Raw genomic sequence first — 123,513 nt, forward strand, 5'->3', positions numbered from 1 at the left:
TTATGTTATTCTCTCTTTCAGATTCTCATCCACATTCCCATGCTCTACTAGGTGTCTGCTTAACACTTCCGCTTCGATGTTTCCTTCTTGCCCCTCATAGAAGAACAAAATCCTACTTGTTATCCGGCTCTTCAAACCCTTTCCCATGACTCTTCCTTTGTGTCCCCGGAACCAGCAGTTACTGAGAAGCATCTGGAAGTCTCAATACTGAACCATGCCCTAGGTCCTGTTTATTGCTCCTCCAGAGAGTCTCTGCTCACAAGTTCACACCATTGTATTCCACTAACGATACTCCTTGAAAATAGCCTTCACAGCACAGACACAAAAAAGGTCTTTCTGACTCATTTCAGCCGAAACAAATTACACGGTCACCTATACCATTGATGAGATACCGTGCACGGGCTTTTAGTAGTGACAGACTCACTGTGCTCAGTCTGGTGTGCTTTGTCATCTGAGTTCAACTTTCTATTCAAGCATCTTCTCCCAGACTACTTTATCACTTGGCTGGGTGCTGGTAGCGCACACCCTTATTCCCAGTACTCGGAGGCAGAGGCAGGCAGATCTCTGTGAGTTTGAGGTCAGCCTGGTCTACCAGAGCTAGTTCCAGAATAGGTATCAAAAATTACACAGAGAAACCGTGTCTCAAAAAACAAAAAAAATCATTTCACTTAATGCATGTTTCTTTAATCAACAAACAGCTGTGGCTCACTTGTAGGGCATCTGCCTACGAGAATGAAACCCTAGGCTGAATTCCCACCTGCTTTTCCACTCACACTACACAAAGTTATAGGATGCCCCCTTGGAGTTGTTATGAAGAATGTAGTGGGTGAACAAATAGCACAGCACCTTGCTGGGAGAGCGACGAAAAGGCAGACAGATTTTAGGTAAGGACACTCATGTACATAAACTTCTAGTTAAATATGACAGTTTTAACTTCAGCATTTATTTTTTTTGTACACCTGAGAAACTAAACCCCTCAAAAAGCTGTCTTAAGGTGTAAGTGAATGGACATGTTTAATTAGATTATGGAAGACAGGATAAATAGACATATAGATAATGATTGATGGTAAAGAAAATCAATTTAAAGGGTCCAGAGGAATATTCTGAAGAAAACACTCTATGTTCCAAGGTTCCCAGAGACCTGATGCCCCACCGAAGCAAGGACTAAGCCAGAAAGCAGCAAAGCTGAAGCCTGTAGATTCCTTCTGCCCAAAGGCTTTGGAAAGAACAGGAGCCAATCATAAGCAGAAGGCAGAGAAGCTAGAAACCTCAGCTCATCTGTCAGACACAGAGGACACAAGGCTAAAATGACCATGCCGCTAAGATATCACCAGGAATCTCAGAACCCAAAAAGGTGGGGATGGAGACAGAAGAGTTAAAATCATGAGCAAATAAAATTAGAATGGCAATTAGACTTCTGTCAAAAATGCTCCAAGTTACAAAATAGCTGGAGAAAGCCTTGAAAAACCCAAAGGAAATATTTAATCAAGAGTATATCACTTATATAAACTATCTACAAATATCATGGGAACATTTAGACATTTTCAGATATTTTATCTCCTAGACAACCCTCATTTTCAGGAAGTTGCTAAAAAAAAAATTCCCAGATGAACAGAAGAGTGAAGCCAGAACGAGGAAGATGCAGAGGCTGAGAGCCGAGTCCATGAGCAGGAAAACAGTGAACTCACAGGACACCAAGAGAATGAAGAACGCAGGCAGCAACTGAAGGGAGGGCTCCAGAAGAGGCCTGCAGAGAAGAGAAATCAAAGCAAACTTAATAAGACCAACTTTAGTTATCATTTAGAACAGCGTCAGGGAACTCCAGGCTACAGACTAAACCTCACACATTATTTGTAGAATGTATCTTTAAATAAAGTTTTATTGGTACATCACCATGTTTGTTTCTTCCTGGATTACAATTCAAATACATATTATTTTTCTATGACTTCTCAATTATCAATTCTAAATACTGTTACATATTATTACTTTTTCTCCTCCCAACAGTAAAATCAGTATAGCTGTGACAAACTGTCTGGACTACAATAGTTCTAGAACTATTGGCCAAACTGAGGTGAGATAGAAATTAAGGAGGCCTTAAAAGGGAAAGAAGTCTCTTACTCTGGAGCCTAGCTGAAGTCTCTTGTCAGCTGAGAGTCAAGTATTCCAGCATAGGTAGCAAAATAGAAAGAAAGCTCCTTTTATTGAAGGTATTTCCAAATAAGTGTATTAAAATAACAGAGACCCAAGCATAGGGCCTGAGCATGTGTGACCATCCAGACTGGCCAATAACAGTGATCCAATCAGAGGCCTGAGCATGTGTGACCATCCAGAATGACCTTATTCTTTGTCACTTGTGAACTTGCAATTTTCTGGAAATTTCACAACCAAGATTATACACTTTTTTTGTAGTAAAAACTGTAACATGATGGGGCCTGTTAGTTTGTTGGTTTTTCTGTCCTGCCCGGTTCCCATAGCTGTTTAGTCCTAGAGAAAATCACACATAGGACTCTGGAAGTCATAAAGCTGATTGGCCCATTAGGTCAGGCTACTTAGTAGTTTCTATGACTTTTCTTAACCCATTATTTTTATCTATTTTAGCCATGCGGCTCATTACCTTTTTCAGTGGGGCAGATTGCATCCTACTGCTTCGATGGTCTGGGCAGGAGTGGGAGGAATCAGCTTCCTCCTCCCTAGAATTCTCCTGCTCTCCTTGTATCATTTCCACAAATGATGGAGGAGGGTACTTTCATTGGTTAATAAAGAAACTGCCTTGGCCTAATAGGTCAGAACATAGGTAGGTGGAGTAGACAGAACAGAATGCTGGGAAGAAGGGAAGTGAGGCAGTCGCCATGCTTCTCCTGCCCAAGATAGACACGGGTTAGAATCCTCCCAGTAAACCACCACCACGTGGTGCTACACAGATTACTAAATATGAGTTAAAGCAAGATGTGAGAATTAGCCAATAAGAGGCTGAAATTAATAGCCAGGCAGTGTTTAAATGAATACAGTTTCCATGTAATTATTTCGGGTAAAGCTAGCTGGGCAGGAAGTGGGAAGCGGCCTGCCGTTCCTTCTACAAATTGGCGCCCAACTTGAGGCAGATCACATCCTACTGCTCTGAAGATCTGAGCAAGAGTGGGAGAAATCAGCTTTCTCCTCCCCAGAATTCTCCTGCTCTCCTTGTATCATTTCCACTTCCTGTCTGGTTTTCCACCTATACCTCTGCCTGGCCAATCAGTATTTAATTAAAACATGATTGACAAAATACAGACAATTCTCCCACACCAAAAAACATATTTCAATTCCTTGTGAGGTCAGGTTTTACCTGTTGGCTAAAGTCTTTCCGGTGAGGAAGCACTCTATAATTCCATCGACCCTTTTCAGCAATAATCAAAACAGTAAACATACAGAATAGAGAAAGCATATTAAGAGCTGCAAAGCAAAAAGGCCAACTAACATATAAAGGCAGACCTATCAGAATTATACCTGACTTCTCCAAGGAAACGATGAAAACCAGAGGGCCATGGTCAAGGGTTATGCAGACATTAATAGACCATGGATGCCAACCCAGACTACTTTACCAAGCAAAACTGTCAATCACCATAGAAGGACAAAACAAGATATTCCATAACAAAACCAGACTTATCCAATACCTACACAAAAACTCAGTCCTACACAAAACTCCAACTCAAGGAAGTTAGGTACATCCACAAAAACACAGACAATGGACAATCTCACAGCAGCAAACCCCAAAGAAGGAAAAAATGTACACAATAATATCACCAACAACGAAAACTCAAATAACAGGAGATAGTTATCACTGGCCATTAATATCCTTTAGTATAAATGGAATCAACTTATAAAAAAGACACAGGCTAACAGATTGTATATGAAAACAGAATCCATCCTTCTGTTGCATACAAGGAACACACATCAACCTCAAATACAGGCATCACTTCAGAGTAAAGAGTTAGAAAAAAATTTCCAATTAAATGGACCTCAGAAACAAGCTAGTGTAGCTATTCTAACATCTAACAAAATAAACTTCAAGCTAAAACCAATCAAAAGAGATAAAGATATTTGTTACAGGAAAAACTCATTAAGAGTAAATCTCAATTCTGAATATCTATTCCCCAAATACAAGATCAACCTCATATGTAAAAGAAACACTACTAAAACTCAAATCATACAATAAATCCTACAGACTAATAGTTGGAGACTTCAACACTCCACTCTCACAACTGGACAGGTCTGCCAGACAGAGAATTAACAGAGAAATAAGGAAACTAACAGATGTCATGAATCAAATGGACTTAGCAGACATCTATAGAACATTCCATCCAAGCATAAAAGAATATACCTTCTTCTCAGCACCTCATGGAACCCTCTCAAAAATTGACCACTTACTAGGTAACAAAGCAAACCTCAACAGATAGAAAACAATTACAATAACTCCATATATCTTATCAGATCACCATGGCTTCAAATTAGATTTAGAATTTAGCAGCACCATTAATTTCAGAAAACACAAAAACACATGGAAATTAAACAATGCTAACCTAAGTCACCAATGGGTCAAGTAATAAATAAAGGAAGAAATTAAAGACTTCCTAAAATTCAATGAAAATGATCACATAACATACTCAAATTTATAGAACACAATGAAAGCAGTGTTAAGAGAAATGTTCATAGCACTAAATGTCTACATAAAGAAGCTGGAAAAATCCCACACTGAAAATTCAATAACAAAAAGAAGCAAGCTCACCCAGGAGGTCTATATGGCAGAAAGTAATCAATTTGAGAGCTGAAATCAGCAAAATCGGAACAAAGAAAACAATACAAAGAACCAATGAGACAAAGAGTTGCTTCTTTGAGAAAATCAGGAAAACAGACAAACCTTTTTTCAAGCTAACCAAAAGGCAGAGTGAGCATATCCAAATTAACAAGATCGGAAATGAAAAGGGGGACATAACAATAGACATGGAGGAAACACAGAGGATCATCAGGTCATATTTGGAAAACCTGCATTCCACAAAATTGGAAAACTTAAAGAAAATGGAATTTTTTTGGATAAATATTACTTACCCAAACAGACCAGATAAGCAAATTAAGTAGACCTCTAACTTCTAAAGAAACAGAATCAATCATCAAAAGTCTTCCAACTAAAAAATTCCAGGACCAGATGGTTGCAGCACAGAATTCTACAATATTTTCAAAGAAGAATTAATATCAACATTCCTCAAATTGTTCCACACAATAGAAACAGAAGGAATATTGCCAAACTCTTTTTATGATGTTACAATTACCCTGATACCCAAGCCACACAAAAACATTATTAAGAAAGAGAATTACATGGGTACATAAACACTGATGTAAAAATACTCAATAAAATACTGGAAAATCAAATCCAATAACACATCAGAAAAATCATCCACTGTGACCAAATAGGTTTCATCCCAGAGCTGCAGGGATGGTTTAACATATAAAAATATGTCAAGGTAATCTACCATATAAATAAACTAAAAAAAGTCCACATGATCATCTCATTAGATGCTGAAAAGTCTTCAACAAAATTCAACATCCATTTAGGATAAAGGTCTTGAAGAGGGCAGGGATACAAGGAACATTCATAAACATAATAAAGACAACATGTAGCAAGTCAACAGCCAACATCACACTAAATGGAGAGAAATTCAAAGCAGTTCCACTGAAACCAAGAACAAGACAAGGTTGTCTCTCCACTCTCTCCATAGCTATTCAATATAGTACTTGAGGTTCTAGCTAGAGAAATAAGACAACAAAAGGAGATCAAGAGGATACAAATCAGAAATGAAGAAGTCAAACTATCACTATTTGCTGATGATGTGATAATTTGCATAAATGACCCCCAAATCCTATCAAGGAATTTCTACAACTCATAAGTATCTTCAGTAATGCAGCAGGATACAAGATTAACTCAAAAGATCAGTAGCCCTCATATACATATTTGATAAATGGGCTGAGAAAGAAATCAGAGAAACAACATCCTTCATAATAGCCAAAAATAACATAAAATCTCTTGGAGTAATTCTAACCAAACAAGTGGAAGACATGTATGACAAAAATTTTAAATCTTTGAAGAACACACCAGATCTTCCCATGCTCTTAGATAGGTAGTATCAACATAATAAAAATGGCAATCTTGCCAAAAGCAATCTATGGATTCAATGCAATGCCCATAAAATCCCAGCAAATTCTTCACAGACCTCGAAAAAACAATAATCAACTTCATATGGAAAAGGAAAGAAACCCAAGAAAGCCAAAGCAATACTGTAAAATAAAGGAACTTTTGGAGGCATCACCATTCCTGACTTCAAGCTTTACTATTGAACTACAGTACTGAAAACAGCCTGGTATTGGCTTAAAAATAAACAGGGGGACCAATGGAACTAACTAGAAGACCTGGATATCAATCCACACACCTACAAACACCTAAATTTTGACAAAGAAGCAAAAAAATATAAAATGGAAAAAAGAAAACATATTCAACAAATGGTGCTGGCACAACTGGATATCAACATGTAGAAGAATGAAAATAGATCCTTATCTATGGCCACACACAAAACTCAAGTCCAAATAGATCAAAGATCTCAACATAAAACCAACCACACTGAACCTCATAGAGGAGAAAGCAGAAAGTACACTTGAACTCATTGGCACAGGATACCACTTCCCAAATATAAACTAGTAGCACAGACACTGAGAGAAACAATTAATAAATGAGACCTTCTAAAACTGAGAAGCTTCTGTAGAGCAAAGGACATGGCCAACAAGACAAAACATCAGCCCACAGAAGGAGAAAAAATTTTCACCAATCCCACATTAGACAAAGGGCTGATCTCCAAATTTGCAAAGAACTCAAGAAAATGGTCATTGAAAGAACAAATAATACAATAAAATAAATGGGGTACAGACCTAAACAGAGAACTCTCAACAGATGAATCTAAAATGCCTGAAAGGCATTTAAGGAAATACTCAACATCCTTAGCCATCAGAAAAACGCAAATCAAAACAACTCTGAGATTCCATCTTACACCTATAGGAAACCAAGATCAAAAGCTGATGATAACTTATGCTGGAGAGGCTGTGAGGCAAAGAGAACACTTCTACATTGCTGGTGGGAGTGCAAATTGGTACAGCCCCTTTTCATATCAGTACGGTGATTTCTCAGAAAATTAGGAAACAATCTATCCCAAGACCCAGCAATACCACTTTTGGACAAATACCCAAAGGATGCTCAATCATACTATAAGGACATGTGTTCAACTATGTACATAGCAGCATTGTTTGTCATAGCCAGAACCTGGAAACAATCTAAATGCCTCTTGACCAAAGAATGTATAAAAAAGATGTGATACTTTTACACAGTGGAATACTACACCGCAGAAAAATAATGACATCTTGAAATTTGTAGGCAAATGGATGGATCTAGAAAACATCATATTGAGTGAGGCAACTCAGATCCAGAAAGACAAATATAATATGCACTCACTCATAAGTGGTTTTTAGACATAAAGTGAAGAAAACCAGCCTACAAATCACAGTCCCAGAGAACCTAGACAACAAAGAGGATCCTAAGAGATACATACATGAATCTAAACTACATGGGACGTAGAAAAAGACAAGATCTCCTGAGTAAATTGGGAGCATGGGGACCATGGAAGAGGGTAGATGTAGCTGCCAAGGTTTTTCTCTTCTCCTGGCGATTCGCAGGGCCGAGTGACCTCCGGCTTCCTGGAGACTCTGCACTAGCTCTGGCTTGAGGGGATAACCTAGCAAGAACCTGGTTCTCTTTGTTATGGTGATTCCACCTGTATTCAAAGTCTTAGCAGTGGGCCGATAGCCTGCCTCCCCTAGCTGACCCTGCCCAAGGGGCCGGGAAGCTTTAATCTTCTTCTCCTGCTCCTGGATGGGAGGAGGCTTTGCATTTTCGATCCCTCTAGCCCACTGGTATATATACCCGACTTGAGTTTAATAAAGTTGCCATTTACTCTGGTAAATGAGCAAAGGTCTCTTTTGTGTGTGTGTGTCTCTTTTCCAACCCTCAGGACAATCGTCCATTCTCGTGGGCTCGAGTTCGGGAAAGCGCGCAGCCTGAACCGGGTGTGGGTATCCATTGGGAAGTGCAGACTCTTACAGGTAGAAGGGGGTGGGGAGGAGGTAAAGGAGTGGAGAAAATATATAGCTTAATAAAAACAGTTTTAAAAAAGCGAGCATCAAGCAGAGGGAGAGAACTGGGAGGGGCACAAGGCTCTCAACTCTCACTCTCTCACTTTCTCCAGTAAAGCCACATCTCCTAAAGCTCCCGGTCTCCTGCGGCTTCACTGCTTTCCTAATAACAACACAGCTATGAAACAAGTTTCAAATATCTGAGACTGCTGGGGACACTGCTCTTTCAAACCACCACGCTAGAGGAACTACAAACTCACATCTACCTTCAGAGAAGATGGCTCTAAGAAAATGAGACTTAAATGAGAATTTCAAAACTAGCCAGCCTCGTTGAGGAAGGAGCCATTCAAGTAGAGGGGCAAATGCATGCATATGGAGTGGAGCATCAGTCTGAGTAAGGAAACTTGATGGGACTGATTGGCTGACAGGAAAGTGTGAAGGTGAAAGACTTCTGGAACAATGTAGCAAAGACAGTGCTGGTTCTCAATCCAAAGTCAATGCTATGTCTCTGTATGACTATACAAGTGGATTTCTATAAAAAAAATGCTTTCAAGGTTGAGAACAGCATTTATAGACTCTTTCTTTCATAGTCTTAGTTTAATTTTTTGGTTATGAAATATATCATAGCAAATGCAACTTAAGGGAGTTTATTTTGGCTCTCAGTTTGAGGGTACAGTTCTTCATGACAAGGAAGTCCCAGAAGCAGGAGTTTGAGGCAGCTGGTCACATTGCATCCCCAGCCAGGAAGCAGAGACTGATGCTTGCCTGTGCTCAGTTGGCTTTTCCCTTTGTAATAGTCTAGGACCCAAGGGCAGGGAATGGTGCTGCCCACTTTAATGAGTCTTCTACCTCAGTTAACCTGACCAAATTAGTCCCTCACAGGCATATCCAGAGGAGTGTTTCCTAGGAAATTCTAGATCTTGTCAAGTTGATAATATCGACCATAGCATATCATTTTTACATATTAACAGAATCAAATTCACAACCTAACAGGAGAAACCAGCCCATGAGAAACATAGCCAGTCTGTCTCTCTTTCCCAACACAACATGTCAAACTCAACCACAGCTGATAGACCGTTCTCTCCATGTCCCTGACATCTTCTGGAAATGGCCACTCACTCCTGAGGAATGTCTTTTTCCATTTATGAGTGGTGGATCCTTTGGGAGCTGCTTTTTCAAGTAAATTCCAACTGTGTTGCTGTCCCACCTGTTTCTGTCCCTTACCCCTCTTGGAGTGCTGCACACAAGATTCCCTAGAACCTCTCCTGCATTAATTCTTGCTCCCTACAACAGCATCAGTAAGCACCTACATCACCACCACTGGCTATTTTTGTTGGAATTATTGAAGACAAATTACTTTTTATTGTACTGGGACTAGAGGACATTGGATTAATAACGTAAGCAGTGGTCCTCAATTGTCTTGGTCTGAAAATTTTTTTAAAAAACAAAGAACCCAAAAAACTTTTATACTTATGACTTGAGCTATATCAAGAAACTTTCAGCTATATCAAAAAACTTTTATACTTATGACTTTAGCTATATCAAGAAACTTTTAATATTTTATAAACTGGTTATAACATAACAATATTGATCCCATTACATATTAAGATAAATGTGTCAAATTGATAAAACATTTTTTTTAATTACTAAGAAGAGTGACATTGGATTTACAATTATACAACCCTGTACAGAGGTGATGTCTGGTCATGCAAGGCAGGGTAATTCTCATATTCTGTGCCTTCATTCAGTCTGCTGCACACATCACATATCTTCAAACCTCTGACAACTCCATTTACACTGGTAAGAAAATGAGATGGGAAAAAGCCCAGAGCAGGTTGGAGCTGCAATGGCAATAGTTTAATCTCACCGATGCCATGACAGGATTTTAGTGGTTGCTGTGGTTTAGATGTGAACATCCCCACATCCCCTGTAGGCCCATGAGTTTGAATACTTGGCCTCCAGCTGGTGTTTTGGAATGTGTGGACCCTTGGAAAAGTGGAGTCCAGCAGATAAATGAGGTGCTGAGTGGCAGACCTTGAGGCTTACACCAACCTAACTTCCATCCATCCTGCCTCCTGCTTCCCAGCATATGATAAGGGGAGGGGTCCCAGTTGTAAGCTACTGCCATCAACAGACTGCCTGATGCCATTCCTTCCCCTTTGTACGTCTCCCCAAACCTTGAGCAAAGCAAACCCTTCCTCCCTTCAGCTGCTTTTGTTCACAGTATCAAGAAACACAACTAATACAGGGATTCCTGAGTCATGTGCTGAGAACCATGAGCTCAACTACATTACAGCAAAATTCACTTACACAAACATTTTGTTTTAATATTCATTGTGAGTATGTCACTCGGATCCACCATCCATGCCATTATCTCAATTCCACTGCATATGAATGAATGTGAACATGTATGTGGCAGGCAGAAGTCAGCACTGGGTACATTCACCTGTCCCTCTCCACCTTACTTTCCAAGACAAGATCTTGTGGTTAACCCAGGACTCACTGATCCAGGGGACTGTCTGGCTAGCAAGCCATAGGAGCCTTCCTATTTCTGCCTCCCAAGAGCACAAATGTCAGTTTGTGTTTATTGACTGATTGATTTAATGTGGGCTCCAATAATTAAACTCTAATTCTTCTACTTATGCAGAAAGCACTTCAACAACTGATATATTTCCCTGGCTGCTCTTCCAGAGGACCTGGGTTCAATTCTTAGCAAGGATTGTTTCTTTTTTCTCACCAAAAAGTATATCGATAAACTTCAAAATCAATGCCTTATTGTGTAGTCATGGCTGATACACAGTCCCTATCAGACACTACACAAGGATATCTTTGTGTTGGCTTTCAAACTCTTTATTCTAAAGTTGTGTTTAGAAACTAGTTGTTTTCCCTAAGGCTTTATCCCACATCCTTAGCTCTGATTAGTTCGCCCACAATTGCTTCTTCTCTCCCATTCCCCTGCCTCAGGATCCTTACCTCTTATCTTTCTCAGTGTGTTCTACTGACTTTAAACTGGATTGTCAGTCAGGAGATTCCATACGGCTTTTCCTTTGAGTTAGCCCTTCCATCACTCACCCCTCATTTATCTCCCACTCCTATACTCTTTTCTAGTTAAGCTTTTACCAGTGTTCCACCTGTGATCGTCTATCTAGCTTCCCTTAACATGCCCCACAAAGACCTCTTTCTGCTTTTCTGACTTCTATTTATGCTCTTAACATTAGAGGTCGGAAGCTAGAGTTAACATATGAGAGAGAACATTTTCAGGCATTTGTTTTTCTTGGCCTGAGTCGCCGTATTCGATACTTTTTTCCAGTTCTATCCACTTACTTTCATATTTCATAATTTCATTTTTCTTTACATCTGAGTACTACCCCATTGTGTCTTTATATAACATTATCTTATCCTTTAGAATTCTCACCCTATTTGTCTGCTGATGGTCAGACATATATAGGTTGATTCAATTTCAGGATATTGGGAACAGAACAGCAATGAGTATTGATATATGTGTCTCTACCATAGGCTATAAAATGAATATAGCATCAATGAGCATGGATGTATGTGTCTCTACCATAGGCTGTAAAGTTCCCTGGATGTGTTCCCAGGAACAGCAGAGCTGGGTCCCATGGCAGTTCTATGTCTATGTTTTTCAAGGATGAAAGGATAACCTTTCATTTTGATTTCCAAGTCACTCTGTTAGTTTATACTCCCACCAAGAGGAAGTAAGTGCTCCCCTTTCACCACACCCATGCCAACATTAGATGTTATTTGTGTTCCTGATAATAGATAGCCCTTTTGACTGGAGTGGTAGAAATCTTAAAGAACTCTGAAGTCGCATTTCCCTGAAAGTTAAGTAGGACTGACAAATACCTTTTAAAAAAGGGACAGGATGCAAAATTAACACACAAAATTTAGTATCATTTCTATATATCAATGACAGACTTAAAGAGGAATAAAGGAAACAATCCCATTAATAACCACAAAAAGAAAAAATCTGGAGAATAAACTTAACGGGCACGGGGAAAGACATCTATGATAAAAATTTTCAAACACTGAAGAAAAAATTAAGGAAGACATTGGAAGATAGAAAGACATCCCATGTTTATGAGTTGAAAGAATTAATGTGGAAATGACAATTCTACCAAAAGCAACCTGCAGATTCAGCTCAATTCCAATCAGAATCCCAATATTATTCTTTACAGACATAAATTTTTTTAAAGTATATGGAAGCACAAAAGACCAAGGCTAGACTAACCCATCCTGAGCAAAAAGAACCCTGTTGGGATATCATCATACCTGATTTCAGATCCTGCTATAGAGTGTACTAATAAAAACAGCCCAAAAGTGAGATGAAACAGACACACAAATCAATGAGAGAGAATTAAGAACTCAGATATAAGTCCACACAATTAAAAATTAACTGGTTTTTCGTCAAGATAACAAAATACACACTGGAAAAAAGAATATTTTCAGCAAGCTGAATTTCAAAATGCAGAAAAAAGCAGCTAGATCTTTATTTCTCCTCCGACACAAAACTCAGTGTCAAGTGGATCAAGCGCTCAGATTAGACCTTACATCCTGAAACGGCCAGAGGAGAAAACAGGAAGCCTGATCCAAATACAGGCCCAGTCAGAGCTTTGTGAATAAGATCTGTGAGCACAGGAAATAAGACCGGTAATCAATAAACAGCAGCGTGAGAAGCTAAAGTACAGCAAGGGAAGCAGTGGAGTGAATGAACGGACCGAGTGGAAGAAAGCTTTGTCAAGTATTCACCCAAGAGAAGATTTATGTCAAAAATATACAAAGACTTCAAAAACTAATCCTTAAGAAAAGTAACCACAATATAGGAGAAGAAGACGTGCCGATAGATTTGTTAGGCAGAACTTGAAGGAGAGAGGATGTCGAAGTAAGGTAGGGGTTTCAGAAAGGGGAGAGTTTAGAAATGATTTGGGGTCTGACTCAAAAGATAGAGAAGAAAAAATTCAACCCCAGTTCAGACTTCTCTTCTTCCTACTAACAGTTTCACCACACATCACTTAGCACATCAGATGTGTACAGGGCTTTGCTACACACCAAGCAAGCCATTCTGTGCCGGAGGACTTTAGTTGGATGCCCCCTAATTCACGTCAATTATGAAATTCCCTAAGTAAATCTAGTATCAGACGACCCAGGTTCAGGCTCAGTGTTCGTGGTGAACTTCCTCTCAGTTTAAGATGTATGCAAAGGCCCAGATTGGCACACTGTGACTTGTAAACTAATTTTTAAAACTTTTTATTGATTCTTTACAGATTTCACATCATGTATCCTAATCCCACTCATCTCCCCATTACCCTATTTCTGCCATCTGCTGTTACAACCTCCGCCACAAAACAAAATTCAAAGGTAAAACCAAAAAAAACAAACAAATAAAAAAAATCTTGGCTTGGAAGCTGTAGTGTGGCCTAGTAAATCACACAGTATGTCCTTTAATCCATACATCTTTATTTGTAAGTGCTCATTTCAGTGAGTCTTTGGTCTTGTTTGAGACCTCTGGCTTCTGCTATCCTGTAGATACGGGACCCTCATTGGGACTATGCTTGAATATCCTATTGTATGTGTGATGGAAACCCTGTAGATTTGGATCTGCAAGTCCAGACTCTTCACACACTCCAGAAGTTGACAGATGAGGTGGATGTTGGCGTGGGCTAACTCATAGTCCTGGTTCTAGGCCTGGGTGGTAGCTTGGTTGTTCAGCCTGCCCACTTTCCCTCACCGTCACCACCCACATGGTTTCTCCAGCTAGCTCACCCAATGTAACAGGCAGTGAGAAACTCAAGCAATATTTAATGCCAGAAAGTGTTCACAAGAGCTTTCCATTTTCTACATGGCCTGAGTGTGGGTTTCTCTCTCTCCCCTTCTTCTCTTCTTCATTTGTAAACCTTCCTTGGGCCCTCCCTTAGTCAAAAATATATTAAACTCCTCATACACAACTAAGCAGTATTCTGGCAGTTCAACAGTTCCTCACCACAACTCATTGGTATCACTCACACAAAGTAGAAGTCTGTGCTAAAACTTCACAGAAGTTATAGATTATATATAACAATGTTTCCATGTCCCCAAAATCAGACTAAAAGATTAGCAGTCATGGATCTTAAGAGATTTCTATTCTATTTCATTGAAGACGAACTTCCTCGTGCTTAGAAGTTGGCATAGGAGGGTGTGGTAAATGATAACACATTTGAGACCACAGCCAGCATTTCAAAGATAAAACAAGGCCTGTTGCTAATAAAATCACAGGAGAGATAGCTGAATCTCTCCAGTGGTTTTCTGATAACCAGCCCACACTTTTCTCCTGGGAATCTATCCAACCCTGTTCTGTTTGATGTTCCTATAAGGAGTTCAAAAACTTTCCAGGGGTAGGAAGGAGAAGGGTGCTGGAGAGATGACTCAGTGCTTAAGAGCACTTGCTGCTCTTCCAGAGCCTCTGGGTTTAGTTCTCAGCACTGCGTCAGGTGGATTATAGCCTTCTGTAACTCCAACTCCAAGGAATCTGATGCCTTTGGCATTGTGTATATGTGGCCACATGCAGGCATACATCCTCCACATAACTGAAAATGATAAAAATTGAACCTTTAAACAAAGTGCTACATCTTGTCCCAGAGACCAGCCCGACAGAGACCGGTACTGAAGCCACAGCTGGTCGAAGAGCCCGTGTGATGTTCAGCCCCATTGATCACCTTCAGCACAACTCCTGCACCTAAGTTCAGGGACACTGAGAAAGAGGGGCAGAAAGATTGGAAGATCCAGAGGAACACAATGTCTGCTGTGAGATTTCCTTTGCTAGAAATGTCAGGGAAGTACCCACGACGTCTCAGCAATGCAGCTGCCTAAACAAGAATAACACCAACAGACATGCTAACATGGAAGGGGGAAATTTCATGGGCTCAACCCTACAGAAGAAATTACAGGTAAGTAAGGAATTCTGAGGCAGGAGAAAATAGCCATTCTCTGGAAAAGTCCACATCCCCCAGTTGGTTATCCAACGCCAAGTGGTCAGCACTTGCACAGGTACAAACAAGAGGCCAGAGGCTATGGATTTGAAAAACAGCAAAATGGAGATGTGTAAAAGGAACTGGAGGAAGAAAAGAGAAAGGACAAAATGATATAATTAAATTTCAAAACATAAATAACATTTAAAATAGTATTTAAAAACAAAACAAAACTAGGCATGACTGCATGTACCTTTAGTCTCAGCACTCAGGAGGCAAAGTTAGGTGAATATCTGTGAGCTAGAGATTCTGCAACTACTAAATGAGACTCTGCCTCTACACACACACACACACACACACACACACACACACACACACACACATGAAAATAAAAACCAACAAATACAAATGTTCTATGGGTCTATTGAAAATGCTGATTATGTAAACACAGTTCCTCCAATGACCTGAGTTCAATCCCTGAGATACACAGCATATAAGGAACATACCTATTCCCACAACTTATCCTCTGAACTACACACATGCCATGGCACACACACACACACACACACACACACAAACACACATATGAACACACACATACAATAAATAAATAAATTCTGTCATATTCAATGTCCTTGCCCAGTATACTGCTGAGTCTGGTGTGCACTCCTGACCCTAGTCTAGACACATCTTATGCAACTTCCAGGTCTACCCAGGTTACACATCCTGTGCTCCAACTCTGTCTGATGAGCTCACCTAACCCTAGTCCCCCTTACCCTCCCCAAGCTCCAAACCTAGCCCAGGTGGCACATGCTGTGCTCTGGTGAGTCCTGCCTATACTGTTTCCCAACATCTTGGCTTAGCCCAGGCAACAGACCCTGCCAGCTGGCTGAATCTGTGAGATCCTTGAGTCTTAGCCTACCTGAACCATATCTACCCTCCAGGCCTAGTCTGGGATGCACATTTGTGCCTGGATAGGTGATCTCTGGGAGTTTCTCTGCCTGTGCCACCTCCAATCCTCAGGCCTAGCCTGCATCTGTAGACTGGTACTGCAGACTGGCATCACTTGGTGGGTGCCTATTTTAGTGATTCTTCTATTGCTGTAATAAAATACTGTGTTCAAGAAAACTTACTAAAAAAGCATTTAATTTCAGTTCAGAGTACCAGGGGATTAGAGTCCATAATGGTGAAGCTGAGAGTGTACATCTTGATTCGAAAGTAGAGTCAAAAAGAGAGACACTAGGAATATCACAAGTGTTTTGGAATCTAAAATCCTGCCCCCAGTGACACTTCTCCTCCAGCAAGGCCATACCTCCTAATCCTTCCCAAAGAGTTACAGTAAGTGGGAACCAAGTATTCAGACTTGTGAGTCTGTGGGGGTTGTTTTCATTCAAACCACAGCAGTGTCCATGGTCCCTAACCCACCGCAGTAGCCTCGCACTCCAGACACAGAGCACAGCAGTGTCCATGGCCCCTAACCCACCACAGTAGCCTCACACTCCAGACACAGAGCACAGCAGTGTCCACGGTCCCTAACCCACCGCAGTAGCCTCACACTCCAGACACAGCTTCAGTAGCAGAGCTGGCACACCAGCCCGAGCAGATCCTGCCATTTGTCCCACTCACATTCTTTCCCATTTACTGCTGAACTGGAATCGCCCTGTGCTTCCAATCCACACTCCTCACTGAGTGTCTGAAGGATCCACCTACCGACTCTTCATAGCTAATCTTAAACCAAACAAACTTGGGCAACAATGAAAATAGAAGCAAACATCCACTCAACAGAGGCAAACTAGAATCTCATATCAGACATGCAGACAATGAAATAAATCTGATTGCCTAGGTATCATCACATAACCCAAACTATTAAAGGCCAAGACAGCATGCCCCGGTCCCAATCCACAGGTGCTGTAGAAACGTTCTCCAGTGAGATTTAACTAGGTGAACCCCAGTGCGCATAGCTTAAAAGAACTATCACTGACCATTGCCTCACAGAATCTTCAGGTAAGACCCTAATGCTGAAGACACCACCTGCTTCAGGCACAGATTCGGAGGAATCCCAGCTAATCTGGAAGCCTGCTCCTGAAGATTAGCTCTCATATCTGAAGGCGCTGTTCAATCCCTCAAGGAGAGAAGCAGTTCTCAGTCCTACCCAGCTAGAAAGCCTACGAACCGCAGCAAAGGGCAGCATTGCAAGTTAGACTCAGGGGCTCAGCAGAAGCACTTACGTTTTGGGGGCTACCAATAGTCACCTTCTTGTACTTAAGGCCAATTCAATACCAAGTACATCGTGCCTGTTCCGTAACCTACCTTCAACACCTGTGGCCGGTGAAGCCCTAGACCCGAGAGGAGAACCCACTACTCCCGCTTTCCTAGGAAGTGTGATTCTTAGCTGCGTTTGTAGTGCTCTACTCACCTATGAAGTGATCGAAAGTAAAAAAACACACAAAATTTTTAAATTTAAAACAGAGTTGCATGACTCACCACTGTCCACGGCATAAAACCCTAGCTCTCTTCCCTGGAATTATTGTACTCGTGGGGGATGCCTTGTCTCGCTTCCATTTGTCAACCTGCTTTTCCTCTCATGGCTCCTCTAGCAGCTTCCTACTGATTCCACGTAACCTATGACAAAACATCCTGATGAAACACATATGCTGTCTCTTTGGTCCACACACCAATTGCTTTGACTGGCAATGCCCAACACTGCTCTCCTTTCTCTGGTCTGTCTTTCCACTGTTGGTAGCCGAGACCTATCTATCTGTCTGGCAAAGTCCCAGTCACATGGTCGCACCCTGACCAAACCCTCCATATTCACCTCATCTGTGGTTGTGTTAGGTATCGCTTTGCCCCCAGTCATCTGCTAACATTGTATACATCTATCTCCCTATGGCTCCCGGCTTCTGCTAGAAAGAATTAGGCCTCTAATGCCTGTGGAGATGCCCCCCTCCCTGGTAATCTATCCCAGGTAGAAGTAGTGTTCATTGATGGCTTTGAGCACTGACTTAATAGGATGATGAATTCAATCTGATCATAGCACCCTCCTTCCTAGATCCATCCAGGGCCATTTACTTCACTCAGATTGAAAATAAATTCTTTCCACTGTCCTGTCCATTTCCAGCCTCTCTAGTCCTGCTTCCTCTCTGTCCCTACATGTACAAACCTCCCTACCATGACTCAGGAACAGAGAAACTTGTCCAGACTCAAGACCATCACATACATTTTTACATATTTTTTTAAAACTCACTTCCTCCCATTAAGTACATAATCTATAAATTCTGACATTTTGGGTTTCAATGCAAAAAGTCATATCCTCGAAAGACCCTTTGAAGTATACATCCATTGGGGTAATGTCAGGAACCAGATGTTGTAGACAAATGGGGTAAAATGTTCATAAACGGCTATAAGTGGGAGAACAGTTAGGGTTTAGAGATGCCAGGAAGAGGAAGAGCTACCGTGGCTAGTGATAACAGGAAGAGGACTGAAACAGAAAAGAATACCTTTAATTCTAGCACTAAGGAGGCAGAATCTCTGTGGGTTTGATTCCAGCCTGGTCTGCATAGCAAAGTCCAAAACATCTGTGAATACACAGTAAGACCCTGTCTCAAAAACAAACAAATCAGTAGCATTCCGTAGAGGATTTCACTCAAGTTGGAATGTCTCATAAGAATCTGATAAGGAATACCCAGCTATTCTCCTCCCACCATCTGGAGAGCAAATTCCCAGCAGAGAACAGAGAGATCTTCAGGAAGCCCGTGCTGATCAGGCCCCCTGGGCTAAGGTACCCAGCACACTTCTCAGCCTAACAAGACTTACTTGTTCACACGTCTCCCAGCAGCTCATTCATTTTCTTCTTAGTAGTCAGTAAAATTTTCACTTCTTTACTTGACTTTTTGGCTTATTTCATAAGCACCTTTCAAGTGTACATCTCATGGACACAATATCATAAACCTCGTTTCATAAGCACATTCTGGGTTCCCCACAATCCAATCTATTGAAGATGCTAAATCTTTGCCATAGAGAGGATTTGTCTGTATGGTTGACACGGGCCATCATCAGATGTGTGATACATATGCAATTATACATTTAGAAATCTCAGCTTCAAAGGGATAAAGCTCAGATCTGAAATTAAGAAATACCAGAACTTTTCGTACTTCAGTGGGGAAAGGCTATCTGATGCAAAGCTTACACTCTAACTTCAAACAGAACAGACTATATTCTAAAACAGATGGGAAAAATTTCCTATCACCTTCCCATAAAAACACCCAACTAAATGAGCTATGACCCAGGACACAATATCAGATCATTGTCTTTCCTTGTCCACAGTGCAGATTATATCAACAGAAGACTCCACTTTGAACACTAACCTTTCTAACAACGTCACCTCTCCTTCAAAAGAAGAAGGCTACTAGAAAATCTATTCTTAACAGTTCTACACATTTTCCCCAAACCTATATTTCTCTGGGGCCTTGTAGTAATGTTGTGAGGGCTCCACACAAAATCTTCAAATTAAGTTCTCCATAACTTCATGCTACGTTACATGTTAATTTCCCTTATGTTGCTGTGATAGAATGCCCTGACTGGCTTAAAGCAACTAGAGAAGGAAAGGGTTTATTTGGTTTGGCTTACAATTTCAGGTTATGTTCTGTCAATGTGGGAATGTTGAGGCTGGAACTCGGGGCTTTGTATTCATAAAGGAGAACAACAGGAACAACCACACCCTGCTTTTCTTCACTGTCTTCGCCGGGGTCAGCCTAGGAAACAGATATAGGGATCAGTCTAGCCCAAAGTGGGCCAGGTCTTCCTATATCCATTAAAAATCAAAATAAACAACCTGACGTATTAATTTCCCATGAAGACTCTTCATAGGTGATTCAAGGTTCTGACAAGATGGCAGTTAAACTTCACCGGCACATATATAAATGCATTCTATATAGTTGTATTTGACATGTAAACACAGACTTCCAAGTTTTCTTCTTCCCTCATTTCCCCAACGTAAACATACTTTAATGGGCAGCAAATAATTTTACTCTAGCATTTTGTTAGGTATGATTGCAGACACTTTCCTTCAGTTCCTCAAATGACTTATGAACCCCGATTTTTCCAAACACAGGGACTCTGCACTTCCTCCTTTTTACTTTCCTTCTCCAAAATAAATAATAAAACCATAAACAAAAAGGTTGATAACTAGGCCACTGTGATTAAATGACCTAAACAATACATAAAAATCACTTAGTATAGGGTTCAGAACATAGTAAGAGCTCTATAAGTGCTATTATATCATTAATTATTATTTTATTTCCTAATTATTCTTTGCAAGGAGTAAACCTCAGTGTCTAGTTGGCTACATTTGGCATCACCAAGGAGATGAGATAACACTTCTAAGCATGCCACCACGGGAGCTTCTGGAGAAGTTTAATTGACTAGTGAAGCCCTTCCTTGTCTGTAAGTGGTAACATCTCATGGGCCGGGAGTCCCAAACAGAATACAGGATGGGGAGAGGGAAGCATGAGCAGCAGCATTCATCTCTCCGCGCCCTGGCTGCAGATGTGACGGGAGCCTCCTGCCGCCATCCCTCCGGTTGTCAGCGGTGTCACAATGAGAAGTGTAATCAACCCCCCTGATCTCCAAGTCTCTGTGCAAGTATTATTCCCACCCCATAACGTTCTATGTCCACTATCAAAGGGGACCATTTGCCCTTAGTATATATGTATATATATATATATATATGTATGTGCGCACATATATAATATCTTGTTTTCTATTTTTACACCAAATTAATAAGACTGCATCATTAAACAAGACGCACAAAAGTAATACAAGTCTCTAAGGAAGAAAATCCCAAGAGGACTGTTCAGCAAGTGCATGAATTATCAGTCAATATTGTATCAAGTTTCTAGAAAATTGTTGTGGACTTAGTGCTAGGAAGACACTCTAAGAAGAGAGAATCAATTCTCCTTCTCAGCTTGTGCCATGACAACTACCACGTTTACATTCACTCCTCACTCCCCACTCTTTGGAGGCCTCTAAAGAGAGACAGTTAAGAAAACTAAGGCATCAAGAAGCCACATGAATAGAAATTCCAATTTTTAGAACCACAGGAGGGCAAGAGCCCAAGGAAGCATATTCCAGATCATGAAGTGTCCTGGGATGGGGCAGAAAAATGCAAGAAAACATGCTATGGAGTAAAAACTTACGTCCTCTCCAAATTTGTGTGCTGAATCGCTGATCCCAGTATGCTATCGTTCAGAGGTAAAGAATTTGGAGGCTCTTGGGTTTACATAATGTTGTGGGAGGTTCTTATGATTACCCTTTCTCTCCCCTGTGAGCACAGCAAAGGACTTTTGTTTTTAAGACAGAAGTCCCCAGAAGTCAAGCATGCTAGCACAAGACAAAAGAGAAATAAATGTTTGACGTTTAATTCATCTATAATCTGGTATTTTATTACAGTGGCCCAAGCAGGCTCATGGTCTGCTATTAAAAACTGGAGTGCAAGATTCTTTCTTTAAAGCATGTGACCATGAGAACTTCAGTATTATTAAAGAATTTCCTATTAGTTGTCAAGGCCAGGTCTTAAAACACAATTTTCTTTTTTCCCTCCTTCCTTCCTTCCTTCCTTTCTTTCTTTCTTTCTTTCTTTCTTTCTTTCTTTCTTTCTTTCTTTCTTCTTTAGCTTTTCTTTGAGACAGGGTTTCTCTATATAATAGCTCTGTAGACCACGCTGGCCTCAAAATTACAGAGATCCACCTGCCTCTGCCTCTCAAGTGCTGGGATTAAAGGTGTGCGCCACCACGTCTAGCAAATCATAACTTTCAAAAAGAGTGAGAAATGCTTTATGATCACCACAGTATTTCTTCTTGCAGGACACACACACACACACACACACACACACACATGTGTACATACACATGCACATACACACATGCACGCATACCTTCACATATACACACGTGCACGCATACATGCACGCAAATATATGCACATATACACGAACACACACATGTATACACACATGCACACATACGCACATGCACACACGTGCACAAATACATGCACACACATTGTATTTCCCAGCTTCACTTGTACTTGGATTGGGGTCAGACTCAGTTCCATCCTGTAGAATGCAGGCAGCAGTACAATAACTCCCAAATGTGCCCCAGAGACTATTGTATGTGTGATGTTCCACACATGCAAACCTTGCTGCAAGGGTTTGAACATTGATGTTGTCCAATATTCACTTGCCAAAGGCTTGGTTCCAGGTTGGTGCTGCTGGGAATTAATAGAACCCTTAGAGAATGGAACCAAGGGAGGGGTCTTAAGGGCATCGGCGGCATGCTCTAAAAGGAGACTGTGATCCATTCCCTTCTCCTTCCTCTTTGACCTCTTGACCATGAGAGCAGTTTATTCTCCCATAGGTTCCCTGCCATTAGCATCTGAGCCTCCACTTAAGTCATAAAACAATGGATCTACTATATCATGAGCTGGAATCGCTAAAACCATGGAACAAAACAACCCTTTCCTTTGTGAAAGTTGGTGTCTTAAGTAACTGGTTAAATTGCATGGGGGTTTACTACAGCCTGTTCCTCACTTCCGAGGCTTCTGGAAGTACCTGCCACAGATTACATCTCACAGAAATTAGAAATAAATTCGTAGTTTTGATTTTTAAAGGTTAGCAGTTTGTGGGTGCTTGTCCTTGTACTGCCGTGACACATTTGAAAACATGTGTTATAACATTAGAAAAAGAAAGGAAAGGATCAAAAGTTTCAGGCCCACCTTCTTCTCAGTTTAGAGAATGAGACTAGAAAGTCATATCCTCTCTAGCCCCAAATTACTCACCTGTGTTACTCACACATGAAGAGATGATCATGCGTGGTTCCTGATTTCCCCATCTCTATCTGGAAGCTGAAGTCAAAGTTTCATTTCAACCTTCCCTCCCACACATAGGCAAGGCTCTCAATGTACTGGCAAATTGTGTTGTTTTCACTGAAACAAAAATAGTCTATACCTAGAGGGGCCATCCATGTCCTGCAGTGTGACTAGAACAGGTTCCATTTATACCTGTGTATGCATACAAACATACATACATACATACATACATGGTGTGTCTAGATGTGTGGCCTAGGTAGGGTGATCTCCCAATGGGTCTAACACTTCAAATCAACAAAAGTACATCCTGAAAAATGCAAAACAAGTACCCACTTTGTACTTGGAGGGATCCCAAGGTTTCTCCAATCCACAACTTCCTCCCAACCCAAACCACACCAAAAGTAAGATGATCACTGTATTCCAGTGAAAGCAACCAAGATTTGGGATGACTGGATACATCCCCGGCTCAAAGACTGCAAGCACCTGCCCCACTGGGGCTCTCCTCAAATGCTTGCTTTGAAATAGAAGGAGTAGAAGGAGACATGAGCTTGTCTCTATTCTCTGGGTTCCTTTATGAATGGTGTTTAAATACCCACCAGCTTCTAACATTTCATCGAGGCAGGATTTCTCAGAGAGATCCTCCACCTAAGCTTTCTAACTTGGGTCCCCACAAAGTCGCATCAATAGCCCCATGACCCACAGGTAACAAGTAAATCTGCACACTTGGGCATTTTTAGCCTACCAGTGTGCCCTACATTTCATAGCTGAAAGATCAATATTAGAAAAGGTAAAGTTGGGTCAGGATGTTTTTGTTCCCAGTAAAAATTGTCACTGTGCAAAACGCATTGGTGTAATCTCTTGTGGGTCACCTGTTTCTCCATGGCTTGCCCTTTCCCAGCCGGAAGTATGTGCCCCCTGCACAGCTAACACAGCTGACCGAGGCTTTACTGGGCTGCCCTAACCATCTGGAGATAAACTGATTTTTACTTCAAAGTCATGACTTCTGAGCTTACATATTTCCTAGAAACTGAAAGAAGAAAATGTAGCCCACTTAAAAGAGAAAAATGTCACTTCCTGATTCTGCATCAGAAACGAGTTCTGTGGAGCATGGGTGTCTACTCATACCTCCCATGATGCTCCATGCATCCAAAACAGTGTGAAACCTGACTGCTCACGTTAAATATTTCATCAGTTGGTCCACAAAAGAGCTATTTTTGTAAAAATAACAACAAACTGCTTTCTACTAAGTGTCCTTGTATAATCATATGATTCCAGAATGAATCATATAGCTGAGGCAGGAGCATCATAAGTTTGAGACCAGCCTAAATTACAAGGTAAATCCTGTATAATAATAATAATAATAATAATAATAATAATAATAATAAATAAAACAAATCAAAAACAACCCTCACACCCGAAACTTCCAAAATGCATGGCCCTCTTCGCCCCGCTACCTCCTCACATCCCCCTCTCTGTAAATGACACTGGTTTGTCCAGCTCTTCTCACAGTCATTACCAGGCATCCGTCCTGCCAGTAGTGGGACAGTTTCGGTCTCTTCTCTTTAGAAGACATGCACGTTTGCTCTGCAAAGGAAGGGCTACCATGGGGAGGGACAGCATGGGGGAACATATATAAAAGCTGGCACTCGGGATTGTTGTAAAATTACCAAAACAGTGAACAAATACATTCACGAGGGAATGACACAAACTTGAAGTTTACCAAAATGCAGACAAGTTGTTGAATCTATAAAATAATTGCTCTTCTTCTAAGTATCACTAGTAATCAGAGGAAGAAGCATGCTATAAACCCTAACAGAGGAAAGATCGGTAGGATTTACTGAAGGAGGTAGAGACAGGAGGATCATGAATTCTAGGTCAGCTTGGGTTACACATTTTTTAAAAATTAACAAAAAAGATAAAAAGCAAGAGGGGAGGGTTTTATTGTTTACTGGAAGTGAAGGGTAAAAGAACGGGCAATATTTGAACAGCAACTTAAAATATGTACATACAAGTACATGTACATACATGGACTGAGCAGATTGTATTTGTGTTTTTAGGTGTGTGTGTGTGTGTGTGTGTGTGTGTGTGTGTATGTGTGTAGCAACAACTAGAGAAAAATGTCATGAGGTTGGAAGATTGATTGCCTAGTGTTTAAGAGCGCTTGTTGTTCTTGCAGAAGACCTGGGTTTAATTCCCGATACCCACATATCAATTTATGACCATCTGTAACTCTAGTCTGAGTTAATCCCATGACCTCTTCTGACCTCCTTGGGTACCAGTTACATATGTGCTGTAAAGACATACATGCAGGCAAAACACTTATACACATAAATAATAAAATTTCTAAATATATTTTTAAAACAGAGGTTATAAATTTGAATGAGGGCTTCAAAAATTAAAATAAAAAAATGTGGTGAACTGCAAGAATGAGAGATGCAAGAAAAAGCTTCTGATGTTACCAAAGCGGTGTCTTGGGAGAGGTTGACAGGTACATGTGTTGGAATAAAGCATTGCATCTCTAATAAGGGAATGATTCAGTAGGATGGCTCAGATGAGAAGTAGAGGGAGGCAAAAGAAACCTTGCAAAATGATCCAGCCAGGATTCTGCAGGCAAAACAGATGCTGACAGCTTTCAGTCCAGAAGGGGAAGGAGTTGGGTGGCTTGCTAAGAATTAGTGGTGGATTCCTTCTTGTTAGCAATTTACAGCTAGTAGAGAAGTCAAAAGGCTACTGCCGCCCCACCCCCACAAATGAATCCTAAAGGATAATAGATCCGCATGAGTTCCACATGTGGGCACGCAGCACGCTGACCAACATTAAGAACACCATCCATGTTATCTTACAGGTCCTTGTTTAAATGAGCATCACAGCAGCCTGCCATAAGCTCCATACAAGAAAGGATGATTCTTTGTTATGCAGTGATGTGATTGTGATGATGTTCGCCTTCCTCGCTGTTATCCTGATGATATTATGGTGTTTGCCTTCCTCATTGTGCCTTGGTGGTGTCCAGCACATAGACTCCCCATGCTGAGTGAGGATGCCTCTTCCTGTACTGTTACTTCTCAGCAAGGAAAACCCTTTGCTCAACCCACTACACAAATGCAATGCTAACAGTATTCTGAAGGACAATTACAAGCATTTGGGTTTTCTATACCAACTAGCTGGAAGAGGTCAGGGAATTAATATATTTTTAATCTCTTATTTCTTTGTTTGGTTTTCCCACTTTTATCATTAGTTCTGTGTCACTGAACTAATTGAGAAAGCAAATTTCTTTGCTGAGGCAAGTTCTCACTGGGTACTTTAGACTAGTCCCAAGCTCTGGGTGCTCCTGACCCTGTCACCCAGGTGTTAGGATTAGAAGCTTGTCCTGACAGGTCTAGCTAAAGCTGCATTTGTTTTTAAAACATGCTTCAATGTTTCTACTGGTTAAAGTTGATTGTTATTCTAATTCTTCAGAATGGCATGCTTTAAACAAACCTCAGTCATTTCAGAAAAATTATATATTTCAAAGTGTCTTTATAACCAGTAAATTGTGCATTTCTGCTTTTGAGATCCTCGCTTTTCATGAGCAAAGAAGAGTGATGTAATTCACTATGCTCTCTTCTTTGCCCTGATGACCAAGAAGCTTATAGATGCCTGTCACATTCAAATGTATTTCTCAATTCATTAACCTTACTTCCTCCCTTTAAATCTCTGTATTTATGTTAACCATCTCTATTAATAAATCTACCTGTAAATTTATTTTTAATTGTTAGAAAGCTTCCACATGTAATCTATAAGCAAAAGCATGGGAAGCTGAGAGTGTCTGTGATATGTGCCTCCTAGACGTTCTCCACCCCATCCTCTTTTCAGATGCTAAGTTCTTTCCAACAGTCAGCTTTTGTATTGCACCGACCCACATACATAGCTTCTCCACAACAGCAGAACCCTCAAATGAATCTTATTATATGAAAGTATTGGTTAACAAGGTAAACTTTCACAAGGATTTATAAAGGAAATTTAACCATGTCTTAGTTATTCCCCCAAGCCTTCTTGATTGCTTTGCTTTGAGTACATTTTAGCATTCTAAATCAGGAGCCAGAAAACTCTATGAGATGCTAAATAGTAAAGATTTTAGATTGTAAAGACTATGATGTCCTTATTGTGTTGACTGAGGTTTCTGTCCCACCAGGTCCCTCAGCCGTTCAGTCCCAATGAAACACACAGGAGTCTACATTAATTATAAACTGATTAACATAGTAGCTCAGGCTTCTTATTAATTCTTATAACTTAGATTAGCCCATAATACTTGTCTGTGTTAGCCACATGGCTTGGTATCATTTTGGCGAGGCAGTCACATCTTGCTTGCTCTGTGTCTGGCTTTCTCTATGTCTAAGTGACAAAGGCAGACTGAAACTTCCCTCTTTCCAGAATTCCCGTTGCCCTGCCTCTACTTCCTGCCTTGTTGCCCCACCTATACTTCCAGTCTGGCTACTGACCAATCAGCATATTTTTTAAATACAAGTGACAGGGTACAGACCACTCTGTCCCACAGCATGAATACAGCTACTTATCTCTACCATAAAATAAAACAGCCACAGAGAGTACATAAGCAAATGTTCATGACTATTTCCATAAAACTCTATTAAATAAAATAGGTGACTGCCAGATTTAAACATGGGCCATATTTCATTGACCTTGTCCCTAACCTGTCACTGATTCACTCACGATGACTCTTAGAAAATTGCCAAGTCTATTGTTCAGGTTTTTGAAGTTAGCCCCAGAAAGACTGAAGGCTCTCAAGTCCTCCTCCAAAAGTAGTTTAGTTCTGTGCTTTGTTGCTTAAAACATACCTTAGGTGAATTCATCCCCTTTTACATATTTTTAAAGTCTTTATTACATAAAAATATTTCAAAAAAAACTATAGATAAAAAATCATCTCCATTTTGTCCTAGGTATATCTCCATCTTCATGAGAAACTGTACGTTTAGATCCCACAGCCGTAACTAAGGTTAAACAGATGGCTCACCAAGGTACCAGAAAAACAGTCCATATGACTCTGTTGACTAACTTTATTCTTCACTTTTCACAGCTACATAGTAGTACAGAATACTACTATACTGTACCTGCCCAAAGCTAACCTTGGAGGCTCTTTCTTACTCATTATCCCACTATTTAGCGAACATTCCCAGGACACTCTGAGGTGGTTTCCCAAACATGTATTCCCCGATGCCAACTCAAGCAATTGCTTCAGTAGCTCCAGGAGCTTTTAAACTTTACTCTTTCCCTAGTGATGCTGATGGTGCTGAGCTAGAGAACACCCCTTAAGAGCTCCTAGTTTGTATGATGGAGTTTCCAAAGTGCATGCTATTAGGGAACAATGAAAGGTGGGAAGCCACAGCTGTGTCCTTCCTACTTTTTCAAAACGATGTTTACTCATCAAAGGATGAGAGATTAGCTTGTTTTAGTATGGTGTCGGGTGGTGGAAGCACACCTTAGCAACTCCTGATACACGAGAAGGACACCAGTGAAGAGTTTCACTAGAGCATGCTAGGATGGAAGTGCAGCTTGGAGTATAAATAACTATGGAAGATGAGGCATAGGAAACAGGTGAAGAGCAAAAGTGACAGAAATGTCATCACACAATTCTTTTGTATACCCAACCCTCTAGAACGTTCTTGTCCCATAAACACCAAATCAAGACTACCTTTGACTGAGAGTTGACCATTTGTAGACCCAGCCCTAAATCATGCAGATAGGATGGAGAGAATGAGAAAGTACATAGTGTCTTGAAGACTCTGTTATCTCACAAGGTAAGGAAAATTTATACACATTCACACAATTGTTAATAAGTAGAGTTAGGTTGGCAATTAAATAATTAGGTCACATGGCCTGGACTTGGGTATCTAGAGAGTATGTTGGTAGACTATTGAGCTATAGGCAAGTTTTACACGAGGAGATGAAGCCAGATGTCCAGAGTTCAAAGACTAGAAAGACAGAGCCAGAGAAGGTGAGAAAAACTTTCAAGTCAACCTGCATGGGCCCGTCATAGCAGAGACAGCTGGAGAACAAGAAGGGGGGGAAGAAACCTGTTTCTCTCCCTCCCTCTGTGAACCAAGTGACCTCATTTGAGAAAGGGGTGTGCGTGTGGTGTGAATGTTCATGTGAAGGTTACAGGTACATGTGCAGTTGTGCACATGTATGTGTGCAAGTACACAATGGAGGCTATAGGTCAGCTTCCAGTGTTATTCCTTAGGGACCACTGGTCTTGCTTTTGGACACAGGGTCTCTCAGTATCCTGAAACTCACTGGTTAGGCTGGGTAGACTAGTCAGCAAATTCTAGGGATCTACCTGTCTTTGTCTCGCCAAATGTGCAATTATAAGCACATTTCACTGTGCCCAGCTTTTATTCATAAGATTTGGAGAACACACTTGGGTCCTCATGCCTGATCAATGGGTGAGTTCCCAACCCTTCAAGTCACTTCATTTCAGTGTTTCCATTTCCTTCTTTGAAAAATGAGTAATTTGAGCTAAGCAATCAAAAGGCTTCATATTTTGTTATCTTGTGATGACTCTGGGTCTGAGACAGCAGGCAATCAGCTAGCATCAGCCTCTCTACCTGGCCCTCCTCTGCTCCCAAAAGCAAGTTCTACTTTTATTTTTTCATTTTACATTTTACATTTCCGGTACAATTTTACTCCAAGAAGGATTTGAAAATCACTCAACAAAGAACTCTATGGGATCCTTCCATTAACATATTGATTAGCTTAAGTAGAAATAGAAAGGACCCTGTTAGCACAGGGGACCAACTCCTAGGTTATGGATCAAATCCAACAAGTGTAAAGCACAGAGTAGTTGAGAATGAAGGAGTAGGGAATAGGGAGCCATGGACATTTCATGAGCACAGGAGTGCACCAGCAAAAGAAGTGAAATTTGGCCCACAATCTGAAAATCTCAACTGTTCAGAGGGTTCTAAGAACAAAGGGTGATTTTCCCCCTTGTCAGCCTTCCCTCCCAGGACACTGTACAGTATGCAAAACTGTAAGCAGAAGACAAACATTTTTTTCCACTGCCTCCTCAACCCCACGGGCCTTCAGGAAGACCTGAACTTTAAGCAAAGCCCTTTTATTTTTCAACACCCACAGCTTCCATTCAGCAATCAGAAGTTTTCCATTTTGATCAAAGGGGCTAAACAGAGAGAGCCAAGGGAGCAGCCAGTTCTCAGCAGCCCTGGGCATATTGCCACCCACTCTTTGTCCGTACCCAGCAAAGGACGGGGTCTTCTCCCCAAGTCAACCAAGTGTACCCCCCAAATACTAGCTTACTTCATCCTACAAAAACCATCAGGCAAACTAGTGTAGACATATATTTCCTCAAAACCTAAACTCAGCTTGGGACCAAGGGGGTTCAGCCTCCTTGACAGTCAAATGCAGAAACTGGCTGGCAAGAAAGTTATTCACCAGTTCATCTCTCATTGCCTCTCCCACTGCTGTGGATTTTGATTTTATGAACCCACCAGAAAGGGTCTCTAGATCATCTTCCAAGTCTAAGCCGCCTTGAAGAATGCTCAAAGAGAGATTTCCAAAGAGCCAGAAAGTTTCAACCCAAGGCTGGCTTTGGGCATGGCATTGCTTTGGGGCTTCTGGTATCTCCCATGGCTCACAGAGGTAGACGACAATCAAAAGGGAAGGATGCTGTCACCACCCAGGGAAATAGAAAATGAGGTTTCTGGAGGTCACATCTGGAGGCAACTATGAAACAGTGATAAGTACTCTAAGAGGTATTCTGAAATGAAAATGGTTGATATCCACAGATGGGTTCCAGCTTTGTGTCCTAGGGACTCTATTTATTATATTAAATTCCAGACATGGCCCAGAGGGCAGCTTGGGCTGTTTAACAGGAATTGTTCAACAGCAGCTGCCAAGCCAATTCCCATTCAGGAAGCACTCTTACATCATCTTGTTTGATCTTCTCAATGACTGTAAGGCAGAGGGGGTTAGAGCAAGGGCTATTGTGACTTATCCCAGGACCAGTGCTAAATGGAGGAACGGTTAGGATGGCGTATGAGGCTTTCAGCCAGTAACAGAAGACTCCTGCAGGCTTTCGGGACAATGCTGGTTTGGATACACCAAGTTCTTCCATTCTATTAGCACTGGGAGGTTGCACTGAGGAAGTTTTCATGCTTGTCGGGCCTCTGTTTTCCACTCTGTAAAGAAGAAATGTTACCTGCCTCTGCGGCTGGTGAGGAGTGTGGAGTCAGCCACTGTACCAAATTCCCAAGACTGTACCTGAGTCAGAACACTGAATTCTAGTAACATCCATGCATGACTTCATCACAAATACATGGAGCACTATTTGCACCCCAGCACACCCCACAGACACCTCACACATATGCACATACATTCCACACCGCTCAGCCTCCCTGTCTTGACACCTCACTAATTTCTTCCTCTTATATGAATTTATGGCAAGCCAGCTCCATCAACAAATTTAACAGACCCCAAAATCACGTTGCAAGAGTCTTAAGAGTTTTAGTTCAAAAGCTAATTGTTTTCAAATTCCAAGTCTCTCACCGTTTTTTGAAACTATCCTCAAATGTCTTACAGCCATAAGCTTGTCACCAGGTAGGTGAGTGTCTACACTGTGGGTGTCTACACTGTGGGCTCTTCTTTACCAAGAAAGGGTGTGTTTCCAGTTTCCAGCAGGCCGTGACTGTCAGCGAGTCCTAGCAGGATTGTAGTCTCCCAGGGACCCAGCAAACAGATTAATCTGGAAGCGTTTCGGGGCCACCAGCATGTAGAATGCAGTGTACAGGGTACCCACGGGAAGGCGTTCTGTGGCTGAGCATAAAGGAAACAGAAGTGGTTGGTGCGCACAAATGCGGAACTGTCTTCTTCCTACCGCCCTCTGACATCAGCCATCATCTCTCGCTACAATTTCTCTGCACTCAAATTAATCCTGGGCAATGAAAAATGAACCTCTCCCCCACCCTTGCATCCACCCTTCGCTTCACGCCCCCAGAGAAGAGCTCCTCTGTCCGGCAACTGGTGAAGGCTTTTTTCCAAATCACATGATCCAGGATGCAGGGGGAAAATCCTTCTTGGAACAGAGCTGAGGGCAGAATCGAATCAGATGAGGAGAGATAAGGTGTGATGTGGGGCAGACTATATAAAGCATGGAGCCAGGGCTGCAGCAAACAAGCAGCTGTGGGGCCCTGTCCCCTGCCCCAGCCATGCAGATGCCACCCGACTCGGTGGCCAGCGCCTGGAGAAGCACGAGGTCCTGGAGAAGCACAAGCCACAGATACTTCTACCTCAGCACTGTCGCACTGGTGTGCCTCGTTGTGGCAATGGCCATCATACTGGTCCTGGTAGTCGAGAAGAAGGTGAGTAAACTTGTCTTTGCTTCTCTTTCCTTATTTACAATCTGTGCCCCTCTAGGAGAGGGAATAGAGAAATTGGGAGCAAAAAATTTAAAGATGCAAATAAATAAAACTATGCATATATACAGACGTCGTAACAGAGAAAGGGGAGAAAGAAATAGGAATGAGCTCCCCGCATTAATTTGTAATTTTTTAGAGGAATGTAACTGGACTTGAGCTCAAAAGTTTCCAGATGTACTTGAGCCAAAAGAGCAGAGAGGAACCACTGGACTTGAGAAAGGACGCTAGAAGCCCAGCGAGGCAGAGCCTCGCAGTAGGCAGAGAGAAGTCACCTCTGTAAGGCGCTCAGCCTGCTTCTAGGATTATGTCCCCAATCCGGGCTCCCAGGACTTCCCAGGTCTCTACTGCAAAGAGGTTGTTGTTACTGCTGGTTTTGGTTGTTGTTTGTTTTTAGTTGTTTGTGTTTTAGCTAATTTTCAGAGACTGTGGTATAGAAAAAAACAAAGGAAGAGAAGCCAAGGCTCCCCCCAGAGCTCTGAGTACTTCAGTGTTAAAACCCACAAAAGAATCAAAAGCTTCCTCACAAGCTTTAAAGAGCCTTGGGTGTTGAAAGAAATAGAGTGGAGGAAGAGAAAATAGCAATGTTTTTTCACCTGCACCCTCTGAGATGCTCACACAACATGCAGAAGCACACTGACTTGGGAGATTTACTTTGTTTGAAATGGGAGAGAGGAGTAAGACAAAAGAACTGAAGGAGAAAGCCAAAATGTAGAAAATTAGAAACTCAGCCTCTAGAAAATACTGTACCATCAACATGCACAACTCACAGGCTTGGATGATAGCCAGTCATGGGGATTTGAAGACTGTATGAATGGCACCCACGTAGACAACTCCCTGGCCAAGTGTGAATGTGTCTGGTATTCTTTCATAATTCTCACTCATCATCATATTATAATATTCTAGACTTTTTTCTGGATTCTCTTTTTTTGTCTTGGACGAAAGGCTCAGCAACTTTCTAGTTGTTGAGAGAGAACTCGGGCCTTAGTGTCATCAAGTACTGACATTTAAAGGAAGTGTTGAGGTTACTGTTCCGCGGGAGTGTAAGAATGGTGCTGTTGACATTTGATTTGGCTGTCAGGGCTAGTGAGGCTCATCACCTGCTAAGAATGACTCTCTAGACAAACCTTTGGACACCTTCTGGTCACATTCGCTGCTGTCAGTGTGGTTTTACCACAGAAGTGTGCTGTTGTAAAGCAATGGTCAGATAAGATAGACTGCGGGCGCCTTGAGTTCTTCCGTTGAAGGATGCAGGTAAACTGCTGGGTGTGAGGGAGAAACCAAGATGGGGAGGGGTGGTGATGGTGATGTGCCGAACCAGAGGGAACTCTGGTAGAGTCGGTGTGGAAATGATTCCTCCTGTGAACGCTGGTCAGGCTTCTCTCTGCCCTGCTTCTGCAGTACAGCAAACGAAGCCCAGGCAGGGGACAGGGCTTGAAGTCAGCTGCCCTGAGCAAGTGGTGCAGGGGGGACTGCTGAATTGCTTTGGATTGTTCCGTGGGAACACCGCTCCCTCTGCTTGCACTGACGGTGGCAGAAGAGTGGAGGGCCTTGGTTCCCTTTTCTCTCTCTGCAGTTTCTCCTCCAGGGAGGAGATTTGACTTACTTCCATGCCTGGGCAAGGAAAGATGCACTCCACAGTCTGAGTCTATGCTCTGGTGTGCAGTGATTTCCCAAATGGCAGTACTTCATCACAGGCTAGGGCTTTCCATCTTAACTCTTACGGCATAGAGAATCTAATGCTTTGTGTATATCATTTCTAGTACATTAACTGTGACGGGACCTAGGGAAATGTGAGGTCCCCAGGCCTGGGCTCTCAGGGATACATCCTGAGAAATGAGAAGGAGGATGGGGACTGTTGGAAACAGGTGGACTTGGCATCTGAAGAAGCTCAGGGGGAAATTTGTCAAAGAAACCAAAGAGAGGGTCCAAAGAGTTCAGACTCAGATCCTAGTATTAAACACGGGCTGGGTGATGACCACATAGCATTCTCTGTGTGCCACTGGGACTGGTTGGGGAGCTGTGAGAATAGAGTCACTTTGCTGACATACATAGGACCACCCGAGACCACCAGTGAAGGGGTGTTTACCCAGCAGACTGAAGAAGAAATCAGTGTCTGGTCAGAGCGAGAAATAGGAACACTTTTCAAAGAATGAATGAAGTGAGGGAGAGTCCTCCCCTAGGACAAAAGCAGAGTCCGAGAAAGGACATGGAGAAGGGACAGTTAAACATGTCATGCGTGAGACTTGGCTACACAGCCAAGTAGCTCCAAGTGAAAGCTCCAAAGGAGAGACAAAAGGGAAACAGAGGCATCGATCTTAGTGTTTATCTAGTATCTGCTTTATACAGGACCCGGTTAGAGACACCGAGTACACAGCTTTAGCCAAAACCTTTAGCAAAGTTCCTGTCTTTGCATCGCTTATACAGCTTTCTCGTGATATCTTTGAAGCCTCCTGCAATATCCATACTTATTTTCCTGTAACAAAAAATTTATTATGAAATACATTTACATTGCTTAGGAAAACTAACCAACAATTAAGGGGAAAGAAATTAAATGTTTCTCACACCTTGTCCTTCTAACAGCAACCATATTTGCTAAGATGGCTAGCCTGGACAAATTCCTGTGCACTCTTACATAAATATGAGTATCTACAAATACCTAACATACACATGTCATTGTATTCACTTGGTGGTGTATCTTAGAGATCCCTCCATGTCTATATGCAGAAGCATGCTTTGTGCCACGGTAGAGCCACATCTTATTCTGCCGTGCCAATGCTTCATGATTTATCTGTGCCTTGTAGGGGGCTGTTACATTTACCTCCAGTACTTTTTGCCCTTTGTGCATTTTTTCAAAACCATTGTGTGTAAATAAAGTCCTAGGAATGGGGATAGAATGTGTATTTTGTTACCTGAATAAATGTTGTCTATCGGCCTCCACAGAGGTGGTACTATCTTGAGGAAAGGAAAGTCTACTGTAAAAGGCACATCTCTTGTCATCACTATAGGAAGGAAGAAAGAAAAACTGAGTAATTTGAGTGTATGGATACTTTTCCCATAACCTTGGAAAGACTCCAGAGTCAAGATGAACTGTCAACACACAGAGTAGAGCAAAAGAAAAAGTACAATACATCATCTCTTATCTCCCCCGGGAAAGAGGGATCCATGATAGCTCTGGCTCCCAGTCATTTTGCAGACAGGTGTTTACATTTGAATAAAAGCTCTGGACCCTCATCCTTATTCAGTTCTTTGCTTCGTAAACCAGGAGGCTAGGCTTATCTAGTCCAAGGCGAAAGCACACACACAGTCCAGAATGGTAAAGCCAGGTCTCAGGTTGTCCGATTTCCACATATTGTATACCATCTCTAGAAAGAGAAAGCAAGTCAGCCTACCTTTCTCTTTCGAGAGGATGAGTGAGCCTGGGTCGAGAGTGAAGTGGAGCATTGGCACGGGTGTGGTGGTATTGGGAGAGCTGGGGTAGGGCTGGGGCTGCTCAGCAGCTTGTCATGGAACCGTAGGAGGGAGCTGAAGGGCCCTGGGACACTTCTTAAGTGACTCCCTGAATGTGGATTCATTCAATTTAAGAATTTGTTTAACTAATTAAGCTTTTCCTGATGCTGAGAATTTTCTAAGGACCAAGGCCCACGCAAGGTTTTGAAGGGAAGACTCACATGGACAAGTGAGAAAATGAAGCCTATGAACTTGAGCTTCAGGCAAACAAAGAGCGGTGACCTCTACTCAGGATAGGGAAGGAGGGTTTTGTGCAGTGACTAGAATGTAAGCTGAACCTGACAAAATTTAGAAATGGTCTTTGGCAAGCATTCAAGACTGGTATCATAAAGCCCATGTAAGCTTCCACCCAAGCTAGTCCAGCATCCATCACATTCATGCCACCCTCTAAGCATGAGAAAGCAAGCTGCAGGCAGGCGGCGGCACTCGCCTGAATTCTGCCGTCCATCTTTATTCACTACGACACCGCTCCTAGAGCAGAGAAAGTTGACACTAACTCTGCAACGCTGCCTAATGACGTCCAATCAAATACAGTCCATATTTCACCCCATGTCTTCTGTGGCTGTTTTGTTTTATTGTTATTTGGGGAGTCTGGAATTCAACCTAGACTCACACACTGTCTTACGTGTGATAACTACATATGTTTAAATCTGAAACATTGTGATTTAATGGGTAGCCCTACCTGGTTGGGCATCACATACCTGTGGTCCTAGCTATTCTCAAAGCTAAAGGCAAGAAGGTCACAAAGTTCAAATCTTCTTGGGCAATTTAATGAGACTCTGTCTCAAAATAACAATGTTTAAAGGCCTACGGATATAATTCAGTGCTAGGGTGCTTGCCTAGTATAGGCAACAAAGCTTGGGTTCAATATCCAATACCACAAGAAAAATAAAATAAACAAGTAAACTAATAAATAAATTGTCCTGCGAGCTTCTTAGAAATACAGACATGGTTTGAGAAATGGTCCATTGGTTAAATCCCTTGTTACCAAGCACAAGGACCTAAATTTGCATGTCCAACATCTCGATGCACAATTGTAAACCCATTGTTCCTAGAACAAGATAGGAGCTAGAGACAGCAGAATCACAGTAGCTTCTCAACCAGTTAGAAGGTAGTAAACACAGAAGTGACCAACAAATATGGCAACAAATATGGCAAAAGCTAAGAATTGATACTCACGGCTGTCCTTTAACCACCACAAGTACATCATTGCATATACATATTCACACTCAGACTCATGAATATTAACAGATACACACCCACACAATAATGCACACAGAGAGGGATTAAGATTTCCTAGTCCCATCCCAGAGCTACTGAGTCAAACCTTCATTTTAAGAATCTTTACAGAACATCTTTAAAAGCAAGAAAATTTGGCAAGCCCTGAGCTAACCATCATCACACCTACCCTCAAGTGTCGGTTTTGTGGCATTAACTATTCTGCAAGAGACGGGCCAATTATGTAGTAGAACAACATACATTCTGGGTCTCCCTGAGGTATAACCATGCTTGCTCTTATTATAGCATATCTAAGGGCATATGTCTGGTTATATATGGCTATATATTTAGTCCCATCATTAAGGGACAGCTGGCAACAATCTGATTTGTGAAACACTCTTTCTTAGGAATTACATTTCTTGTGAATGTAATCTATGGGGTGACTTTCTGAAGACATAAATGTCTTTCACTCAGCCATCTGGCATTTTTGATGATTGTTATCTGATTCCTTTATAATTCTGAGGATTGATGATGGAAGATTATTAGATGCTGTCATTCCTTCCACTCACTCACTATGTTATATAAAGATGAGCTCTCCATTAGCAGGATGGAAGCAAGTGGAGGTGGGACCCAGCTAGTCAGGCAAGGAGTGGAGGCAGGCATGGCTCAGAGAAAGACAAGCTGGATTGTATGAGTTACTGCAGTATGAACAATGGCCGTCCTCCAGAGCAGACAAAGCGGGAAGTGAAACTAGATAAGAAAATACAGAATAGATGAAGCCAAGGGCACAAAGTACCAGTTCTATCTTCAGAGCAAGAAGATTTCCTAATCTCAGTCTGAGTCCAACTCCCTGGAGCCACCTTTCAAGATCATAAGTATCATACTTGGCTATTGTGTCGTGTCTTAAAGTCAGTAACGCTCACAGGGTGGGCCACGACTCAGACATGCTGACATGAGTCAGTATCAGTAACCAGGAGACTGACTAGACCTATGTAGCACCTCAGAGCTTACCCCAGATGTTCACAAGGTGGGCCATGGCTCAAACATGCTGACATAGCCAGGAGACTGACTAGACCTATGTATCACCTCAGAGCTTACCCATTGCCTCTAGTTTCATGAATCTCTAGTTTCATGAATGTCTCACAGGATGGTAAGTCTTGGCAAGTAGGAAAAATGCTGATTAAGTCACTGTGGTAGCAATTTCAGACCTGCCAAACCACAAATTCCCAAGACAAACACTTTCCTTGGCAGTCTTTGATGACTGTCATTCAGTCTCCCCTTGGGTTTTGGGAAAACATGCTGCTGTTTGGTCTGCCTGAATCTAGAGAGGCAGCGCTGCATGTCATTGACCTTCACGGCCAGTATGACCAAGTTTCTCATCTCAGTGATCTTTTGTAATCCTTAAGTCACTTCTCGATGTCTTAGACAACTTTTAACTCTTGGAGTCTAGTTAAAGACAAATGCAATAAGGCCCAAAGAGGATTTGGCTCCCAGAGCAACCTACATTAAATCTTTAATCATCTTAGCATAATGATAATAGAGATTTCATGTGCTGTGAGCCAGAGACACACCTTAGAAGACAACAAAGCCAGAAAGGGAGAAGGTCTGGAATTCTCTCCAGAACATCCACACGTTGGTAACCTTTGGTAACTTTCAGTAACAGAGGATTTTGTTTGAGAAGCAAATTTGGGAATCAAGGAACTTGTACACATTTGTTCCGTGAGCTTCCAGGGAATTATGACAAATTAAACACATTCTAAGACCAAAGCAGTCCCTCTCACATAGCCACTGTTTTCAAACAATTGCTAATAATTTACATCTTGGTGTGACTCCAACAACCTAGAGTAGGAATCACTGGCCTTCTAATCACAGTATTGAAAGGAGAGAAGAAAACAGTTCTAGACTAATCAGTTCTATTGATTAAGGTGGGGTCATTTCACCTGGGGACAAACTAAGCACGACCATTCTTTCCTTACGCAGAAAGAACTCTGGTACTATTGGAATGCCCATCAGGTGTCCACAGAGGCTAAAAGAAAAGAGGAAATATGTGTAAAGAAATGTATAAGGGGTTGGTAACCATGGTGATTGTTTTTCCTGAGCTACTCTATGGAACTGAGCTGACAGCCAGAGGGTATTCATTTGTTTGCATCTAGGTCAAGTCTGTGCCCTACCTTACTCAAAGCCAAGCCACTAAGCAGGATAGCTCCCCTTTCCCCCAGTCAAGGTCTTGAATTCCTGGGCAAGGTTTATTAAAACAGTTTCCAGACTGCACTCAGCATAGTGCCTGGGGTCTAAACAATCTCTGACAAAATCTAACAATAATTGTCATGTCTGATAAAGTGAGCAGTCATCATATCCTCAGGCTCTGCTTCTCCATCCTCCAATACAAGGGCTGCGTGCAAAACAGGGAGAAAAGAACAATGAACTTCTCTGTCTTTGGCCAGAAGAAAGCTCACTGGAGAATTTCAGCCCAGAATTGGCCCTTAACTAGAGTATCTTGGCATCTTTCCTTACAAAATCAACTTGAGGTTCTGAAAGATGTCTGGGCCTGTCTCTCACTTTAACTCTTGAATCACATTGACTATAGGTAGCTAGAGGAAATTGTAAAGACCTCGTGTTCTTCAACATAGGAACAGCCACACTTCTGTCCTGAATTCCCTGGACCCTGGGTAAAGGATTAAGCTACAGGAACCCTTGTCAATGTTTTTGGCATTTCCCTGCCTAAGGAGAAAGAAGGAACTCTCAGTTAACAGGCAAAAGCAAGGCCTTCCCTTCCGTGAGTGCACCCCCACCACATACAGCTGGGCCTCCTCCCAGATACACTGCTTATACTCTTGATGTTCAAAGCTGATGCGGTTCTGGAGGTCAGGAGTATCAGCATCACCTGGGAACTTGTGAGAAATCATAGCAAGCCAAGCTGTACACAAACTTGCTAAATGAGAATTTACAGATCAATCCTCAGAATCAAAGGTACAGAAATTCTGTCTTTAAGCACCCTGGTCCTTTCATAGTTTTTCCACAACTCACAGTTATGATTTCATACTTTCTAGTAGTTCTTCAATGGCTGTATTTATAAACTAGCTCCATAGCATATCTATATGACACAGTGCACACCACAGGCCACCCAAAGCTGAAGGAATGATTTGCTAGCGTCTCTGCCCCTGGGATGGCTCTGCTGGTGTCTCCTCTTCTACTCTAGGTACCTAGTTGGATACAGGGTACTTGGTGCATTCAGCCACATCAGGCTTCATCTAAATGGAGATTCTTTTCTTCGTGTGCTTCAACTTCATGTCAATCGAAAGTCATGCTTGCTATTGAGTCAGCTGCTTGATGAGTTTTGAAAGCTGCCTGTTGTCTGACAGAGACAGCATAAAGGGGAACTTTGTGATGTCAGGTTTTCCTAAGAAGCGTATGGGTGATCGTGCAATCAGAGATGTAAAGCAGTACTGCCCTTGTTCAGAACTCTCAGGGGAAAAAGAACACAATCAAAAAAACAAGCAGAGGGGAATGAATCTTCAAAGTCAATTTCCCATCCCTTCCCCTGAAAAACTGAGGCCCAAATTTATAGACTGTCTCCAGATCAGTGTGACGCCAGGACTTGTATTCCCAAGGCCTCCCAGGCTGAGCACCGCCTTTTGGATAGTCCTACTTCTCAGATAACAGTGTCCACAGAAGGAGAATGATGGGGTTCCTGGGGACACAAACTAAAATGGTACCTCCAGATGGCCATCAGCCCTTGCCCGGCAAGTCCCTTGGAGTCAGAGGCCACCCTCCAGCTTGGTAGATATGGAGATGCTATTTTTCCCATGTGAGTACTCATCCTTTCTGTTCTGCATTGTTGTCTCAGAGAAGTGCACTAGAGGTGACTATGACCTAGATGTCCAAAGGCAAATGTGACATTCCATTCCTTTATGGAAGATCTCTTTCATGCCCTCCTAGGCTAACATGGTAAGAAGTGAGGGACACTGGAAAACTAGTCTCTGAGCCATCTGTTGGAAACCAGTGCCCCTCCATCTCTGTGGGTCACCTTCTCAGAACACTGTAGCTACCTTTCTCTTTAAGCCTCTCTGACCCCTGGCATAGTTTCCTCTCTAACAGAAAATGTTCTCATCAACCTCTTACTCATTTACATAAAGTCTATGTAGTCATTTATGATTATTATAGAAAGAACCATATGCAATACAATGTGGATAAATATACTTCTGCTTGTGCTCCATGTTTATACATAGTTTTTCATTATAGCTGGACAAAAACTTGCAATAAATCCATGAGGTCAGAGAACCAGTTTATTTACCATATCATCACAATCTTTGGAATATAAACACTAATTAATACAGAATTTCCAAAAACTGTCTAAGTGTAAAGATATTTTCCACATATAATCACAACACTCAGAGAGGAACCAAATATGGAAAGAAAAACGTGCATATATTTATTGACTTTATTTGATCTCATGTTGACTTAAGGGGAAAACCAGTTGCTTGTGTGGAGAGGAAGAAAGCTCTTGATTGGGAGGTGGAAGCTCCACTTGTGGGTCTGAGTTCCGTGAACTTGCAGTGTGTCCCTGGTCAAGCCCTCTTGTCCTGTTTCTTGTTTGTGAGATATGGATGTTGACTCTGCTTCTCTCTTTCCTTCCAGGACTCCACTCCCAGAACAACTGAGAAGGTTCCCCTGAAAGGAGGTAAGAGCTCAGATTTAGGATGAATCATTCAGATACCATCAAAAGATGCAGTACCTGCTTATCAACAAGAAATGCCATGACTGTCCGCAATAGGAGTGGGGCGGATGGAGGTGGGGGCTGGGTGAGCTGAGGCTTCTGACTTATCTGGGTAACCCCTGATCACTGTTCCTAGCCGTACAACCTCCCACCTGCCTAACAAGACTCACCATTGATGCAACCAGGCTGTGAACAAATCAGACTTAGAGAGAGACAAAGTGTCTTGCTCAATATCATAAGAGCTAAACAAAAATGTCTTTGTCTCTTAGGTTCTCTACATTCAAAACATCAGTCCCCACATAAATTCCACCCACAATTTCCAAAGCCTGGGTAGCAATCACAGATGGATAACCACAGAACAAAGAGAGGAAAGGGAAGCAGACAGGATAGGTATGTAGGCCTTCACAGACACCAGGGTAGAGATGCTGGGCATCCCTGAGACCAAATGACGTAGAGAAACAGACACAGGTCCTTACACCAAGAGCAGTGCACCTGTAGTTTCTTTCCTTCAGGGCATCCTCCTGGAGACTTAGAAAGTGTGGGCAAGGAGCTCAGGATGGACGAGCCTTCTGAGTGTTTTCAGACAAATAAAAAACCTTAGCCTGATGAACAACATCTCAATATTGACCTAAGTCACTTAGTCCCCAGAATGGGATCTCATTTCCCATGCCTGAACAAGGTAAAGTAAAGAGACCACAGACATGGTCTCTAGAGATCCAGACTGTAATAGTCCAGGCTCTGCACATCTTCTCATCTTGACTGAAATCTGTCCTGCAGTTTGCCATGATTAGGACAGACAGACAACTGTGCGGGCCTGACAGCATTCCCTCTAGAACTCATTTACAGAATGAGCAGTGGTTGGATTTGACCCGGGGACCAGAACAGCAGACAGGAAGCACATATAGTACATATAGCTAGAAGTCCTGCTAACTTGTTACATGTGTTCCCTGGAGCTTTTCAAGGAAGGATCAGCTTCCATTGTCCTCTGCCACCTCCACTTAGATATTTCTCAGTACGACTGGAAGTTTCCATTTGATGAGGGGCAGGAGCCACCTCCCATAGAAATAGTGCCAATGACAAATACAGCCTTGATTAGGCATCGGGACCCCAGCCACAGTGAAGACATGTTGGTTTGTGTTTGTGGACACTTCAATCATAGGTTGCCAAGTACAAAAATCCACTCCAATTAACAGGTTATAGTTAGTACCAGATCACATGGAGTAGGAAATAAAGAATAAAGCTTTCCTCTTGCTAGTTAGTCAATTACACTTAAGGTGAAAACACTCTTTCTTGGAACTCACACCCTCCTGTGCTTTGGCGAAAATGCTCCTCCCTTCAAGGTAGGAAATTAATATAGATGGACACCAGCTGTTTGCTCTGTCACTTGTTTTGTTCTAATGATAACAAGAAGCAAAATAAAATCTGTCTTCTCTATGTTGCTCCCCAGATTTTTATTTGAGGGAGAAATTTCTTTAGTCTATGAGATCTGAAATTTGAGGAACTGTGGGTCTAACTGTTTAGAAGTCCCTTCCTTCCCTACTCATGATTCAGAGCATCAGAACAAAAAACTAAAAATGACAAAAGAAACTAGCTTCTGATCCAGTGTTTCTACAACCAGATTATGTTCATCAAGGCTGATGGTACCCTCCCTTTTCCCTACTTCCTTTGGGTAGGTCAGAGTACCAACCCCTAGAGCTAGGAGTACAGTCATGGGGAGGTGGGATAGTCTTATAATCCCATTTGTTGATAAGTTGCTGAGATCCGAGAAGTCAGAGTGACCCGGCAGGGGTTATACCGGAGACCACAGTGTGACAACTGTGAGAATCCAAGGCTCCCTCTGAGGAGCGAGCACCTGCTCTGTGCTGCCCCTGACGCCCACTTTTAATGCACACCTGCACTTGCCTTAGCTCTGCAAGCTGTGGCCACGGTAGCAAGGTGAGGGAGAAAGAACAACATCTGAGGGAAAAACCTGGTTCCTCACACCAGCAGGGTAGGTCTCTTTAGGAAAATCTTTTCTCCTCTCCAAACATCACTACTAAATATTCTAAAGGATTTGAAATTGGGACTGGGAAGAGTGTTCACTGCACAAACTTGTAGGTAAGTAAAGTGCCTACTGTAGCATGTGAAAGCTACATCAGATCCCATCGTCCGCAGAAAAACCAGGACCACCTGTGTATACTCATAACCCCAGCACTGAGAAGGTAGAGACAGGAAGATTTTTGGGGCTCATTGGTCAGCCAGTCTAACCAAATCGGAAGGCTCCAAGTTCAATGATAGACCTTATCTTAAAAAATAAGATAGCAAGCAATTGAGGAGGACATCCAGTGTTGACCCCTGACCTCTACACACATATACATATAGGAATACACACACACACACACACACACACACACACACACACACACGTATATGTATATATATTACACACAGAAAAGAAGTAGCGGTGTTCTTTGACACTTCCTGCGACTAGAATCCTCTTGTCCTGTATACAAAGACAGAAAGAAACAGCCTGACACTTGTCTGAAGAAAATATGAAGTCACAGCCTCTTTCACCACCAAGCTGGGCTTCAGCAGAAACAAGAAGCAAATTGCTTTCTTTGTAAAGGAAAGAGGAGGAGCAGAAAAGGAGGATACTGCTACGAGACATCCCAGGCAGGGAAGACCTACCTTCCACAGTTTCTGGAAGGGAATCCCAGGGGTGCCATGGGCTTTGTCCCAAGGACAGAAGCCACAAGGATGGGAAGCCCTCAGTCATGACAGCTGCTCTAAATCTTCCACCTCCAGGAAACCAGCAATGACCGGAGCCTGGGATGCAGGCTCTGCAAACATACCGAAATACCCTGGCACAGGATATCCTTAGCTACAGGGAAACCACAGAAAACCACACCCATGTTGGTAATAAGTCCTACCACAAACTTGCCATTCCTGGCCAGGATAGGCCCCAGGCAACCACTAACTCGCACTCACCCCACTTGAGACTTGTGGGGCATTCTGAGGGCTCAGGTGAATTCATGACCAAACAGAAGCCCTGGGAGGCAAACCTTTCCCATATTCTTCTCACTGGGCTGAGTCTCTCCTCCAGCAGACAGAGGCAACTTGCCTCCTGCAGGGAGCCTACCATGGACACGAAGTGGAAGCAAAATTATATCTTCATTTTCCTCTTCACTGAACCTCAGAGCATCTGTCTGGTCCACTTTGCTCTCCCAGGTTCCATGAACTGACCCTACCTTCTCCACTTCATAGTCAAATGTTCTGCTTCATGTTCCTTGTGTGCTGGGCTTATTTGTCCAAATCTCAGATCGCAGCCCCCTTCACCTGGATTTCCCAGGAGTCCCGACAGAGCCTTGCTTCTTTGTATCGCAATGTCTGCAGAAAGATGTGAGACATGAAGGAAACCAGCATGGCGGCAAGGTATTCCAGCCCCTAGGAACTTCTCAAAAGCTAGCATACTCTATCACTAAGTTCTGGAACAAGGGGGCACTGCGGCTTCTGGGTAGATTTGAGGTCATGTGACCTGGGTTGATTCCATCCCTATCAGTAGAAAAAGATATCTTTTCCCTACAAAAGCTATATGGTTCATGGGACCCAGAGGGCTTGGAAGGCCGAAGGAAATGCAGACATTAAATGCAGGTTCTGGGGATCCCTTCTGATCACTATCCAGTCTGGTTTGAATTCTGCCTCCAGCTGAAAATGGACCCCAAAGACAAAGGACTAGCCTAGAACATGGCATTCTTACAGTCCTGGACTGGAACTTGAAGCAACTCAGTTTTCCTCCCAGTCTTGTGTTTCCCACTTCTGAGGGTTTATCTCATGGCTAAAGAATATGGCTGAATCCTGGGACAGGTGGATTTTGCTCCCAATATAAAAACTGAGAATTAAATAGCTATCCTAGAATTTTCTGACCATTTCATTATGTTGATTTTTTTTTACATGTTTTGACAAACTGCCTCTTCAGCCTCTGCGACTCAAAGGGAAATAGGGGTTCCAAAGGGACTTAATGGGGTGGGGGTCTGTGAGAAAGGCATCCCAGGGTGAGAAAACTGAGCGTCCAAGCTGACCAGGCTCTCCCCAGGACTCCACTGACCCAGGCAGTCATGGCCACGAGCCATATGGAAGCAGCACCAACGACAGAGATGACAGAGTGGCAGCCTTCCTTTCCCTCACAATCCCTTCCCCTCAACAAAGTAAGAGAGCTGGCCCAGCTCCACTCTGAGGGATGGAGCTGTGTTCAGAAGACCTGAGTCTCCAGTTTGTTACTTTGAGGGACACTTTCAAGCAGCACATGGGGCAGGTGGGGGCAGTGGTAAGTTGCCTTTCAGCCAGTTACTGCACTGGCCACAAGGAGACAATCTGTCCTCCATTCAGTCCGAACACTCTCCCTAAAATCCACTCTGCCAGTCACTTTCTCTTACTCAAGGCAGAGCTAACAGGAAGTGAGCCCTTCAGACTGAAGTGCAATGGAGCTCTGGAGAGCCTCTTCAGGTTCTAAAGTCACCCTTCCTAATCCTCACACCCAAAAAGAATGAGGGGGGAGGGGAATACAGGCAGGGCAGGGGAGAGGAGAGAATAGGAAGAAGGTGGAAAAGTTGAAATTTGATGCTAGGATTGGCAGATACAATTTGCAAATCTCTAACCCAGAGGCTATGTCACCTTGTCCTATTATCCTAAAGAGCAAAGGAGAAGGATGGAGGAGGAAGAAGGGCTATCTAGACTTCAAACTGGTTGCTTTTTATACTCAGTTCAAGCCCCAGATACAACATCTATGATTCTGAATCCCTGCCAGCCAGGTAGCCTAGGCCCCAGGCCAGAGAAGAGGAACCAACTACTTGATACTGTTTGTGTGGTGTATAGCAGTATCAGTGTGAACTAGATAGCGGGGCCAGTGGTGTACCTATGGCATTCGATCCTCTGGCCAGCTGTTGAGGTATGTATTATTTTCACCTTGGAGAAGAAAGAACAGTTCAAAGAGGCCTACCTGCTTGCGCTAAGTCATACAGCTAGTGTGTAGCCAGGATGGGATTCAGACCGTGTCTGAGCCGGAGTCTAACTTTCTCAGAGTGTTTCTGTGCTTCCTCGTTGTAATAAGCTGAGCACTGTAAGGGCTCTTTAGAACGTTAGAAGAACTGGAAGGTGTTCCTTAAACACCAGGCCCAACAATGCCAGTTCAGCCTGCCTTCACTACACATGAACTCCAGATAGGCACTCCTTGAGTCAGTTATATTTACCGTACACACCACAACAGTTTGGGATTTGAAAGGCTTCCAGCCCCCAAAACCTTCACAGCATTTATGTGAATTCCAACTCGATTTCAACCTTTTTTTTTTTAAACCATTGTTTTTTCTGTGTTCAACAACAAGCATACTATTTATCCCGGGTTTCCCAAGTACTGTCCTGAATCTGGAGCCATCACCCATGAGTCCTTTACAAATGGCTTCTTACTTGCTCTTTATGTCTATATCATAAATGCTCTTGGCCTGGTGGCATTAAGGAAATGGTTAGATTTAAGGCCTGTGAAATGACCCACCCCTTTACCCCCAACTTGACCCACCAGTTTAAGGGTTTGCTTTGGTCCCAAATGCTCCTGACAGTGGAGTTTCCTCTAGATGTCGCTGTTGGGACTTTCCCCGAGTGCTCTCCAACAGAGCTGAAACTAAAATACAGGACTGTTTCTTCAAAGATTAAAATATTTCCAAGAAGTCTTTATACTTCCCCAAACGTATCAGAAAGCCTCGAACAATTGTTTACAGAATCTAGAAAGTCTAACCTGACAGGTAACTGCATGGGTTTCATTTTGATGGCGTCTCAGCCAGTCCTCTCTACTGGGCAGTGCCACGGAGCTGTGCCAAGGGAACAAGAGACAAGAAGAGAGGAACCTCACATTTGTGGTGTCTCTGAAAGCCATGTGCTGGACCGGTTGACATTTGTGATCTTGGTGTGTGTCACATCAGTCCCAGATCTGTGTTGCTACTGTTCTAACTTTGCTGGTGCCGAAGCTGAAATCCGGGAGAGGGAAAGATAGATCCAAAACTTTCAGTGGAATCACATGTTCTCTGGGAAGCACCATCTGCCTGGTCCCGACAGGAGAGGCTCTGCAGAGCATAATCTGACTACCATTTAGATCACACATCATCTGACTAGAAAACTGTTACCCTGACCTTTGACTTGACCGAGTTCTGAACACAGACTTGAAGCTACCTTCTGCCATTCTCCCACACTGCAGATAGGGAAGGCTTACCAAGTTTGGACAGGGCTCTTGAAGGCAGCTTCTGTTTCAAAAATCATACAAAATTCTTACAGAAGAAAAATGTTCATAACTTAGATTGCTACCAAGGTGAATATTTTCTCTTCTATCCCCTGGGGCTCTGAAAATCTGAACATGTGCAGACATGGTCTCCTACCTGGAGTTAGAGCAGCAGGCACATAAAACCTAAAAATTGGAGCCAGAACTGACTTCTTGGCCCCAGTTTCCTTATCCCAGATAGTTCTCATATTCTATTTCTCAAACTAAGCCCCTCTAGACTCACATTCACTGGGAAATCAGAGAACAGAGATTTACAGTCTCAGCGCCCAATCCTCAAAGCTCTGGGGCCCCTGCAGAGTTCCTGCTGCATGGAGTCCCCTCTAGAAATCTTTATATCCACAGTAGAATGTTTATTTTATCATTGATTCACAAGCTGATGAGACTTAAGCTACATGGCTGGTACCCCACACAACACTGTGTAGGTCATAACAAAAGTCCTGTGACTTTCAAAGCAACCCACCCAGTCCTTGATCAGCCCTGACTGGCCAAATATTCAAGCTTGCATCTCTCTGACTTGGTTATAACTTAGGATGTACTTGGTGTAGGTCTGTCTGCCACTATGTGTGAGAAAGTGCATCAGAGCGGTGTTAGTCACTGGCTGTGGGCTTTTTAATCCTTCAGAAACCACTGAGATCTCTGGCGTTTGGGCCTCACGAAGCATCTGTTACTCTCCTTCTCCGGTAATATGTCCAGATGTGAAAGAGCAGACATGTTGCCTCTGGGGTCTTCCTAAGCTCAACAGTGTGACTCTCTTGATAACCAGCCTCCTCCTTGAACCAGCTCCAGCAATGCCATTCTTAGAAGGAGAAGCCCATGTTTCTCCTTTCACATGAATTGATTCTTTAAGAAAAGCTAAAATATGCCTGCCATTTGTCTTCAGGAAATGCAAAATAAGATTGCTTTTTTCCATCGTTGGGTTTCTCAGAATTACAGCTGAGGTTACCCCACTATACATGTGAAGACCAAAGGGGGGAAAAACAGAAAAAAAAATATCCTGCATGTGTGAAAGGCAAGCCTGGGCTTGTACTTCTGCCACCATCCATTTGTAGACACTCAGCTCTTACAGATGTCACCACAAGCCACCTGATACAAAGGGGACTTTGGACAAGAGAGAGAGAGCCTGTATTTTATGTGACATCCTGACTCTAGTCAAGGGCATGAGTCCTACTTTCCCAACTAATGGTGGAACCTGTGAGAGGGGGGTCAGTGTTCCTCCTGTAAGGGTGGGAGGACAAGTCAAGCATCCCTGCTCACCACACCGATGTTTCAAGTACTGACTGAGTTGGTATCTACTGAAGGAGGTAAGATATGACCCCAGCAGCAAATGCTTATGAAGCATCTTCTTGGCTGAGCAGCAGAAGAGACTAAACAGCAGTCTCTGTTAGGGTGTGTTTCAAAGGACTTGATGGAGGAAGAGATTCCAGGGGCAGGAACAGGAGCTCTTGAGGCAGAAGCATATCTACGTGGTTGTTTGGGGGACCAGCAAGCCTCCAAACTCCAATAGGTGGGGACAAAAGTCTGTTTGGGCATTAGAGTCTCATTGGCTGAGTTTTAATCTCCACTCTCTCAGCTGTGTGGCTGAGAATAAGCAGGTTAACCTTTAAAGCCTAGAGTTTCTTATATCCATGATGGAAACAACTGTAAACTATAAACTGTCTCTCACAGGACAGTTGTGAAAATGAAATGAAATCACGGCTGTAATGTGTTCAGTAAAGTGCCACAAAAAATACTCAACATTAGCTATGATGCTGGTAGTGATGGTGACCTTGTTCACTATTAAGACACAGTAAAAGGGGATGAGGAATGGTACAGGCTGCAGCTAGAGAGATAGGGAGGAGTTAGAACCCAAGAAGTCATGAATACCACTCGTGGGAGCTGTAGGTAACAAAAACCAGAGAGTGGTTACCAGCAAATAGAACCAGATTTGCGTCTGTTTCCTTCTGGTTGATGTTCTATAACAACTTCCAAGATTACAGTGGACAACAAGGAGTTTACTGCAGTCACGATGCATTAAAATATCACACTTTGGGATTGGGATTCTGATTATACACACCCATGTTTGTGTGCAGGGCAGCAGCAGGCCTCACAAGAACACTGCCCAGATGATGAGCATGGATAGGATCTAGAGAATGAATGCTGGCCGTCAGCCCTTGAGGAGCCAGATGCCCTTGTGGGTCAGCAGATGGGGATGGATACTGCCCCCACTTTTGCTGGGGCTTCCTCTGGCAGTGAACTTGCTCAGACAGCAGAGGGAACTCTTCACTCAACTTTGAACCACTCTCAGTTTCTAGGGATTTTTCTCAAATCTGGGCAGAGAAAGCAAGGGGATGGGTGGGATGCTCATACTATTCAGAGACAGAATAAGAAAGCACAGCAGGGCACAGGTCGTAGTGCATGAGCTTATTTTATGCCTGTCAGTCTCTAATGGCTGGACTGAGTGGTTATTTCTGGTGACATCATCAGTTTACAGACAGGGGAGCCAGGGCCCAAAGAAGAGAAGAGATTTGTTCAAAATAAATTGAATTCACGAGTCATTACAGGAAATGTATAACTTGGTTCTTATCATACAAAATAGCTTGTTATAATAAGAAAGAGCTATCATCCTTAGTGAAGACTTTAAAAATACTTATATTTCTCAGATGCTGTAATGACACAAACACTGTGTTTGCCTCTACCAAAGAAGCCCAGATGGGAGGCTTCCTGCAAGAGGCCATTAATGCTCTGTCCTCTTAAAATGGAGTGGGATGGTTTTTAATCTTTGTTGTCTAGCAGGGTGGTCTAAAGAAAGAATTCTATCTTCTGGAATGAGACAGATGTAGGGAATCCTCACATTTCCACCTGTTTACTTAGACTTAAGTATGTCCTTGAGTGTCTTCATAAAAGTTGATCCTGGCTTAGTCTGAGAACCAGATTAGTTGATGCAGGTAAACGTCGCAAGTCTAGTGTCCACACAGCAGGCTGGGTAGCAATAGCTCCATCAGTGTTGCTGTTGGGAAGACCAGTGTTTGGGCTGAAGGACATGAGATTCCCAGCTTCCCTCCACCCATTAGAGGTACTCAATAACACCTTTCATGAGGACTGTCAGAAATGGTGCCCAGTATACTATAGCAACTCAGATCATATTTGTTTAACTTCCATAATCTTCAATAACAACCTAAGTAGCAGTAATACATAAAAAATAAACTTCAGAAATGTGGAAATCTTAAGCCTTTAAGAAAAATGAAAACCAAAGTTTGGAGTTGTTCTAATTTGATCCCACAAACAGGGTAGTAAATGGCGTCTCCGAGGGTCACAGCAAAGGATCCGGCTGTCTGCAGCCCCAGAGAAGCACAAGATGATTCACACCTGATCTTGTTTGTAGGAAACTGCTCGGAAGACCTCCTATGTACCCTGAAAAGAAGTCCTTTCAAGAAGTCATGGGCCTACCTTAAAGGTCAGTAACCAAAGACAGAAGAATCTAACCCTGTAAAGGCCATGCCCTGTGCCAATTTCTACTCCAGAAGACCCAGTTAGAGTCCTCTAGCTAAACCTGGCCCGCGCATGTGCTCTTAGCTAACATCATACTTTTCATAAATTGAATTTGAATGCCTTAGAGGAAAAAGATGAAAGTATTTCTCTCCAAAGCTACAAGATTCTTCTTTCCTTAGCCCCACTTGCTGAAAACAAAATCAAAAACAAACAAACAAAAAAGTTTAGTTGTAGGTTTAGAAATGGCACAATTCAGTGGCACAATTAAAATAAATAAATAAATAGCCAACCATGAGCTTGGAGGAAGTCGTGTTAGGAGTTGTCTAGTGAGCGGATATGACCACAGACAGATGGACAGACGTTCAAAAGCTCCCTCAGCAGGTAGGCCTCCTACCTGGCCTTTGAAGACACTTTTGTCCCTCACCTCCATCAGCTCTCCCTACTCCCAGTACCCCGCTGCTGTGCACCTGTCTTCACATTTGGGCCAGGCTTTTCCCCAGTATAAAGAAAGAACAACCTCCATCTCTACCTTTTCCAAGTTCTTCTCAGGGGAACCACAAATTGTCTGGTCCTCAGACTGACAGCTCAGTGAGCTCCTTGGAACAGGGCCTGTTTGCATGTTGTCCTCCAGGCGAGAGTCCCTGTAAGTGAACATGTAAGAGGCACTCAGAGCACGAAAGAATGAACTATGGAAGAGATGGCCAAGATTCTCTGAACAGCCATTTTGCAGTTAGATTAGTTTATACCTTTCAGTTGAATTGCAGTAAGGTTAAAGAGAAAGCTTTGAATCAATTTGAACTAGCACTCCAGCTTCCCAGGTCTGGGAGCACCTTTACCAGTCAGTGCTAATTTTCATTTGTTGGGACTCAGAGAACTGACTTTCACACAAACATTTTAGCTTAGAGGCTCTGGTAATTCTCTGCCTTTCTAACAGTCTTTGGTGACAGGCCTCTCACTGTGCACGTGAGAAGCCGTACAAGAATGCTTGACTGCCCTTTAAGGAAAGGATGCATTCAAAACTTCAGACCAAGTTAAAAGGTGTATCTTATTTTTAGTAGCATATGTCAATTGCCTGCGATAACAGGTTTCATTGTTGACAGTTTCATGCATGCACAAAACATACTTTGATTTTATCTTACACGCAAAAGTTAACAGGCTCTCCTGGGCCACTCAATACTGAAACTGAACAATATTGAGTGTCACAACTCTGACATCATCTTCAATGCCTACCAAACCAGTGGTCAACACTAAATGCTCATTCATGACAAATGACACAACAGCATAGACCTTGTTGCAAACTGCAGTCCAGGTAGGCAAAGTCTAAAAGAGAAAGGAGCCAGGGAAGTGACTTGGGGTAGAGTGATTGACTTGAAAGCATGAGAATCTGGGCTGGAGTACTGGAACTTTCTTTTTAAAAGCCAAGCATGGTTCCTCATGTTTACAATGCCAGGACTGCTAGGGAAAGGACAAGGGATCCCTGGAGTGCATTGGCTGACTAGCCTAATCTATTTGGCAAGATTCTGGCCAGTGAAAGTCTCTGTGTCAAAAACACAAGTTGATGGGCTAAAGAGATGACTCGGCAGTTACGAGCACTTGCTGCTCTTCTAGAAGACCCAAGTTCGGTTGCCAGCATTCACATCAGGTGTCTCAAAACTGCCTGTTTTGAGTTCCATCTCTAGAGTATCGTATGTCCACCTCTGGCCTCCAAAAGCGTGCGCGCGCGCACACACACACACACACACACACACACACACACACTGCATATACTCATATACATATATATATATATATATATAGACACAAATACAAATAAATCTTTAGGAAAAAACAGAAACAAGATACATAGTGTGTTAAGACTGATACCCAAAGTTGTCCTCTGTGCTAAATACATACTTATACATGTGTGTACCTGCACCTAAACATATTCATGAATCTAATACAAACATATATATACATATACACATAGACATTAAAAAAAAGTAAAAAGAAAATATCAACGATCATATGATGTGATAGAAAATAATTAAAACCATCTGTAGGTGCTGCCTTCCTTTAGGAAACGCTCCTGCTAGGTCTTTCCTTTTCCAGCAAGGTGTTGTATATGATCCAGCTCTCTAGCTTTGAGCATTAAGCAAAAAAAAAAAATGACAGGTGGTGTTCTTTCTGTGCCTTCCTAAATAGAAACAATGAGCTAGCTATGAAAGAATATTCTAGAAAGAGTATTTCAGAAGGTGTTAAATGTGTGGTACAGTGGGCAGTGTTCTAGATAGCAGAGTTGCTGAGTGGGGACCTTGGAAAACAGCTTTCCAGCCTGTACCTAACGTGTGGGTAATAATTCTGCTTCTACCGTTCCAGTGTCAAAACAGCTCAACAGTACCAAACTGTCATGGAACCAAGATGGCCACATTCATGGAGTCGGATACCAGGATGGGAGCCTGGTAGTCCAGTACCCAGGCTGGTACTTCATTATTTGTCAACTACAATTCTTCGTGCAATGCTCCAATCATTCTGTGGACCTGACATTGCAGCTTCTCATCAATACCACGGTCAAGAAACAGGCCCTGGTAACAGTGTGCAAGTCTGGAATTCAGACCAAGAACATCTACCAGAATCTCTCTCAGTTCTTGCTGCATTACTTACACATCAACTCCACCGTATCAGTCATGGTGGAGAATTTCCAGTACGTGGACACAAACACTTTTCCTCTTGAAAATGTGCTGTCCATCTTCTTATACAGTAATTCAGACTGAATAGTCACTCTGGGCCTTTAGGTAGAAAAACACTGTCTGCCAAACAGCACTTCATCTGTCCAAATGTGGGCAACAAGAGAATGTTAGTGCAACTGAAACTAAGTGTATGAATTAATGTACTCTCCTTCTGTCCTTTGGAAATACACAACCTTGAAACGTGAAGTCCCTTTCAGATGGAGAGTAAGGAAGGGATATAGTGTGTGGACAGACACTCACGTGGGCACTAGAAAAAGTCCAGTAGCCCCAGTCTAACCACTAATTCATTGTTTGATCTTGAACCTTTTTTTCCTCCCCCTGAAACTCAGGGTCTGAATCTGAAAGGATCGGAGGTGGGATTTGTGTCTCCCCAGTGTTTCCTTCATCTCAGAAGATGAAACTTGTGAGCCGAGGTTCCAGATAGAGTTCTGGAAGGTCCTAAACAGAGACAGGCCCCACATGTCATGATGAAACTGATACCACCAGGAGCGTCTCTCTGCTCATCATCTCAGCAGGGCCCAGGGACTTCCATGCTGCTTGTAGAATGATACTCTATGAGCTTGGAACGCCAAGGTGATGCTGTGTCTTATCTAGGGAGGACCTGCTGACATCTCCCGGGATGTGCATGTAGCATTCCCTGCTTCAAACACCTTTTAGTCCATTCTTCCTGCGGCTTTTAAGTCCCCAAGAAAGTTGTTGACAGACAATGAGTATTGTGAAAAAGAGGAGTCCTTCAGGACAACAAACAGCAAGAGCCTCTCCTGACCTGAGATGCCACTCAGTTCCCAAGTCTGATCAGGCTTAAGATTTTTGCATCATTGTGGGGGACAGACTTTGACAAATCATTTGAATTGATGTGGGAGCCCCTAGGAGGTACACTTTAGCAAAGAAAGCAAGTCCTGTTTGTCCTGTATGAAAGGATAGAGTAAAATATGAATTTCTCTGAAGTAAAAGAGAAGGAGAAAGTTTTTAACAGAAAGCCTAAGAAAGATCTAAAAGGATAAGAAGATAACTCAGCTGTTTGATATGTGAGTAGAACACAAGAAAACAAAACAGAAAGGAAGACTGCCTACAAATCTCCTCTCTGCTCCCATCCACAGGTATTGGACAAGGAATTGCATTGTACAGGTCAAAAAGAATCAAGTGTTGTGGACACAGTGCTGGAGAATAGGGAGACCTGCAGTGTCTGTGCTGGACGCAAATGTGGGGCAAGTGAATCTTAGATTAAGTCAACTAGAAAGAACCTTGTAGAAAAAGCACATGTAACCTATGTAAGAACTAAACAAATGTTCTACCCTCTCAGATTCTGAGTCAAGAAAGATTCCATTTTTGTTTTTCATAGACTATCCTCTGGGCAGAAGTACCTGACCTTTGCACTATAGTTTGATCTGTTTCTAATTGCAGTCTCTATAAAGGTTCAGAAAGGAGGGCACTTCAGTTAAAAGAAAAAGTGAAATTTAGCAAAATGAAAATAAATAGCAGATAATAATTATTGATAAGTCAACTGGAATGGAAATAGGGAGTGCACAATCCAGGGGTTACGATACTTTTGAGGGGACTGCCTGGCACATAGGCAATAATTATATTTTTCATTGAGGTGACAGAGTACCTGCCAGACACAACTGAAGAGAAAGATTATTTTGTCTCACACTTTAGGAGAGGACACAGTCCCCTCAGCCGGAAGACGTACCAGCAGGAGTGTGGGGAGCTGGTGACATTGGATCCACAGTCAGGAAGTAGAGAGAGATGGAGCCAGTACCCACCGCATGTCCTCCTTTTCTCGATTTATTCAGTCAGGGATTCTGCAGGGTACAGCTGCCCACATTCAGGATGGGTCTCCAATCCCTAGCTGAATCTCTCTAGAGACATTCCCATAGAAACAACCAGATGTGTGTCTCCTAAGAGACTTCAAATCCTGTCAACTTGACAACTATTGCCATCACGTATATGTAAGTGAGCATGCTTTTCTTTCTTTTTTTTTTTCTTTTTTCTTTCTTTTTTTTTTTTTTGTTTTGGCTTGGTTTTGTTTTGTTTTGTTTTTTGTGTGTGTGTTTCAAGACGAGGTTTCTCTGTAGCTTTGGAGCCTATCCTGGAACTAGATCTTATAGACCAGGCTGGCCTCGAACTCACAATGATCCACCTGCCTCTGCCTCCCGAGTGCTGAGATTAAAGGCGGTGTGCACAGTTTTCTAACTGGATACTTAGGCGACCTAATACACATGCTTATTTAATAAAATTTCAGTGTTTTCCACACTATGCACTCATATGCTCCTCTTATACTCCACCCACAGCATGTACACACACACACACACACACACACACACACACACACGCACACCCAGCCTCATCCCACTCTCGAGGAATGGCTCCAGGTCTCCTGACTCCTGCTCTACTGTTCTCACCATGCTTTATTGGGTCTCCTGTAGCCGTGGTGAAGTTTCCGGTCCTATCTTTCCAGCCCTGCATCCAGGGAATCCTTCATCCCCCTTCTCCACCCCAGCCATCTCCATCTTCTATAGATTGGTCCATGACCAAGTCACAGAAGAGGGTTGGAGTTGTTAAAATTAAACTGTAGATGTTTGTGATCAAACCAACAGCACTTCTTGATTGAAATAATAAAGCTTATTGTTTAATTTGTACCTATTCACATGTATAAGTGTACATGCAAGTGTACATGTGTGTTTGTATATACACATATATGTTTGCGTATGCTTTTCCAGTCATGTTTTGTATAACATCTGCTTAGTCTGCTTAGGGGGAGGAAGCCTGACTCTTGTTTAAGCATGGCAAAGCTTGTATATGATTATATATTTATTTTTAATTAAGAAGAAAAGTGAAAATAGTATTTCTCCTAGGCTTCATCAGCTTATTTAATAATTATTAATATTTCACCATATTTACATCTGCTTCTTTGAAAATAAAAAATGCAGCTAGAGTTTAGCCGTACTCTCCCATCCCCCACACTCTCTCAAGGGCGTCATAACTGCTGTCTAGAAGTCTGTGCTTGCCTTTCATTTACATAAATTTACATTTATTTTCTAATAAGGATATGTAGTACAATTTTGTGTGCTTATAATTTTTTAATAAAAGATATACTTTATGTAACATTTTGTGACTTGTATTTTTTCATGTAACAGTAAAATTTTGAGGTTTACCCTGACTGACACACATAAATCTAGTTCATTCACTTAAATGTGAGATATTTATTTCCTTGTTTCAATATACCTTTGCCCATTCTCATAGGAAAACATTTCATTCACTTCTAAGGCTTCACTATTTGTTCCACACATTATTGCAGTGTGTGTGTGTGTGTGTGTGTGTGTGTGTGTGTGTGTGTGTAGCTCCCACCTCTCACTCTCATTTCTCCATACAAAGGAAAATGGTGGTTCCCATAGCTGCCAGTCCACCTTGGCTGTGAGGACATAAATACCCTAGAGAAGTGGGTCCCAGTCCCTGGAATCTGAAATGCCCCTTCCATCATGAGAACTGCCCTTGTCTGTAAACGCACTCAGCACTCTTGTCCTGAGCACCAGCGTACAGCAAGTCCCATGCAAGACACCCATGTGACCCATCATGGTGGAGCACATTTACACTCTATCTTTCCGAGGCAATCTGGGTCTTTTCTGGATTCCATTCTTTTTCTGGATAGTCACGGAGAAATACCAGCATGTATAAGGATAAAGAAAAGTCCCAGAAAGAGGTTCTTCTCCCAAGACCAAATGTCTTGATTCCTGGTGTCTGGTCCAGGTCACTTTTCCCCATCTTCCCCAGTATCTCAGGGGTGACAATCCACTTTTCTGTCTTTGAGTCAGCTTTCTCTGAGCTCTTGTAAAAATACATCCCTAACTTGCTTTTATCATTAAATCCAGTTATGTGCCTTCAATAGCCATTGGACTCTAACCGTGGTTCTCTCCTGAGAATTTATACTGAAGACTGACATGCACCAGCCAGTACAGTGGTTTTTCTAGAATTGATCTTTCCAAACCAGAAGAAATATCTCACATTGCAAGCTAGGACCAAGATTAAAAAACAAACAACAACAAAATAACCCTTGTATTTACCATCTTGACTGTATGATAATCTCACTAGTCACACATTATGTTTTGTAAACCACTCTCATAGTAAGCAATCCAGATATTTGAAAGCTAAAATATACTTCCCTCATTCCAGAGGAGCAAGGACCCCAATGCAATTGCGTCCGGGACAGGCAGGACTTGGGAATGTTTGTCCCTCGATCAGCAAGTACAGCTATGGAGAGGCACTTGGATTTACTCTACATCTGTAGTGGCCGAAGTCCCAGTGTTCAGTTACTAGCAAAATATATCATGGGGAGGCTGGATCGAGCAGGGAGAACATCCATTCTGATCATGCAACGCTGTCGACAGCAGTGCAGCAGCTTCCTGGTTGAGTTGGTGTTCAGGTCATGACAGTGCTATGGTTCTAGAAGGGCCAGGCTCCTGGTTGCCGGATTTTGAGGAGGTGACTGTTGCTATGGCATCTCACGTCCTGGGAGCGGCTGTAAAGGTGTCCCTGTAAAGGCCCATTCTGTTTTGCTGGTCCTATTTATAGCACTGTGATCAATCTCTTGTTAACCTTGGTAATGTCGCTAGCATGAAGTCTGTTCCCTCCCATGATTCCTTTGGGTACCCTCTCAATATGTTCAAGCTGGCTGCACTCGGCCACTGTCCTCTTCTTGGTGGTCTTTCCTACCCAGTCAGCATCTGACCATTCATCCAGTATCTCATTCCAACCACTGTCAACTCACTCACACTTTGCAAAATCCTTCCCAACTCACACCCTTGGCGGTCCTTACAAGCCCCTCCCCAGACAGCATTTATAAGTGAGTGGTGTCATTCACCCAGTTCTTCCTGGTTGGCCATTTTCCATATCCACATTCATTTTTTCCTCAAACCAGCCTTAGGAGTAGACAGCATTACCCTTGTGCTCCTACCCTTGTGGTCCCGATAATGACAGAGTTCAAACCTCTGAGTGCATGGTCAACATCTCCCAGCCAGCAGAGGGTAGAGTTTAATTCAGGAGTCACACGGACCTCTCCTTTATACCTGCCCCTCCTCCTGTTGCCTTTGCATAAATCACTTTGAACTCCTTCCCATCTTCCCATTACTCCAGCCTTCCATATTTTCCCTGTCACCATTTCCATGGAAGCTTGCTTCCCATTTTTCTTTGCAATGCTCTCTTCCATTTCCATGTTTCTTCCGCAGACGCCTTCTGGTTCTTCTGCTGCTCTCCCGACCCCAGTGACTGCACTCTTCTTTGCATCCCTTGGTTATCTCTACAGACATCCCCACTGACTTCCAATCCCAGAATGCACTAGGAGTGCACAGTCAGCCTAGTTTCTGGGATGTGGCAGACAATTTATTGAATATTTTATAAATGAATATTGAAGAAAGTCATTTAAAGTCAAAGTCCATTTTATGGAAAGGACATTGCCTAAGACTTCCTGTCTCCATCTCCACACTGAAAAACAACCCGAACATAGGGGTGTAACTTGAGTGTGCTATGTGCTGTCTTTCTTATGAATGATTTTCAACACTCAAGGGAGGCCCTTTAAATAAAGATGACGTATACAGAAGATAGCATTCCCCTGTGCTTTCCAGGAATTTGGAAGGGGAAAAGACCATCCTTCCTTACCTTACTGGATGGTTCCTCTAGGCAAACTGCAGTGTGTATGCTGTGGAATGATGCACTTCCCTCTTCTCACTCTGAGTGAGGTTTGCTGTTTTCATCATATTGATATCAGAAATAATTAGTGAGGGGACTAACTTTAGAGAGTTTTATTACCTTTTGGTGGACCTCTGAATCAAATAAAAGTTGTAGGGTTTTTTTTAATCCTAAAATCTTAGACTCCACACAAGAGCAATAATTGTATTGTTTATATAATTATATAAATCTATATATAATCATATAAAATATAGTTATATTAAATTATAATTTCTAAGGTTAGACTCTAAGAATCAGCATTATTTTACATTCCCAAATTTTAAAACAAATTTAAGAATTAATGGTTTTGGAGGATGGGAGTAAGGAGAGTTATAGGGAGTGGGTTAATCAAAGCTAAGGATGTGTGTAAAAGCTTTTGGAGACCTGCTCCATATTTGTAAAATAATTACAAAATATACTTTTAAAGGCTATTGAACAGAGATATCCTGTATGGTGGACAATGCTGCTCCCAGAAGACACGAGTTAATACATAAAAATCTCAGTGCTTGGCATGAGGCCCCAGCACTCTCCAAAACAACACAGTCTCTTGTCGTTGCTCTTAGTTTTCCATCATAACTAGATGATAAAATCCAATGAAGGCACCACACTCTCTGCTGATACAGAGGAATCAATCTCAAATTAGCCAGGAAACTACCTCTATACTAGCTAGCTTTCATAGTGCCAAAAGGTGCCATATTTAACAATGAAGAAAAAAGACATTAGTGATCTTATCTAGTTCGGGACCCTGCAAACTATAATACTTGTCTACTAGACAAGATGTACCCACTGGTGCAATGGTGGTATGACTGTCATTGGTGTGACAAACTGTCTTCTGGTTGATTTTGAGTTCTGCTCCCAAGATAGTGTAAGTTCTGTTCTCTTGCCTCCATCTGTGGAGGCCCCGCCCCTATGGCTGCCAAACTTTGACCCCCTCCCCAGAGGAGTGTCAAAGTGGTCCACCAAGCCTTGGCCCCTCCCCCAGAGGAGGGTCAAAGTGGCCCACCAAACCTTGACTCCTCCCCCGGAGGAGGGACAAGGCAGCCCACCAAACCTTGACTACTCCCCTAGTCTATTTAAACTGCTCCTCAGAGAGTCCCTTTGTGGTCTCTCCCCTCCACACCAGATAGAACTCATGCCTATTGCTATAAACATAGCCTGGTTTCTGGCGGTGCTGCTGCGCTCTCACAAATGCACAGACCTCCACCGTGCTCTTCTCATGCCCTCTGATGTCAATCACGGCGTATTTACGTAGTCCACTCTGGCACATAAGCATGATGGGTAATGCTTACTGAACCCTTGCTCACCGGCTTCCAAGCGGCGAGCGGAAGCCTCCACAGACTGGAGCCCTTTCATCCTCCCGCTAGTCACACGAGATTATTGGAGAAACACGGGTTCGAAGAAATGTAAAAGCTTGCCCCAGCATAAGCAACTTCTTAGTTGAAGAACCAGATGTAAACATTCTCCTTCTGACTCCAGAATCTCCTTCAGCCACACGATGCTGAGAGCGGACAGGAGGCCACTTGACCTTGTGCAAGCCTCATCCAAAAGGATTTTGCCCACCTCTACCCACTCTGCTTCTACCACTTGGCTTCTTTGATAAAATCTCAAATTAGACATCATTTCTCAAGAACCACTGTCAGGTTAAATTGGACCTGCAACACGAGCCTGATGGCCTCGCCAGCAGCCACTCCCACTGGACACCCTGTATGTGTGTCTTTGCTCTGTAAGAAGCCCTTTAAATGCAGAGTCTGCAAAGTGGGCGTTCTTCCTTCAGTTACTCCGCCTGATCCTCCGCGATTCCCAGTCTACACTGGGCTGCTGAAAAGGAGCTGCCACTTTGAGCCTCTGCAGAATCTTGAGTTTTAAGGCTGGCTGATCCAGAAATGCCGTATCTCTCCTTTTTGCCACCAATACTGGTGAGTGAAAAATTATCAACAGAATAATACCAATCACCCTTGACCAAACTCAGAATAGGCAGGAAACAGCTCACTCCCCCATACAGAATCACCCAGATCTTTCTGTAATTTGGAGTCTTGGCACAACGTTTCTGGGCACCAGAGAGAGGAAGAAGTTTGGCCACCCCCATCCCGAAGTGTGTACTCATTTCCTGCCCAGGACAAACCACTTCCCTTCATGAGTGCCTGTCTGAGAACTCATTCCTTCTGGGGTAAAGCCCCGCCCCCACTTTCATCTGTCATGTGCTAGGAGCCCAACCTGACAACCAGCCAACACTGCAGCATTACTGCCTTTCCCAAACGTCATGTGACTCCTCCGGCTCTATCATCACTGTGATCCGAGGAGAACTCTTGACACACAGTGGGAATTTTATGTGTATTTCTTCAATAAATGAAAGGTGGAGCAAATGTTATCTTTGATGCCTACATATCACTTTTGAGTTTATAAAGCAATTACTTAAAATGACAGAGGAAAGAACTAAGCAATGCTGTCCACTGATAAAGACTGAGGGTCCCTGGTATTGATTTTTTTTTTACCCAGTGCCCGCCCACTCTTACAGTAAGAGAAGTCCGCCATATATGGCATATAACAACGTATTTATTTTGCTCTTGTAGAATTGTTGTTTTGTTTTGCTTTGTTTTTATTTCATTTTAAATCTTGATGGACTGAGTTAGAGAATCAGCTGCTGAGAGCTTCCAACTATCTAAACTTTGTATTTGATCTGACAGGCCAAGGGTTCAGTTGGTTTTAAAAGGTGCATTAGCATATCTGGTTACCAAAGCCAAGACTGTGTCCTGGAATAAGGAGGCTGCCATGTGAGCGAGGAGGCTTCTGGGCCAGTGGTGCCCATCTAGAGCGCCAGCGTTGTCGGGCAGGGGAGGGGGGGAGGGAGCAAGGCAGGAGGAGAGTTTGAAGATACAGCAAATAGAAGGCAAGCCTGGGTCACACGTTGAGATCTCATCTCAAAAGGTTAAGAAAATATAAGGAAGTTTAATAAAAGTCTCGCTAAAGAAGACATGAGAAGATAATGCTTCAGGAAAGCTATCACGTGGTTTCTGCTCTGTAAGATCTTTGTTTTGGTTTTCAGGTAGCTACCTACCCAAGATAGTACCAGGTGGTGAGCTGGAGGGAAAAGAAAATAATTTTTCCATTTACACTAGTAAGGGGCATTTAGTGAAGTGGATTTTTAAATTCTCTTTACAGTATATTTTAGATTGAACTACTTCACCTTCTAGAATTATAGTATCAGACATGAGGGCCTGTTAAAAGCATGTACCAAAGCACGTCCATGCGAGTGGAGAAACACAGCAAGGACAAAATGCCACCACCATCGCCCTTTAGTCACGTGGTGGGCAGCTTGATTTAAATAGAAGCTGCTGTCGCTTACAAACAAGCACTTCCTGTGTTTACTCTTTTCTCCTTTTACATGAAGTATGAACAAGAATGATGCTCTACTTGCAAAAAGAAAAAGAAAGAAAAGAAAAAAAAATGAGGTAAAGAAGGGAATTCTGAGACACAAGCTTCCTGGGGGCATTTCTCCATGAAGTGAGGTTATTTCAAGCTTCCATTGTCTCTTAATTGTCATAATTCTGAAAGTTGCAGAAAATTGGTAGCAATACACATTAGTCTTACCCATAAAAACATAATTTATGTCCTAGACAATAGAACTGATTTTTTTCCCTCTGTGGTTGTACATTCAAATTTATGGTTATTCAAAATTTTTTTCCTATTCTTAAACCTGCTCCAACCCAAACTGTTAGTATTTGTAGAAAAACTGTCCTGGGTAATTGGTCCGCTTTCTTTACAGCTGTTGTCAACTCAACAATGTTGTATTTGTGGACACACAGATTCACACACACATGCAGGACTGCAAAATTGACACTGTATTCAACTGCTGCAGCAACCTTTGAGAACTATTCTCACTGAAGAGTCGTGACTATTTGAGTAATTTTAAATCTGAATATGAGAGAAAGCTAAATATGGCGTTAAAAGAGAGTCCTTGTGTTCCCCCCTTTAAAGATGTGAAAGTCCAGATGCTGAGGATGAGACAAAGGGCACCCCACTGAGAAGAGCTTCTGCGGTGCTTCAGCCAGATTTTCAGACAACAAGTTAGTTTCATTCAGTTTCTGAGAAGCTTCTTCATCTCTTCCATGACTCCTCAAAAGAACAACAGGTCTGCACAGAGCAGCAGACTGCCATCCCCTCTCCCCCAGGAAGGCTCAGGCTAGATGTGCTTTTATGGAGCTTGGAAACTAATTTGGAAAATAGGTGGTGTATACACAAAGCATTCTGATAAAAGTGTATGATGATTATGTTAAAGCTCACAAACGAACCGGTTGGTGGTGGTGCACGCATTTAATCCCAGCACTCGGGAGGCAGAGGCAGGTGGATCTCTGTGAGTTTGAGGCCAGCCTGGTCTACAAGAGTTAGTTCCAGGACAGGCTCCAAAGCTACAGAAAAACTCAGAACAACAACAACAACAACAACAAAAACCCTCACAAATGTAAACAATAGCAAATGGTATACAATGAGCTTACTATCCACCAGTCACTTGTTTAAGAACTTTTACATCCAGAGGGCTCACTTCATCTTATTTCTGTGGTATTGATCCTATTATTATCCCCATTTTCAAGAGAAGCCATCAAGGTTCTGAGAGACTAATTTAACTCAGTGTACATGGTGGTGGTGGTGACTGATTGAGGGCGGAGCTCTGAAATAAATTAGGAAGCCACCCTGTAAGTCACACCCTCTGGGGAAGAAGGGGGACCATGACAGGGGTGCAGGTACGGGGGGGGGGGGCGAGTGAGAGAAGGAAGCCTGGAAAAGTACATTAGGAAGAGCACTGGAGAGGAAATGGCGCAGGGAACAGGCCAGATGAAGAAGGAGAAGTCAAGGATCCCTTAATATCATACTTTGAATATGTCTTACTCAGATAAACATGTTTTATTAAAAAAACATGCTGAGAGGGGCTGCTGAGATGATACTTGCCTAGTAACATGGATTAGATTCCCCAAACCATGTCAAACTGCAGACTTTACAGAGACAGCAGTAAAGTGTTCCCTGTTTCCAGAGGAAGTGTCTTAGAAAGTGTCACTGCTGCTGGGAGGAAATTCCGTGACCAGAAACAACTCAAGGAAGAAAGGGTTTATTTGATTTCCACATCACTGATCACCTCATCGAAGGCAGTCAGGTCAAGCACTCACACAGGGCAGAACCGGGAGGCAGGCGCTGATGCAGAGGCCATGGGTGCTGCTTACTGGTTTACTCAGTCCGCTGTCTTGGAAAATCCAGGACCACCAGCCCAGGGTGGCACCACCCACAATGAGCTGGGCCATCCTACATCAGTCATTGAGTAAATTCCCTTCAGACTTGCCAACAACCAGATCTTACAGAAACATTCTCAATTGGGGCTCCCTTCCTCTCAGACGGCTCCAGCTTGTGTCAGCATGATATTCCACCAGCCAGCACAGGCACCAAGCAGATCAGTGAGCCCTTTCCTGGGCCTGGATAAACAAGAGCCAAGGAGGGAATGGAGTAGCATGCATCTTACTTCTTCTGTTGGAAGAAAAGCCTAAAGAATGGGAGTGTGCCTCTTGCATTCATTGCCCTTTAACATAAAGCCAGGAAACAAAGGAACCATGTTAATAAAAGTGCACAACTGGAATGAAGCTCCATGGTAGAATATTGAGGGTTGCCCATTATTGCCCCCTCAATACCAAAGTACGGATCTAGACAGAGTTTAAAAAGTAAAGTAAATAAATAAAGTAAGATATGACATAAAATTTTGCATTATGATAGAATGTAAATAATTTTAAATTAATAGATTTGTAAGCAATTGCATTGGTATCTACTCATTGTTCACGATATTTCATTTCCTCAAGCTCCTTATGCACACCACGTCATTTTACAGTATTTGCTCCCCTCTTATTTGCTCATCTTAATTCTCCATACTTCTGTTTCCCCGGCGTCCACTACTCTCCATCTTCCTCCAGCCTCTTTCCTTCTTTAACAAGTTGATATCTATCAGTTCTATCCTTTAAGCTGCCAACAAGTAATTGGAAAACAATATTCAGGGAAGTAGAGCAATTATAATACTTAAAATTTCACAGAAATGAACGTAATTTCTAATGAAAGATGTAAACATTCTTCAGACTGAAAACTCTAAAACAGTTCTTGGAGAAGATGAGGACCTTTCACAGAGACTGCAAGTATACACCAAAATAACCTATCCAAACTGAGCCTGAGGAACAATGCCATGCCAGCTAAAATTCCTACGAGTGTGATTTTTTTCTAATGGAAATTAGGAAACTAATGAAAAAAACATCCAGGACAGTACCCATGAGGCCCATCCCTTCTTTAGGAACTAATGATCACTAGTGACTGGAGGAGTAGCTTGAATTAGAAAGGTTCACATAGGTTCATACCTTTGAAAACTTGATCTCCAGTTGGTGGAACCTTTTGGAAGGGATTGGGGGTGCGGCGTTATTGGAGGACTAGAGATAATCTAAGAGGTTTCATAAGATTCTCGCCTCCCACTTGTACATTGAAATGTGAGCTCACAGTTGTTCTGCTGCTCAACCTTTGCTCTGTCATCATGGACTCTAACCCTTTGGAATCACCTGTAGAACCAATTAAATGTTTTTTTTATAAGTTTCTTGGTTCAGTGTTTTGTAAGAGCAATAGAAAAGTAAATAAGACAGGGTGTAACTTTTCTCTAACATAGCCACTGGGGAACTAAGTAGAAAGAAGAGGGGGTAAAGAAGAAAATGAAAGGGAGCTACCAGCAGATAATGCAGGTGAATATGATCACAAAACAGTATATGTATGCATGAGACTATCAAAAAACAAAAAGAAGAAAAGAAGTTGACAAACTAGATTGAAGACATGGTTCTGTTGCAGAGTTTTTACCTAGAATGTTTGAAGCCCTGGGTCCAGCACCACATTAAAAAAAAAAAAGGAAGAAAAGAAGTTGACAAACTGTGTCCATTCGAAAATGCACAGAACTTAAAATAGCCAAAACATCTTTGAAGAACATGAGCAAATTGCAAGATTTATCAGAAGTTGACTTACTACAAAGCAAAGAAAATTAAAACAGGAAGAGGAAAAACAGGTAAATGAATTCGCAGTAAGATGTTAATATTCTCCCTAGTAAACAATATCAGAACAATTGACTATCTACATAAAAATGTACCTTTGGTTCCTGCACTTGGTACATACCATACATTAAAAATTAGAATCTGGACAGGTGGTGATTGTGCACACATTTAATTCCAACACTTGAGAGGTAGTCAGGTGGATCCGTGTGGGTTTGAGGCCAGCCTGGTCTGTAGAATGAGTTCCAGGATAGCTAGGACTGTTTCACAGAGAAACCCTACCTCGAAAAAAAAAATGTGGATATAATACTGAATGGAAACAGTAAGACAGCAAAGCTTTTAAGATAATATATAGAATACTTTCATGATATTAAGAAGAAGCAGACAGAATACAAATCTTTTAACCTAGAACTTACTGAAATGAAGAACTTTTGGTTTCCCCTATATAAGTGAATTAAAAAATCAGAGATTGAGAAGACCCTTGTTATGTAGTAAAGGATTCAGAGCCACATGAAAATCTCTACATGTCCATTAAAAAGACAAATCATCTTCATAGAACACATAGTATCCACTCAAATGTATATTGAGCTAATGATTTGAACAAGGCTTCAACAAAGTGACTGCTGTGTGTCAGATGAGTTAATAATTCCCTGACAGTATTACTAGGACACCAAGCAAATGAGGACGGAAACCACAATGTGATGTAACTACACTCCCACCAAAGACTGAAATCAAGCTACGGCCAACACTAAGTGAGCAGCACAGCGAAGTTGTGAAGCAACTGGAAATCTCTTTCACTGCTGGGGAAGTGAAAGCGGTGCTGTCATTGGGAGCTCTGTCCAGCAGGGCTCACCAAAGCAGTACCCGTGCTTGTTTACGACCCAACTACTCCACACCTAGCCCCATTTTACAGAGGGGTCAGGTCATATGGACACAAAAAAGCAGATACAGGGATGGTTATAACAGGGAGCTTCTAGATTGGGTTAGCTGAGGCACACAGACCCACCTTAACTGTAGGGCGCAGTCTCCTTAGCTAGGATCCTTGACTGAATTAAAAGCAGAAAATAAACTGGGGACACACACTGAAGCCAGGAAGCTCCTGAAGCTCCTGTTGGTGGCAGCCACACCATAGTAGACTCTACCCTCTCTTCCTCCCTCCCTCTCTGTCCTTCCTGTTGGATTCTCAAGATGTAAGCTCTTAGCTACTGCTTCAGCATCTGTCATGACCAGCCATGCCTGCCTGTTTGTTGCTATGCTCCTCTCCATGATGGTCATATACTCATTCTGTGAAACTGCAAGCCCCAAATAAAATAAACATTCTTCTATAAGTTTCCTTGGTCATCGTGACTTATCATGGCAATAGAAAAGTAATTAAGACATACACCATTTCTCTCCATTACCCATAATAAGTCTCTTGTAAACTGACATATTCTTAGTTGTAAGCTATTTCCTCCAAATTAAAATTCTTTCTTAGATGAAGGAAGGGGCCTCATAAGACTCAGGAAGTAATGCTACAAACCATGGGGGGGGGGCGGTTGTTGCTGTTTTTTGTGATTCAGCTGCCTTTGGGTCACCCATACTCCATACGTAACCTCAGTAAACTAACTGGTTCACAAAGCTATAATTGGGTAGAATTGTTTCTTTCATCATCAGTGTCTTCTCTGGCATGAATAGACACTTGCTTGTTCACACAACACAATTGATATCCAAATAGAAGCCAGAAGGACCATAGATGAGTTGGGGAGGAGTGGTTACATAGTTACTACAATGGATTATTAGACATGTAACCAAAGCTGATGAATGTGAGTTGACCCAGCACAGCTACTTTTCCCATGTGGTTGGAGGTGGTATGCTTTATTGCTGTAGAGGTGCTGTGATGAATGACAACAGATACCAAAAAAAATCCATCTGATAGTGGAGTACACTGGTGGGAATCCTGAGGTACCCATCTTCCTTTACTTGGTATGAAGTAGTACACATCTTCATATGTGTGATGCTCACCTTACAAGGATGGAGATCCCTCCAGAGCTACCAGTCGACCAGAGAATCTCTGAATGTAGCACAAACAGAAAAGGATTATAAGCAAATTGTTGTGTCAATTATAAGACTTTTACTCTAGGTGATAAGACACGGAACAAATACCTGTGTCTCCAAAAGAGCCTGCCTGTGTAAGTGAGGGAGTACGATAGGAGAAAAGTCACGTGGAAACTGTTCCCTGCATTGGTCTCTAATTTGTAGAGGCAGAAGCAATGGGAATAAGAGAGGATGAGATGACATGTTGGCTTGCCCTCTGTGTAGCCCTGGCTGTCCTACAACTCACTCTGTAGACCATGCTGGCCTCAAATCCAGAGATCCTCCTGCCTCTGCCTCTGGAGTACTGGGATTAAAGGTATGAACCACTACTGCCCAACTGAGGCCAAATACAATGGAAAGTTTACTGTAAATTTGATCTGTGCTAGAGAATCCTAACTGGGATCCAAAAAGTTGAAACCTTTGAGAGTAGCTTCCTAGTGACTTAGTCAATGTGGTAGGAGTCATCAAACAGAACTCCCAAGTCTAAACTTTAGTACAGAGGAAGTGTAATCCAGGATTTAGTATGTAGTCAGAGAGTCTTAATAAGGGCATAGTACAGAAAACTATGATTAATCAGGGCATGCTTAGCATCTGAACTGCTTGAATTGGCAAAGACTGTTAATCCAGCAGTTTAAAAGCCTCCTGTCGACCCTGGTTTATGTGACGAAGGGACATAGGTGCAGATGGAATCAGTCTGAAAGCTGTGGATGCACAGAAACTGGGCAGTGCAACTACTTGTCTGTCCTAGAGACGATGGATGCAAAAACTGAAGTAATGTAAGGAAAATCAGGTCCTGATGGACTAATTTATATGAGTCTCCTGATACATGGATATGAATCCCAGAAGGATCAGGAATGAAGAAGACAACAGGGAAAAGATAGCATTACTGAGAACTTAGAATGAGAGAGGCAGTGTTTGATGTCCACTAGACTCGATAGCATCACATTCAAAGAAGAGTTTAGAAGTAGTTGACACAGCAAGAACCTAAAAACTTGAATGGGATTTTAGTGTTTTTACTGAGCCTGTGATGGGATCTTAATAAGACAGGAAAGGCATTGGCAAATCTAAATGAATGAGAACTATTTGTTAATCAAGCTGGCAAAGAGATAGAGCAACCACTAGAGAGAAGGAAAGATGACAAGGGCACCATTGAAAGGCCAATGTGACATGATTTGTGTTGAGCTGAATGATGGATGGAAATTTAACAGAAAGCAAAGACTAATTCTGATGAGCTTTCAGAGATTCCAAAACCTAAGCAACATTTCCCAGGAGGTGGAAACAATAAAACCGTGGGGACAAAAATCCAGAGGGTAAGCTTGTCCCAGAGGTCGGAAACTACTACCCCAGAGTAAGCAGTGTACTTTTCTCCTCTACAAGAAAATGCACTGGTGGAGATTATTTCCCCAAACCAGGACTTTCAGGATCCGTGTGTGACTTGGTAGAAAGGCAAGGGCCATAGTGCTGCCTTCAGACCTCACCAGAACTGGGGAGCCAGTGTCTGGCAAAAGTATAAGAGTCAGAGAAACTCAGCAGTTAAGAGCACTGGCTCCTCTTCCAGAGGTCCTGGGTTCAATTCCCAGCAACCATATGGTGGTTTACAACCATCTATAGTGAAATTTAGTGCCCTCTTCCTTCTAGTGTGCCGGCATACATGAAGGCAGAATACTGTATACATAATAAATAAACAAATTTTTTAAAAAAAATAACTTGCTTCCTTTTGGGCCTAAGCCAAGCAAAAGATTAAAAGCCAGCTCCATCAAGTTCATTAAGGTAGGGTGGGGGTGGAGCAGAGAAGATAGGGTATGTACAACATTCCCAAGGCAACAGTAGCATTCCAGAACAAGGAGGTTAGTTGGCTTGTGGATATTGTCTATAGACCACTGAGTATTAGATGGATTCGTGTATCCATCCATGCTGCTATGTCCAACACTGCTTTCTTGATGAAACAGTTTATGCAAGTAATAAAATATTCTTATGATGTACTGAATTTTGCTAACAATTCCTCTTTCCTAGCTCCTTGGCCACTTAAGACCAACTGATTCTTGCTTGTAGTAGACAAAAACAGGCCTTTATAAAATGTCTCAAGAGTAGGCCTGAGGCAGCAAACTCCACAAGAGCAGTACTGAGACAGTGACCTGGGCCGGAGCAGGTCTAAGATGGCAAGCTCCATGGGAGCAGGAGCAGATACAGATCAGGTACATTTGTGGAGGCAGAACTGAGCCAGCAACCTGGGCCTGAGCAGACCTGAGACAGCAAACTCCACAGGAGCAGGTACAGGGAAGCAACCACTGAGGGAATGGGCCAGAGCCAGAGATCTCTCTGCAGGTCCAGGCATGAATCTGGGACCTTCCAGGGAGCAGAACTGAGCCAGAAACCATGCAGGCCGAAGCATGAGTCTGGGACCTTCAAAGAACTAAGCATGAGCCAGGACCTCTGCACGTCTGGGCATGAGTCTGGGACCTCAGAGGAAGTAGGCAGGAACCAGAGACCACTGGAGGGCCCAAGATGAGTCTGGGACCTCTGAGGGAATAGGCCTGAGCCAGGTTGTCTGTGGGTCCAGTTTCACCTGAGTATGGGATCTCTGAGGGAGAAGATTGAAGCCAGAGACCTATGCAGGACCAACCCCAAGCCTGGAAGCTCTGCAGGAGTGGATCCAGATTAGGGACATTTACAGAAACAGGTCTGAGCTGGCAACTGAGGCCAGAGCAGGCCTGAGACAGTGAACTCCAGGGGAGCAGAGCAAATCCCAGGAGCAAAGAGCAACATCCAGAAACACTGAGTGACCAATGGGGTAACTGGAACCATGGCAATGACTATACCATGAGGAGCAACCACCTGAGCCTTGGATCCACTGGCACCTGGAATATTAATCACAAGAGCCACAGACAGTCCCACTACATGAGTTAGAAGAAAACATAAGTAGACAAGGTATGAACACATGCAACATGTGTTCTAGTATAATCTAGTGGCCCTACAACAGCAAGACTTGAACAACCAAATATAGAGGAAGCAGAAGAAAATGACCTAAAAAATAACTTCGGGAGAATGCATAAGACTCTTAAAGAGGAAATGAGAAATTCCTTCAAAGAAATGGAGGAAAAGACAAAAATGGGAAGACATCAACAACTCCCTTAAAGAAAGCCAAGAAAAAGTCATCAACCATATGAAAGAAACTATTCAAGACTTGAAAACTGAAATAGAGACAATAAAGAAAACACAAACCGAGGGAATTATGGAAGCAAAAATCATGAGAAAACAATCAGGAACAACAAATGAAAGCATAAACAGCAGAATACAAGAGATGAAAGAGAATCTCAAGCACTGAAGGTACAATGGAGAAAATAGACTCATCGGTCAAATAAAACATTAAATCTAACAAAAGCTTAACACAAAAAAATCCAGAAACTATGGGACACCATAAACAGACCAAACCTAGGAATAATAGGTGTAGAAGAAGAAGTTGTTCAACTCAAAAAGCACAAAATATATATTTAACAAAATCATAGAAAAAAGCATTCTCAACCTAAAGAAATATATACCTATGAAGATACAAGAAGATTACAGAACACCAAATAGACTAGATCAAAAAGAAAAAAGTCCCCTTGCCACATAATAATCAAAACACTAAACATACAGAATAAAGAAAGAATATTAAGAGCTGCAAAGAAAAAAGGCCAAGTAACATATAAAGGCAGACCTATCAGAATTACACCTGACTTCTCAGTGGAGACAATGAAAACCAGAAGGTCATAGACAAGCATTATGCAGACATTAAGAGACCACAGATGCCAGCCCAAAATACTATAACCAGCAAAACTTTCCATTACCATAGAAGGACAAAACAAGATATTCCATGACAAAACCAGATTTAACCCATACCTAGCCACAAACCCAGCCCTACACAAAGTACTAGAAAGAAAACTCCAACCCAAGGAAGTTGGCTACATTAACAAAAACACAGACAGTTGATGATCTCACAAAAGAAAATCCCAAAGAAGGAAACAACACACAAATTAACATCACCAACAAAAAACTAAATTAAAAGGAGATAGTAATCACTTGTCATTAATATTCCTTAGTATAAAAGGACTCAACTCACCTATAAATTACAGGCTAACACATTGGATATGAAAACAGAATCCATCCTTCTGCTGCATACAAGAGACACACCTCATCCTCGAAGACAGACATTGCCTCAGAGTAAAGGGTTGAGAAAAAATTTTTCCAATCGAATGAACCTAAAAAACAAGTTGGTATAGCTATCCTAATATCTAACAAAGTAGATTTCAAACTAAAATCAATCAAAAGAGACAAAGAAGGACATTTCGTATGAGTCACAGGAAAAATCCATCAAGAGGAAATTTCAATACTGAACATCTATGCCCCAAATACAAGGACACCCTAGTATGTAAAAAATAAAAATCACTTCTAAATCTTAAATCATACATTAAACCCCACATACTAATAGTGGGAGACTTCAATACGCCCTTCTCACCACTGAACAGTTCAGCCAGACAAAAAAATTAACAAAGAAATAAGGGAACTAACATATGTTATGACTCAAATGGTGGTGTGGGAATATTGTCTGTAATCTGTCAATCATGTTTTAAATATATGCTGATTGGCCAGGCAGGAGGTGTAGGTGGTAAAACCAGACAGGAAGTGGAAATGATGCAAGAAGAGCAGAAGAATTCTGGGGAGGAGGAAGTTGATTCCTCCCACTCCTGCCCAGATCACCGAAGAAGCAACATGTGAACTGACAGCTGGAAAAGGTACTGAGCCACATGGCTAACACAGACAAGAATTATGGGTTACTGTAATATGTAAGAATTAGTTAACAAGAAGCCTGAGCTAATGGGCCAATCAGTTTATAATCTTATGGAGTCCTGTGTGTGATTTTCTTTGGGGTTTGCTGGTTGTGGGGTACTGGGCGGGACATATACCCCAACAAGCCAGCCCTCATGTTACAAAATAGACTTAACAGACATCTATAGAATATTCCATCCAAACATAAATAAATATACCTTCATCTCAGCACCTTATGGGACCTTCTCAAAAACTGACCACATACTTGGTAATAAAACAAACCTCAACAGATACAAAAAAAGAAAACTGGAATAACCCCATGTACCTTATCAGATCACGATGGTTTGAAACTAGAATTCAACAGTAACACTAATTCCAGCCCAAAAATACATGGAAATTAAATAATACTCACCTGAATCATCAATGAGTCAAGGAAAAAATAAAGGGGTCCCTTTGTTCTAAAAGCCTGCCTGCAGCAAGGTAAGACTGCAGGCAGGGAGACTTCTGACCAGCGAGTGACTCTGATCCTGTAGCAGAAGATACAATGAAGGGGTAAGTGTGTTCCTGACCGCCACACAAGTCCGGAAAGGGAACACACAATCTTCCTGCCATCCTTATCTCCCTGGCTACTCCAAAGGGGTGGCTTCCCCCAGCTAAACCCTCTCTCCTCCTACGCCATCCCAGCTTTCTGCCTGGAACCCCTACCCTTCCTCTATCCCTTTTTCGGGGCTTAAATTCCTCCAACTCAGCCTGGGTGGGCGCCGCGGCCGGAACGGGCAGTGAGTGCAAACAGGAAGGAGTTCCTTTGTTTTACTAGCCTGCCTGCAGCAAGGTAGGACTGCAGGCAAAGTGATTCCTGGATAGCAAGGGGCACTAATCGGGTAGCAGAAGACCCAGCGAAGGGAAGAGTCATTGGAGAGAATCTGAAGGAAGAGATGGGCAGGCGCCAAGGCAAGAATTCCTCCAACAATCTGAAAAACAACATGAAAACACCAGATCCCAGCGATCTTACGACAGAAGGACTTGAACGCCGTATTCTGGAAGAAATGGAAAACAGTGTCATTATGAAAGCAATAGAGTCTCTTAAACAGGGTATGAATAACTCACTTAAAGAAATAGAAGAGAAATATAACAAAAAGATGGAAGATATGAGTAAAGAAATGGAAGAGAAATATAACAAAAAGTTTGAAGAAATGAGTAAATTCGTAAATGATACCCTGGGAAACCAAGAAAAAACAATCAAACAGGTAATGGAATCAGTTCAAGAATTGAAAACTGAAATGGAGGCAGTGAAGAAAACACAAACCAAGGGCCGACTGGATATGGAAAATCTAGGTAAAGAAACAGAAACTTCAGGAACAAGCATAACCAATAGAATACAAGAGATAGAAGAACGAATCTCAGATTATGAAGACACCATAGAGAAAATAAACGCTCTGGCCAAAGAAAATAGCAATTCCAACAAATTCTCATCACAAAACATTCAGGAAATATGGGACATAATAAAAAAAAAACAAATCTAAGAATAATAGGAGTAGAAGAAGGAGAAGAATTGCAGATCAAAGATCCAGAAAATATATTCAACAAAATTATAGAAGAAAACTTTCCCATCCTAAAGAATGATATTCCTATGAAGGTTCAAGAAGCATACAGAACACCGAATAGACTGGATCAGAAAAAAACATCCCCTCGCCATATAATAATCAAAACACAAAGCATCCAGATTAAAGAAAGGATATTAAGAGCTGCAAAGGAAAAAGGTCAAGTAACTTATAAAGGTAAACCTATCAGACTTACACCAGACTTCTCTATGGAAACCATGAAAGCCAGAAGGTCCTGAATAGAGGTACTGCAGAAACTAAGAGACCATGGATGCAAGCCCAGACTACTATACCCAGCCAATCTATTGTTCATTATCAACGGAGAAAACAAAATATTCCAGGATAAAAACAAATTTAACAATACGTAGCTACTAATCCAGCCTTACAGAGAATATTAGAAAGAAAATCACAACACAAGGAATCCAACATTCCCAACACTGCCTACAATAACTCAAACATCTAGCGACCCTTCATAAGTACAACTCAAAGAAGGAAAACACATACACTCTACTACCCAAAAAAAAAAATGACCGGAGTCAACAACCACTGGTCATTAATATCACTTAATATCAATGGACTCAATTCACCTATAAAGAGGCACAGACTTAGAGGTTGGATACGAAAACAGGATCGAACATTCTGCTGTTTACAAGAAACACACCTCAACCACAAAGACAGACACCTACTCAGAGTAAAGGGTTGGGAAAAGGTTTTCCAAGCAAATGGACCTAAGAAACAAGCGGGTGTGGCCATTCTAATATCTAACAAAATCGACTTCAAACTAAAATCAATCAGAAGAGATGGAGATGGACATTTCATACTCATAACTGGAACAATTCATCAGGAAGAAGTCTCAATCCTGAATATATATGCCCCTAATATAAAGGCACCCACATATGTAAAAGAAACTCTTCTAGAACTCAAGGCAGTCTTCAAACCACACACACTACTAGTAGGAGACTTCAACACTCCTCCTTCACCAATGGACGTGTCAATCAGACAGAAACCAAACAGAGAAATAAGAGATTTGTTGGAGGTATTGAATCAAATGGACTTAGCAAACATCTATAGAACTCTCCACCCAAATAGGAAAGAATATACCTTCTTCTCTGCAGCTCATGGAACCTTCTCGAAAATTGACCACATACTCGGTAAAAAGCAAACTTCCACAGATACAAAAAAATATTAGTAACCACCTGTGTCTTGTCAGATCACCATGGATTAAAGTTAGAATTCAACAACAATGCTTCCCCCAGGAAGCCAACAAACTCATGGAAGTTGAACAGTCAACTACTAAATCACCCCTGGGTCAAGGAAGAAATAAAGAAAGAAATTAAAGTCTTCCTTGAATTTAATGAAAACAAAGACACAACATACTCAAACCTATGGGACACTATGAAAGCAGTGCTAAGAGGAAAGTTCATAGCACTAAGTGTCCAATTAAAGAAAGCGGAGAAAGCACACATTGGAGACTTAACAGCACACCTGAAAGCTCTAGAAAAAAAAGAAGCTGATTCACCCAGGAGGTCTAGAAGACTGGAAATAATCAAACTGAGGGCTGAAATCAACAAAATAGAAACACAGAAAACAATCCAAAGAATCAATGAATCAAAAAGCTGGTTCTTGGAGAAAATCAACAAGATTGACAAACCCCTATCCAAATTAATCAAATGGCAGAGAGAGAACATGCAAATTAATAAGATCAGAAATGAAAAGGAGGACATAACCACAGACACAGAGGAAATTCAGAGAATCATTAAATCTTTCTATGAAAGTTTAAATGCCACAAAGTTGGAAAATGTTAAAGAAATGGACATTTTTTAGATCAGTACCATATACCAAAGTTGAACCAAGACCAGGTGAACAATCTAAATAGACCTGTCAGTCGTGAAGAATTAGAAGCTGTTATCAAAAATCTCCCTACCCAGACCCAAAAAGAGGAATATGGTATGTACTCACTCATAAGTGGTTTCTAGCCATAGTTAAAGGTCTTTGAGTCTAGAATTTGTGATCCTAGAGAAGCTAAATAAGAAGGTGAACCTGAAGAAAATCATATAGTTATCCTCCTGGATAGTGGAACTAGGCAAGATTGCCAGGCAAACTCGGGTGCATGGGGGGTGGAGGGGTGGTAGTAAGGGAAGAAGGTCAGGGAGAGGGGAGAGGGGGAGGATTGGGGATGGCTTGTGGGAATGGGAGGGGGGAGGGAGGAAGGATGGCTGTGGGAGCAGGGAGGTTTATATCTCAGCTAAGGGAGCCATTTTAGGGTTTGCAAGAGACTTGATTCTGGAGGGGTTCCCAGTAAAAATTAAATTAAAAAATTTAAAAATTTAAAAATTTAAAAAAATTAAAAAATAATAAGAAGAAAAATGGAAAGAAAACGCTTTACTGAGTCAGGTAAGCCAGACCCAAAAAGAGGAATATGGTATGAATTCACTCATAAGTGGATTCTAGCCATAATTAAAGGTCTTTGAGCCTATTATTCATGATCCTAGAGAAGCTGGATAGGAGGGTGAACCTGAAGAAAATTCAGGTAGTTTTCCTCCTGGAGATTGGAAATAGACAAAAGTCCCAGGTAACCTCGGGTGTATGGGGGGGTGGGGGTGGGGGGGGATGGGAGGGTTGCTGGAAGGGGAGAGGGTTAGAGAGAAGGGAGCAGGGGAGGAAGGGGGAATGCTTGGGGGACTGGGAGGGGGGGAGGGAGGAAGGATAGATATGGGATCAGGGAAGAATATATCTCAACTAAGGGAGTCAGTTTAGGGTTTACTAGAGACTTGGTTATAAATGGGATCCCAGGTCCAAGGAGAGATCCCCAGATTGTTCTCTGGACAGAGGAGAGGGTGCCTGAACTGGCCTTGGCCCATAACCATACTGATGAATATTTTGCCTATCACCATAGATCCTTCATCTGGCGATGGATGGAGATGGAGACGGAGACCCACATTGGAACACTGGACTTAACTCCCTAGGTCCAAACGAGAAGCAGAAGGAAAGAGAACATGAGCAAGGAAGGCAAGATCAGAGGGAACCTTCATCCGACGAGGGATGGCGATACAGACGGAGACCCACATTGGAGCACCGGACTGAGTCCCCAAAGATCCAAACGAGGAGTAGAAGGAGGAAGAACATGAAAAAGGAAATTAGGACCGCGAGGGGTGCGATCACCCACTGATACAAGGGGACTGATCTAATGAGAGTTCACCAAGGCCAGTTGTCTGGGACTGAGCGAGCACGTATTACAGCCAGATTCTCTGAATGAGGTCGGATTCTCTGAATGTGGCTGGCCAGGAGTCTTTCTGAAAAGCCATTGACAATGATACTGGGACTTGTTTCCTCTGCATATACTGGATTTTTGGGATCCAGTCTGTTTGGATGCTCACCTTCCTGGACCTGGAGGGAGGGGGGAGGAGCTTGAACTACCCACAGGGCGGGAGACCCTGACTGCTATTGGGGATGGAGAGGGAGGAGGGGAGGGAGTGGGGGGAGTAGGAGGGTGTTGGGAAAAGGGGTGGAAATGGAGACTTTTGTATTTTAATAAACTTGGAGAAAAAAAATAAAGGGAGAAATTAAAGACTTCCTAAAATTTAGTGAAAATGATCAAAGAACATACCCAAATTTATGGGACACAGTGAAAACTTTGTTAATAGGAAAGTACATAGCACTAAATGCCTACATAAAGGAACTGGAAAAAATCCCACACTAGTGAATTAACAGAACATTTGAAAAGTTTAAAACAAAAAGAAGCAAACTGACCCAAGAGAACTGGATGGCAGGAAATAATCAAACTGAGAGCTGAAATCAACAAAATAGAAACAAAGAAAAAAAAATCAATGAGACAAAGAGTTGATTTTTCAAGAAAATCAACATACTAGAAAAACCTTTATCCAAACTAACCAAAAGGCAAAGAGAGATTATCCAAATTAACAAAATCAGAAATGAGAAGGGGATATACCAACAGACACAGAGGAAATCAAGAGAATCATCAGGTCATATTTCAAAATCCTTTACTGCACAAAATTGGAAAACTTAATGAAAATGGACAACTTTCTGGATAAATCTCACTTACCAAAATTAAATCAAGACCAGATAATCAAATAAACAGACCTATAGCTGTTAAAGAAATAGAAACAGTCATCAAAAGTCTCCCAACCAAAAAAAAAAAAAAAATCCCTGGACCAAATGGTTTCAGTTCAGAATTCTACAAGATTTTCAAAGAAGAACTAATACCAATACTCGTCAAATTTTTCCACACAATAGAAAAAGAAGAAACACTGCCAAACTCTTTCTATGAGGCTACAATTACCCTGATACTCAAACCACATAAAGGCATTGCTAAGAAGAGAATTACAAACCAATCTCTGTAGAAGGCCGCAACCACACTCTCCACCATAGATGGCGCTGCACCGCCAGGTGAGCTAGAAAGCTCACACGTGTTGGTATTTTTCCACTACTCCCAAGGTATCACCTGGGACTGGGAGCAGTTGACCAATCCAAGAATGACACGTCCAAAGCAGGGTCTGTTTCCTATATAAGGGATGGGTTCCATCTTATCTGGGTCTCCACCATGTGGCTTATGCTCTAGCTCCCAAGAGACATAAAGCTTTTCTGCAGAAGGATCCTATGTGTACCGCGTGGTTCTTGCTGGCAAGACGGTAGCGCGGGACAAATCTCACTTATGAACATTGATGCAAAATACTAAATGAAATACTGGTGAATCAAATCCAAGGACACATCAGAACCATCATCCACCATGATCAAGTTGGCTTCATCTCAGCGATGCAAGGATGGTTTAACATATGAAAGTCTGTCAGCATAATCCTCCATATAAACAAACTGAAAAATAAAATCCACATAATCATCTCATTAGATGCTAAAAAAGCTTTCAACAAAATACAACATTCCTTCATGATAAAGGTCTTGGAGAGAGCTAGGATACAAGGAACATGCCCAAACATAATAAAGTCAATATACAGCAGGCCAACAGCAAACATCAAAATAAATGGAGAAAAACTCAAAGACATCCAACTGAAATCAGGAACAAGACAATCTCTCCATATCTAGTCAATATAGTACTTGAGGTTCTAGCTAGAACAATAAGACAACAAAAGGAGATTAAGGGGATACAAATCAGAATAGAAGTCAAACTATCAGTATTTGCTGATGATATAATAGTTTATATAAATAACCCCAAAAATTCTACCAAGGAACTTCTACAACTCATAAACACTTTTGATAATGTAGAAGGATACAAGATTAACTCAAAAAAATCAGTAGCCCCCCTTTATACAGATGATAAATGGGTTGTGAAAGAAATCAGAGAAATGATGCCCTTCACAATAGCCACAAATAGCATAAAATATCTCAGAGTAACTCTACAAACAAGTGAAAGACCTGTATGACAAGTACTTTAAATCTTTGAATAAAGAAATTGAAGAAGACACCAGAAAGTGAAAAGCTCTCCCATGCTCTTGGATAGGCAGAATTAACATAATGAAAATGGCAATCTTACCAAAAGCAATCTACAGATTCAATGCAATGCCCATCAAAATCCAGCAAGTTTCTTTGCAGACCTTGAAAGAACAACACTCAATTTCATATGGAAAATCAAAAAAATCCCAGAATAGCTAAAACAATTCTGTACAATAAAAGAACTTCTTCTGGAGATATCACAATTCCTGACTTCAAACTCTACTACAAAGCTACAGTACTGAAAACAGTCTGGTATTGTCATTAAAACAGACAGGAGAATCAATGAAACTGAATCAAAGACCCAAATATTAATCTACATAACTTTGAACACCTGATTTTTGACAAAGAAGCAAAAAATATGAAATGGAAAAGAAATCATACTTAACAAATATTGCTGGCATAACTGAATATCAATATGTAGAGGAATGAATATAGATCCATATGTATCACCATGCACAAAACTTAAGTTCAAATGGATCAAAGACCTCAACATAAAGCCAGCCACACTGAACCTCATAGAAGAGAATGCCTTGGCACAGGAGTCCACTTCCTAAATATAACCCCAGTAGCACAGACTAGACAGAAACAATTAATAAATGGGACCTCCTGAAACTGAAAAGCTTCTGTAAAGCAAAGAACATGGTCAACAAGACAAAATGACAGCTTACAGAATGGGAAAATATCTTCACCAACCCTACATCAGGCAGAGAGTTGATCTACAAAACATACAAAAAACTAAAGAAATTAATTATCAAAAGAACAAATAATCCAATAAAAAAAATGGTGTACAGTCCTAAACAGGGAACTCTCAACAGAGGAATCTAAAATGGCTGAAAGACACTTAAGGAAATGTTCAACATCCTTAGTCATCAGAGAAATGCAAATCAAAACTACTCTGGGATTCTATCTTATACCTGTAAGAACGGCCAAGTTCAAAAACACTGATGACAACTTATTATGGAGAGGTTGTGAGGAAAAGGGAATACTCCTGCATTGGTGGTGGAAATGCAATCTGGTACAGCCCCTTTGGATATCAGTGTGGCAATTTCTCAGAAAATTATGAAACAATCTACCACAAGACCCAGCAATACCACTTTTTTGGTATATATCCAAAGGATGTTCAGTCATACCACAAGGACTTGTGATCGACTATGTTTATAGCAGCATTGTTTGTCATAGCCATAATCTGGAAACAATCTAAATGCCCCTAGACTAACAAATGGATAAGAAAAATGTAGTATATTTACACAATGAAGTACTACACAGCAGAAAAAAATTGACATCTTGAAATTTGCAGGCAAATGATGGATCTAGAAAACATATTAAGGGAGGTAACCCAGATCCAGAAAGACAATTATAATATGATGATGTAAGTCACAAATCAATCTACAATCAGCTGGTCATAGACTGGAAATGTCTCCTAATAGTCTTTGAAAGTCATTAAGAGTCCACAACCAGTCTCTCTTAATTTGTGCCTTTTGTGTTCTAATTTTCTTGAAACCTATTCTGTAACCTAGGTAATTAACAGAATCTCCTCTTTGAATCTTTTTAGGAGCAATTTGTAATCCCCATTTAGGCAAGTCTTTCTTTACTTCTTCAAATATCCTTTCTAAAGTGTCTGTATTTGAATCAGATAACAAAATGCCATCCACAAAATGGTAGATTATAGACTTAGGAAATTGCTTATGTATAATTTCCAATGGCTGGCTGGCAAAGTATTGGCACAGGGTGGGGTTATTGAGCATTCCCTGTGGGAGAATAATCCATTGATATCTCCTAGTAGATTGAGAATTATTATAAGTTGGCACTTTAAAAGCAAACTTTTCTCTATCTTTTTCTTGTAAAGGTATAGTAAAGAAACAATCCTTTAAATCAATAACTACGAGAGGCCATCCCTTTAGAGAAGGCAGAGGAATTCCAGATTGTAGAGGGCCCATAGGTTGAATAACCATTATGATTTTCCAGATTTCTTTTTAACAACAAATACAAAAGAATTACAAGGGCTGGTTGATTCTTCAATATGACAAGCATCTAGATACTCTTGTATCAGGTGTTCTAAAGCTAGAGGCCACTATTTAACCCATATTAATTTCTCAGTTAACCATTTTAATGTTGGTACCTCTGAAGGTTTATCAATTGCTTTGTCTTCTTGTACTGCCCAAATGGCTGGTGTCCATTGTCTATAATATCTTCTAATATTTTCCTCAGAAACATAAGTTTTTGGGGCTGCAGGAATGTTAATCTGAGTATTCCATTGCTGCAATAGGTCACAACCCCACAAGTTCATTGTAATATTTACTATATATGACCTCAGTCTTCCTATTTGACCTCTGGTCCTATGCATTCAACCCATCTCATGCTTTGTTTTACCTGAGATAGGATTCCAATTCCCAGAAACCGAACATCTACCTCTTGGAGAAGGCCACTTTGGATACCAAGATTCTGGAGTAATGATACTTACATCCGCACCGATGTCTAGTATGCCTTCAATAAAAATGCCATTTTATACACATTGTTAGCTTTGGTCTTTGATCATTTATAGACATCTGCCAGAATATGCATTTCCTATGTCCTACTGAAGTTTTTGACTCATCCTCCATATTTAACCCATCATTCAGACCAGCAGGCATTGATTTTTTTTTAATTTTCCTGGTGAGACACGTTCTCCACAGTAACTGGGAATGACTGGACCACATTTGTCTTGGAGGCCTGCAAGAGGCCCCCCACAGCATTTCCCAATGGTATGGTATCAGGTTGCCTTGTTTATCTTTTATTGACCTACATTCATGGGTCCAATGTTGGCCTTTGCCACACCTCCTACATATACCTGAAGTCCTCCTATTTCTGCCATTCCCACAGGAGACATTATTCCTAGGAATTCATTGTCTATAATCCTTCTCAGATATCCCATTCTATCACAATTAAAGTATTTGGTATTATATTTGGTATTTTGATGTCTTTTCTTACCATTGGAAATTGCTTCTCCAACCCAAACTTCAGTACCATAGTCAAATATCTCGACACTCACGGGTGTTGATCTGATTTTTAAAGGCTCAAGAATCTTTTTGCATTCTATGTTGGCATTCTCATAAGCCAAAGATTCAATTAGTATATGTCTAGCTTCTGAATCAGTTACCCCTATTTGTACAGTCCTAGTTAGTCTTTGCAAAACGTCACTAAAAGTTTCTCTCTGACCCTGTTTAACTCTAAGATATGACTCAACTCTGTTTCCTTAATCCTGTCCCAAGCCTTTAAAGCTGCTGTGCTACAAAGGGACAAGGTGTGGTCATCATAAAGAGCTTGATCCTGAGGATCAGAGTGAAGTCCTTTGCCTAGAATTTGATCTAGAGAAATCTCAAGTTCTTTCGCTTTTTCTTGTTTCTCTAAAATTCTTGCCTCCTCTTTAAAAAAAGCACCTCCAAAGTAATTGCAGTTAACTTTCTAGGACTGCTGAGATTAAATGAGTCCAATCTTGAGGTGTTGCTTTGCTACTGAATGCCCACATTTTGACTGTTTCCCTAACAAAGGACTAATGTAATCTGTAAGCTACAATTGCTTGTTTAATTTCCTTTAGAGCAGTCACAAGTATGGGCTACCATGAATATTCTTTGACAACCTTAGGGTACTTGGGGCCAGATACTTTTTCTGATGTTGTTACTGGAAAGGCAGGCAGAACTCTGTGGAAGCTATCCCAGAGACTTTTACGTACTGAAGAGGTTAAATTTTGCCTTTTTACCTTTTGTTCCTGGTCATCAAATTCGATAATTTCTTCAATTTTTTCAAATCTGTTTACTACTGCCTTTTATAAGGTCTGGATCCAGTGTTCTGTTCTAATGCCCCCATTGAGGATTCCAAGGTATGAAAACTGTCCAGTAGAGATAATGTCTCATCCTTGGACATAATCTTTATAGCATACATATTACCTTCCTGGAGAGACATTCTATCAGTCAGTCTGTCATACCCCTTTAACAGAGTTCCCTCAAATAACACTTCAACACACACTGTCATTGATTGGGTTTTATGTGCCAGATTGGCTATATCCTTCTCCAGAGTGCTGAATCTTTCTTTAAATAAATTAAAATCAGTATGTACCATTTCTAAAAGTTCCTCAATTGACTGAGTTTTGTTAGTTAAATTGGTCATATCCTCCTTCAGATATCCAACCTCTTTTTTGAGAAGCCTGGTATCAGTCTGTAAAGACTGTAACATTTCTAAAAATGCCTCATTCTTAGCCCTATTGTCAAACCATATTTTTAAGAAAAAAAATATTGAGGACAAGACTAATTCCCAGAGTCAAAAATAGTGATGTAGAAGGGACATCATATAAATTTTGTAAAACCTCACACATGGTGTAAGTAAAGAGGCTATTGAAACCTGGAATGGTTAGATTGTCTGACATATTGCCCTTTTAAGTTGACAACTTATGATTTATATTTTGGATATTAAATCTTATATATGGTTTAATTAGCTGGATTAGGTGCAATAACCATACCTGTCTGTAGGTGTCATGGGCCACCAACAAAACAAACACAGCTTGGCCTAGCTGTACACCTGAAGTCACATGACTGGTCTGAATCTGATTTTAGCATGAAATGCTGAAAGATGTGCTTAGATCAAAAAATAGTTATCTAACACAAATCACAGACTGTGTGCACCATGTTTGGTCCTGATCTGTCAGCACCCACAGAGGCACAGGGATAACAAGATAACAGCAGGCACCTAGGAAAGCCCATATTCCACCTGAATTTCCCCACAGTGTGCAGTGGCAGAAAACAGACACTGGGGCTAGCGCATGGGGATTGGAAGTCACACTGAGATGAATAATGAGATAATATAAAAAAAAAAACATAGCCAATCTGTAGTCAGAAAAGCCGTGCTTTGGGAGAATTCTATAACCAAATGAACTGATGGCTCCACACAAAGGCCAGCTGAGGGAGGGCTCACAACAACCCTGGCACAGTGTGAGCCAGCAGCCTGCAGCAGAGCTGAGGGTGGGGGGTTCTAAAGACAAACATTCGGGCGGCAGATGAAGGCATAAGTCACAAAACAACCCCACACCAGTTCAGAATTATGAATAATAAAAGGGTTGTTTATTTAAGGGGAAAACTTACAGGTCACTGTCCTAGATATCAATCCTCTGCATGAACAGGAACAGAGTCTAGGAGCCTGAAGCAGGAGTCAGAAGCAAGAGAGTGGGCACATTTTACAGCTGCTTTTACAGTATAAGAGACTATACCCAAGTGGGCTGGTATCTTAAAGGCTATTGGCTGAAGGAGCAGAATGTGCTTCCACAGCAATCACATGTACTTACTTATAAGTGGTTTTTAAACATAAAACAAAGAATACCAGCCCACAAATCACAATCCCAGAGAACCTGGACAACAGGACAACAATGAGGACTTTAAGGGAGACATACACGGATCTAATATACATGGGAAGTGGAAAAAGAGAAGATCTCCTGAGTAAATTGTGAGCATGGGGGTCATAGGAGAGGGTTGAAGGGGAGGGGAGAGGCAGGGAGGGGAGCAGAGAAAAATGTAGAGCTCAGTAAAAATCAATTTAAAAAATAATTTCTCACCCTCTGTTGGAAAGGTTTCTTTATATAATCCTAACCCTGAGTGTCTTACAAATGCCTTAATAAATGAAGGCAGCCTGTGGGGTTGAAAAAGGCTCCCCCAAGAAATACCAAGTAGTGATGACCTCCTTCTGAATTGTTTGCCTGGGAGATTTCTGAGGCCAAACAAGCCATAAGGTTATTGTTACTGTGGTTGATTAAATTTCAAAACTGGATAATATAAGGCCATATTGTGGAAGACACCACTCACTTTGTAGATATCAGGTTGTAACTGGACTCCTTTGAATGGCAGTACCAGAAGACTACAAGCTGCTGTGGAAGAATTATCACTAATAGTTTTGCTAAATTATAAGCTATGGGTATTACACTACTGTTCTCCATTGATTTATTGCTATAAGATACTCTGAGAAAAAGTAACGTGGAGGAGAAAATATATTATGTGGCTTATGATCCCAAATCACAGTCCATCACTGAAAGAAGTCAGAGAAACTATAAAGGAATCCTTCCTAGGGGTTCAACTTCAGCTAACTTTTTCTTATATAGCTCAGGTTCCTAGGTTTAATACCAACCATATTGGTATTATGTGAGTTGGGCCCTTATATAACCCAGGTTCCTAGGTATAATACCAACTGTATTGTGGGAGCTGGGCCATCCCAAATCAATCATCAGTGAAGATAATCTCTCACAGACAAGGACCAGAGGTCACTCTGATTGAAGCAATTCTTTAGCTGAAGTTATGTCTTCCCAGGTGATCGTTGGTTGTATCAGTTCACAATAAACTTCCCAGCATAACTACTAATATGCAAGGCAATATGTCCATTGATGGAGTAGTGGCACAGTTGTTAAGGTGTAGCCAATGGTTTCCTCATTGTACACAAATCTCACTCCACAGGAATAGACATGCATTTGATACAGTTAGCTAAGACAAAAACCTATGGCTGTGGAAGGCACTGTCAATACTATAAATGTTATGAAAAGCATGACATTTATACCCACAGATGACTGTTGCTGTCAGATTTGGTCATGGGAGAAACTTCTTTCTTTGACGGGGCAGTAGTTACTATAAATACCCATAACTAGTCAAACTCCTGAGAGTAAGTGACTTTTGCTGTGGCATAGTGATCACAAATGGAGAAAAATATCACCTCCCTTCAAAGTTCAGGGAATGTCATAGAAGAACCAAAAGCAAGGGATAGTTAGGTGTTATATGGTGTGCCTTTTTTGATGCATCCACATTTGATTCATTACTATAAGTAATTCTTTAAAAAAATATACTCTTTTATAAAACTAAACACAGGTGGAATTGTTTCTCTTATTAGTCATCAACATTTCCCCCGAGATGAATAAATATAAAATCAAGCAACACTACCTTATTATTATAATCTAGTGACTTCCTAACAACTCCCCCACAATGCTGAAGACCTGATTCAGCTTTCTTCTTTATCCCAATACCCATGCTACACATCTTAAGTTTTGGCATCTATATGAGGAAACAACCACTGAGCATCCTGGCCTCTCTGCTCCTCTGCCTTCTTCCACTCTATCTGAGCTACCCAATATCACAGTCACATCCTAGACCTTCCAACCAACAAAACAAACATTACCTGTGAAGGATAAACTTTAACTTCCTCTTCTGGCCTAACAACATCCCAGATCATAAATTCTAGAACAGCACCCACCACTTCTATCATAGTTATTTGGCCTTACCCTCCAGTCTCCATCATTTTCCTACCATCCCTCTGCCTCTCCAGAATCACCCTTCATGCACATTGACAGATCTCATTCATAATCATTCAAAATTCTTCCTTGCAAATATCCCTTCATCTACATCCCTTTTGCCACATATACTTGGAAGCATCACTCACACCTCCTGCCTTCTCTCAGACTGTCCCAAACCAGTTGTGTAACGCTAGATATATAGAGAAAACAACTACACAACTGAGATGATGTATTTTCTGTCAGCATTAGGGTCTAATGATCCCTAACCACTCACTGGCACCAGAAAGATAGCCATCTTTCTTTGACAGGCTCCTTTTTCCACTTCCTAAGTGACTTTTCTCTCCACTCCCCTTCTCACACCACCTTCTCCATCTAGTTTCAGCTGATGACCTTGTCTCATACAAATAAAAGTTATTAGAATCGAACTCTCAAGCCCACAGTATCTGTCCATTTCTTCCTTCTTTTAACCTGTGTGATGGAGAAAGTATCCTTTGGACCAAATAAAGATCAAATGTCCTTTTGGGTTTAAAATCCTATTTAATGACTCCCTCCCTTGCTTCTAAAAAACTGTATTGCATTTTCTCTTTGCTTTCTTTGCTGAAGCATGGTTGATTTTCACCTCACCTCTTCTAAGTTGTTCTCATCAGTAAGTAAACATGTATACCTAAATTCTTCTTTGAAAATCTCACACATGCAACAATGGATTTATATCAAATTAATCTCCTAACTCTTCTCTTCTAATTCTTTTTCTAGCATTCCATCACATTCCAATTTCATGTGCTCTGTTTTTAAACCCACCTCAATACTTTCCCTAATATAGTATATCATGGAAAGAAATGGACACTTAGTTGCACCTGTACCTTAATTCATAAAAAATATACATACAAAATACACAGCAGAGATAGCTGCAGTGGAATTAACCATAACACATCTAGAAATGTGGAGCAACAGGGGACTTCAGCATCAACCTTTACTCTCAATTACCCTAACTCTTGCCTTACCACCCAACCAAAACTGCTCTGCACATCATAAGCCAACAAAGCCCATGGTTGTGAATTTAGGTCACATCTCCTGTTCTCGTTACTCAGCCTTTCAATATCCATGTTTCATATGCATCACTCTTGGCTTCTACAATTCCACAATAAGCTGGCTTTTCCCACTCACTTAAATGAGACATCCTTCTCAGAGACTTAGCTGTCTTAAATATCCCTAGTTTCAACATCTATATAACTATTATCCTGGTCTCTCTCCTCCTCTAACTTGGAGTTCTTTGGAAGGTCGTTCCCACCATTAGCTTCCAGATGACAATCAACTCAAATGCCAAATATAAGCTGTAACAACTTTATCTCCCTCTAATTCAGATAGCTCTCTTCCAAATGGAACTGTAACATTTTCTTCTTGCCATTTCAAAGTTTAACTATCTATAACTCACTACTTTAGGATATTCTATCACTTGCCTCCCTTTTTCTGGGCTTCCTTTCTAACTTTTATGAGCATCAATTTTACTGACCAAACCAGGAATTTCATCTTCACTAATACCCAACATTCAAACAACAAGTAAGTGTAACAGTCTCTCTTAATAATAATCTCACATTTTTCCTCTTCTTCATCCCTTCTCCTAATACATAGTCTAAGTCCTGAGTGGGACAGCTGATGCCGGTCAGCTGGGGTTGAAGAATGAGCAGTGATTAAGAAGAGGCCAGTTTCATTGAGGAAAAGTCTTCTAGGAAACAGTTCCTCAGGGTCAGCACCCAGAAGCTGTGTTCTGGCTTGAGGTATGATCTTGGCTGCCTCTGGAGCACAGTTTCAAGTTGCTGACCCTGAAGAGAATCAATCGTCGCAGCAAAGCAAAAGTTTTGCTTTCATGGTTTTGGTCTCTTGTCAATCACTGACAGTTCTTCAGCTCCGGCTGCCCAGAAACACGGACTCTTCACACAAAAGGCCCAGTGGGATCTTTGCTCCTCTCTGAAACTTCACAAGCCAGGCTTCCATCATCTGTACTGTTCTCAACACTATCTTCCCAGCTCATACAAAGCATCTCACTGAGTTCTCAACACTCCATGACTTCTCAAGCCCAATATTCCAGTCCTTCCACAATCCTAAAAAACAAACAAACAAACAAACAAAACAAACCAGCATGGTTAGGACTGTCACAGCAATACTTTACTTCTGGTACCAACTTCTTTCTAGTTAGGGTTTCTATTGCTGCAATGAAACACTATGAGCAAAAGCAACCTGGGGAGGAAAGGATTTATTTGGCTTACATATCCACCTTGCAGTCCATTGCTAAAGGAAGTCAAGCAGGAGAGGAACTCAAACAGGGCAGGAACCTGGAAATAGCAGTTAATACAGAGGCCATGGAGGGTGCTACTTATTGGTTTGTTTCTCTTGGCTTTCTCAGCCTTCTTTGTTATAGAAACCAGGACCACCAGACCAGGAAGAGCACTACCTGCCATCGACTGCATCCTCCCCCATCAATCACTAATTTAAATGCACAGTTTACAATTTGATTTTTCCTTTTTTAATATAATTCCATCATGAAGTTTAGTGATTGTTATCCTTTTTACTTTGTTTTATAAACACAATACATTGGAAAGCATACCATGTACAGGATATCATACAGTGGTGGAGTGATCACACAGTGGTTGAAAGTGCTCTTGTAGAAGACCAGAACTGGATTTCCAGCACCCACAGTGGCTCAAAGCTGCCTGCAACTCCAGGTTCAAGGGATTTGATGCCCTCTTCTGGCCTCTGCAGGCACCTTCACTCAGGTCCACATACACACAGGGCATACCACATACACACACACACACACACACACACACTTATATTTATATAAAATGGAAGCCCAAATATAAAACACACATACAATTTAAAATATATCTAAAGTCACATTCTAGCAAGTCAAAATGAAAGGGATAACATTAAATTCAACATTTTGTTTAGCCCAATATGAGAAAATATTATGGTTAAACCATTAATCAATATAAACCAGTGAATGAATTATATGTTTTTTCAGGAATCTTTAAAATACAATTTGCATTATATCCGAGCTCAATTCAAATAAGCCATATTTCAAGCATTCAGTAGGTAGACTTGAGCTGTTATTATACCAGACAGTTCAGGTCAATACTATTTGTTCCTAGAAAAACTATTAGGGTTTTTTTTTTCCTAAAATGTGGTCCTTTTAAAAGTCTGGGAGTGTGATAGTTGTTCTTTCTGGAGTTTAGCTTGCTTCTAAAAAAGTAAGTATGAGATTATGTTTTTTCCTTTTGTACTTTGTACCCACTAGATCTACCAAAGTGCCAGTGAGGCAGAGTAAGGTTTTCACTAAATCATCTCTGTTCTGTGAAATGGTATTTTTCTATGCATTCCAACTGCCTTCCAACTCAAGATCCTTTTGTCTCAGTCCCCATCTCCACTCAGTTCATGGTGCTATGCCACCACCTAGGAGTGCTGAAAATGTGAGACTGTGGGAAATGCCTCTGATTCAAGATAAAACTGATCCAGGCATATGAATAATCATGCAAAAATGACCCAGAGAAACTTCTTAGCTCCACAAAGAGTTAAGACAATAAATTTTAGTAAAGCAATAAACTGTTGGCTCACTCGTCAATTCTTAGAATACTGATTGATACATTTATACCTCAAGTCAGTAGTGAGTGGGTGTTAAGTTACATAGTTACAGTTATTCTATAAATGTGAAAATGAAAAAACAGCACTCAAATAATCCACCACCACTTCATAAAAAAGTTGATCCTAGAGCTATAATTAATCTCTTCAACTACAATATTCTTTATCCTCCACCTGTATTTTGTTTATTAATTTTTAGTTAATTTAATTAATTTTGTTTCAGACATAGTCTTGCTATATCGCCCAGGCTTCTTAGAATTCATGATTCTCTTGTCTCAATCTCCCAGGTTCTGGAGTTACAAGCATACATCCCTGTACCCTTTACCCACATTTCAAAAACAAACAAAAAGGCAGTGTAAAGGCAGAGGGAAGGACAGAGGGGACAGACAGACAGTTCCTGCTACTGCTGCTATCGTGACCAGGATCCGACCACGACACCTTATAATGTCAGCTCAGTGAAGGTTTTCAGTGGAACTCCTGTGCCGGGCACCATCGTGGGAAAGGGAGAACAAGGGGCCTCATGCTACAAAAACGGGGGGCTGATGTCAGGTGCCACCCAATGTTCACTAAATGTCAGGCACACACACACACACACACACACACACACACACACACACACACACACACAAGAACGTCTGCATGAGGTAAGTCAGGGAGAGAAAAGGTTCATTATCTAGGCAAAGACACCAAGACACCAAGTATTGGAGGCTGGGTTTGCTCTTGGCTGAGAGACAGAGTTTTGGACTGCCATGTCAGATAGCCACTCACCCTATCCCAGCCTTCAGATATATCCATGGCCAGAGTTAAATTACAGCTACTCTATTCCACAGGACTGTCAGTTACCAAAATTCTACAAAATCCAAGGAACTAAGAAAACTGTAACATGCCACACCCATCTGTCATTGGCGTGACCTTAGGATGTGCCATAGCTATTGCATTCACCATGCAAGTATTGCCTTATTGGTGTGTGTAGCAGTGGCTCTGCTCTTCTGCCTCATGAATTTTCCCAGACCACAGAAGCCTGATTGGCTCTACGGCAAGTGCAGCCTGACCGTATGCAGGCATCTGCATCAGAGTGGACTCTTTCCTGAAGGTGGGTGAGGCTTGACAGGCGCTCCATGACCGTGGTCCAGCAGGGGAGCAACTCTGAGGCTTATTCTCTAGGCTTCTCAGGCTTGCTCAGTAGATACTTTAGACAAGATAATTTCATTCTTACTTTAATGCATATTAATTGTGAAAATTAGTGACATTTCTTTCTTGTCTCACGTGTTTATGTTTATGCTGTGTTTGTATATGTAAAAGAGTGAGGAGGAGGGGAGGGGGGAAGGGGAAGTGAGTAAATGCTATAGCACACACGAAGGTCAGAGGACAACCCAGGGGTTGGTTGTAACCTCCCATTTATTTGAGACAGGGTCTTTTGTTTGCTACTGCACACACCTTCAGAGAAGGAGCTGAGAAGACAGCTCTCAGACTCAGTCTCCTTCTGAGATTCCTGGAGGCGGGATCAAGATTTCAGACAGAGGTCGAGGTTAAGAGCCAGTGGCTGGCTGTTTTGCTTTTCGGATCTTCAGGTTGAACCCCAGTTAATGACCCTGAGTTTTACTAATTGTGCTTCACTCCTCTGCTCCTGAAGATCAGCTTCTAGATAAACATCTCATCTTACTGCTTTAGCTTTTGCCTTCAGCAGCACCCAAGTTGACACAGGAGATACTAGCAAGCAACCCTCAGCCATATGCAAAGACAGCAATTGATATCCTTAGCCTCCTCAAATGGGAGAGGAGAGCTCACGTTTGGTTCTGGTGGAGGCCTTCGGGAAGATCCTGTGACCCACTGGAGAGTGACAGACTTAGGAACTGGTGGCGACCCTATGCAAGAGGAAACTTGCCTAAGGCACACTCATTTCCATGGGTGGGGGAGTTGTGCCACACCACACCATGGTAGGTATCTAGGGTTAGATGTGCAGCTGTCACAGGCCCAGAACAGTGGCTCACAATTTGATTTTTACTTTTGTGACTCAAAATCCCTGGGAGTGAAGTCTGGACCTGTGAATCTGCATACAATACGGTCTGTGTACAGAGCTACACACACATTCTAAAGTGCATACAGTACGGTCTGTTGTACAGAGCTACACACACATTCTAAAGTGCATACAGTGTGGTCTGTTGTATAGAGATACACACACATTCTAAAGTGCATACAGTGTGGTCTGTTGTATAGAGATACACACACATTCTAAAGTGCATACAGTGTGGTCTGTTGTATAGAGATACACACACATTCTAAAGTGCATACAGTGTGGTCTGTTGTATAGAGATACACACACATTCTAAAGTGCATACAGTGTGGTCTGCTGTACAGAGCTACACACACATTCTAAAGTGCATACAGTGTGGTCTGTTGTATAGAGATACACACACATTCTAAAGCACCTGTTCATAGAACCATTGCCAGTGGGACAGGGTGGGGGGATCCAAAGTCCTGGTCCAGGGCCTGACACCTAATAGTCTGAGGCAGCTTGGAGTCCTAGCCACCACTGTGCAGTTCTAAGGACTGTGGCTGGAAGAGGAGGAAAGAAGAGGCCACAGTCCTTCATACTGGGAATCTACCCTTGAGAGAACCTGAACGTCCTTATCCATGCCAGTGACTCGCACGGAAAGTTTATATTTGGGAAATGTATTTCACAAAGCACATCTCTGGGTTGGGGAGGCAATCCATCATTCACATCTGAAAATGAAAAGTATGATCTCAGAGAAAAGTTCACAACCACTAAACCAAGTAGGGAGTTGAAGGGGGCACCTCTGTGGTCACTGCAGAGCTACTCACGGAGACAGCCTGTCAAGTGTCAAAGGCATGCCTGCAGGTATGCATGCACACCCATACACACATACACATATACATCCACACACACAAGCACACACACACACTAACAGTTTTGAACCTTGTGAAAAAGAAGGTAACCCTATTTTTAATAATAGAGACATATCTTGAAAATATTATGAAATAAGCCAGATAAAGAATCACAGGCAAATACTGTATGAGTTCACTTATTTGTTACACATTTTTTTAAAAAGTCAGATCCACAGTAGCAAAGTCTAATGGTGGTTACAGGTTAATGGTGAAAGGCAGATAGCAAAGGGCAATATTGGTCAGAATGCATAAAAGTCACAGTTAAGATGAATAACTCGTAATGATAAATTCTATTGTTGGAACATGCTAAGAAAATCTTATACAATATAACCACTCACAAAAATCATGCCAAGTAATCTATCTGTTAGTTAGTATACATATCTTAAAACATCATATGTTGTAAGGGGGTCTCTTGTTTGTTTCCCGGCCACCTGGCTGCTCAGACCCAAAATAATCACACAGAAACTGTATTATTTAAAATATTGCTTGGCCCATTAATTCCAGCTTCTTATTGGCTAACTTTTACATGTTAATTTAACCCATTTCTATTAATCTGTGTATGACCATGCGGCTGTGACTTACTAGGTAAAGTTCCAGTGTCTGTCTTCAGCAGGTCTACATGGCTTCTGACTCTGCATTCTTCCTCCCAGCATTCAGTTTAGTTTTCCCCACCTATCTACCCTATCAGGCCAAACCAGTTTCTTTATTAACCAATGGTATTTACAACATACAGAGGGAAATCCCACATCCACCATATACTTTACTTATATGCCATCTTTATTCATTAATCACACCCTAGTAACAAGAAACTGGATTTTAAAAAAAGATTTTTTAATTAGACTTTGTATGTGTGAGTGATTTGCTTGTATGTATGCATATGTACTACATGCTTGCCTAATGCCTTTTAGGGGCCAGAAGACACTGTCAGATTCTCTGAAACTGAAATTAAAGATGGTTGTGAGCAAACCACTTGGGTGCTGGTGTCTTCTGTGGGAGCAGCAAGCACTCGTAATCACTGAGCATCTCTCCAGCCCCAGAACTGGTGTTTGCTCTTTGTTTTGTTTTTGTTTGTATAGGTAAATGAATATCACACACACACACACACACACACACACCTGCTTTTTGAGTTCCCAAGCTGATCCTGTGTACTTTGACCACACAGCAGACATAGTTCACATAGTTCAGAACACAGAGCAGGTAGACTTTAGACTTTTACCCTGTATATGCAGGCTGCTTCCTGTGAGAAGGCTCAGGCCATGTCATGACAGCGTTCTGTTTTGCAATATTCCAAGCATAAGGAATGCATGCAGCTTTCTTTAAGCAGGCTGCAGAGGAGACTGAGAAGAGGCAGCAGCTTGCCCTATGTCACCCTGCAAGCTGGTGCCGCAGGCATCTTGAAGCTCATGCATGTCTGCTGATTGCCAGACCATGCAAGGTGAGGACAAACAGAAAAAGGTGAGATGGTTGGTATCCCTGATATCTTCTAACTCAAGTGTCCCCAAAATGTAGTGTGCATAATTTCACAAACTGAAAATCCACTCCAGTAAAACTGAGCTGCTTTCCCTGTGGGATCAAGCAGCACAGCCTTCACAGTTACTCGGGAAGTTCTCGGAACAAACGAGAACTCTGCTGTGATTTGTCTGTTTCCAGAATTTCAAAGTTTCCAGTCAAGTGGAGCCTAGAGCCTCATTTTCCACTTGGCCTCAGTGGATTGCTCTTAGCTTTGGCCATGAAGAGGCACAAACTTGACAGCCCCAACCAAACATGAGCTCGCCTCCCCTCCCAGGAACAAGCTGTCCTTCCTCCACCTCTTCCAGCAGCACTGGTCAAACCCCTAACTCTAATGCCATGCTCTCAGCATGCATGCATGCATCGTAAAACCAGGAAATCACCAGCAATGAGGTCAGCCGTAATTTCCCAGAGGAGCCAGGATGCTGAGGCTAAGGAGAACATATTGCCATTAAAGAAACAAGTGAACTCCCAAGAGTTTTATAATACTGTCCTAATTATTGCTAGCATACATTTATTGTTACCATTCTTGCTTTGTTAGATTGGGTCACTGTGACTAGGGTTTAATGAACAGATTGGGTTTCATTTTCTTTTAAGTCCCCCAGGGCATAGCTTTGAAGTTAGTAACTGGATTGTAGCTGTCTACTCAAACATGACTATAATATCCATGTGTTTGTTGTTGGTTTGGAAGGGATGTGTTGTCCCACAGCACACCTGTGGGGAGAGAGGACAGCTCTCAAGAATGGGTTCCCTCCTTCCACTATGTGGGTTCTGGTGAATTCGGGTCATCAGCCTTGGCAGCAGGTGCCCTTAACCTCTGAGTCATTTCCCCGGCTGTTGATTGGAAGTTTTAAAGATTTCCTGGACATCTTGATGGGGACTCAGAACCGCAGGTCCCTCCTGAAATCAGCACATCCAGGAGTGACTGACTCTTGTGTCCATGACTAGCCCTTCCAGTTAATGCTTGTGATGTAAGAAAGTTTGGAATCTGGTAAGTTTGGGAAACACAGGATGATTGCATGGGCATTTAAGCACACCCAAGAGAGACATCTTCTTGCCAGTAATCCAAAAGACATAAGAAAGCGTCCATAGGCAAAAGGACTAGTGTGGGCCAAAATCCAGCCCCCCACGGTCTGTGCTGCCAGGCCCTGCCACAGCCCACATCTGTGCACGGGGAGCAATGATCTCATGCCCACCTCTCACATTCTGCCTGACATTGGCAGCTACTCAGTTTGGCTTAGCCGTTCAGTCTCAGTCTGTCTGCTTTCGGAGCCTCAGAGTCCACACCAGCCCCGAATATCATTTTCATGTCAGTGTGCACAGGGATCTCTCCATTCCTTGGACTCTGCGTCCTGAGACCTGTGTTGTGGAATATTAGTTAAAGACGTTTGCTTATGCTGTGAAATATTTGCTTAATGACGCAAAGATGTGTTGCATTCTTTTATGTTGCCTTTGTTTAACTCTGTGAAGCTGGGTGACTTCGCCTGTCTAAAACACCTGATTGGTCTAATAAGGAGATGAACACCAATAGCCAGGCAGGGCAGAGAAACAGGAGAGGCAGGTGGACAAAGAGAATAAATAAGAAACGAGAGAAGAATGAGCGAAGGGGGAGTAGTGAGAAAAGGAGAGGAGGACACCGGGGACCACACACACAGCCACGCATCCAGCCACGGAGTAGGAAGGAAAGAGATGTTATAGAATAAAGAAAGGTAAAAGCCCAGAAGAAAGGGGTAGATGGGATGATTTAAGTTAAGAAAAGCAGCCTACAAATCAGCTAAGCTAAGACCAGACATTCGTAAGTAAGAACAAGTCTTTGTGTATTTAACTGGGAGCTAGGTGGCAGGCCTCCAAAGAGCAAAGAGTAAACACAAAAGCCAGCTACAGTCCTGCTAGCGGACATTTTCTGAATTGCATTCAGCTTGGTCTTCATAGAAGAGCCCACATGGCTTCTTAGCTCCCTTGTTAACAACTGCCTGGGAGCCTTGCTAAGCAGTTGACAGAAAACAGAAATCTTAAGATTGAACACCAAGATCGAGCTCCTTGATGGCAGGCCTTCCCACGCCCCTTTTAGCTTCCAACACTTAGCTGAGTACCAACTATGTGATAGGATTTACAAATAAACATTGCATACGTAAATAAAATTTTAAATCAAATAAACCCACAGGACAAAATGCATTTCAAGTTTAATTATTTACGCACACACAGAGAACTGAATTATGATTTGAGAAACCAATGTAAGGAAGAGGTGTAGCTCCTCAGAAGAGCAGTTGGGTTCAAACTCTAGAACCATTAAAAAAAATAAACAAATAAGGGAAACATAAATGTAAACAGGAAAGAAGGGGAACCTGGAGTTGGCGGGGAGTGGTGGAGATGGGGTATAGCTGATCAAAACACTTTATCTCCGTGTAAGAAATGCTCAAACAATGAATTTTAAGTAAATAAATTACTGGGAGAGAAAGAAGCAAGAGAATGGTCTAGGTGCAATGAAAGACTTGCATCTGTTCTAGCCTCCCCAGTAGAGTTCAGAATTTTGGTTCATTAAAACTTTAACTTAATGGAATGAGTAACTTAATTCGAATGTTATTCATCTTATTAATTATATTATGCTTTTGTTTATGTGGATTGTATCTATTAATGCTGACTAAATTAAGACTTTAAATGACCACTTAAAATATTTATATATTGGGCTAACAGGCAAGATGGCACAACAGTTAAGAGCACTTGCTGCTCTGGCAGAGGACAGAGTTGAGTTTCAGCCCCTACATTGTGAGGTTCACAGCTGCCTGAAACTGCAGATCCTGGGGATCTGATGTCTTCTTCTGGTCCCTACAGTCACATGTACACATATGCACATACCTGCACACATACACGAAATTTAAAATAAAATAAACCTTTAAAATGTATTTTTTATTTTGAAATAATAACTGTAAACCCATTATACCCACCAGATGTTAAAAGGTCAATATAATTAATATGTTATAAAAAAAAAACTTTCCCAAGACAAAATAATTTGATGAGGAAAATGGATATTTTACTTTTATTTTCAAATTTCTTTAATGTTCGGTATGGCAGAAGTAAGCTGTGTTCTCACATCTGCTCCTGCCTTTAATTTGTGGCCATATAATAGAGCATGTTGGACACATGGACCCTGAATCTTTATTTTTATGAAGAAAATTTTAGAAGCGTCTTCGGAGCATCCATGGGCCCCCAGACCACACTTTGAAGGACCGTTGATCCCATTTTCCCTAGTACAAGTCCTAAAAGCAATGAGAAAAACTGATCAAAGAATTCATTTTTCTGCTCTGAATGAGGTGTGACTTTATGTCACTGGATAAATACTCACACATTAGGATGTCACGGCAAAGAAAATTGAATGTGTACTGTAGCAGGCTTCCCAAATCATGACATGGAGGCTTCTGATTACTTGTGAATGCTCAGCCCTGTTTCGTGTTTGTCCCATTGGCTCGCATAACTAAAGGTAACCAGTTTCTCTTCATCTATGCTTTGCCTCAGGGTTCTTTACATTTTTTTAACCCTGTATGTCCCACTCTTCCTGCCTCTTCAGTGTCTGGACGGCCGACGCCTTCCTGGCTGATGGTCCAGGTGTTCCCTCTCTTTCTTCCTGTTCTCTTCTCCCTCTGGAGCCTTGATTCCTCCTCCTACTTGTTCTCTCTGCCCACAGCCCTGCCTATTCTTCTACTGCCTAGCTATTGGCCATTCAGCTTTTTATAGACCAATCAGGGGCTTTATGCAGGAAAGGCAACACATCTTTACATCATTAAATAAATGCAGCATGAACAACGTAACATACCTTCACACAGGTAAGGTAATATTCCACAACATAAACAAATATAACACATCTTTGCACAGTTAAAGCAATATTCCCCAACATAAACAAATATAACACATCTTTGCACAGTTAATATAATACTCCATAACATCATCCTCTCAGTGTAGGACAAAATACAGATCTGAAAATTCACAGCTTATTTCTTTTTATGGAACAGAATATTCATCATAGAAGGACAGAGCCTTTGGTTCTGTAGTGTTCCTTTTAACTTTTATGTCCTATCTTCTCTCTGAGAGAACCCTCTGATCAGCATGTATTCTAGTCAGACAAAAGGATAACAAAAGCCAGGAATGGTGGTACACTCTTATAATCCTAGCACTGGGGATCTGAGACAGGAGGATCAAGGGTTTGAGGCCAGCCCTGATTACATAGAAGCCTGCTGTCTCAATACAACACAAAAGAAAATTATAATTTTTAGCTATCTCTTAGAAGCATTCCAAGGATTAAATACATTAACTTAAGTTGAATACTTAAAATAACACAACAAACATCAAATAGACTGTTGTACATCTTTTGTATAATTAAAAGGGATATGTCTGCTTATCTGATTATTCATAACTTAGTACGGCTTATAAAGACTTGTGTGCAGCTGTTCTTTTAGACCTGACTTAAGACAGACTCTCTATGAAAGGATGAATTCACTGAGGTATCAATACAAGCTTGCTACTTAAAAATTCAAAATGAGGCTTGAAAATCCATACTTCTAAACAAGTATGAAAATGGCTCCTTCCCCTGAAAACTTTTGTGCATATAATATTAATTAGCATTGCTCTAGAAACTTCTAAGTGGCAATTAAATTTAAGTTGACCCTTGGGTTAATGGCAACCAAGAAGAAGTGTTAATGCTAAATGCTTACTGAGCACTGACAGATTTGGTGATTGTGTGCTAAATATTGACAGCATGTAAACCTCAGGAAGAATGCAGTGTAGAGGACAAACTATGTAAGTCTCTTGTCCAAAGAATAGCATTGAGTTCCACAAGTAAAGAATGGAGACATAGGCAAAATACTCTAGATAATCAAATGAAGACAATAAAATTAATTATAAAAAAGGCAAAAGAAGATTATCGTGGCTTGAAGCAACCAGGAAGACTTTACCCACATGGAAACTTTGAGAGGGAGGGTTGAAAGATGAACATGATCAAACCAAGAAGACATGGTAAGAGAGAAAACCACACTAGAAAAGTGCAGGATTAAACCATGATGTTGTGGAATATTTGGGTACACTGTAAAAACGTGTCTTTGCCTAAGGTGCCTTATGATTGGTTTAATAAACAGCTAAATGGCCAATAGCTAGGCAGGAGAGTGTAGGCAGGATTTCTGGAGAGAGATAGGACTCTGGGAAGATAGGACTCTGAAGAAGTCTGACATACAGTAAAAAGCAGAGGTAACTGAGTCACGGGGCAGAATGTAGATTAATAGAGACAGGAAGTCTGACTACATCATGATAGTCCAGCATAATGGGAGGATAAGGCAACAGTGGAAGGACTAGAAGTGAATGAAATTAGTTTACATGATACATTTCATGTAGACTTCACTCAATAATCAAAACACATCGCCTTAGCAATAATAGAACTGCATCATCCACAGTGGGTATTATGGGAACATGAACATCATCTGTTTATTCTGTGCAGGAGGGACCAAAGGAAGGCACTTAAGTAAGCAAACAAATGAGGAGGTCATAGAACTGATCCAAAGGAAGAAGAGGTTCTCTGAGGTTTCACAACTGGTACAGGAAATCAGGGTGTTGTTCTCCTAGTAAAAGAACCCCAAAGATTAGGGACAATTAGAAATCAGAGGAGAGCACTGTGTGCTGGACCCAGGCCATGTGTGTTATATAAAATCTCAGTATGTTTAAATTAACACAAGGAATGAAAGAAAAAATTGGAAAAGAGAACAGGTTTGGAACTTTGCTGGCACAATCTCCTATTAAACACTACCCAACTCTCCTCCAAGACCTCGGCTTCCAAGGTCAAGTTCAAATGTAGAACATTGTGAGGCTACAGAATTGTAATCCTTATCTCTGAGTCCAAGATGGGCCACCTATCAAAGGCCTCTGAGACACTAGCCCTGACATCAAAAGGTTTTCACCCAAGATTATTGAGGCCCCAAACCAAATAAGCTTAGGAGAATCCCCTGCATTGTTCTTCCTTAGCTATAGCAGTGGAGGAAATCTAGCTGGAAGAATCGGCTAGGAGTGGCCCTGTGAGCTTCTCTCTTGTTACATCAGTTATTGTTGGAACCAATCACACAAAAATTGTGAGTTCCACTGGGAAAATACTGAACATGTTCACTTTCCACTCGCAGAAGCAGTTCCGTCCTGTGGCACCCTCAGCACTGGCATCTTTTCCCATTTTATTTCTCTATAATTAATCCTCTTGGGCTCTGCAATTGGACACAAAATACTCCCTGCTTTCTCTCCAGGTTTAAAATTTAAATGTTAGCTACACAGTTAAAAACAAAAAAAAGGAAGAATTGCATACCATTCTGTGAAGTCAAAATAAACCTCACAACATTAAAATTTAGGGGCAAAATAGACCACAAAGTAGTAAAAAAATATAAATGAATATTCATAACACCTTATAGTAGTGAGATACTTTCTTATTATGGTGCTGAACATAGAAACAAATGAAAAGAAGAATGGGTTTGGCTGTCAAATCCTTCCCAACTTCTGGATAACTGGAGACAGAGCCAAGAATGAGCTGGACTGTTTGTCATTACCCATATCTTTTATATGTTTGTGAATTACCTTCACAGGCAACCCTGAAGACACAGATTCCCAATAGTCAGGACAGAAATAAAAGACAATATATTAAAAGAACATGCATTTTCGGCATCAGTTATATCTATTATAGATGTGTGTGATTATATTTATTTCATTCTATCTCTGAACCTGTGTGATTGTGTGTGTTCATATATTCATCTGAGCTATGCAGTTGAGTATGCATGTACATATGAGTACAATTTCACCTACACGTGTGTGTGTCCATTAGTCAAGGCCAGAAGACAAACAAGACAAACTTAGGTGACTTTTGACATTCTTCTGGAACCAATAACCTTCTATTGTTTGTTTGTTTGTTTATTTTGAGGTAAGGTTTCTCTGTGTATTCCTGGCTGTCCTGGAACTCACTCTAGACCAGGCAGTCCTTGAACTCACAGAGATCCATCTGCCTCTGCTTCCTGAGTGTTGGGATTAAAGGCTTATACCACCTTGTTTTTTGAGACAGGGTCTCTCATTGGCCTAAAGTTTTCTGAGTTATATAGGTTGCCTAGCCAACGGACCCCAGGAATTTGCCTGTTTCTACTCCACCATTTTGGGATTAAGTGTGCATCTCCATGTCAGGCTTTTTTTTTCACATGGTTTCTGAGTTTTTAACTCGAGTCCTTATGCTTGCACAACAAGCACTTTATTAACTAAACTATCACCTTAGTCCCATAGTATTGTATCTCATATATGAGGAAAAAATGCTAATGCCATGCAGGTTTTTGTTCAAAAGTATGCTGACAGATGATGTTAACTCAAGTGCTCCTGTTGACAGCTTGGTGTCTTAACTCATGATGCCTCCTTGCCTCAGATTCTCTACAAAACAAAAATCACATTTTTCTGGAAAGCAGTGTTGGAAAAGGCATCACATGTCTTCAGAGAACTAGAATTCTTATTTCAAATGTCAGAGTTATTCACAGTATTATATGAAATGATTTAGTAAATAGCAGGCCCAATAAGTCTTAATAGTACCATGGTTGCTAGGCAAAAACACATACTAACCACATGAAAACTGGGAATATAAGCAGAGTAACTCACAAAAAGGAAGCAAAAACTTAAGTAACAAGATTGACTGGTAGGATGGATGCTCAATGTGATTATTCATCAATACTCTGTACCTTCCAATAAGATCCCCTCTCCACTCATTAATTGCCAAATATTGAAAATAATGACAGCACAAGATGGTATCAAGAAGCTGATTTAATAGGAGTGTTGAAAGTATGAATTTCTTTGGCAAAGAGTAAGTCTTCACCAAAGGTATTGAAAATCAAATACCTGTCTTTGAGACCTTTACAGATAGTCTCCAACTGATTGTGGTTTGAGATAATGATTTTTTGATCATGCTATAGCCATGTTTTCCCTAGAAACCATACAGCTGTACATCTCTTTTCAGAGGTTTCACAATAACAGATTCAACAAAACACAAGAATAAAAATATCTTGGGAAAAATGAATCTGCATGGACAAGTTAATTATCTTGTATAATACTTACATTGCATTAAGTAGTGTAAGCAACCAAGAAATTATTTAAAATTTATGGGAGAGTTACAGATGATATAATGCAAATTTCATACTATTATTTGTGTATTTCTTTATATATGTATGTATTATATTGATTTATATTAATTATATGTGTTATGATATATGAAGTCCCTGCGTATATAAGTGACTTAAGAAGGCGCTGAGTTTTGAGCCAGCATGCTTTGGGGGTTTAACTGTGAGTCATGTGATGCTCTCTGGCAACACTGGAGAGCAGCAGCAAAGTGAGCTGTGCAGTTCCAAGAGCAAAGCAGCCGTGCTCTCAGGGTTCTGAGGGGATAAACCGAGGTTCTCACCTGTGGGTCAAATGATCTTTCCACAGGGGTCACCCAAGACCATCCATGTATCAGATATTTCCATTACAATTCATACAGTAGCAAAATTACAGTTATGAAGTAGCAGAAAATAACTTTATGAGGAGCTATATTTATTAAAAAGGTTGCAGCACTAGAACATTGAGAAGTTCTGTGCTAAACATGCAAAGTGTGTTTTACAGCTTGGATTTTCAACCTGTGCTAGGTGTTTTCAATCTCAGCTCACCATAAGCTCAGGAGCATCTGTTCTTTTATTTGTAGGGACATATTCTAAAAATGGAAAGAAACAAGATAAATGGACAGAAGTACTTAGCTGCAAAATGTTCATTATGAAGTAAATCTTAACAGAGGAAAAAATGGAAGCCATTGAGAGACCAGAATCTAGAGAAATAATTAAATAAGACAACTATCTGGTTATGTTTCATCTTCAGTAGACATCATACAGTTATTAGAACAAGACTAATGGCAAGAAGGATGTTGGTGATATTGTAAATTATTAAAAAAGAGTTACAAAATATATAGCAATTGAAATTACTAATATACACTTATTAGAAACATACAGGATATATATAACAAAATATAGCTATGTTGTCTTTGTGGTGGGATCACGGGGGTTTTGCTTTGCTTCTTACCCATTTATAAATTCTAAGGTATTTCCAGGAAACATTGATTACTATTGAGTGAAGAGTTAAATGATAATCCTTTTACAGTACTTTGTATTGTGCACACAGCCAACACCTACAACCACTGGGCCGTGTCTCCGGGCTCCTAAGCAATTAAAATTTAATGTAATTTTTACTAGAATGTTATGAGGACTAAAAAGCTTTCAAGAAACTTGCCTTTAAAGTGCCCTAAGATACCAAGAGACATATTCTAGTGCCTTCTCCATATACTATTATTTTGTTAACTAATTCTTCTCTTTACTCTTTCTATCTCTGTATCCCCATGACGATGTCTTGGATCACTGACACAAGCACCACAGGATCCTAGTGTCCCATGAGCTCCCAGCCTAGTGCTTGCCTGGGATCTTGGGACAACAGAGGCAGAAAGAATCATAGGTTAACTTGACCTGGGAGAGTGGCCGCAAATGGGATACAGGAAGAGCATCTGACCCCAAACTAACTTTAATGTCACTCAAAGCAGGATCTAGCCTGGTAGAGAAGAGCAAATAGCAAAGATAGTCAAGATTAAGGATTTCAACTAGAAATCAAGTAGAAGGCATTTAGGCATGAATAGTTGGATATAGCCAGAAGATAGGATGACTAATAGGGATACCCAATCAACCTCTGGTTTGGCCATTTAATGAAAAAAGGAAAAGGAAGAAATGCCATGCAAAGCTCCTGCCATCTTCACCATGCAGTGACTTGAGGAATATTGATGTCTCTGTACAAAGTCAACTACCCCACTGCTCCGAGAAGCATCTGAATGGGAGCTGGATAAACAGTTGCCTCCACGGGCTCCTTTCTCTCCTGCAGAGGTCAAAACATGGAATTCTCTGTCTTGCTGAAATTCTGCACACCCAGAGTCAACCACATAATTGAGAAGACAAAAATCACAAATAGAATCTGGGGCAGCATAATATGGCACTTAACAGAAAACCGGTAGAACAGTATTATTTTTGTCTTTTATTTATTTTTTATTGTTATAATTGAGCTCTATTTTATCCACTCCCCTCCCTTCCTCCCTCTCCCTTTCTACCTTCTCCAATGATCCCCATGCTCCCATGCACTCAGGAAGTCTTGTCTTTTTCTACTTCCTGTGTAGATTAGATCCATGTAAGTCCCTTTTACTGTCCTCTTTCTTATCTAGTCCTCTGGGATTGAAAACTGTAGGTTGTTTTTACTTTATTTCATATCTAAAAACCACTCACGAGTGAGTATATATTACATTTGTATTTCTGGGTCTGGGTTACCTCATTCGATATTATATTTTCTAGATGCATTCATTTGCCCATAAATTTCACAAGATGTCATTTTTTCTGCTATTTAGTACTCCATTGTGTAAATGAACCACATTTTCCTTATCTATTCTTCTGTTGAGGGGCATTTAGATTGTTTCCAGGTTCTGGCTATGACGAATAATGCTGCTATGAACATAGTTGAGCACATGTTTTTGTATGATTGAGCATTCTTTGGATATATATCCAAAAATGGTATTGCTGGGTCTTGGGGTAGGTTGTTTTCTAATTTTCTGGAAAATTGCCATACTGATTCTAAAGCAGTTGAAAGACCTGTATGATAAGAACTTTAAATCTTTGAATAAAGAAATTGAAGAAGACATCAGAAAATGGAAAGATCTCCCATGCTCATGGGTAGGTAGAATTAACACAGCAAAAATGGCAGTCTAGATATTGAGTGTAATACCCATCAATATCCCAAAAAAAATCTTAACAGACCTCAATAGAACAATACTCAGCTTCATATGGAAAAGCCAAAACATATGGATAGCCAAAACAATCCTGTACAATAAAGGAACTTCTGGAGGTATCACAATCCCTGACTTCAAACTCTACTACAGAGTGGTTTTGGCATAACAGCCTGATATTGGTATAAAAACAGACAGGACGACCAATGAAACTGAATCGAAGACCCGGATATCAATGCACACACCTATGAACACCTGATTTTTGACAAAGAAGCAAAAAATATCAAATGGAAAAAAAACAGCATATTCAACAAATGGTGCTGTCATAACTGGATATCAACGTGTAGAAGAATGAAAATAGATCCATATCTATCACCATTCACAAAACTCAAGTCCAAATGGATCAAAGATCTCAACATAAAACCAACCACACAGAACCTCATAGAAGAGAAAGTGGGAAGTACACTTGAACGCATTGGCACAGGAGACCACTTCCTAAATATAACTCCAATAGCACAGACACTGAGAGAAACTATTAATAAATGGGACCTTCTGAAACTGAGAAGCTTCTGTAAAGCAAAGGACATGGTCAACAAGACGAAATGACAGCCTACAGAATGGGAAAATATCTTCATCAATCCCACATCAGACAGAATATCTTCGTATATCTCTGAAATATACGAAGAACTCAAGAAATTGGTCATCAAAAAAACCCCAACATAATCCATTAAAAAATGGAGTACAGAAAGAGAACTCTCAACAGAAAAATCTAAAATGGCTGAAAGACACTTAAGGAAATGCTCAACACCCTTTGCCATCAGAGAAATGCAAATCAAAACAACTCTGAGATTCCATCTTATACCTGTAAGAATGGCCAAGATAAAAAACACTGATGACAACTTATGCTGGAGAGGTTGTGGGGTAAAGGGAACACTCCTGCATGCTGTTGGGATTGCAAACTGGTACAACCACTTTGGAAATCAGGAGAACACTACTTGTTTCCAATCACAAGAATCTTCATTTCAGGAGTGGCCAAAGGCAAGGGAGAGAGATGGGGAATATCTGTCTAAAATTTCTCAGTGGAGCGTAGATGGTAAATGTCTCCCACTTAGACCAACCTCTGTAAGGCCCTGATCCACCCCCATTCAAGCCAAGGGAGACACTGGGTCTCCCTTTTGTGTAAGGAATCTAAAAGAGGTGATCTGCTTTTCCTTCTACACCTAGCCTGAGACTGTCAAGATGAACTCAGGATGGTGCCAGGGCAGAAGCTCTCCAGGAAATCCAAAGACCATCAAAAACTTGCTACTTCAGACAGTAACTGAATTAATACAGCTTCTAACCCAAATGCGTATAATTATAACTCACTCCTTCTTGCTAAGTTCCTCCTACCTGCCAATGCCATGCTAGGCAGCCCTCCAACTGACCTCATTTAACTCTCAAAACAGTGCATGCGGCAGGACCCACATTATCACACCCACATTGAGATGAAAAGGAAGAAGAAGAAAGCAGCAGCAGCCCAGAGACGCGAACTATTTCTTTCAAGGCTGGAACTGGTGGGTAGCAGACCTGGAATTCTTGTCTCCATCCCACCTCTCCTGATTCTCCTCTGCCTAGACCTTTCCAATCTCCAACCAACACACACTGGTTCGTCTGAGCAGTTTATCTTTTTCTTGAAGAACCAAGTGCCCTCTTTCTCTGTGCCTTTCAGGCAGTGGCTAAATCCTGCCCTTGTTTGGGTGGCTCACTCCTTACATATAAGCTCAATAGTCACTTTCTGCAGGAAGGCGCCACTCTGACCCTGAGCTCTCAAGATAATTAAACACGGAGATTGTGCTATCCTTCTCCCAAACATGCCACATGTGCAGATGTATAGGTTTAAGGGATTTGGTTTTCCCTCCACCTGTAACAGTCTTGACAGACATACACACACACACACACACACACACACACACACACACACACACACGCACACACACACATTTCCTTATCTTTCAGGAAAGCCACTGACTCACTGTCTCCTGGCTCATAGCCTAGCTCATACTGATGCTTAAACATATTTATTGAGCAAGTGAATGCTCTCTCTGCCTGCTCCCTTCTCCTCTGCGGTCCTAGACTTAAGAATTATGTGTCCAGCATTTAAATTTGGTTTGGGGTGCTGTTGTAATTGAAAGCAGAGGCCCCACACTTTCTGGCAGGAAGTGAAGAATACAACTATTAAAAATTCTTGCCATGAGTGCTTTTGAAAATGAACAGCACTGGTGTAGATAATATCATTTTTCTTAAGATAAGAAGTGACTTGGGGGGGAAGGAAAGCATTAGTCAAAGTAGAGAGAAAAGCTTACTGGAATATAATTAACCCTTAGACCCAGTCATCATGAAAAGGGTTGTCTGCTGATAGAAACTCTGACCTGAGTCTTCCAGCTGGAAAGATGCACACTGCCTAGTGATAAAGTCTTTACCTAACTTAAAGCCCTGTCTTTCCCTCTTTGCTTTAAAAATTCATATTTATTCATTTTATATTTGTTAAGGGAAAGTAACCCTAGTTTTTATCCTTGTAATAACTAATACACTTAAAATCTTACATCTTTTGTTTTTAACCTAGTGACAATGAAAACAGTGATATTTAGGCTAGAGGGATGACTCCATGTTGGTTCCCAGGAGGCTCACACTTTCTGTCACTTCAGCTGGAAGGCATCCAGTGCACTTCTCTGGTCTCCAGGCAGCTCATTCATGGGCATATACCCCCCAAAATACACACACACACACACACACACACAATTAAAAATTAAATAGAACATTTATAAAAACAGAATGAGATCCTTTTAGAATTTGAAGAAACTTGGGTCTGTTAAGTGAACACTACAGCCAAACCTGATAGGCTGAGTTTGACCCCTGGAAAGCAGAGAACAGATTTCCACACACTGTCCTCTGACCTCCGAACACATCATGGCAAATGCACCCACTAAAAAGATAAATGTAATTTTTAAAAGTTTTAGGGGCTAGAGAGGTGACTCAGTTGCTGAAGAGTGCAGTGCTCTTCTGGAGAGCCAGAATTCTCTGTTGCCGGAACAGAACTCTGTACCTACATTGGGCAGCTCATGGCTACGTACAGCTCCAGTTCCAGAGGGCCCCATACACTCCTTCACACTTCTGGCCTCTGAAGGCACCTGCACACACATGGCACACACAAAAATAGAAATAAAAATAAATTTTTAAAATTTTTCTGAAAGAATTTGAAGAAATTTGTAAATTTGTTCTTCCACATATAGTTTATATAATTAAAAACAAGTCCTACTATAAGATTCATTGAGAGGTGTAATGTAATGATAAAACTGATTAATTTTTTTCCCTTTTTGGTTTTTTGAGACAGAGTTTCTCTGTGTAGCTTTGGTGCCTGTTCTGTATCTAGTTCTTATAAATCAGGCTGGCCTTGAACTCATAGAGATCCTCCTGCCTCTGCCTCTCAAGCACTGGAATTAAGGGTGTGTACTACCACCGCCCAGCTGCATTCTTGATATGATGGGATGGAAATGACATTTTACTTCTATGGTACTTTGTCTCAAACCCTAATCTCTAATATAATCGGAAAAAAAACCTCAGTACAGGGATTACTATAAAATATATGGTCAGTATATGTCAAAATAGTGACTAAGTCATCAAAAATAAGAAAAGTGTGGGAAAGTGTCACACCTGTCTCATATAGAATAATGAAGTATCTTTGGCAGTAAGGTCCTAAAACAGAAAGGAAACATTTTTTAAAAAAACTGAGAAACGTGTCTGCAAGTCAAATCTTCTCCACTGCCCTAAGCTTGCATCAACTAATAAAGTTGGCTGACCCCCAGAAATGTGAATAAGTTTAGCCCGGATCAGCAAGCTTTCTCACTGACTCACAACTTCATGAGCAAGTCTAGCCAAGGGCAACAGCAGCCCCTGGATCATGGGATCATGGGAATCCCGCAGTCCTCTGGGTAGACGAGAATTCTGGAAGCGGCTGTTGCACGGCATCTTTGCGGCAAAGGAAAGCAGAAGCACACACTGCTGTGTCTCTGAAGCACACGCATTGTATTGCTCCCAGCTGGGACGATGCTGTGGTGGTGAGAGGCCATGAAGGAAAAGAGATCAGGAGGAAAGAACCCCTCACTTGGCCTTTAACCAGCAACTCTGACTTCATCTCTAGTTCCTACCATCTCCTGGTTGAAGTCTTTTCGCTCTGCCAAGCTAGAAGTCATGGGTAGACAGGAGAAGCTCTTCTCCACTGCTGGCAATTCTGAGTAAGCATCTAGAGCCCAGGGCACGGGCTAGCAAACTCAGAGCAGATCCCTTAGAAGTTAGACACTACTGTTCCTGGCACCAAGGTTAGAGGCTTATTTTTCTGGGCACCAGCAGCTCAGTATTTGGCTGTCATTAATTCTTGGCTTCTGTCAGCATGGGCACAGCACAGCCTGGGGACAAGAACAATCAACAGCAGGGAGCACTGTCTAGTACTTTACCTCTCCTACAGGCTCCGGATGCTAAAGCCCTCAGTCCTACAGTGATACACATCACCAACTTCAGGCCTTTGGGCACAGCAGCCTCAGTCTCTGAAACAACTCTCAGCCCTAAGGTGTCTAAGACCCTGGGCTCTTAGGACATGACTGCCCTCTGGAACTCTTCCGGAGTTCCTCCTCCTTGTCTCTTCACTGCTTCTAATGTCTCCAGCCACGGTTCTCCACCCCTCCTCAGCCCTCTGCTTCCTCCTGCTCTCATGTTTGTCACTCCTATGCCTGGCCGTGTCCATCCCAGTCGCTCTGTCAAGCTCTTCTGCGGATATCATCACTGCCTTTGCAGTCCCTGCTGCAGCCACCTTCTCTCTGACTCCTCCACCACGCCAAGTTCAGCCCCTCCTCTGTAATGAAGAAACTCAAAAGCAGGCAAGAAAAGATCATCCAAGAGAATTTTATTTGGGAATAATTTTTTGCAACATTGAGTAAAACCACAGAAAGGTTATCTCCTGGCTGTCATTACAAACTGAGCGGAGGAACCTGCTTCTACAGGCAGACAACGGGTATTCACGCCATCATGGCTGAACCAGCGAAGTATTGTAACTATGAGGGATGAATGAATGGAAAGGAAGGGCTGTGTTTGCACCGATCCTGGCACAGACACCCAGGCAAATGAGAGACCATGATTGCACCAATCACAGAAGGTCACAAATGAAAGACTGTATTTGCACCAGCAGTCACAGATCTGATGGTGGTGTACCAGGTGAAGGGCTTTGTCTGGACCCTCTGTTTTGGGTTTAAAAATGTCTTTGGGGTCAGCTAAAGTTTACTGGGATTTTAATGGTAAAACACATAGCATAATGTTTGAAACTGTTGTGACTGCAGTAGTGCCTGCAGGAGTTGGAGGCCTTTGACTTTAGACATCTGTAGTTACCATGAAGCTTCCTCTACATAAGGGTATAAAAGCAAGACAGTAAGCAGCATGTCTCCAGGTTTGGGTTCCTGCCCTGACTTCCTTTGATTATGAGCAGAGGTACGGAAGGATAAGTGAAGTAAACCCTTTCCTCACCCAGCTTGCTTTTGATTGTAGTATTTCATCACGTCAATGATAACCCTAAGACAGATATATTTTTGGATTGGTCTCTACATACAATTGCCTCTAGTTCAATGGTCTCAGCCTTCCTAAGCTGCGACCTTTTAATACCATTCTTCATGTTGTGGTGACCCCCAGTCATAAACTTATTCTCATTGCTACTTCATAACTGTGGTTTTGCTACTGTTATGAATCATAATGTACATATTTTTGGAGATAGAGATTTGGCAAAGAATACGCAACCACCGCTCTAGATTGTAAGTAACTCCTGAAAATGTTCTTACTTGCTACTCTTGTGTAGCCCAGTTATCACCCACACAGTTACAAACACAATGCCTCTGAAGGTCCACGTGAAACCCATCCCAGTTCCTGGGGCATTGACACCTCCTAAGGGACTGACGCCACCAAGACAGCCAGATGTCGAGCTCCCACAACAACATCGGTTTACTTTACACCCTGCCCTTCCTTCCGGGCCACACTCCTCTCTGGAAAGTAGCTGAAGGGTCTGGAAGTTATATCCCTTTCCTCGATTCCAGTCTTGGCTCCATCCCTCAGGCATGTGTGGTCAGCCCAGAATGAAGACGCCTGTGACTAGAATCATCATGCAAATAAATCTGTGGGTGTGTTTTGGGGAAGATTATCTAGATTGGGTTCACTGATGAGGGAAGACCCACCCCAAATGTGGATGGCACCATTCTATGGACTGGGATCCCAGACTAAGAAAAGCAAAGTGAGCTGAGGCTAAAGATTCGTCCCTCTCTGCTACCTGGCTGAAGCAGCAGTGAGACCAGCCATCTACTGTTCTCTGCCATGCTGGACTGGATCCCCTGGAACACTAAGCTGAAATAAACCTGGCTGAAGTTGCCTTTGTCAGGCACTTTGTTGCAGTAATAAGAAGTAACTAGCACAGGATCCATTATAGAGCATTCCGCTTTTATCCATCAGCAAGCAACTCAAACCAGGCCAGATCTCAACATGAAAAGAAGGTGGACACCAAGTCCTAGACAGCCCAGTGAGTGCCAGCTATGTCTAAATATCAGCCAGTCCTAGACAGACAAATTAGCTAGGTTTTCCTTCTCAGAATACCAAAATAGTGGTTTTTCCTACTCTCCGTTATCCTGCAATCATATTACCCAAAATCTCCGTGCGTTCCAACATCTGTGTCATCATTAGAACCATTTTCATTTCAACTAACTAATTCTAGCTAGTGTGCATTCTCTGTGCACTGCAACATCTGTGTGTCGCTCTGCCGTGTGCCCTGCTCATGTTCACCCCCCTCTCCCCTCGGCTGGTTTCCCACCTCCTCGGAGAGCCCTGCTTCCAGCTTCATGTACTTGTCTGCATCTTTTATTTAAATTCTTCATATGAGGAAAAACATGCAGTATCTTTCTTGCTAACATCATGATCTCGAGATCAATCTTTTTTCTAGAAATGACACAACATTCTCTTTACAGTCAAATACAAGTCTGGTTTGTATATGTGCTGTGCTTTCTCTGTGCATTTGCTCATGAACACATAACCTTCCATAACCTGGCTCTGTAGAAGCCTTTTGTTCATTTGTATTATTTTTTACCTAACAACAAAAATAATTGATTTCATTATGATTTTTTTACACATACACCCATTGTACATTGTAGGTGGAGTTTTCTTGTCTCAACTGCCTGCTCCCAAATAACCGGCAGCTGCTTCCCAGAGAACTGACTTGGAGACTTAATATAAATTATAAATGCTTGGCCAATAGTTCAGGCATATTGCTAACTAGCTCTTACATTTTAAGTTATCCCATATTCCTTATTTACGCTCTGCCATGTACCTTTATTAGTTAGCATGGACCTTCACCTCCTGCTCCCTCTGCATCTGGCTGGCAATTGTTCTGACTCCGCCCTTCCTCATCCCATCATTCTCAGTGTGGCTCTCCTGCCTAACTTTATCCTGTTCAGCTATTGGCCAGTCAGCTTGTTTACCAAACCAATCATAGCAACATATATTCATTCACACAGTGTGCAGAGGGTTATTCCACAGCAGCACATTGTTCTTATTTGCCCCACAAGTGTTGCCCTCCCCAACTCCTCCTCCACACTCTTCCCACTCTCTTTTCCCATTCTGACATGTACATGCATGTATTAATTTATATGTGTGTATATAGATACACACATTTATATACATATATACACATATATGCATATACAAATGCACATAGATTTACATAGTTATACATACACATTCTGCATGTGAGAAAAAGGTGTGTTGTTTTAGCTTATCGGAGCCATTTTGAGTTATCTTACTAAGTCTCTTAAGAGAAAAATCTACTACGTTTCTGCTCTAGACGTGATAGAATCATGAACAGTCTTAACACTACAAATACTCTCCCAAGCAGCAAGCACCTGTTTTCAGAAAATACAAAGATATCTTTTCTCACTTGTCTTCTGGCATGTATTTGGATCTCCACAGCATCACTACTTAATTTCATTGTTTGATGAAGTCTTCTGTTAAAAACTCATTCATGCTTTCACTATTTACATTTGGGGAAACAGCCAAAGAAGGGTGGGAAAGGAAGGAGAAAAGAGGGGAGAAGAAAGGGAAGGAAAAGGAAGGAGTGCAGAGAAGAAAGGGGAGGCTAGAGGAGGCCAGAGAAAGGTAGCAGAGGGCAGGGAAGGCCAGGGGAAAAATGGACGATGACCTAGCTTAGATTCCTTCATCTCAATAAGGCTGACTCTTTCAGGCCACCACTTCAATAATCTAAAACTAGCAAGACAGGCTAAGGCTATAGCTCAGAGGCAGACTGCTCTCTCAGAACAGGCAATGTCCTGGGTTTAATCACCAGCACTGAGATTTATTTTTCTACTAAAGTCAACTGGATCTAAGAATTTTCAGTCTAATTGTGTTTCTCCAACATTCCATCATGATGAAAGTAAGTGACAAGATCAGCAGATCACCTGAGACACACCACAAGAACCAAAGAAACTCCCTTTTCTCAAAAGTCGTCGGGAAATGAGGTGAATAAGGACCTTGCTTTGTGTTCAGACATAGAGGACAACACCTTTTTAATGTCTAGTTTGTTTTATGACTATCATAAGCATATACTATCATAATATTTAGTATTAAAAGTTGTATGTTGCTTTTGCATTTAAAATGATACATGTAGATTCTGACTTTTAAAATGTTTTATCTGAGCGTGTGAAAGAGATGGGGAGAGAGGTTATGGGCACAAATGTCACAGTGCATGTGTGTCAGAGGACATGATTGTTATGCCCAGATCTGTGAAGTCCCCCAAAAACCAACAAGGCGACCGAGTCCCGTATGTAAAAGCAAGGAGCCTTTATTTTATGCAAGTTTGCAAACCCGGTCCCTCCGCATGTCCAACGTATTGGAATAAACAGAGAGTCCTGAGCTCAGTTAGAGTTGGGTTTTTATAGTAGTAAAGGTGGGGGCAAGGGGTTTCTAAGGTTCAGGACCCCTGATTGACTGACATTTGTCTAGTGAGTGTGTACTGGCAGGTGATCCTATCTACAATGGTTGGAACATTAGGCATTTCCTTTGGGTAGTCTGTTCTTAGGTGATGCTCGGATAATCTCAGTTTGTGGTCTTTCCAACAACCAGGTATTGCTTCAGGGTAAACTACTGAGACTCAGGCCTCCAGTAAACTCATCAATGGCTGAGTCCTACATTGGCAGGTGATAATGGTTGGAAGTAAAGAACTTCCTTTGGGAAATCGCCACACTGACATCCAAAGGGGCTGTATCAGCTTGCACTCCCACAGAAGTGTTCCCTTTTCCCCACAATCTCTCCAGCATAAATTGTCATCAGTGTTTTTTATCTTGGCCATTCTTACAGGTATAAGATGGAATCTCAGAGTTGTTTTGATTTGTATTTCTCTGATGACTAAGGATGTTGAACATTTCCTTAAGAGTCTTTCAGCCATTTTAGATTCCTCTGTTGAGAGTTCTCTGTTTAGGTCTATACTTCATTTTTTATTGGATTATTTGTTCTTTTGATGATCAATTTCTTGAGCTTTCTGTATATTTTGGAGATCAGCCCTCTGTCTGATGTGGGGTTAGTGAAGATCTTTTCCCATTCTGTAGGCTGTCGTTTTATCTTGTTGACCATGTTCTTTGCTTTACAGAAGCTTTTCAGTTTCAGGAGGTCCCATTTATTAATAGTTTCTCTCAGTGTCTGTGCTGCTGGGATTATATTTAGGAAGTGGTCTCCAGTGTCAATGCATTCAAGTGTACTTCCCACTTTCTCTTCTATATGGTTCAGTGTGGCTGGCCTTATGTTGAGGTCTTTGATCCATTTGGACTTGAGTTTCGTGCATGGTGATTGATATGGATCTAATTTCATTGTGGCGATTTCTCAGAAAATTAGGAAACAATTCCTTTCTCGAGACCTAGTAATACCACTTTTGGGTATATATCCAAAGGATGCTCAATTGTGCCACAAGGACATGTGCTCAACTATGTTCATAGCATCTTTGCTGGCCATAGCCAGAACTTGGAAACAACCTAAATGCCCCTCAGTACATTTACACAATGGAGTCCTACACAGCAGAAAAAAAAATAACAACATCCTGAATTTTACAGAAAAATGGATGGAGTTAGAAAACACAATTTTGAGTGAGGTAACCCAAACACAGAATGACAATTATCATATGTACCCACTCACAGGTGGTTTTTAAACATAAAGCAAAGAAAACCAGCCTACAAACCACAATCCCAGAGAGCTTAGACAACAATAAGGACACCAAGAGAGACTTACATAGATCTAATCTACATGGGAAGTAGAAAAAGACAAGATCTCCTGAGTAAACTGGGAGCATGGGGACCTTGGGGGAGGGTTGAAGTGGAGGGAAGAGGCAGGGAGGGGAGCAGAGAAAAATGTAGAGCTCAATAAAAATCAATAAAAAAAATCAAAGAAAAAAAGAACTTCCTGTGTGTGGTCTGTATCTATTGAGCTTCTCATGGCTGGCTCCTACAACGATCAAGTTTCAGATGTCTGTAGCCACCTTCTGCCTTGTCTGAGACGGGGTATCCTGCTGTTTGCTGGTGTGTGTGTGCTATGCTGGCTGTCAGAGCACAGGCGTCTACCTTCCTGTCCGCCCCCCATCTCCCAGCAAATGTGGGGACTGTAGATGCACGCTCTATCTCTAGCTTTCTATAGGTTTAGGGGACTCTAAAGTCAGGCCTCATGCTTGTGTGGTCTAAGTGTTTTACCCAGCAGAGTGAGGGTCTCCCTGACCTGGTTCACGTTTGTCTTGTTATTTTTAAATTCCCATGTACCTCTGGCTGTGGTGGTTTGAATGATAACAGCCCTGTAGGCTCAGAAGAAGGAGCACCATTCAAGGTGGAGGAAGTGTGACACTAGGGGTGGGCTTGGAGGCTTCAAGTACTCAAGCAAAGCCAAGGGTCTTGATCTTCCTGCTGTCTGCAGATCTAGATGTAGAACTCTCATTTCCTCATGTTTCCTGTCCTGACAATAATGGACCAAATTTCAGAGCTATAAGCAAGCCCAGATTAAATACTTTCCTTTGTAAGAATTGCCTTGGTCATGGTCTCTTCACAGGACACTAAGACTCTGGTGTTGGGCATATGAGCAGTGTGTACACATGTACACATAGTGTGGATGTGTGGATGTAGGTGTGTGGATGTAGGTGTGTGGGTGTATGGATGTAAGTGTGTATATGTGTGTATGTAGGTGTGTGGATGTATGGATGAAGGTATGTGGATGTGTGGATGTATGTGTGTGGATGTGTTATGTAGTTGTGTGGATATGTGTATGTAGGTGTGTCGATGTGTGTATGTAGGTGTGTATATGTGTATATGTAGGTGTGTGGCTGTAGGTGTGTAGATGGAGGTGTGTGGATGTGTGGATGGAGGTGTGTGGATGTGTGGATGGAGGTGTGTGGATGTATGAATGGATATATGTGGATGTGTGGATGTAGGTGTGTATATGTGTATATGTAGGTGTATGGATGTGTGGATGTAGGTGTGTGGATGTAGGTGTGTATGTGTGGATGTAGGTGTGTGGCTGTAGGTGTGTGGATGGAGGTGTGTGGAGGCTGGAGATCAGGTATCCATCTTCAACAGCTCTCTACCTTTATTTTTTAATTATTTATTTACATTTTAATTAAAATATAACTACATCAATTTCTCCTTCTGTTTCCCCCCTCCAGCTCCTTCCATGTCCTCTCTCTTTAATCTTTCCTATACTTCCCTCTCAAATTTATAGCCTCTCTTTCCTTCACACATAAATACACACATACCCTGCTGAGACATTTTTTTTTGTTTATGTACAAACGTTTTCAGGGCTTACAACTTTGTGTTGAATTACCAGTCAGAGAGTTCATCCCCAGGAGAGGTTAACTCTCACTCTCTCAGCTGTGATTGGCTGCCTGCAGCTCTTTGACTAGGGATGGGGCCCTGTGAGCTTCTCCCCATGACACATTGGCATTTCCACTTATCAATATTGGAATTGTCCGTGTGTTGTTTATGCAGTCACACAGCAAACGTCCTGGTATTCTGGCTATTACAGTCTTTCTGCCCTCTTCTGTGATGTTCTCTGAGCCATAGATTCATGAGCTATGCTGCAGATGGGTGCCCACAATTCCCTAGTCTTTGTTTCCAGTTGTGGCTTTCTGTAACTGTCTCCGTTTGCTGTAAAGAGAAGTTTCTTTGGTGAGCAATGGTAGCTGCACTTGTCTGTGGGTCTAAGGCTTAGGGTGTAGTTAAGAAATTATGCTGCTCCAGGAAAATAGTGGTAGAGACTCTCTTCTAAAATAAATTATCTCACTAGCCCCACATAGTTGCCTAGGCTTCAAGTACCAGGTATGATTTCTCTCCTTTTGTGTGGGCCTTAAGTCCACCTAGACAGCTATTTGTTGCCACCATTATGTGGGTGTCATTACTGAGAGGCATCTAAGGACACCAGCAATGGTGTATTATTGTATTATTGAGGGTCACTGAAAAGGAGGTCTCTCATTGCTTGGTTCTGAGGTTCTTGTTTGTTTATGATTCTTGTAGGTAGTATTGTCATTTTTTTGAAACATGGTTTCTCACTGAACATGAAGCCCATCGGTTTCAGTAGGTCAGTGGCCAAGTTTCAAGGACCTGTCTGTCTCCACACACACCATGACACACAGCCAAGGGTTTGTCGAAGGCACATACCACCACACCTGGTTTCACATGGGTTCTGAATCCAAAGTCAGCTTTCAGTGCCTGAGCAGTAGACACTGTCCAACTAGACTACTTCCCTAGCCCAGCTTTTAATTTTTTAATTATTATAAACCCATAAGCCTGAGAATATGTAAGTGAAGCCTACCTACAACCTTCCCTCTCCATGTTTAGAGGAACCCTCCAGTCTCCTTGCCTTTCTGATTTTTCATTTGTCACTCTGAAATCCATACATTTGCAAACTGCGGCCATCGTTAAATCCTGTTCACTTGTGAACCAGACTGCCATAAGCCATGGCGTAAAATACAAAGTATTTCACAATATTTGTCATTTGTATCTGTCTTAGTTACTCTTCCTGTTGCAGGTGACAAGCTGACAACTGACACCATCATACCACACGCTGATTTTTTTTCTTATTCTGGAGAACTAGGTAGTTTCTTTGCTCTCTAGTGAAAATCCAGTTTCTTTAGCAGTCTCAACTTTCAAATCATTTTCAGTGTGACCAAAAGCAGAATTATTGGAACCAACCAAGTCTTGAAGGGGAATTCAAGGGTCTGACCTGGCCCAAAGCATTAGTTCATGCTCCGGCCAAGGACAACTAAAGAACATAATATGGATGTGTCTTTTTATACGGTGAAAAGCCATGGAGGCTTTTTGGAAAATGACCAACAATGCTGCTGTAATTTGAAAGTCTGTATCCCCTCCAAGCTTTCCCTTTAAAATGTAATCCCTGGTACAACGGTATGAACAGGTGAGGCTGTAAGAATGGGCAGCCGTGGGGGCTTCATGTGACTTACATATGATTAGTACCTCAGAAAAGTATTTGAAGGCTCAGGTTTAGTCTCTCTATTTCTTTCACCATGTGAAGACAGAGCATTCACCCCAGAAGGTGGAAGGGCATGCCCAAAAGGCACCATCTCTGAGGCATGGAGTGAAGCTTTACCAAATGTTGATCTGTGATCACCTTTATCTCCTCCAGAACATTCAGAAACAAATGTCTATTCTTTAAAAATTGCCTAGGCTTAGGCATTCTGCTATAGTTGCAAGAACTAAGTAAGATAACTACCATTATAAGTCATATATTGACAGAGGTAACATATGCCTCAAAAGATAAATGTCACATAGTCATATTTTTAAATTTAATTTGGGATATATAGAAAGACCATGCTTTGGGAGGGGAGCAGAGGCCCCATGTGGATAGAGGCAGTGGAACACATGTGCCCTGAACACAGAAGAGGGAATGTTGAGAGTGGTAAGGACAAAACAGAGATGAACTGGGAAACTGGGGAAGAGAAAGAAGACAGGGGAGGGTGGAGCCATCAGGAAGAGGATCAGTGCTCCTACCAAACATGCTCCAGCGGCCAGCTCCCTCCTGCTACCGTATGAGAACATAGCACAAAGGAGCTGTCTGTGAGCCAGGGAGCAGACCTTCACAGGAACTTGCTGGCATTTTGACCTCAGACTTCTTTCCTCAGCCTTCACAACACATTTATCACCCAAAATATGCCACTGAGGGGTGTTCTGACTTTTCAGTCTGAGTTAACTAAGAAAAGGAGCAGGAGCTAGAAGCAGAAAAATGATTGCAATCTATAGGGAGGCTGAGACACATCTTGGAATGTGCCCAGATTTGATTATGAAAACAGAGGATAAACTGAAGATGGTCCAAATTGTCAGGCTAGCTGAGCAGTTATGCAAGGGGCAATCCGCACCATTCAGAACAGATGCTAGGACAAGGCAAAGGAAACCTGGTCTTCTTTTACACACTGTGAGTTTACACTGATGGTGGCACAGTCGTCACAACACTCACTAAGAAGCCAGAGTCAGGGGAGACTCCAGAGATCCAGGGTCACGTGAGAAAAGGGACTCTGGGAAGACTTTCATGAGATGAGTGAAGAAAACCAGTTGAAGCAGAATTTTCCGCAAACTGGGCTACAGAAGCCATGTGGTGTCAGGGAGGCGGATGCTTCAGCAGTGCTCGGTGTACTTTGATTTTCTCCCCTGCTCGGTGTGAAGTGGTAAGAGAATCTAAGTGCAACAAGAACACTTGTCATTGCACTCCCAAACAGAATGGATTCCTTTGACTATTTGCTGGGCACGCATGCTCAACCTCAAATAATTGCATACAGTTTGGAAGCTCTAATCATCCAGTATTTAAGGCATGGAAACTAGGAAAAAGCATTGTCCAAACCAGAGTTTCTCAGGCAGCCCAATGGTAGAACAGCAAAAAATGTCCCTGATGGAGGGATTGATAGCTTTTTCTGGAAGCTAAACAGCCAAAAGTAACACGAAGTCAGGAGACCCGGAGAACACAGACACTGCTGCCCTCCGGGAGGGATTCCAGCTTGGCAGCATGCCGCTACCCTGAACTGCCAAAGTAAGACCTTCTTTGGGGAGCCCTATCAAGGAAGATCAAGCCCTGTCCTTGACGGGAGTGTGCGGAATGTTGGCTTACCTTACCTGCTCTGCGCCCCTCCCTACCCAAGTGGGGACTCTCCGTGCTCACACTTCTCAGGCTCCCTTGGGTGCTTTCCCCTGTGACATTCTAGACTCCTGGCATGGCATTTCCTACTGCCGACGTGTTCCTCTCAGCATCCCACTGGAACAGATGCCATCTGCTGGGCATACTTTCCAAACACAATCAATTATCACCTCCCTTTCAAGTGGCGAGAGGAAGAGAGAAGCAGGCATGGAATGTCCAGCCTTCAGAAAAGTAGAAACCAATCACATCTGAAAATGCCGTGGTCTGACATGGTCGATAATCAGGTTTCCCAAGGGACTTTCCTCTGTGGGCTTCCAGGCTTCTCAAGAGGTTTCTACTCTCATCATGACATGAGGAGTAACTCCAGCTAGCCTAAGCAAGCCAATGTGACCGAGATCAAAGTAAATGTACCCTTTCTATCTGCCAAGTTCCCACACAAAGGGAAGGCTCAGGAAGCATCACCACCCGGCAATCTGAGTACGGCTAGAATTGGGTGTTCTAGAATGGCCTGGTATTTCTCTTTAAAAAGGAAAGCAAACTGCTAGCTTTGATTCCACTCCCCAAGACAAGGATGAAATTAGATGCCTCCTCTCTAGCAGCAGAGCCAGGCCATGAAAGGTATTCATCATATGCTTGACTGCCCTATGGAAGAGGTCTGCCAAAGGGGGGGGGATTTAAGCCACACAGCTAAAGAAAAAGCCACAACGTGAGGAAATTATGTAAACCCCTCTTCTCGATCCCCTTTACCCGAAAGAGGATATAATCCATGGACCAAGCCCAGGACCATATTTCCTTTCTTGCAGAACTAGTAACTTATACAGCTGTTGACCAATCTTACTAAGGAGAAGAGAGAAAAGACAAGGGTGGAGATTGCCAGGTCCAGACAAGGTCTGGGGATGACAGGAGAGGACATGATGGCCCCTCCCTCTCTTCTAGGCGGTTCACCCAGTTTGCTGAACATAATCTCCAGGCCTGCTCTGAGATCCCTGTGAAGGTGCCAATTGTTTAGATGTCT

At 41.8% G+C, this 123,513-nt stretch overlaps 1 protein-coding gene and 1 long non-coding RNA gene across 3 annotated transcripts; one reads left to right on the top strand and one right to left on the bottom strand.

Moving 5' to 3' along the window:
- Window positions 1–31,903: 31,903 nt before the first annotated feature.
- Window positions 31,904–57,497, top strand: Tnfsf8 (TNF superfamily member 8). Its single transcript, XM_048459241.3, has 4 exons — window positions 31,904–32,398; window positions 41,819–41,861; window positions 51,560–51,631; window positions 54,022–57,497. Exons 1-4 carry the CDS (start codon window positions 32,189–32,191, stop codon window positions 54,414–54,416), a joined length of 720 nt encoding a protein of 239 aa, XP_048315198.1. The 5' UTR covers window positions 31,904–32,188; the 3' UTR covers window positions 54,417–57,497.
- On the bottom strand, window positions 41,447–95,579 carry LOC146895049 (uncharacterized). 2 transcript variants are annotated; one of them, XR_015000805.2, is made up of 6 exons: window positions 95,525–95,579; window positions 54,307–54,471; window positions 52,196–52,307; window positions 45,125–45,263; window positions 44,865–45,011; window positions 41,447–41,851 (listed from the first exon to the last, which is right to left on the bottom strand). It is a non-coding gene; the product is annotated as an uncharacterized LOC146895049 (long non-coding RNA). The 2 variants fall into 2 exon arrangements; XR_015000806.2 differs by lacking the exons at window positions 44,865–45,011; window positions 45,125–45,263.
- Window positions 95,580–123,513: the final 27,934 nt, after the last annotated feature.

The sequence above is a fragment of the Myodes glareolus genome, chromosome 3 (assembly GCF_982192425.1).
Source record: "Myodes glareolus chromosome 3, mMyoGla1.1, whole genome shotgun sequence".
NCBI lineage: Eukaryota > Metazoa > Chordata > Mammalia > Rodentia > Cricetidae > Myodes > Myodes glareolus.

Excerpts from the sequence above, each read along its gene's own strand:
- Tnfsf8 (XM_048459241.3), top strand. The coding sequence starts at position 32,189 with ATGGAGCCAGGGCTGCAGCAAACAAGCAGCTGTGGGGCCCTGTCCCCT. Across the intron at positions 32,399-41,818 it reads TCCTGGTAGTCGAGAAGAAG|GACTCCACTCCCAGAACAAC; the intron begins GTGAGTAAACTT and ends CTTTCCTTCCAG. Across the intron at positions 51,632-54,021 it reads GTCATGGGCCTACCTTAAAG|TGTCAAAACAGCTCAACAGT; the intron begins GTCAGTAACCAA and ends CTACCGTTCCAG.